This window comes from Rattus norvegicus, chromosome 12 (assembly GCF_021556685.1).
Source record: "Rattus norvegicus strain SHRSP/BbbUtx chromosome 12, alternate assembly SHRSP_T2T, whole genome shotgun sequence".
In the NCBI taxonomy this organism is placed as follows: domain Eukaryota; kingdom Metazoa; phylum Chordata; class Mammalia; order Rodentia; family Muridae; genus Rattus; species Rattus norvegicus.
Window position 1 is genome coordinate 24,395,556 of NC_141545.1, and position 137,540 is coordinate 24,533,095.

A 137,540-nucleotide genomic window follows, 5' to 3' on the forward strand; every position below is an offset into this window, starting at 1 on the left:
ATAGCTTGCCTCCTTATGTTGGGCTTTACCATTTATTATCCTTTGTAGTGCTGGATTTGTAGAAAGATATTTTGTAAATTTGGTTTTGTCATGCAATATCTTTGTTTCTCCATCTGTGTTAATTGAGCGTTTTGCAGGATACAGTAACCTGGGCTGGCATTTGTGTTCTCTTAGGGTCTGTATGACATCTGTCCACGATCTTCCGGCTTTCATAGTTTCTGGCGAAAAGTCTGGTGTGATTCTGATAGGTCTGCCTTTATATGTTACTTGACCTTTTTCCCTTACTGCTTTTAATATTCTTTCTTTATTTTGTGCGTTTGGTGTTTTGACTATTATGTGACGGGAGGAGTTTCTTTTCTGGTCCAATCTATTTGGAGTTCTGTAGGCTTCTTGTATGCTCATGGGTATCTCTTTCTTTAGGTTAGGGAAGTTTTCTTCTATGATTTTGTTGAAGATATTTACTGGTCCTTTGAGCTGAGTCTTCACTCTCTTCTATACCTATTATCCTTAGGTTTGATGTTCTCATGAGTCCTGGATTTCCTGTATGTTTTGGACCAGTAGCTTTTTCCTCTTTACATTATCTGTGACAGTTGAGTCGATGATTTCTATGGAATCTTCTGCTCCTGAGATTCTCTCTTCTATCTGTTGTATTCTGTTGGTGAAGCTCGTATCTACAGCTCCTTGTCTCTTCTTTTGGTTTTCTATATCCAGGGTTGTTTCCATGTGTACTTTCTTGATTGCTTCTATTTCCATTTTTAATTCCTTCAACTGTTTGATTGTGTTTTCCTGGAATTCTTTCAGGGATTTTTGTGACTGCTCTCTATGGGATTCTACTTGTTTTTTTATGTTTTCCTGGAATTCTTTCAGGGACTTTTGCGATTCCTCTCTGTAGGCTTCTACTTGTTCTCTAAGGGAGCTCTTCACGTCTTTCTTGAAGTCCTCCAGCATCATGATCAAATATGATTTTGAAACTAGGTCTTGCTTTTCTTGTGTGTTTGGATGTTCTGTGTTTGCTTTGGTGGGAGAATTGGGCTCCGATGATGCCATGTAGTCTTGGTTTCTGTTGCTTGGGTTCCTGCGCTTGCCTCTCGCCATCAGATTATCTCTAGTGTTACTTTGTTCTTCTATTTCTGACAGTGGCTAGACTGTCCTATAAGCCTGTGTGTCAGGAGTGCTGTAGACCTGTTTTCCTGTTTTCTTTCATCCAGTTATGGGGACAGAGTGTTCTGCTTTCGGGCATGTAGTTTTTCCTATATACAGGTCTTCAGCTCTTCCTGTGGGCCTGTGACTTGAGTTCACCAGGCAGGTCACTTGCAGCAGAAAAGTTGGTCTTACCTGTGGTCCCGAGGCTCAAGTTTGCTTGTGGGGTGTTGCCTATGAGCTCTCCGCGGTGGCAGCAACCAGGAAGATATGCGCCGCCCTTTCCAGGAGCTTCCGTGCACCAGGGTTCCAGATGGCGTTTGGTGTTTTTCTCTGTCATTAAAGATGTGGGCAGAGTGCAGTCTCTTCTGGTTTCCCAGGCGTGTCTGCCTCTCTGAAGGTTTAGCCCTCCCTCCCACGGGATTTGGGTTCAGAGAACTGTATATCTGGTGGGTCCCTTCTGGTTTCAACAGTGTCTCAGACGCAGCGGACCCGCTGCTCCTGGGCCCTCCTCTACGGGAACCCAGAGGTGGTATACAGTTTCCTCTTGTGCCGGGGATGTGAGCAGGGTTGGGCAGTGTTGGTGGTCTCTTCCTCTCTGCAGTCTCAGGAGTGCCCACCTGTCCAGGCGGTGAGGTCTCTCTCCCACGGGGTTTGAGAGCAGAGAGCTGCTGCGGGCAGGGATCTGCAGGTTTGGGACTCCTGCTAAATACCAGAAGTGCCTGGTCATAGAGGAATTTTGCCTCTGTATGTCCTGAGTTCACCAGGCAGGTCACTTGCAGCAGAAAAGTTGGTCTTACCTGTGGTCCCGAGGCTCACGTTTGCTCGTGGGGTGTTGCCTATGAGCTCTCCATGGTGGCAGCAACCAGGAAGATCTGCGCTGCCCTTTCTGGGAGCTTCCGTGCACCAGGGTTCCAGATGGCATTTGGTGTTTTTCTCTGGCGTCAGAGATGTGGGCAGAGTGCAGTCTCTTCTGGTTTCCCAGGCGTGTCTGCCTCTCTGAAGGTTTAGCTCTCCCTCCCATGGGATTTGGGTGCAGAGAACTGTTTATCCGGTTGGTTCCTTCAGGTTCTCAGACGCAGCGGTCCCTCTGCTCCTGGGCCCTCCTCTACGGGAACCCAGAGGCCATATACAATTTCCTCTTGGGCCAGGGATGTGAGCAGGGGTCGGCAGTGTTGGTGGTCTCTTCAGCCTTGCAGTCTCAGGAGTGCCCTCCTGTCCAGGCGGTGAGGTCTCTCTCCCACGGGATTTGGGAGCAGAGAGCTGATTGATCAATTTTTATCACCCTCTATAAAGTTTAAGTCCAAGTGGATCAAGGACCTGCACATCCAATCATATACACTCAAACTAATAGAAGAAAATTGGGGAAGACTCTCGAACACATGGGCACTGGAGAAAATTTCCTGAGGAAAACACCAATGGCTTATGCTCTAAGATCAAGAATTAACGAATGGGATCTCATAAAACTACAAAGCTTTTGTAAGGCAAAGGACACTGTTCTTAGGACAAAACAGGAACCAACAGATTGGGAAAACATCTTTACCAATCCTACAACTGAGAGAGTGCTTAAATCCAAAATATACAAAGAACACAGGAAGTTAGACTGTAGGGAGACAAATAACCCTATTTAAAAATAGGGTTCTGGGGGCACTCAAGATGCAAGTCCCATGCAGTCAAGACACCGCCCAGACCTGAAGGGACCTGGTCAACATCTCCCTGCACCCAAATCCCGAGGGAGGGAGAGCTAAACCTACAGGAGGAGCAGACACACCTGGGAAGCCAGAAGAGACTATATTCTGCCCACATTTCTGACTCCAGAGGAAAACACACAACACCATCTGGGACCCTCTGGAACGGGGCTCCAAATAGGCAGCACAGGCCCTCCTGGTTGCTGCCCTCATGGAGAGCTCAAAAGCAGTCCCCCAGGAGCAACTTGTGCCGCGGGACCAGAGGTAAGACCAACTTTTCTGCTCCAAGCGACCTGCTTGGTGGACTCAGGACACACGCCCACAGGAATAGCTGAAGACAAGCTGACAGGAAAGACTCCACGCCAGAAAGCAGAACACTCTGTTCCCATAACTGGTTGAAAGGAAACAGGAAAACAGGTCTACAGCACTCCTGACACACAGGCCTATAGGACGGTCTAGCCACTGTCAGAAATAGCAGAACAAGATAACACCAGAGACAACCTGATGGCGAGAGGCAAGCACAGGAACACAAGCAACAGAAACCAAGACTACATCGCATCATCGGAGCCCAATTCTCCAACCAAAGCAAACACTGAATATCCAAACACACCAGAAAAGCAAGATCTAGACTTTAAATCACATTTGATCATGATGAAGGAGGACTTCAAGAAAGACATAAAGAACCCCTCTAGAGAAATGCAGGAAAACATAAACAAACAAGTAGAAGCATGTCGAGAGGAATCACAAAAATCCCTGAAAGAATTCCAGGAAAACAGAATCAAACAGGTAAAGGAATTAAAAATGGAAATAGAAGCAATAAAGGAAGCACAAAGAGAGACAACCCTGGATGTAGAAAACACCAGGAAGAGACAAGGAGGCGTAGATACAAGCATCACCAACAGAATACAAGAGATAGAAGAGAGAATCTCAGGGGCAGAAGATTCCATAGAAATCATCGACACAACTGTCAAAGATAATGTAAAATGGAAAAAGCTAATGGTCCAAAACAAACAGGAAATCCAGGACTCATGAGAAGATCAAACCTAAGGATAATATGTATAGAAGAGAGTGAAGACTCCCAGCTCAAAGGACCAGTAAATATCTTCAACAAAATCATAGAAGAAAACTTCCCTAACCTAAAGGAAAAGATGCCCATAAACATGTAAGAAGCCTACAGAACTCTAAATAGATCGGACCAGAAAAGGAACTCCTCCCATCACATAATAGTCAAAACACAAAATGCACAAAACAAAGAAAGAATATTAAAAGCAGTAAGGGAAAAAATCAAGTATCATATAAAGGCTGACCTACCAGAATCACACCAGACTTCTCACCAGAGACTATGATATCCAGAAGATCCTGGACAGATGTCATACAGACCCTAAGAGAACACAAATGTCAGCCCAGGTTTCCGGTATCCAGCAAAACTCTCAATTAACATAGATGGAGAAACCAAGATATTCCATGACAAAACCAAATTTAAACAATATCTTTCTACAGATCCAGCCCTACAAAGGATAATAAATGGTAAAGACCAACACAAGGAGGCAAGCTACAAAGAAAAAGAAAAGAAACTAATCATCTTGGCAACAAAACAAAGAGAAGAAAAGCACACAAACATAACCTCACATCCAAATACGAATATAACTGGAAGCAATAATCACTATTCCTTAATATCTCTCAACATCAATGGACTCAACTCTCCAACAAATAGACATAGATTAACAAACTGGATGTGCAATGAGGACCCTATATTCTGCTGCCTACAGGAAACACCTCAGAGACAAAGACGGACACTACTTCAGAGTGAAACGGTAGAAAGCAAATTTCCAAGCCAATGGTCTGAAGAAGCAAGCTGTAGAAGGCATTCTAATATCGAATAAAATCAACTTTCAACCAAAAGTCATGAAAAAAGATAAGGAAGGACACTTCATATTCATCAAAGGAAAAATCTACCAAGATGAACCCTCAATAATAAATATCTATGCTCCAAAAACAAGGGCAACTACATACACAAAAGAAACCTTAGTAAAGCTCAAAGTACACATTGCAACTCACACAAAAATAGTAGGAGATTTCAACACCCCACTGTCATCAATGAACAGATTATGGAAACAGAAATTAAACAGAGACATAGACAGAGTAAGAGAAGTCATGAACCAAATGGACTTAACAGATATTTATAGAAAATTCTATCCTAAAACAAAAGGATATACCTTCTTTTCACCACCTCATGGTACTTTCTCCTAAACTGACCATATAATTGGTCATAAAACAGGCCTCAACAAATACAGAAAGATAGAAATAATCCAATGTGTCCTATCAGACCACCACGGGCTAATGCTGGTCTTCAACAAAAATAAGGGAAGAACGCCCACATATACATGGATGTTGAACAATGCTCTACTCAATGATAACCTGGTCAAGGAAGAAATAAAGAAAGAAATTAAAGACTTCTTAGAATTTAATGAAAATACAGGTACAACATAACCAAACTTATGGGACACAATGAAAGGTGTGCTAAGAGCTAAACTCATAGATCAGAGTACCTGCAGAAATAAACAGTAGAGAGCATATATCAGCAGCTTGACAGCACACCTAAAATCTCTAGAAAAAAAGAAGCAAATACACCCAGGAGGAGTAGAAGGCAGGAAATAATCAAACTCAGAACTGAAGTCCACCAAGTAGAAACAAAAACGAGTATAGAAAGAATCAACAGACACAAAAGTTGGTACTTTGAAAAAAAATCAACAAGACAGATAAACCCTTAGCCAGACTAATGAGAAGACAAAGAGAGTGTGTACAAATTAACAAAATCAGCAATGAAAAGGAAGACATAACTACAGAATCAGAGAAAATTCAAAAAATCATCAGATCCTACTACAAAAGCCTATATTCAACAAAACTTGAAAATCTGTGTGAATTATACAATTTCCTAGATGGATACCAGGGACCAAAGTTAAATCAGGAATAGATAAGCCATTTAAACAACCTCATAACTCCTAAAGAAATAGAAGCAGCCATTAAAGGTCTCCCAACCAAATAGAGCCCAGGTCCAGACAGGTTCAGTGCAGAATTCTATCAGACCTTCATAGAAGACCTCATACAAATACTATCCAAACTATTCCACAAAAATGAAACAGATGGAGCGCAAGGAACTCCTTCTATGAGACCACAATTATTCTTATACCTAAACCACACAAGGAACCAACAAAGAAAGAGAACTTCAGACCAATTTCCCTTATGAATATCGACGCAAATATACTCAATAAAATTCTTGCAAACTGAATCCAAGAGCACATCAAAATAATCATCCATCATGATCAAGTAGGCTTTATCGCAGGCATGCAGGGATGGTTTATTATACGGAAAACCATCAACATGATCCATTATATAAACAAACTGAAAGAACAAAACAACATGATCATTTCATTAGATGCTGAGAAAGCATTTGACAAAATTCAACACCCCTTCATCATAAAAGTCCTGGAAAGAGTAGAAATTCAAGGCCCATACCTAAACATACTAAAAGCCATATACAGCAAACCAGTAACTAACATTAAACTAAATGCAGAGAAACTTGAAGCAATCCCACTAAAACCAGAGACTACACAAGGCTGCCCACTCTCTCCCTACTTATTCAATATAGTTCTTGAAGTTCTAGCCAGAGCAATCAGACAACAAAAGGAGATCAAAGGGATACAAATTGGAGAAGGGGTAGTCAAAATATCACTATTTTCAGACGATATGATAGTATATTTAAGTGATCCCAAAGTTCCACCAGATAATTACTAAACCTGACAAACACCTTCAGCAAAGTGGCTGGGTATAAAATTAACTCAAATAAATCAGTAGCCTTCCTCTATACAAAAGAGAAACAAGCCAAGAGAGAAATTAGGGAAACAACACCCTTCAAAATAGTCCCAAATAATATAAAATACCTCGTTGTAACTTTAACCAAGCAAGTGAAAGATCTGTATGATAAGAACTTCAAGCCCCTGGAGAAAGAAATTGAAGAAGACCTCAGAAGATGGAAAGGTCTCCCATGGTCATGGATTGGCAGGATTAATATAGTAAAAATGGCCATTTTACCAAAAGTGATCTACAGATTCAATGCAATCCCCATCAAAGTACCAATCTAATTCTTCAGAGAGTTAGACAGAACAATTTACAAATTCTTCTGGAATAAAAAAAAACGAGGATAGCTAAAACTATCCTCAGCAATAATGTGACTTCTGGGGGAATCACTATCCCTGAACTCAAGCAGTATTACAGTGCAATAGTGATAAAACCTTCATGGTATTGGTACAGAGACAGACATATAGACCAGTGGAATAGAGTTGAAAAACCAGAAATGAACAGACACATGTCTATGGTCACTTGATTTTGGACAAAGGAGCCAAAATCATCTAATGGACAAAAGGTAGCATTTTCAGCAAATGGTGTTGGTTCAACTGGAGGTCAGCATGTAGAAGAATTCAGATATATCCATGCTTATCACCCTGTACAAACCTTAAGTCCTAGTGGATCAAGGACCTCCACATCAAACCAGATACACTCAACCTAGTAGAAGAAAATGTGGGAAAGAATCTCGAACACATGGGCACTGGAGAAAATTTCCTGAACAAAACACCAATGGCTTATGCTCTAAGACCAAGAATACACAAGTGGGATCTCATAAAACTGCAAAGCTTCTGTAAGGCAAAAGACTCTGTTGTTAGGACAGAATGGCAACCAGCAGATTGGGAAAATATCTTTACCAATCCTACAACTGATTGAGGGCTTATATCCAAAATATACAAAGAACTCAAGAAGTTAGACTGCAGGGAGACAAATAACTCCATTAAAAAATGGGGTTCAGAGCTAAACAAAGAATTCACAGCTGAGGAATGCTGAATTGCTGAGAAACACCTAAATAAATGTTCAACATCTTTAGTCATAAGGGAAATGCAAATCAAAACAACCATGAGATTTCACCTCAAAACAGTGAGAATGGTTAAGATCCAAACTCAGGCATCAGGAAATGTTGACAAGGATGTGGTGAAAGAGGAAAACTCCTCTATTGTTGGTGGGACTGCAGTCTGGTACAACCATTCTAGAAATCAGTCTGGAGGTTCCTCAGAAAATTGGACATTAAACTACCTGAGGACCCAACTATACCTCTCTTGGGCATATACCCAAAAGATTCCCTTAACATATAACAAAGACACATGCTCCGCTATGTTCATAGCAGCCTTCTTTATAATAAACAGAAGCTGGAAAGAACCCAGATGCCCTTCAACAAAGGAATGGATACAGAAAATGTGGTACATCTGTACAATGGAATTCTGTCAGCTATCAAAAACAATGACTTTACGAAATTCATAGGCAAATGGATGATACTGGAAAATATCATCCTGAGTCAGGTAACTCAATCACAGGAAAACATACATGGTATGCACTCATTGATAAGTGGCTATTAGCCCAAATGCTCAATTACCCTAGATGCACAGAAAACCTGTAACTGAAGAAGGACAACCAAAATGTGGATGCTTCACTCCTTCTTTAAAAAGGGAACAAGAATACCCTTTGGAGGGAATAGGGAGGCAAAGTATAGAACAGAGGCAGAAGGAACACCCATTCAAAGCCTACCCCACATGTGGCCCATACATGTACAGCCACCAAACTAGATAAGATGGATGAAGTAAAGAAGTGCAGGCAGACAGGAACTGGAGGTAGATCTTGCCTGAGAGACAAGGCCAGAATACAGGAAATACATAGGCGATTGCCATCATTAAGCAACTGAAATGAGAACGGGACCCCCGTTGAAAGAATCTTAGAAAGGACTGAAAGAGCTTGAAGGGGCTTGAGACCCCATATAAACAAAAATGCCAACCAACCAGAGCTTCCAGAGACCAAGCCTCTACCCAAAGACTATATATACATGGACTGACCATGAGCTCCAACCTCATAGGTAGCAATGAATAGCCTAGTAAGAGGACCAGTAGAAGAGGAAGCCCTTGGTCCTGCCAAGACTGAACCCCCAGTGAATGTGATTGTTGGGGGGAGGACGGTAATGGGGGGAGAATGGGGAGGGGAAAACCCATAGATTAGGGCAGGGGAGGGGCTAGGGGAATGTTGGCCCGGAAACTGGGAAAGTCTGTAACAAGCGAAATGTAAATAAATACCCAAGTTAATAAAGATGAAAAGAGAAATATGTAAAAAATGGGGTTCTGAGCTAAACAAAGAATTCACAGCTGAGGCACGCCGAATGGCTGAGAAGCACCCAAAGAAATGTTCAACATCTTTAGTCATAAGGAAAATGCAAATCAAAACATTCCTGAGATTCCACCTCACACCAGTCTGAATGGCTATGATCAAAATTTCCAGCAACAGCAGATGCTGATGAGGATGTGGAGAAAGAGGAATCTCCTCCATTGTTGGTGGGACTGCAGACTGGTACAACAATTCTGGAAATCAGTCTGGAGGTTCATCAGAAAATTGGACATTGCACTACCTGAGGGCCCAGCTATCCTTCTCTTGGACATATACCTAAAAGATGCTCCAATATACAACAAAGACACATGCCCCACTATGTTCATAGCAGCCATATTTATAACAGTCAGAAGCTGGAAAGAACCCAGATACCCTTGAACAGAGGAATGGATACAGAAAATATGGTACATCTACACAATGGAATATTACTCAGCTATCAAAAACAATGACTTTATGAAATTCATAGGCAAATGGATGGAACCGGAAAATATCATCCTGAGTGAGGTAATCCAATCACAGGTAAACAGACATGGTATGCACTCATTGATAAGTGGCTATTAGCCCAAATGCTCAAATTACTCTAGATACACAGAAAATATGAAACTCAAAAAGGATGACCAAAATCATGTGCTTCATTCCTTCTTTAAAAGGGGAACCAGGATTCGCTTGGGAGGGAATAGAGAGGCAAAGTTTAGAACAGAGGCTGAAGGATAACCCATTCAGAGCCTGCCCCACATGTGGCCCATACATATACAGCCACCAAACTAGATAAGATGGATGAAGCAAAGAAGTACAGGTTGACAGGAACTGGATGTGGATCTCTCCTGAGAGACACAGCCAGAATATGGCAAATACATAGGCGAATGCCAGCAGCAAACCAGTGAACTGTGAATGGGACCCCCGTTGAAGGAATCAGAGAAGGGACTGAAAGAGCTGAAGGGGCTTGAGACCCCATATGAACAACAATGCTAACCAAGCACCGCTTCCAAGGACTAAGCCACTACCCAAAGATTATACAAGGACTGACCCTGGGCTTCAACTGCATAGGTAGCAATGAATAGCCTAGTAAGGGCACCAGTGGAAGGGGAAGCACTTGTTCCTCTCAAGACTGATCCACCAGTGAGCTGGATTGTTGTGGGGAGGGCTGTAATGGGGGAAGGATGGGGAGGGGAACACCAATATAGAAGGGGAGGTGGATGGGTTAGGGTGATGTTTGCCTGGAAACCAGGAAAGTTAATAACATTTGAAATGTAAATAAGAAATACCCAATTTAATAAAGATAGGGAATAAAATTGAAAAATTATTTAGAAAAGTGACAAACACATGTTGAAGAAACGTAGCTGAGACTCATCTCATGCCCTGGTAATATTCTGTAGTATTCTTATGCCATCCAAGTCCAAAAATAAAAAAGAAGTCACCACAAGGATAAAATAAGAATCCAATACAAATGGGGAAGATTGTCGGTAAGCTATTGGCATGAACACTATTTGATAAAAGGAAATTAGTATATACCTGAAGATTCAAAGTTAGATGTGTGAAGAAAGGATCCATCTGGGAAGGGTCTCTCTCCATAAATAGGGAACAGTGCCCCACTCTTTGTTCCAGAGAAAGAGGGTCTTGTATAAAATGTTTAGTGGAGATATGCTGCTTTCACCAGGATTCCCAGTATCTACACAGATTTCACATCGGAAGATCCTCATTGCCTGATGAATATGCATATATACATCATATACATATATGCTATATATACATTTACATTTGTGTGTACATCTACATAGTGTCATTTTCTTTTTTTTTATTAACTTGAGTATTTCTTATATACATTTTGAGTGTTATTCCCTTTCCCGGTTTCCGGGCAAACATCCCCTTCCCCCCCTTCCTTATGGGTGTTCCCCTCCCCACCCTCCTCTCATTGCCGCCCTCCCCCCAACAGTCTAGTTCACCGGGGGTTCAGTCTTAGCAGGACCCAGGGCTTCCCCTTCCACTGGTGCTCTTACTAGGATATTCATTGCTACCTATGAGGTCAGAGTCCAGGGTCAGTCCATGTATAGTCTTTAGGTAGTGGCTTAGTCCCTGGAAGCTCTGGTTGCTTGGTATTGTTGTACATATGGGGTCTCGAGCCCCTTCAAGCTCTTCCAGTTCTTTCTCTGATTCCTTCAATGGGTGTCCTATTCTCAGTTCAGTGGTTTGCTGCTGGCATTCGCCTCTGTATTTGCTGTATTCTGGCTGTGTCTCTCAGGCGAGATCTACATCCGGCTCCTGTCGGCCTGCACTTCTTTGCTTCATCCATCTTGTCTAATTGGGTGGCTGTATATGTATGGGCCACATGTGGGGCAGGCTCTGAATGGGTGTTCCTTCAGTCTCTGTTTTAATCTTTGCCTCTCTATTCCCTGCCAAGGGTATTCTTGTTCCCCTTTTAAAGAAGGAGTGAAGCATTCACATTTTGATCATCCGTCTTGAGTTTCATTTGTTCTAGGCATCTAGGGTAATTCAAGCATTTGGGCTAATAGCCACTTATCAATGAGTGCATACCATGTGTGTCTTTCTGTGATTGGGTTAGCTCACTCAGGATGATATTTTCCAGTTCCAACCATTTGCCTACGAATTTCTAAAGTCATTGTTTTTGATAGCTGAGTAATATTCCATTGTGTAGATGTACCACATTTTCTGTATCCATTCCTCTGTTGAAGGGCATCTGGGTTCTTTCCAGCTTCTGGCTATTATAAATAAGGCTGCTATGAGCATAGTGGAGCACATGTCTTTGTTATATGTTGGGGCATCTTTTGGGTATATGCCCAAGAGAGGTATAGCTGGATCCTCAGGTAGTTCAATGTCCAATTTTCTGAGGAACCTCCAGACTGATTTCCAGAATGGTTGTATCAGTCTGCAACCCCACCTACAATTGAGGAGTGTTCCTCTTTCTCCACATCCTCTCCAGCATCTGCTGTCACCTGAGTTTTTGATCCTAGCCATTCTCACTGGTGTGAGGTGAAATCTCAGGGTTGTTTTAATTTGCATTTCCCTTGTGACTAAAGCTGTTGAACATTTCTTTAGGTGTTTCTCAGCTATTCGGCATTCCTCAGCTGTGAATTCTTTGTTTAGCTCTGAATCCCATTTTGTAATAGGGTTATTTGTCTCCCTGTGGCCTAACTTCTTGAGTTCTTTGTATATTTTGGATATAAGGCCTCTATCTGTTGTAGGATTGGTAAAGATCTTTTCCCAATCTGTTGGTTGCCGTTTTGTCCTAACCACAGTGTCCTTTGCCTTACAGAAGCTTTGCAGTTTTATGAGATCCCATTTGTTGATTCTTGATCTTAGAGCATAAGCCATTGGTGTTTTGTTCAGGAAATTTTTTCCAGTGCCCATGAGTTCCAGATGCTTCCCTAGTTTTTCTTCTATTAGTTTGAGTGTATCTGGTTTGATGTGGAGGTCCTTGATCCACTTGGACTTAAGCTTTGTACAGGATGATAAGCATGGATCGATCTGCATTCTTCTACATGTTGACCTCCAGTTGAACCAGCACCATTTGCTGAAAATGCTATCTTTTTTCCATTGGATGGTTTTGGCTCCATTGTCAAAAATCAAGAGTGTCACCATTTTCGATTAAATACTAAGGCAAGCTAGAACCAGTGTAGTTGTTTATTACTTTGCGATACCTGAGAATGTGTTTTAGGTTAGGAATTGTTGTGGAAGGATTTTGTAGTCCAAATATTTGTTTTCCATCTGATGTATGCTATTGTCTAAACAGTGACTGACATAGTATGTTACCTAACTTTGATACTAATAAGTTATTTTTAAAGATTCTTCTGTGGATCCTGTATAGCCCATAGAAATTTCCTCTGAAATTGTCCTCTGAGCTAAGAATCAAATATTCAATTTTTCCCACATAGCATTTTAATAGATTCTCTTTGAGTTTTCCATGATCATCATATCTTTTCAGTCCTTCCAATTTTTTTCTCTTCCTTGTGACTCACCCTCCCAAAAACCAGCAGGTCCACTGATGTTATCCTTATCTTCACTGGAGCATGATCAAACACTCAGTGACCTGACTGTTTAAATAGGACTGTGTCCTTCCCCTTCCATAACTCTTCCAGAAGACATCAGTTGATTAGAGCCACTTCTCATTAGTTCCATCACCATCACAGTTTTAATAATTATCTTCTGTAGATTCTTGCCTCCTTTATCTTACAGGTTTTATCTAATGTATTTTACTTTAAAATTCACTTTACATCATCATCACAGCCCCTCTTCCTTCCTCACTTCTCAGTCCCACACGTACACAAATGTCCCCAATTTCCCCTTCTCTAGTTCTCAGAGGTGCCACTCCATTTTATGCCATATGGTCTCACCAGAAGTAGCCACATTCACTCACACTCAACCCCACTTAAGCAGTTCAAGTTGGGAGAAGGAGATCCAATATCAGAGAAGAGAGACAGAGACAGCCTATGCACTATTTGTTATGGGACCCACATGACTGCCAAGCTTCACATTTGCTACAAGTGTATAGAAGGTATAGGTCCAAGTACTGTATGCCTCCCAGTAGGTGGCCAAGGCACAGTGGGCACCCATGCCCGCAGGCTAGTTGACTAGGTGAACTTTGTTGGCCTCACTGATGTATTGATGTCTAGGCCCCAAGCTTAGCAAAGAGTCTCCAGACTCTGCCTGTTCTTTCATTTTGGGCTCCTGTATCTGCCTCCTTGGATAAATTGTGGGTGATGGATTGATGTTCTTCTCCCTCCTCTAAAAATCCTTCCTAACTACAGGAGGTGCCCAGTTCAGTCTCTATATCTCTTGCTGGTAACAATCTAAGATAAAGTCATCCACAAGATTCCCAATATCCTATTCCATCTGAGGCCTTCATAAAGTCACTAGATATCACCCCAGTTTCTCTACTTGGACTGACGCTTTGAGGTGTAGGGATCGTGACTGATGTCTTCCATATTTCTTCCTTTAAACTCATCTGTGTCTCATCAATATCACTTCAAAAGTATCCTCCTTGTTACTCAAAACCAGCAACAGCTCTAATCATGCATCTCCATAGGGATTCTCATGGGAGTAGAGATCATGACCATGACACCTGCTGCAGCAGGATCCCCGACACAGACAAGACCCAGAACCCTGGAAATCAATATGGTCTTAGATAGCAGTGAAGTCTGCCCACATCAATATGGCACAATGTAGTAGAACTGATTTCGGTGCATCTTCAGGCAGAATTATACTTTAGGAACATCTGCAGAGTTATTAGTAGTAAGATGGGACATAAGGGAACAACACACAACCTGGTTGAAATAACATCATAGACCAAGAAATGACCTTGGAAACACTGGCTTGAATATAACCACAGACATGGCTTCAGGTGCAGCACAGACTACTTTGCTCAGTATGTCCCCTGGTGGCAGCAGGATTTACATATCTTGGAAAACCTTTAAGTGACAACTTAGGCCAGAAGATCCTGAATATCCTCTGGTGAGAATTCACACCTTGGCCATCAACAAAGATCCAGTAGGTCCTTTAGCCCAGACATGGTACTTCGTGGCAGTAAGTAATCAGACATCACCATAAACTCTCATAAATATGGCCCTTGATGTCTGGAGGACAGTATGGCCTATGAATGTGCCTTTGGCTGAATTGCAGACCACGTATGTCTACATGACCTATTGTAGAATCATTTTCCATGCATACATGCCAATTCCCAGCAGGGTTTGACTGATTGAGTTCTTGGCAAGCTCTGGCCTGACTCTTTGGCCCAACTGTCCTTGCTTATACCAGGACCCTCAGCATTTTCTTGGTAGGAGCACAGAGACACAGAAAGGCTAACAGACTCAGTAGGAACACTGAAGATTTTACTGTATGCTCATGGTACATAGGGTAAAGGAAAGATTTTTCACCCAGAAGGATGACCCAAAACACAAATATAAATTCAACGATACTTACATTGATCAAAACATAGGGCAATGATGAAAAAAAGAAAAAGTGACATTGATTCCATCTGGGCTTGATCTTTGAATAAACACCTCTACCTGCAATCTCAGATCTATGTTCTACTCTCCAGGCCATAGCTCAGCCTGCGTCCTGGGAGGCCTGCTATCAACGAGTTCAACCAGAGGAGATACCCAAGCTCCAATCCCATGCTAGATGGTACCAAGGCAAGCCCAGCAGGCTGTAAGAATGCTCCCTCTTCTCTGTGCTCCATCTTCTTGTCCACACCTCCACTTGCTATTGAGGATGTCCATTTTCTATCCAAGAATGACCTCAAAGTCCTACATATCCCCTTCAGTTCTTTGAATGCCAGGCAAGTGAGCATTCAAGAACAGGAACCACATCTTTAGCCTCAGTGATGTCCATGAAGATGCTCTCCTCCAGATTTTCTTTACTGTCTGCCATCTCTAGGTAAAGGTCACCTGCTTGTTAACCTACCTAAGAAGGGGCTGAGACTGACAATATTGTCATATGTCAGATGCTGGATCTAAGCATTTTTACACAATAGGCTCTGGTGAATTCACCAGGATCCTACCTGCCCCTTGTGGCCTTCCACACTGCTGCTATCTGCTGGCTCCTTAGTCCCAAGTCATGGTCTCTGTCCTGGTGTCTGGACTCAGTAGAATCTTCTTGGGACCCTGCTCTTGGATATGATTCTGCCCAGTGTGGTTTAATCAGTCTCCAGGACTGCCATCCTGTTTTACCAATAGCAGTGACTCTGCCATGTAGCCATGTTGCTTTCTCAGGGGCAGGGCACTTTCTGTGGAAGCATAGCCTGTGGTTTTGCATGCATACAGGGAGTTTTTGTGAACCATGTGACCATGGGGTATGTCCAATTGGAGTGTGGGAACCCAGACACATGGGTGCCCTGCCCTGTACAGAATAAATATTAAATGAAATGTAAACAGTTAAACCTATATTGGTCTAGGCATGTTCATGCATGCCTTCAATGGTCATATATGGGAGACAAAGACAAAGGATAGTAGATCCTTGTAAGTTTGATGATAGTTTGGTCTGCAAGGGCTATACAGTGAGATCTTTTTCTCAAACACCAACACAAAATCAAAGATCAAAACAAGCAGACAGAAAAACCCAACCAAACAACAAAAGCTACTAACAAAAAACCAAGATGTCTATTCATGTTGGATGGTGTCCTGAGTAGTAATGCCTGAGGTTGCCCTCTGGCCTCCATATACATGAACACACTCTTGCACATACATGCATCTTCATGCTGAGAAGAATCATGCAAGGACCCTTTCACAGCTCTTATGCCACCAAATGTCTACCAGATTCCATCCTGAATAACTACGGACACACCCAGTCCATGATCAGTGATTGTTCAGACTCCAGTGTCCACAGCATTCACACTCTCTGATTTTATACCCAACTTGGTTGTACCATGGTAGCAGTGGGATAGAAGTGGCTGAACACTTCCTTTTTGTCTGTGAACCCTCCCATTCCAGAGACATCCCTCAAATACCACATACTGCAGTCTCTGTGGGCCCTACTCAGCAGATATCCTCATTAAGCACCCCAACTATTTTCTATTCTTGTCATCACCTCCATACCCACATGATCAATGATCTCACTTGCTCAGGGACAACACATAGACACAAAGTGGGTCTCTAAATTAAGCCCCCCAGATTGGGGGATGGGGAAAGTAGTGGAGATGATAGAGAAGCTGGTGGAAGGAGGTAGCTGGTGGTGCAGACAGGAGGCTCAGGATGAAGTTGAAGCTTTACAATTGCATAGTTGCCCTGCTGCCATCTGACTTCATGTTTCTCCCCTAGGATGATATCATCATCTTCATCTTCCTCATAAGCTGCCCACCTCAGCATTAGTACCTGTCTGTACCTCTGTCCAGGGTAGTCCCCAAGAAGGGACTCTACACTGTGTGCTAAAACCCCAGTGAGTGCAAATGTTTCCAGCTCTGTCTCCTCTGGAATGAGGTCTCCCAACTTCTGCTGATTGCCAAGGACATTTACATGAATCATTGAGTTTGTGGTCACAGAAACAAAGAAACTCCCCCTCCCTCCTCATTGTTATGCACGCAGTTTAAAGAGCCAAACTAACACGAAAGAAATGAACAAAAAACAAAGCATATTAATAACCAGGCATGGCTGTCAAGACTTCATCCCATTCTGTCAGATGCAGCAGCGGGGATTCTCTGAATTCCAGGGCCACATTAGAGACCCCATTCTCACAAACAAAACAAAACAAATTAAAAAACAAAAAAAAACTAAGAAAAATTAAGATATTGACTATCACCAACATTCTTTTTGTAAATCTGGAGAGATAACTGGTAGGATCCTCGGTGTCTCCACCTCCAACCAAAAGGGAACTAACGGATGACCATACTCCATGACCTTTTTGATGATTTAGAGATTTGGTTTACTTTGCTGTTGGTTTCATGATGCAGTTTCATGTAATCCAGGCTGGCCTCAAAGAGGTGCTAAGAATAGCCTTCAATTCAGTGCTTCTCAGCCTTCCCAATGTAGTGACAACTTTTCCCCATTTGACTGACTCCAATCATAAAATTAATTCATTGTTATTACATAACTGTCATCCATCTACTTTTGTGATCATAGTAGAAACATCTTTCATGCAGGATATCTGATATGCCACTCTTGTTAAAGGGCACTTCTACCCTGTAAGAGGTTGTGACACACAAGTTGAGAAGCAGTGCTCAACTGATAATCTTCCCATCACTACTTGTCAATAGTTGGGATGACGGGCATGTTATGATGCCCAATTTCCTCTGGTACCTTTTTCTACTGACTACCTCAGGCCAGGGACCACACATTGTAAACACTGTTTGCCAGTGCAGAAGCCAATGATTTTTCCCAGTTAGACCATAATGTTCACTTGTGGCAGATCACAGATCCAGTCTCCTTAAGTGTCTTCAACAGGGGTTTAAGTATCTATGTGATTTAAGAATGTTGACTCTGTGTAAGTCTTCACTGTGAGTATTTCTGTGTTTTTCCATTTGAACAATGGGAAAGAACCTGGGAATCTATAAAACCATTTGAGCAACTTCTTTAAGGTACCTTGTTGGTGTGTGCACATGCCTGTGGCATGGACCTAAAATATGGACTCCTATAGATGACTGGAAAGACCATGATCATGACATCCTGTGTGTGAACACTTCAAGAATGTTAAGAGGAGACACAACTCCAGGGCCCATGGCTCATGGAAGGAATAATATGGTGAGTTCATAGGATCTCTTCTAGATTGAGTCCTGTGGAGAAATAGGCTTCTCTGAGATGTTTTCAGTGAAACAGCTGTCTTTCACTGGGGGTTAGGAGGCAGTGTTACAGGGCTGTATGACCCTTCCTGAGTGATTATTAGTTACAGAGGGGACTATACAGTATTAGCTGGTGCTGAGGTTCTGGTAAAACTTCATTGGCATAAAGAGAAATTCTAGGTGCTTGCTTGGCATGTCCTAATGGGAAGAAAGGAAGTTAGACCCATAATTTGGCCATTTTGCTATGACTACTTCAAGGCTAGTGGTGGTGGGGTCATACAGTCTCCTTGCTCCTGAGCATGCTGACCAGAGCAAAAAAAACATTCCTACTCTGCTGTTCTCAGAATGTTATTTTCAGGGTTTGGACATAATTCGGTTTTCTCCTTGCCCTGAAATGTCTCCCCGAGTTGCACAACATTTTCTACCACACTTATTAAAAAGTATCATTAACTCCAAGACCAAACAGGGAACAACACAGTCAGGCTCTCAGGACCAGAGACACACAGGAAGACATGGGTTCCGAGGACTGGACATCAGAGCCCACATGGCAGAAGAGGCGTTATCTTCCTATCCCTGCCAGAGAACAGGGATGTTTCACAGAACAATCCTGCAGCCATGCATGTTGTGATTCCCAGAACTACAGAGCTTGTAAATTGAGATCCTGATGTGTGGTCACCAATCATTACACTGATATAAACTCTCTTTCCTGGTGAGATAACCAGGCACCTGGTGGTCTGTTAGCTGGGAAGAAACAAATCTGTGTCACCAGGAGCCTGTGGGTGACCCTGAGAGGCAGAGGACCATTGTCCAGAGTCAGTTTTCCCTGTAATCCATTTGGGTTCACAGGAGTTACACCCAGGTCATTGGGCTAGGCAGCAGGCTGCATTTCCCACTGAGATATCTCACTGACACATACTATTGTTTTTCCAATAATATGTAATTTGAAATACTTCCCTTCAAATAAATTTAGAAAATATTATGACCATGATTTATCACCTTGAGTAATCCCCCTTGGTTTTTTTCTTTGTTTTTTGGTTTTTGATTTATTGGATACTTTTGATTTGCATTTCAAATGTTATCCCCTTTCCTGGTTACCTGTCCATAAGCCCCCTAGCCCATCCCTCTACCCTTCTTCTATAAGATTGTGCCCCCTCCCCAAACACCTCCCATTCCTGCCCCTCTGCCCTGACTTTTTTCTACACTGGGGTCTAGCCTTGGCAGGAGCAAGGGCTTCCCTTCCCACTGATGCCCCAAAGGGCCATCCTCTGCTACATATGAAGCTGAAGCCATGTGTCTGTTCATGTATAATCTTTGGCTAGTGATTGAATCCCTGGGAGGTCCTGTTTGGTGGCATTACAGTACTTATGGGGTTGCAAGTCCTTTCAGCTCTTTTAATCCTTTCTCTAATTTCTCCAGTGGGGACCCCATTTTCAGTTCAGTGGTTTGCTCCTAGCATTTGACTCTGTATTTATCATGTTCTACCTGAGCCTCTCAAGAGACAGGTATATCAAGCTCCTGTCAGCATGCACTTCTTGGCTTCATCCATATTGTATAATTTTGGTAGCTGTATATATAGCTGCGCCAGGTGGGACAGGCTCTGAATGGCCATTCCTTAAATCTCTGCTCCAAACTTTGTCTCCATATCCCCTCCTATGAATATTTTTCTTCTCAATCTGGATGTTCCTCTGACAATGGGAGGTTGTACTACCTGAGGACGCAGCTATACCTTTCCTTGGCATTTACCCAAAAGATGCTTCAACATACAAGAAAGACACATGCTCCACTATGTTCATAGCAACCTTATTTATAGTAGCCAGAAGCTGGAAAGAACCTAGATGCCCTTCAACAGAGGAATGGATACAGAAAATGTAGTACATCTACACAATGGAATACTACTCAGCTATCAAAAACAATGACTTTTACGTAAATGGATGGAGCTAGAAAATATCCTGAGTGAGGTAACCCAATCACAGAAAAACACACAAGGTGTGCACTCATTGATAAGTGGATATTAGTCCAAATGCTCAAATAACCCAAGATGCACAGACTACATGAAACTCAAGAAGGATGACCAAAATGTGGATGCACCACTCCTTCTTTAAAAGGTGATCAAAAAATACACATAGGAGGGGATATGCAGACTAAGTGTAGAACAGAAACTGAAGGAACGGCCATTCAGAGCCTGCCCCACATGTGGCCCATACATATACAGCTATCAAAACTAAATAAGATGGATGAAGCTAAGAAATGCAGGCTGACAGGAAACTGATGCAGATCTCTCTTGAGAGACACAGCCAGAATATGTCAAATTTAGATGCGAACGCCAGCTGCAAATTACTGACCCAAGAACAGGAGCCCCATTGGAGAAATCAGAGAAAGGACTGAAAGAGCTGAAGGGGCTTGAGACCCCATAAGAATGACAATGCCAACCAACTAGAGGTTCCTGGAACTAAGCCATTAACCAAAGACTATACATGGACTCACCCTGGGCTCCAAATTCTTATATCAATGAGTTGCCTTGTAGGGGAACCAGTGGAAGGGGAATTCCTTGGTCTGGCAAAGTCTGGACCCCCAGTGTACATGATTGCTGTGAGGGGGCAGTAAATGGGGGTGGATTGGGAGGGGAAACCCATATAGAAGAGTAGGAGGAGGGCTTAGGGGCTGATGGCCTGGAAACCGGGAAATGTAATAATATTTAAAATGTAAATAAGAAATATTCAATTTAATGAAAATGGAAGAAAAAAGAAGGAATTGATTTTATTAAATGATCAGTACTCCATTGTGTAGATGTACTATACTTTCTGTATCTATTCCTCTGTTGAAGGGCATCTAGGTTCTTTCCAGCTTCTGGCTATTAAAAATAAGCCTGCTATGAACATAGTGGAGCATGTGTCTTTGTTGTATGTTGGAGCATCACTTAGGTATATGCCCATGATTCATATAGCTGTGTCCTCATGTAGTTCTACATTGAAACTTCTGAAGAATCTTTACACTGATTTCCAGAGTGCTTGTAACAGTTTGCGATCCCAACAAAAAGGAGGACTGTTCCTCTTTCTTCCTATCCTTGCCAGCATCTGCTGTCACCTGAGCTTTTGATCCTAGCCATTCTGACTGGTTTGAGGTGGAATCTCAGGGTTGTTTTGATTTGCATTTCCCTTATGACTAAAGATGTTGAAAATTTCTTTAAGTACTTCTCAGACCTTCGATATTCATCAGTTGAAAATTCTTTGTTTATCTGTGTACCCCATTTTTTCTCCATCTTTATTAAATTGGGTATTTCTTATTTACATTTCAATTGTTAATACCTTTCCTGGTTTCCAGGACAACATCCCGCTCCTACCATTACCATCCTCCCCCCAACAATCCTGTTCACTGGGGGTTCAGTCTTGGCAGGACCAAGGGCTTCCCCTTCCACTGGTGCTCTTACTAGGCTATTCATTGCTACCTATGAGGTTGGAGCCCAGAGTCAGTCCATGTATAGTCTTTGGGTAGTGGCTTAGTCCCTGGAAGCTCTGGTTGGTTGGCATTGTTGTTCATATGGCGTCTCAGGCTCCTTCAAGCTCTTTCAGTCCTTTCTCTGATTCCTTGAACAGGGTTCCCATTCTTAGTTCACTGGTTTGCTGTTGGCATTCGCCTATGAATTTGCCATATTCTAGCTGTGTCTCTGAGGAGAGATTTACATCCAGTTCCTGTCAGCCTGCACTTCTTTGCTTCATCCATCTTATGTACTTTGGTGGCTGTATATGTATGGGCCACATGTGGGGCAGGCTCTGAATGGGCATTCCTTCAGCCTCTGTTCTAAACTTTGCCTCCCTATTCACTCCCAAGTGTATTCTTGTTTCCCTTTTAAAGAAGGAGTGAAGCATTTCCATTTTGGTCATCTTGAGTTTCATGTGTTCTGTGCACCTAGGGTAGTTTGAGCATTTGGTCTAATATCTACTTATCAATGAGTGCATACCATGTCTGTTTTTTTGTGATTGGGTTACCACACTCAGGATGATATTTTCCAGTTCCATCCATTTGCCTATGCATTTCATAAAGTCATTGTTTTTGATAGCAGAATAGCATTCCATTGTGTAGATGTACCACATTTTCTGTATCCATTTCTCTGTTGAAGGGCATCTAGGTTCTTACCAGCTTCTGGCTATTATAAATAAGGCTGCTATGAACATAGTGGAGCATGTGTCTTTGTTGTATGTTGGAGCGTCACTTAGGTATATGCCCATGATTCATATAGCTGGGTCCTCATGTAGTTCTACATTGAAACTTCTGAAGAATCTCTACACAGATTTCCAGAATGGTTGTACCAGTCTACAATCCCACCAACAATGGAGGAGTGTTCCTCTTTCTCCACATCCTCACAAGCATTTTCTGTCACCGGAGTTTTTGATCTCAGCCATTCTGACTGGTGTGAGGTGGAATATCAGGGTTGTTTTGATTTGCATTCCCCTAATGACTAAAGATGTTGAACATTTCTTTAGGTGCTTCTCAGCCTGTCGGCATTCCTGAGCTGTGAATTTTTGTTTAGCTCTGAACCCCATTTTTCATCTTTATTAACCTGAATATTTCTTATTTACATTTCAATTGTTATTCCCTTTCCCGGTTTCTGGGCCAACATCCCCCTAGCCCCTCCCCCTCCCATTTTCTACGGGTGTTCCCCTCCCCAACCTCACCCAATTACTCCCTCCCCCCAAAAAATTACATTCACTAGGGGTTCAGATTTGGCAGAACCAAGGGTTTCTCCTTCCACTGGTGCCCTTACTAAGCTATTCATTGATACGTGTGCAGTTGGAGTCCAGGGTCAATCCATGTATAGTCTTTGGGTAGTGGCTTTGTCCATGAAAGCTCTGGTTGGTTGGCATTGTTGTTCATATGGGGTCTCAAGCCCCTTCAAGCTCTCTCAGTCCTTTTTCTGATTCCTTCAATGGCGGTTCCATTCTCAGTTCAGTGGTTTAATGATGGCATTCACCTATGTATTTGCTGTATTCTGGCTGTGTCTCTCAGGACATATCTACATCCAGTTCCTGCCAGCCTGCACTTCTTTGCTTCATCCTTCTTGTCTAATTGGGTGGATATATATGTATGGGCCACATGTGGGGCAGGCTCTGAGTGGGTTTTCTGTCTGCCTCTGTTCTAAAATTTGCCTTCCTATTCCCTCCCAAGAGTATTCAAGTTCCCAGTTTAAAAAGGAGTGAAGTATTCACATTTTGTTTATCCTTCCTTAGCTTCATGTGTTCTGTGCATCTAGGGTAATTCGAGCATTTGGACTAATATCCACTTATCAATGAGTGCATACCATGTGTGTTTTTCTGTGATTGGGTTACCTCACTCAGGATGATATTTTCCAGTTCCGTCCATTGCCTATGAATTTCATAAAGTCATTGATTTGATAGCTGAGTAATATTCCATTGTGTAGATGTATCACATTTTCCTTATGACTAAAGATGCTGAACATTTCTTGAGGTGTTTCTCACCCGTTCTGCATTCCTCCACTGTGAATTCTTTGTTTAGCTCCTATCCCCAATTTTTAATAGGGTTATATGTCTCCCTGCAGTTTAACTTCTTGAGTTCTTTGTATATTTTGGATATAAGCCCTCTATCAGTTGTAGGAATCGTAAAGATGTGTTCCTAATCTGTCCATTGTCGTTTTGTCCTAACAACATTGTCCTTTGCCTTACAGAAATTTCGCAGTTTTATGAGATCCCATTTGTTGATTCTTGAGCATAGAGCATAAACCATTGGTGTTTTGGTCAGAAAATATTCTCTAGTGCCCATCTTCCTGAGATGCTTCCCAACTTTTTCTTGTGTTAGGTTGAGTTATCTGATTTGATGTGGAGGTCCTAGATCCACTTGGACTTCAGCTTTGTACAGGGTGATAAGCATAGATCCATCTGTATTCTTCTACATGCTGACCTCCAGTTGAACCAGCACCATTGGCTGAAAATGATATCTTTTTTCCATTGGATCGTTTTGACTCCTTTGTCAAAAATCAAGTGACTATAGGTGTTTGGGTTCATTTCTGGATCTGCAATTCTATTCCACTGGTCTATCTGCCTGTCTTTATACCAATACCATGCAGTTTTTTAAACTATTGCTCTGTAATACTGCTTGAGTTTAGGGATAGCGATTCCCCCAGAATTCTTTTTATTGTTGAGGATATTTTTAGCTATTCTAGGTTTTTTGTTATTCCAGATGAATTTGAATATTGTTCTGTCTAATGTCCCGCGCTTCGTCTCGCCAGCAGGAACGACGCGGCACACACAGGATCCTACTACAGAAAAGCTTTAATGCGTCTTGAGAGGGAGAGCATAAGCTTACAATGCGGAGACGGAGAGTGAGGAATAACCGTCCCTTATATAGGAAACTATCCTCGCCTAGGACGTGTCACTCTCTGACTGGTCGCTGCCAATTATGCCAGATGACGTACCAAAACGTACGTGTCCCTTTGAGTAGGGACGTTACCAGGCGCCTGCGTATTGCCCTTTTTACTAGGTGCGTTCTGCCGGATGCCGGTGCCATCTTGTAATGGAGTTTGTGAGGACAGCTCCTCACATATGTGAGGACAGCTCCTCGGACAGCTCCTCACATCTCTGTGAGGACAGCTCCTCGGACAGCTCCTCACATCTCCCCCTTTTCTGTTTTTTTTAAGCAAACAGGACACCCAGATATAGGAGGGTGAAGACAGAGGTCATATCCTCGTACAAAGTTGGCGAACCTGTACAAGAGAGATACCCTTAGGCTGTTGTTGGGACCCAGGGCACTCCCGACCCGTCGCACTGCCATTTTTCGAGGGAGGGAAAACTGGGGCAGAAACCCTCATGTAATATGACATGCCTTCCAGGGAGCATATTTGGTAGAACTTCCCTGTGCGATGCTAAGCTCGTCACCCCTCATGGGCTGCTCAAGCCGGACACTCTAATCCTGTGCAATGAACCGAGGTTCTAGGAGTGCAAGAGCTGTCCAGCCGGCGACCTGTTGCTTGAGCATGGTCAACCAGATATCGGCTGACACTCCTTGTTCAAGGGCTACAAGCGCCTGGGCGATCACTACTTTGTCCTTTCTTGTTTGAGATCTCAATTTGCAAAGCAACCAGAGGAGTAACACTAATCCACAGCAGAGGATCACTCCAAAAAGTCCCACTCCCACCCATTCCTTGAAATAAGAGACTGCTGAGGTGATCCAGGACGACAATCCCTCCGTCAAAGACAGGTCCAGTCGGGTAGAATTTATTTGAATGATGGTCGCTCTCAGCTCCCGAAGTGTCTGTTCAAACTCCGAGGTCCAATTCTGTAACAGATGCTGTGAAAGACTCTTAGACAGATTAGCAGCTCGGGTAAATTTGTCATATTATATGGAGGTGACACAAAGGCCTGGGAGTTTTTGCTCACAGCCAAGCTGGGCCAGTTGCCATAGAATGTCTAATTGCTCTCGGACCAGATCTATACGTTGGTTGACAAGCATAAGGCCTCCCTATATCTGAGTATTGGCTGAGGCCTGTCTGTCCCGAGCCACAGAGATGGTGGCTGATAAATCATTGATAGTTTGGGTTGTCTGTACTGAATTTGACAAGGCCAATGCCGAGGCAGTAACCGAGGGAGCGACTGCTGTCGTAGCAATAATGCCAGCAATAATTGCAGAAGTACCAAAATCTCTTTTTCCTCTAAATAAGGTCATGGTCCCCGGGGCATCAACAGGGATCGGGATAAAGCGAGGCATGCGGGTAACTACTGCGATATTTTATATGAGTAGCTGTCCAGACAGAGGCAGCAGGTTTGATGTTCCCCGTCCAGGAAAATGACAACCGTCCCTTTTCGCCCTTTCCTCCAAGTAGCATCGCCATGGGCATAAGATCAGTGCAGCTACCATTAACCCAATGTAAGGCCACCACCATAGAGAACTGTGGCATCCTCCTCACCAGTTCCCCATGTGGCCTCCCTTAACCAAGCAGAAGATTGATTATATAACATAATGCAAGGGAGATCAAAGGATGTTTTGTTGAATATGCCAAAACAAAGGCTGCCCTTAAGGGGAATAGTCCTATTTTCTTTTAGTCGTTCAACCTGTGGATCCTTAGGTAAATAGGCCAACCCTAAATCCCTGTTAGTGGTACATCACCGGCATCGGGAGTGGAAAGGTTGACATTATTCCCCATCGTAGCTTGCCCTGCACCGTTGCTGGCATCCATGGAAGAAGAGTGAGGAGGTCCAGGAGTCCCAGTCCCTTCTTGATCACTTGCTGTGATGCTCCGAGTAAGTCGTCCTGGGATCCATATGGGATTTTCATTGTCCTGTGGAAAAACACAGACAGCTCCCCTGGATCTTATTAAAACAGGATCCGGGCCTTTCCATTCATTTGTTAATACATCCTTCCATTTGAATGCAGCACTGTTGGCATTGGGTGACTATATCACGTGCCTCTTTTCTAGTTATAGAGAAGCGGTGGCGTAAAGTTTCTGAGGTGACATGGAAATTGCCATGAAAGGCTTTAGCGGCCTCTAAAGGAGAGGACAGGGCCACAGCTATACTAACAGCACTAGCTCAGCCTCCTCCTCTGAGTCTAAGGTTTTATTTTCAGAGCTTTCAGAACTGTCGAGGTTCAGCGCTTCTAGCTCTTTCACAGGGTATAGGCTGGCTCCCCCTCCTGGTTTATGTGTAGAGGAGGAAGTGCTGGAATCTGAAAATTTCAACGCTCCCTTGTCTTTGGACTTACCGGGAGGGCACCTTTTCTTTCTTAGGACGTCTTTTTTCTTGCGCGCGCCCAACCTCTCACTACGTTCGGTTTCTGACAGACTTTCCCGGACTACCTCGAGAGTGGCCTGTCCTTCTACTACTGCTGCCTTACACGTTTCATCCTTTAAACAATTCTTAACCAGCTTCCATATAGCTTTGGTCCCTAGGCGCAGATCATCTTCCGCCAATTTTCTGTCAAGGTCTTTTCCAAGTTTGTTCCATGAGGCAATCGTAAACGAGCCTGAACAGGCAAACCAAGGCGCCACCCTCTCCACCTCCTTCACGAAGTTTTTAAGTGTTCCTCCTCCAATTTTGATGTTCCTCTGCTTTAACACTGTTTCCAAGGCCGTGACCACAGACTGTGAGGATCCCATGATGGGCCAGGAACGCCGGCGGCTTATCTACGTCCGTCTGACAAGGCGTGAGGTGAAAGGGTAGAGACGGACACGCTGCTCTCTTATGTACGGGAGTCTTACACGCGCCTCCCCGGACGGTGCCGCTTATCTACGTCGGCCTTATTGCGTCCTTGTTCCTCAACAGTCAAAATCGAAGGTAAAAGGGAGCTGCGCGAAGGTCACTTATATACGAGAGACTGAGACGCGCCTTCAGCTGCTGTGATCGTCCTTTTAACAGCGAAAACGGTGAAAACAGAACATAAAGAATAGTGTGGCTCCCAGGACAAATACTATAGCCTCAACAAATCCTTCCCAAGGCGGTGACAACCCCAGACCAAAGTCCAAGAGAGGGCTGCCTCTCCGAACGTATCTACCTGCAGTTCTGAATCCTCCTTGTCGCCAAGGGATCTCCGAAGGTGCTGACGATGGTGAGGTCTTTCCCGGGTTTTTGGCACCAGATGTCCCGCGCTTCGTCTCGCCAGCAGGAACGACGTGGCACACACAGGATCCTACTACAGAAAAGCTTTAATGCATCTTGAGAGGGAGAGCATAAGCTTACAATGCGGAGACGGAGAGTGAGGAATAACCGTCCCTTATATAGGAAACTATCCTCGCCTAGGACGTGTCACTCTCTGACTGGTCGCTGCCAATTATGCCAGATGACGTACCAAAACGTACGTGTCCCTTTGAGTAGGGACGTTACCAGGCGCCTGCGTATTGCCCTTTTTACTAGGTGCGTTCTGCCGGATGCCGGTGCCATCTTGTAATGGAGTTTGTTATTCCAGATGAATTTGAAAATTGTTCTGTCTAACTGTCTGAGGAATTTGATTGGTATTTTGATGGAGATTGCTTTGAAACTGTGGATCGATTTTGGTAAAATGGCCATTTTCACTATATTAATCCTGCCAATCCATGAGCATGGGAGATCTTTCCATCTTTTGAGATCTTCTTCAATTTCTTTCTTCAGAGGCTTGAAGCTCTTATCATACAGATTTTTATTTGCTTGGTTACAGTCACACTGAGGTATTTTACATTATTTGGGACTATTATGAAGGGTGTTGTTTACCTAATTTTTTTCTCGGCTTGTTTCTCTTTTGTGTAGAGGAAGGCTACTGATTTATTAGCAACTGGTTTGCTGTATATGGCTTTTACTATGTTTAGGTATGGGCCCTGAATTCCTATTCTTTCCAGGACTTCTATCATGAAGCGGTGTTGAATTTTGTCAAATGCTTTCTCAGCATCTAATGAAATGATCATGTGGTTTTGTTCTTTCAGGTTGTTTATATAATGGATCACGTTGATGGTTTTCCGTATATTAAACCATCCCTGCATGCCTGGGATGAAGCTTACTTGATCATGGTGGATGATTGTTTTGATGTGCTCTTGGATTCGGTTTGCCAGAATTTTACTGAGTATTTTTGCGTCAATATTCATAAGGGAAATTGGTCTGAAGTTCTCTTTCTTTGTTGGGTCTTTGTGTGGTTTAGGTATAAGAATAATTGTGGCTTCATAGAAGGAATTCGGTAGCGCTCCATCTGTTTCAATTTTGTGAAATAATTTGGATAGTATTGGTATGAGGTCTTTTATGAAGGTCTGATAGAATTCTGCACTGAATCCATGTGGACCTGGGCTCTTTTTGGTTGGGAGACCTTTAATGACTGCTTCTATTTTGTTAGGAGTTATGAGATTGTTTAAATAGTTCATCTGTTCCTGATTTAACTTTGGTACCTGGTATCTGTCTAGGAAATTGTTCATTTTCTGCAGATTTTCAATATTTACTGAATATAGACTTTTGTGGTAGGTCTGATGACTTTTTGAATTTCCTCTGATTCTGTAGATATGTCTCCCTTTTCATTTCTGATTTTGTCTGTGTCCTCTGGTTAGTCTGGCTAAGGGTTTATCTATCTTGTTGATTTTCTCAGAGAACCAATTTTTGGTTCTGTTGATTTTTTCTATTGTCCTTTTTGTTTCTACCTGGTTGATTTCAGCTCTAAATTTGATTATTTCCTGCCTTCTACTCCACCTGGGTGTACTTGCTTCTTTTAGTTCTAGAGCTGTTACGTGTGCTGTCAAGGTGCTGATATATTCTCTCTCCTGTTTCTTTCTGCAGGCACTCAGAGCTATGAGTTTTCCTCTTAGCAGAGCTTTCATTGTGTCCCATTTGTTTGGGTATGTTGTACCTTCATTTTCATTAAATTCTAAGAAGTCTTTAATTTCTTTCTTTATTTCTTCCTTGACCAGGTTATCATTGAGTAGAGCATTGTTCATCTTCCATATATACATGGGTGTTCTTCCCTTATTGTTATGGAAGACCAGCTTTAGCCCGTGATGGTTTGATAGGATGCATGGGTTAATTTATGTCTTTCTGTATCTACTGAGGCCCATTTTATGACCAATTATATGGTCAATTTTGGAAAAAGTACCATGAAGTGGTGAGAAGTTTATCCTTTAGCTTTAGGATAGGATGTTCTATAAAAATATGTTAAGTCCATTTCATTCAAGGCTTATCTTTGTCTGTCTATGTCTCTCTTTAATTTCTGTTTTCATGATCTGTCCATTGATGAGAGTGGGGTGTTGAAATCTCCTACTATTATTGTGTGAGGTGCAATGTGTGCTTTGAGTTTCATAAGTTTTCTTTCATGTGTGTAGGAGTCCTTGAATTTGGAGCATAGATATTTAGGTTGAGAGTTCATATTGGTGGATTTTTCCTTAATGAATATTAAGTGTCCCTATCTGTTTTGATGTCTTTTAGTCGAAAATTGATTTTATTCGATATTACAATGGATACTCCACCTAGCTTCTTCAGACCGTTTGCTTGGAAATTGTTTTCCAGCCTTTCATTCTGAGGTAGTGTCTGTCTTTGTCTCTGATGTGTGTTTCCAGTAGGCAGCAGAATGCAGGGTCCTCATTGTGTATCCAGTTTGTTAATCTATGTCTTTTTATTGGTGAGTTGAGTCCATTGATGTTGAGAGATATTAAGGAATAGTGATTGTTGCTTCCTGTTATATTTGTATATGGATGTGAGATTATGTTTGTGTGGTTTGCTTCTCTTTCTTTTGTTGCCAAGATGATTAGTTTCTTGCTTTTTCTAGGGTGTAGCTTGCCTCCTTATGTTGAGCTTTACCATTTATTATCCTTTGTAGCACTGGATTTGTAGAAAGATATTGTGTAAATTTGGTTTTGTCATGGAATATCTTGGTTTCTCCATCAATGTTAATTGGGAGTTTTGCTGGATACAGTATCCCGGGCTGGCATTTGTGCTCTTTTAGGGTCAGTATGACATTTGCCCAGGATCTTCTGACTTTCATAGTCTCTGGTTAGAAGTCTGGTGTGATTCTGCTAGGTCAGCCTTTATAAGATACTTTATAAGTCCTCCATCATCATGATTAAATGTGATTTTAAATCTAGATCTTGCTTTTGTGTGGTTGGATATTCAGTGTTTGCTTTGGTTGGAGAATTGGGCTCTGATGATGCCATGTAGTCTTGATTTCTGTTACGTGAGTTCCTATGCTTGCCTCTCGCCATCAGGTTGTCTGTTGTGTTACCTTGTTCTGCTATTTCTTTCAGTGGCTAGACCATCCTATAGGCCTGTGTGTCAGGAGTGCTATAGATCTGTTTTCCTGTTTTCTTTCAGCCAGTCATGGGAACAGAGTGTTCTGCTTTCAGGTGTGTAGTCTTTCCTGTCTACTGGTCCTCAGCTGTTTCTGTGGGCCTGTGTCCTGAATCCACCAGGCAGGTTGCTTGGAGTAGAAAAACTGGTCTTACCTGTCATTCCATGGCTGAAGTTGCTCGTGGGGGGCTGCTTTTGACCTCTCCATGAGGGCGACAACCAGGAGGGCCTGCTCCGCCTTTGTCTGGGGCCCCCATGCACCAGGGTCCCAGATGGCGTTGGGTGTTTTCCTCTGGAGTCAGAAATGTGGGCAGACTGTAGTCTCTTCTGGCTTCATAGGTGTGTCTACCCCTCTGAAGGTTTAGCTCTCCCTCCCACGAGATTTGGGTGCAGGGAGCTTTTGATCTGGTCCCTTCATATCTGGGGGATGTCTGGACCGCAGGGGCTGAACTCAATTTTTAGTAGGGTTATTTCTCTCCCTGTAGTCTAACTTCGTGAGTTTTTTGTCCATATTGGATATTAACCTCTATCTAATATTGGATTGATAAATATCTTTTCCAAATCTGTTAGTTGCCATTTTGTCCTAATTACAGTGTTTTTTGCCTTACAGAAGCTTGGCAGTATTATGAGGCCCATTTGTCAATTCTTGATTTTGGACTATAAGCCATTAGTGTTTTGTTCAAAAAGATTGCTCCAGTGTCCTTGTGTTTGAGGCTGTTCCCCACTTTTCTTCCTACTAGTTTGAGTGTATTTGGTTTTATGTGGAGGTCCTTGATCCACTTGGGCAGGGAGATAATAATGGGCCACTTGGCATTCTTCTACATGGTGATGTCCAGTTGAACCAACATCACTTTTAAAAAATGCTACCTAGTTTTCACTGGATGGTTTTTAACTCCTCTGTTAAAGATCAAGTGATGATAGGTGTGTGGGTTCATTTCTGGGACTTCAATTTTATTCCTTTGATCTACCTGCCTCTCTCTGTACCAATACCATACAGATTTTATCACTTTGCTATGTAATACTGCTTCAGGTCAGGAAGGGTGATTCCCCCAGAAGTTCTTTTGTTATTGAAGTACTTTTTTGTCATACTGGGTTTTTTGTCATTTGAAATGAATCTGCAAATTGCTCTGTCTAACACTATGAATAAATGAGTTGAAATATTTGATGGGGATTGCAATGAATCTGTAGATTGGTTTTGACAAAATGGCCATTTATACTATAAAACTATTATAATATATTGTTTAACATTACACACATACATTTATTAGTCTGGTTATTCCAAATCTCAATATAGGGGGCAGTATGTCACAGTAGAAAATTCATGACTGCAAGAGTCTGAAGAAGATTGTTAAGTTACATCTAATTAAGAAAAGAGATTGAATTACCCAAGATGCAATCCACAGACCACAGGAAGATGCTCCCACTCCTTCTTAAAATAGGAAAAATATCCATAGGAGGGGATACGGAAGCAAAGTTTAGAGCAGCAACTCAAGGAAAGATCATTCAGAGCCTGCCTCACATGTGGCCCATATATATACTGGCACCAAAACTAGATAAAATTGATGAAGTTAAAAAATGCGTATTGAAAGGGACCGGCTATAGATCTCTCCTGAGAGACACATCCAGAGCATGTCCAATACAGAGTTCAATGCTAGGAGCAAACCACTGAACTGAGAACAGGACCTCCTCGGGGGGAATTAGAGAAAGTATTAAAGGAGTTTAAGGAGCTTTGAACCCCATAGAAACAACAACGCCAACTAACCAGAGCTTCCAGTGACTAAACGACTACCGAAAGACTATACATGGATAGACCTAGGGCTCCGACTGCATATGTAGCAGAGAATAACCTTGTTGGGCACCAGGGGAAGGGGAAGCCCTTTGTTCTGCCAAGGTTGGACCCCAAGTGCAGGAGAATATGGGGAGCAGTAAGAGGGAGGTAAGGGGGAACACTGAGATGGGAGAGTGGGAGGGGAGGGGATGGAGTCTTATGGACAGGAAATGAGGAAGGGGAATAACATTTCAAATGTAAGTAAAGAAATATATCTAATAAAAAATTTAAAAACTGAAAAGAGATTCCTAAATATTGGTTCTTAAGTTACTTTCTCTTTATATTCACCACTGTAATCTTGTCCATGGAATGTAGTTCCAAGCATTGAGATGGATCCTTCCCATTAGGTTAGTATTCTCTCTCAATACTATCATTCACATACCAGAAATGTGATTTTATTGTGAGGTTACGTTCTAATAAATTTAACAACGTGATGTAGTCATGACTTCTGATGTTGTAATTCATATGACTGGAATGGAAAATGTACTTAGCATTGCAAAGTTGCTGAAGTTACAAATAATCAAACATACAAAGAAATTTTACCTCAAATATTGTAAGGAAAATTTTATACTAGCAACAAATACCAGTGACCATAGCCTGAGCATACAAGTTACTTCAAATACTGTGTTCAGATATAATGGTACCGTTCTCCTGTCATCTTATAGTAACAGAATGCATTTATATACAAATAAAAACTGTTTAAAATTATATTGAGTTATAGCTGTCTGATTAAATGTCTGAAACAGCTCAAGATAATTTAGTACTTGACATAAAACCACTGAATAGCTGATCAGTCACTCAATCTTCTGGCATGTGTCAAAGATATACAAGTCTGTAACCTGACAAACTTTATTTAGAGTACTCAAAACTCTAAAACTAATCTGAGGTATTCTAAAACCAGCTTATTTCCACTGAACTCTATTTCATCGGCATTTCGATGAGTTCATGTCAGGTCTTGCAAGAATAATATAACATTTGGGGATAAAGATACAACCTAGAAGACCTGTGCTGGAGGCTAAGATGGAGAAGATTTCCACAGCCATCATGATCTTTCCTTTAGTACTGTGGTAGACAGGGAGAAATGTGATCCAAACACTGAGGAACACCAGCATGCTGAAGGTCAAGAACTTGGCTTCGTTGAAGGTGTCAGGCAGGTTCCTGGCCATAAAAGCTACTGTGAAGCTCACTAGGGACAGAGCTCCAAGGTATCCCAGCACACAGTAGAAGGCTATTACTGAGCCCTTGTTGCACATAATAATGATATGACCATGTTCAGAGTGTGCATCTGTGTCCACAAATGGAGGAGATATTCCCAGCCAGACTCCACAGAGGACAATTTGTATTAGTGTACAGATGAGAATGATGAATTTCGGTGCTCCTGATATAAGCAACCACCTCAACCTTCTTCCTGGAGCTGTGCTCTTGAAGGCCAGGATGACTGTAGTGGTTTTTGCCAGACAGTAGAAACAGCCACTGTGAAAACAACTCCAAATGTGGTCTGCTGCAGGATGCAGGTGACTGCGTTGGGCTGACCAATGAATAGAAATGAGCAAAGAAAGCAGAAGGTGAGGGAGATGAGCAAGATGTAGCTGAGAGTACTGTTATTTGCCTTCACCACAGGAGTGTTTTGGTGCTTTACAAAAATCCCCAGGACAAATGAGGTGAGGATAGAAAAGCATAGGGCCATGCTGGTGAGTGTCATCCCCAAGGGGTTTTCATAAGCCAGAAATGTTACAGCTTTTTGGATGCAGAGTGTCTGATCTGTGTTGGCATACTGGTCCTCTGTACATTTCACACACTGTTCAATATCTGGCACGAAATGTATTGTGACATGATACTACAACCTCGACATCTTTCCTCTTTGTACACTACCACGCCTGAATGTTAATCATTCTGAAATGCAAGCCAAGTACGTTTTTGTGCATAGAAGGAAAGTAGGAACATGTTTCTTCTTTCAAGACTATACCTAATTAATTAAAATCATGTTAAAAAAAGCAAATGTGTTTTCTTTTTCATTCCTAATGTGTATTCATGGCACTTTTTTCTTATCTCCTAATTAAAGCACTATATTTATTCTTATATATGGTATGCTATAGTAATTTGTGCTGAGGAATCTATGAAGGGAAATATTATTTACTGTTACATCTAGAACATTGAATCTTATGTTCTTTGCAGCATGAAGACACCTGTTGGACAGTATTACTATATTTGTCTCATGTGAGAGAAAGGTAATGACCCAAAAACATGCTGAGGTCTTTGGGAATCCCATTAATTGGTACGAAGGCATTATGAACTAGGAACCATCCAAATTTGTATTTCCAAAATATCATCTCTGGTGCTGGTTATTGTTTTCTTAACTTAGAACAAAATGAAGGCACGTTTGAAATGGGAATATCAAATGAGAAAATGCCTCCATATGGTTGGCCATAGGCAAGTCTGTGAGGTATTTTCTTAATGATTGTAGTTGGTGGTTCTCCCCACTTGTGGCCTTTGCCAACCTTGGAGATTCATCCTCAGTTATTTTAAAAATACATTAAATGGGCTATAGGGAGCAAGGTAGTAAGCAAGACCATGGGCTCTCCTTTAGTTTCTGCATCCAGATTTCTGCCTTGACTTTATTCTATAACTTCCCTTCATGATAAATTGTGAGCTGGAAGGTGAAGTAAATTCTTTTTTTAAAGTTGATTTGGCGAACTACATAATCAAATGTGAATATTGGAACAGTACAAAACACACTTTTTCTTGCACTAAGTTAGATTCCTAAAACCTAGACCCTTTTGGTTTAACTGAGGTACTAGGTAGTCATCTAAGTACCCCTCGGAAGATGATTTGCAGACTACCTAGGAAATGAAAGGAAAATACACTATGATAAAATGGGGAGCGTGACTTTACTTTATATGATTTAATTTCTACCACATAATGTTAATTTATTTTTAATTCATAGAAATTATTGATGGAGTGTGTTCATTATTCCAGCTTCCCCATTCCCATTTTGTAAGTTGGCAAGTTATCAACAGTATTTTGTGTAGTACTGAGACCCATGTGGTGTCTTCTGTCCACTTTAAATTATCTCTTTTACATGTAAAGTGTTTCAGTTTACCTTTGGGTACACATATTGATTAGCCTTTATGTACAGTTTTTGATATTACAGGCAGATATATGTTGTACTAAACTTGTTGACACTATGGCTGTTAAAATATTTCTTCCCCCTCTTTCACAATGTTTTAGAAACCTTGGATATATGATTTCGTGTGTTTTTTAGATATCGCTACTATTGGGACTGTGTCTACAACTCTAAATTTTGAGTGGTGGTGGTATTCTATAATGAACTCTATTGGTTGGAAAGTGATCTTCTTGATGATAGGTAGAGACTAAACTTAGCTGTGGGTATGACTATAACTCAGTTTCAAATAAAGATATACTATCTATCTTCACAAGCCCATGTTATGTCCAGATATGGAAATGATGAGCTCTATCAAGGTATGTGTAGTGACACAGAACCGATGGGATCATCCTGGCATGCTAGTTGTTACAATGGTTTATAAGTATCATAAGTGGGTAGGTCTGCTTGTTGCTTCTCTTCTTCAGAAGCTTGCATTATGCCTTCTGTTATGAAAGCTACTACTCAGGAGAAGTCATTTATGTCAGTCCTAGCTCAGGAGACTGGACCTGTTCATGAAGTGCTATGTATATTCAGCAATAGGAGCTTACCTTGCACCTCTTGGCCAGAACCCAGGTCAACAGAAGAGGCTATATACTTTGGTAGACTTTTGGATAGCCTTCAGCAACTAATCAAAAGAAGGCTTTTGTGACCTAATATTGGGGTATTGATTAGGCGGTCTTTGACTCGATCATGGACCATGGAGCAATATGTAGAATGTGCTACTTACACTACAAGTCATACCATTAAAAGTTGACTTTGCTTTTAATAGTTAATTGAAAATACTAATAGCTTCTCAGATGATGGGGGCTCTATATCTTAACCATACCGTTGACTTCATTTCTGCTCTTGGTGTCTCACTATGTGTCTCTGTATGCCTCTGTTTCTACCTTCTCCACCTCTTTCTCTCTCTCCCTTTTTCTTCATCTTTCCTGTGATGCCTCTGGATCAGAAGTAGTTTTGAGTGACAGCTAGAACATTGTAGTTTAGAATATACTTCCTTGCTCACCATGATTTTTTGAAGGGAATCTACTATGCTATGAGACTATGAGACCCTAAATAATTTCTTTTATATGCTGTCTTGGAAATCATTTTTTGTCACACTACTAGACAAGTTTTGAGACATAATTCATAAACATCCAAAATCACAAGCTCACCTCAAAAGAGGTGATAAAAAACCTAGAAGCCTGGAAATCTTAGCACAGCTTCCTGACAACATCACAGGGTGCATAGTGTCTCCAGAAATCTCACATGTTTCTTGTTGTGTCAGGGATCTGGGCTTATCTCTTTTTGCTTCAGTGAACTTTTATTTAAAAACGTTCTAAGTTGAATCCTTCCTGCTTCTATTCATGTTGGCAGCGAGTGTTCTAATGTATCTGGACATTTTCACAGTCTCTGAAGGCGATAAAAATGTTACATACTGAGATTAAGGATATTCACTGTGACATTTGTTACTTAAGCTGCTTTAGAGCTTCCTGTATCTTAATGACCTTCCCTCCATATTAGATGTTTTCTCTCTGAAATTCCCTCTATACCACAATAAGCTTCTTCATACATATTATCCAAAGTGTTGTGCTTAGACACCTTCTAATCTTCTGTCCACTAATCAGCAGGAAGAAAACCTCTAGCTCAGTTTCTGCATGCTTTCTCGTTCTTTATGTCTCAGATATGTGATTTCTAGAACAGCAATAGGAACTTAAGATTACGTTGTGAAGAATTACCAAGGATTTGGGGTTGTCTCTATTACTTCATTGACTAACCCATTGAAAGATTATAGCATATATGTGGCTTGTGGCTTTTTACTTGACAGCTAGTGGTGAATCTGCCATGCATTGTCTCTCCATATAGGATTAGTCCAGTGAAATTCTATGTCTGCAAAGTACAGGTTCTGAAGCTTCAGCAGGTTTGGGTTTATTTATGTTCTCCCATTCTTCCTCTTCTACTCTTCTAATCAATTACAGACACGCACTCTCAAGTCCATGTTTTTTCATTATTATATTTTTTAATCATCTTTTCTCAGCATTATGAACCATTTGTAGTTTCCTGACTTCTATACATAGTCAATTTAAATCCATATCTTAAGTTTTAAAGAGTACATATACATATATATATACATATATATATATATATATATATATGATTGTTTATGGCACTGTTATTTCTTTGTCTGCATTACCTCACGCAATTTTATTTGGATTAACATTCATTTTCCTGGGAGTGTATTATTTTCATATTCATAGATAAATTATTCTTTTATGTGGATATGTAGATAGTTTAATTATCCATTCATTAGTTGATGAATATGGAGGATATTTCATTGTCTTAAGTCTTGTAAGTAAAAGAGCTATTATCAAGGATGAGCATATGTACATAGAATAGGTTATAGATTATGTGTATTAGGTTGCTTTTGGAGATGATGCATGTGCTTGTTGATTTCTGACAACCTGACAGAAATGTATAAACATCTGGAAAAATAGTCTTACAAAAGGAAAAGCAACCATAAGGTTGACCTGTGGACAAGGTTTTGGTGTATTTTCTTGATTGATAATTGATGTGGGATTGGACAGCTCAGTGTGGGTGTGGCTACTACTGGACAATTGATATAACATTGTTTCAGAAAGCATCCTGGCCAAACATGTGAAGCAAGCATGTAAGTTCCATTATCCCATGGCTTCTTTGTAATTTTCTGCCCCTAACTTTCTGCTTTCTATTTTTAGCCTGATTTCCTAAAGTGGTGGAGTTTAAGCTCAGAGCTAAAACATGAAACAAAGAATTTCTTCCCTTAACTACAATTTTAATGTTTTATCAGAGCAATACAGCCCCAACCAAGACACTATTCATTTGGAAGGGAGTTATTTTTACTTTCCAACAGGTTTTTCAATTTCTTACTTCAGTGTTGAAATCTTTCCGTGTACTCCAGTTCCACTCCATAGTTTTAATTATTATAAGGTGTATTCAGTTCCTATTATTTACTTCCTGAGGAGTTTGTTTTTATTTAAGAAGCATTTTCCTGAGTTAATATTGTGTATTGTTACTTTCCTGAATGTGTGCATCAGCTGTAGGATATTTCTGGTAAGGTCTTTAAGGTGTATTAGGCATATATCCTGTCTGTTTAAGCACAGATACTTTGAGTTTCTCTTTTCTATTCTGCACCTCCTTTGTCTATTTCATTGCCCTACTTCTCAAGATAAGATTTCAAAAAATTTAGATCAAAAGTAGATATTGAATAATATTTTCCTGTGCCTGATTTAGTAGAACTAGTTATAGTCTCTTTTCTGTGAATATTATGTTAGCCGTAGGATTTATTTGCCTTTCTCATGTCTAAAAATACCTACATCTCAAGGATGAAGCCAACATTACATGATTGTCATCACATTTGTATTGCATATAATGCACCATTATATTATGTGCACCATTGCATGCATGCATTGCATGTGTGATTATAATGTATACATAATAATAATTGTATATACATGGTTGAACTAGACATGGTTTCTATTCCTGCACAAACATCAGCAAAAGGAATCAAGTTGGGGAGGAAAGGGTTTATTCGGCTTACACTTCCATGCTGTTCATCCCAAAGGAAGTCAGGAGTAAAACTCAAGAACGTCAGGAAGTAGGAGTTGATGCAGAGGCCATGGAGGGATGTTTCTTACTGGCTTGCTTACCCTGGATTCCTCAGTTTGCTCTCTTGTAGAACCCAAGACTTCCAGCCTAGGGATGCTATCACGCACAAGAGGCCCTCCCTCCTTGATCACTAATTAAGAAAATACATTACAGCTGGATCTATGGAGGCATTTCTCCAACTGAGGCTCCTTTCTCTGTGTTAACTCCAGCTTGTGTCAAGTTGACACACAAAACCAGTCAGTACAATGATATTCAAAAGATTGAACTATTAATTTTTGGGGTGTGGATTTTATTCAAGTAATACAATATTTACTGATTTAATAATTATACTCAGTCATATCTGACAATACTAAGAAACATTTATGATGTCCTTTAGTCATCTTATATCCTGGTTCAAACGTTTTTAAAAAGCCATGATGAACTCTTACATGTGTGTAGCATCACTTACTTCTTTCTGCAGGAATTTGCACATAACCCTAATTGTGCATCTCCACAGATTTTATTACCTACTTATTTGAACTACAGATATCAGGAAACAGGATTTTACATTGGAAGGATTTTATCCCTTATATTGTTATATATGAGACATATGAATCTATTAGTACCCATGTTGTTTGGATTGAATATTTTTACTATATGTTGGTCTGTGCCAGAAATGAGTATGCTATCAAGATTGGTCAAAATGTGGTATCAGATCCTTGGGCCTGGAATTACAAAGAGTTTCAAGCCATCATAGAATTAGTGGAGTTCAAACCCATTTCCACTAAAAGGGAAGATCCTTCGATTAACTACTAAGCCATCTCTCGAATGACTGAATTAATTAAGACAAATCTACTGTCTATTAATATCATATCTATTTCAGGATTTGTTCTGGGAATTTTAAAGTTGACCTTGTGACAGATTAATGGTTTTAATATATTGCAAATATAGGTCAAAAAGACTGGACAAAACTAGACATAATTATTTATATCTAGAATCCATTTTTTAAAATTCTGTGGAAAAATTTATTCTTAGCATCCTTTCACATTCTCAACAAGTATTAACTGAATTAAATATGGCTTGTAATCCTATAAATCCCTAAATGTAGAGTATAACAATGAGCTATATTGTTGAATATATCTATTAACTATGAGGACAATATCTTAAGAATGTATTCTGTGTACATCTCTTGTGCATGATTTTACCTTCAGTATGTAGATTAAAAACAGTGGTGAGAACCTCATCGTTAATGCACGCACTTGCCTGTTCCATTGGAAATTTCATTTTCTGGACATGGGACACAGTCAAAACAGCAAGCAGCTTTCCCTTCCTGAAGAGATTTTCTGAATACAGGACCACAACTTTCACTGCACACAGACACGGGAATCTGAGGATATTAGAGAAATGAGGACATAAAGAATTAGCCTGGTAACTATAGTACAGGATTGGGTAATAATGAATTTAATATTGTGCATGCTCATTCTATTTATTTATGTTAATTTATGATACTAAAATACACATTATCTATATATTATATATACTTATCAACAGAATAAAGTTATGTATATATACATACATACACACACACACACATATATATGTATATATATATATGTATATATATATATATATATATGTATATATATATATATAAACGTGCATAACCCTGGTAAGAATGTGCTAATTCTCGGAAAAGGTAAACACATTAAGAAACACTTGAACATGGAAAGTAAGTTTGTAACTTTATCATTAGATTCATCTTTTAATTTATGAGGAGGCATCAGTCTCACCAAGGCATTTTTCATGATTTTTACCTGTGTTCTCTACAGAATAGTGTAACATTCCACCCACCTGTTGCTCCACTCCTATGCTCCACTCTATCCTGTCCTCAGAAATCGACAATTGTTAACCAGGTGGAAAATATGGAGAAAATGTTCCTACTTTCACTTTATATGTAAGACCTTGTGGAAAATCCCAGAAGTTCAGAATGTCATAATCTATGTGCAATTTCTCTGAAGGATTCAAAGATATTGGATCTCCACCAGGATTCATGAATTTAATGTTCTTCAGCAGGGAGCTCAGCTACGGAAGATTTATGATTCATAATGGTAATTTTATAAGAGTCTGAATTATGTCACATTCACATATTCATTGATCCCAATTAACAATGAAATAACATTAGGCATATATGATTGGGTAATGTGTACACTTATATTTAATTGACATCATAAATACCGTAATAGTATTTTAACAGGATAGTTAGATAAATCTACTGTTGCTAATACATCCTAATGGTTTTCAGCACTGGTGAGCACTGGTGAGCATGGATATTTTGCATATATGACTGATAGTCTACAGGCATCTGGTTTTGTGTTATCAGTGTAAAATTATCTGGGATATTTTGTACTCTGATTATGTCTATGTGAGTTTTTGTCATTTGGGTTAAGTGAGGTGTGAATACCCATCCTTAATTAAAGCAGGTTCATTTCATAATCTGTTCCTGAACTGAATATACTGAAGGGAGCCAGCTGTGTAATAGCATACTCATAGCTTACTGCTTTTCATTATGGAAGTTTATGTGGCAAGCTTCATTAAAATACTGTCAAATTGAGTCCATCCTGATGCTGGTCTATAATGTCTTAGTTGAAGTAAAAGAAACCTTTTCTCATATATGACCTTTGTCCACATATTTTATGAGAGCAAATGTAACAAATTTAAGAAATAATCTATAGTTGATTAGTTGATACAATTTAATGAGATATTTTAAGAATATTTCACTTGCTGGTACTGTACAATTTTTAGGACCTTAAATATGATGCCACTCCTTTTCAAATATAAGAACAAGGTGGGAAAAGATTCTGATTTTACTGTTGAGAACCTTAGAAGGGTATGAGACTGACAGCACCTTTAACAGAAACATTTTTTTATCTTGGTTTTTATTTCTGTATGATTGGGAAGTTGACTCTCAATTTCACCCAGGTATAGATTTTTCTTCCAGTCAGTTAAATAGTCTAGGAAACTTGTCTTCTAGAAAGATCCCCATTGTATTTGTTTAGAGTATGTATGGGTCAATTTCAAAAAGTTACATTGGTGACAGTCTAGAGAATCAAAAGTAAAAGCATTACCTTCAAGGGGGGAAAATCCATGCTGCCTCCGTTTTTCATTCCTTGTAGGTCTCCTTTTTGTGTAAGCATCTTGTGCATGGTGTGGGCCACAGCGTATACAGCATTGTATACATGGTAACTGCCAGTACTTACAGCTATGTCAAAGTGGTACCAAGGTAACAATCCCAAGTTACCTCTAGATGAACAACTTTTTAATGATTTACAGGTAGCATTAGATATTGCACAATCAAAGTAAATCTCCCACAGTCTGGCAAGAAAAATGTCATCTGGGTATTTGGAAGGTCTCACTGTCTTTACAAACTCTTTAAAAGTAGAAATATCACCCTGGCGTTGTGAAAAGATGAGAGTCCCATGGAATGAGTCAAGAATTAAATGTCTCATAGAAGTGATGACTTCCCACTGTGAAGTGGTCACCCAGATTCTCCATGGAAGTATATATTCCCATCTTCTAAACAGCACTCCTAAGGAAGTGTCAGTGTTAGCGTAAACGATAACAACTTTGGCTGGGTATCTCTTAATCCGAATATGGTATTCATAAGCGTTATCCAGGTCCATCATGTGAGTAACTGGGATAAATTCCATGAAGGCTACACAGACTGTGTTTCTTTCCATTTGTGGAATCAAGTCTGTGACAAAGTTAACACCATTCTCATCCTCTGAGATGACCAGCCCCACCCAATTCCATCTGAAATGGACAAACAATGAGACCATGCCTAAGGCCAAAGAAGATTCTTTGGCAGCCATCTGATACAAAAAAAGGAAACTTCTCAGAGTTATTTATACTTGTTTCAAAAGGTCCAATGCTCAGCTGTAAAAATAAAATTAGGGATGGACATTAATGAGGAGGTTCTGGAAATCGGCATATGAAACAGTGACTTAAAGTTTAGAGATCCAAATTTTCATTTATAGTCAAGTCTAGTACTGAGATATGATTCTGGAAAATGAGTTGAAATACTCTCTTTTATTGTAGACATGTGTGTATATCTTAAGGCCTGTATGTACATTTCAATCAGAAGAAATGTGAATATAGTAATATCTCAAAGTATGTAGCTTTAAAGTTATGTATTTTAAAGAATGTTTGGACAGCTGGTCCATTGACTCTCTCTCTCTCTCTCTCTCTCTCTGTGTGTGTGTGTGTGTGTGTGTGTGCATAAAAATGTGTGTGCCCAGCTTTCTACTGTGCATATAGCATATATATGCATGTGAAGGCTAAAAGAGGGCAGCAGGTGTTCTCTACTTTTTTCCACATATTCTTCTGAGGTAGGGTCTCTCTTCCTCCCTGGGCTTCATTTCTTTTGCCCTGGAGAGAAGTAAGGTGGACACAGGGATTATCTTTTATCTGGTTTGCTGTCATTAGAGTAAGTTTGAAGCTGGCATCCGAACTTTTATCCTCCTGGTTGCACTGTAATTTTTTGCTGTATTCTAGTCCAATACCATTATTTTGAATCATACAAAAATGAATCATTCCCTTATGATTTTTCATGGTACACAAATTATGGAATCAAATGAGAATATTTTCCTTTCTTCTCATGCATCTAATCTCACCTGTGGATATTTATAAAGACCCAAAAATATTCCAATTAAGGAAGAAATTTCCCATGTTTTTCCTGTGATTGCAGCCACAGATTTTTTCCTTGGTTTTGCATGTATAGTTTGGAATGAGTCTGTTCTGCCCTGTGAGCCACTTGAGTAAATTTATTACTGTCTCACTTTCAATGGACCCAGCACTGCGAATATTATATCCAAGCGTCATGTTAGGTAAAAGAATGGGGTTTCTGTTGATCTCCTCTATGGCAAAAGTTAAGGCCATCACATATTGGTAGTTTTGCGGGTTAATCCTGTGTAGAAAACATAGGGATCATTAGAACATTATCTCAAATCACCATTGGGTCGTTCAACTGAATACATTCACTTTTATGTAGTGAATGAACACACCCTCTCAGAGCTTCAATGTTTGAACTGCACCTTCTTTCCCAAGATTGCTCATGTGTCATTGGCACATGTTCCTGTCTTGTTTAGCAGCTCCTATGGGGACAAATGCCTTTGTAAATAATTGAGCATAGATGAGACTGATTTTTTTATTTCAAAGTTTTTCTTATTTACACGGTATGATACCTAAATAGTTGGTTTGTTACCCAGAGCTGATCTTAGAAAGCAAGTATTTTATGATTTTACATAAATTTATAAATTTGAATAAAGAAATTTATAAAAGAAAATTTACTAAAGCACAAACACAGTGCACCACAGAAAGGGAGATTTCAACACACCACTCTCATCAATGGACAAACCATGGAAACAGAAATTAAATGGAGAGAAAATGAAGCTAACAGAAATTATGAATCAAATGGATTTAACAGATATCTATAGAACATTTCATCCTAAAACAAAAGGATATACCTTCTTCTCAGCACAGCATGGTATCAAAATTGACCGAATAATGGGTCACAAAACAGGCCTCAATAGATACAAGGAGATTGAAATAATCCTATGCATTCTGTCAGAACACTATGGACTAAGATTGTTCTTCAATAACAACAAAAACATCAAAAATCCCACATACACTTGGAAACTGAGCAATCCTTAACTCAATGACAACTTGGTCAAAGAAGACAGAAAGAAATTAATGACTTTTTAGAATTTAATGACAATGAAGGCACAATATAGCCAAACTTATGGAATACAATGAAAGCAGTGTTAATAACAGTTTTCAGTGCCTCAAAAATGGAGAGCGCTTAGACTTACAGTTTGTCAGCACACCTGAAAGCTCTAGAAGAAAAAGGGGCTAATTCACCCAAGAGAGTAGACAGCAGGAAATAATCAAGCTCAAAGGTGAAATCAACCAAGTAGAAACAAAAAGAATTATTCACTGGGTCAACAAATCCAGGAGAAGGTTCTTTGAGATAAACCCTTAGCAAACAGAAAGCAGAGAGACGGTATCCAAATCAACAATATCATAAATGAAAAGGGAGACATAAGAAACTGAGAGAATTCAGAAAATTAAGATCCTACTGCAAAAGCCTATACTCAACAAAACTGGTAAATCTGGAAGAAATAGACAACTTTCTGGACAGATACCAGATAACAAAGTAATAAGAGGCTCAGATAAACCAACTAAACAGTCCCAAAACCCTTAAAGAAATAAAAGCAGTCATTAAAAGTCTACCAACAAAAAAAGTCCAGGACAAGATGGGCTTAGTGTATAATTCTACCAGACCTTCATAAAAGACCTAATATCAATAGTGTCCAAACAGTTCCACAAAATAGAAACAGAAAAAACACTACCCAATTCATTCTTTGAAGCCGTAATTATGCTTATACCTAATCCGCACAAAAACCCAACAAAGAGAAAACTTCAGACAAACTTCTCTTATGAATATTGATGTAAATTTACACAATAATATACATGGAAAACTAATCCAAGAACGCATCAAATCGTTCCTCCATCATGATCAAGTCTGCTTCATCACAGGGAGGCAAAGATATTTCAATATACAGAAATTCATCAATATACTCCACTACTTAAAAAACTCAAAGAACAAAACCACATAATCATCTCATTGGAAGCTGAGAAAGCATTTGACAAAATTCAACACCCCTTCATGTTAGAAGTCTTGGAAAGATAAGGAATTCAAGGTTTACATCTAAACAGTAAAAACAATATACAGCAAACTGGAAGCCAACATCAAATGAAATAGAGAGAAACTTGAAGCAATCCACTAAAAACAGGGGCTGGACAATGCTGCCTACTGTCCCTTTACCTCTTCAATATAGTACTTGAAGTTCTATTGAGAGCAAGTAGACAACACAATCAGGTCAAAGGGATAAATTTGAAAGGAAGAAGTCAAAATATCACTATTTGCAGATGATATGAATGTACACTTAAGGGACCCCAAAAATTCCATGAGAGAACTACTACAGCTGATAAACAACTTTAACAAATTGGCTGGTTATAAAATTAACTCAAACAAATCGGTAACCATCTTCTACTCAAAAGATAAACAAGCTAAGAGGGAAATTAGGGAAATGACACATTTCACAATAGCCACAAATGGTATAACTATTTGACTCTAACCAAACAAGGGAAAGATCTGTATGAAAAGAACTTCAAGTTTCTGAAAAGAAACCAAAGATCTCAGAAGATGGAACGATCTCCCATGCTCATGGATTGGCAGGTTAATACAGTAAAAATGCCCATTTTGCCAAAAGCGATCTACAAATTCAATGCAATCACCATAAAAATTCCAATGCAATTCTTCATAGAATTAGAAAGAGCAATTTGAAGATTCATTTGGAAAAGGAAAGACACCAGGATAATGAGAACTCTTCTCAACAATAAAAGAAGTTATGGGGGAATCACCATCCCTGACCTCAAGCTGTATTACACAGCAATAGTGATAAAAACTGTGTGTTATTTTACAGAGACAGGCAGGTAGATCAATGGAATTGAATTGAAGATCCAGAAATGAACTCACACAACTATGGTCACTTGATCTTGGACAAAGGAGCTAAAAATATCCATGCAAAAAGACAACCTTTTCAACAAATAGTGCTGGTTGAATTGAAGGTCAGCATGTAGAAGAATGCAAATTCACCCATTCTTTTCACCTTGTACAAAGCTCAAGTCCAAGTGGACCAAAGACCCCATATCAAACCAGATACACTGAAACTAATGGAAGAGAAAATGAGGAAGAGCCTCAAACACAACGCACAGGGGCAAATTTCCTGAACAGAACACCAACGATGCATGTTCTAATATCAAAAATTGAGAAATGGGACCTCATAAAATTGAAAAGCTTCTGTAAGTCAAAGGACACTTTCAATAGGACAAAATGGCAACCAACAGATTTGGAAAATTCTTTACCAATTCTATATCTGATAGAAGGCTAATATTTAATTTATACAAACAAATCAAGACAGACTCCAAAGAATCAAATAATCCTATTAAAAATAAGGTAAAGACCTACACAAAGAGTTCTCAGCTGAGGAATATCAAATGGCTGAGAACTGTCTAAATAAATGTTCAACATCCTTAGTCATCAGGGAAATGCAAATCAAAACAATCCTGAGATGCCACCTCACACCTGTCAGAACAGCTAAGATCAATAACGCAGGTGACAACAGATGCTGGTGAGGATGAGGAGAAAGAGGAACACTCCATTGTTGGTGAGATTTCAAGCTGGTACAACCACTCTAGAAATCAGTCTGGGGGTTCCTCAGAAATATCACCATAGTACTAACTGAGGACCCAAATATACCAGTCAAGGGCATTCACCCAAAATAGGCTCCAACATATAACAAGGACACATGTTCCACTATGTTCATAGCAGCCTTATTTAAAATATCCAGAAAATGGAAAGAACCTAAATGCCCTTCAACAGAGGAATGGATACAGAAAATGTTGCACATCTACACAATGGTGTACTACTCAGCAATCAAAAACAATGACTCCATTAAATTCATAGGGCAGTGGATGAAACTAGAAAATATCATCCTGAGTGAGGTAACTCATTCACAAAAGAAAATGCATGGTATACACTCACTGCTTGGTGTTTATTAGACCAAAAACCTGGAATACCTGAGAAAAAATCACAGATCATATGAAGTTCAAGAAGAAGGAAGGCCAAAATGCAGATGATTCATTCCTTTTTATAAAGGAGCACAAAATACTTTCAGGAAGAAATACAGGGACAAAGAGTGGATCAGGGGCTGAAGAAAAGGCCATCCAGAGACTCCACACCTTGGGATTTATCCTATATGCTGCCACCAAATCCAGTCACTCTTGCTGTTGCCAAGAACTGCTTTTTGACAGGAGGCAGATGTGCCTGTCTACTGAAAGGCTCTGCCAGAGCCCTACTGGTACAGATGAGGATGGTTGCTGCTAACCATTGAACTTTACATGGGGAACCCAATGGAGGAGTTAGAGAAAACGCTTAAGGAGTTGAAGGGGTTAGCAACACCACAGGAAACAACCAAACCCTACCAGACCTCCCAGAGATTAAACCACCAAACAATGAGTAAAAAGGGAGCGAGCCATGACACCAGCCACATATGTGACAGAGGATGGCATTGTCCAATATCACTGGGAGGATAAGCCCTTGATCGTGTGAAGGCTTGTTTCCCCAATGTATGGTAATGCCAGTGTGCTGAGGATGGAGTGGATGGGTGGAAATGGGAGCATCCTCATAGAAGCAGGGGGAGGGTGAAGGGGATATGGGAGAGGGCAGAAACGGGATAACATTTGAAATGTTAATACATAAAATATCCATGAAAAATAAAATTAATAAAAAGTTATGTGATCTTGGGGAAAGCTGTATAATAAATGTAAGAAAAACCTTAGAAGAAGAAAAATGAAAAATATATCTAAATAATAATCAACACTGAAGCCATTGAAGATTTTACACCATGCAGTATTAAGTATTCAAGTTACATTTCACATTTTGTATATGAAACTAAGCACTCCAGCTTCAGTAGTATTTATAACTTATTTCTTCTCTTTTCTTCTCTTTTTTCATTCTTTTTTCTCCATCTTTATTAAAGTGGGTATTTCTTATTTACATTTCAATTGTTATGCACTCTCCAGGTTTCCAGGCCACCATCCCCTTAACCCTTCACCCTCCTCTTCTATATGGGTGTTCCACTCCCCATCCTCTGCCCATTACCGCCCCCCCAATAATCCCATTCACTGTGGGTTCAGTCTTGGCAGGACAAAGACTTCCCCTTCCACTGGTGCCCTTACTAGGCTATTCATTGATACCTAGGCAGTTGGAGCCCAGGGTCAGTCCATGTACACTCTTTGGGTAGGGGCTTAGTCCCTGGAAGCTCTAGTTGGGTGGCATGGTTCATACGGGGTCTCAAACCCCCTCAAGATCTTTCACTCATGTTCTGAATCCTTGAACAGGGATCCGTTTACAGTTCTGAGGCTTGGTGCTGGCATTCGCCTATGTCTTTGCCATATTCTGGTTGTGTCTCTCAGGAGAGATCTACATCCAGTTCCTGTCAGCCTGCACTTCTTACCTTCATCTATCTTATTAAGTTTGGTGGCTGTATATGTATGGGCTACATGTGGGGCAGGCTGTGAATGGGTGTTACTTCTGCCTCTGTTTTAAATTTTGCCTCCCTATTCCCTGTGAAGGGTATCTTGGTCCCCTATTAAAGAAGGAGTGAAGCATTCACATTTTGATCATCCTTGTTGATTTTCATGTGTTCTGTGCATCTAGGGTAATTCAAGCATTTGGGCTAATAGCCACTTATCAATGAATGCATACCATGTGTATTTTTCTGTGATTGCGTTACCTCACTCAGGATGATATTTTCCAGTTCCATCCATTTGCCTATCAATTTCATAAAGTCATTGTTTTTGATAGCTGAGTAATATTTCATTGTGTAGATGTACCACATTTTCTGTATCCATTCTTCTGTTGAAGGGCATCTGGCTATTATAAATGAGGCTGCTATGAACACAGTGGAGCACGTGTCTTTGTTATATGTTGGGGCATCTTTTGGGTATATGTCCAAGAGAGGTATACCTGGCTCCTCAGGTAGTTCAATGTCCAATTTTCTGGGGAAGCTCCAGACTGACTTCCAGAATGGTTCTACACAATCTGCAATCTGCAATCCCAGCAACAATGGAGGAGTGTTCCTCTTTCTCCACATCCTAGCCAGCATTTTCTGTCACCTGAATTTTTGATCTTAGCCATTCTGACTTCTGTCAGGTGGAATCTCAGGGTTGTTTTGATTTGTATTTCCCTTATGACTAAAGATGTTGAACATTTCTTTAGATGCTTCTCAGCCATTTGGCATTCCTCAGCTGTGAATTATTTGTTTAGTTCCTAACCCCAATTTTTAATAGGGTTACATGTCTCCCTACAGTCTAACTTCTTGAGTTCTTTGTATATTTTGGATATAAGCCCTCTATCATTGTAGGATTGCTAAAGATCTTTTCCCGATTTGTTGGTTGTCGTTTTGCCCTAACAATAGTGTCCTTTGCCTTACAGAAGCTTTGCAGTTTTATGAGATCCCATTTGTCCATTCTAGATCTTAGAGCATAAGCCATTGGTGTTTTGTTCAGGAAATTTTCTCCAGTGCTCATGTGTTCGAGATGCTTCCCCACTTTTTCTTCTATTAATTTGAGTGTATCTGGTTTGATGTGGAGGTCCTTGATCCACTTGGACTTAAGCTTTCAACAGGGTGATAAGAATGGATCGATATGCATTCTTTTACATACTGGCCTCCAGTTGAACCAGGACCATTTGCTGAAAATGCTATCTTTTTTCCATTAGATGGTTTTGGGCCTTTGGTCAAAAATCAAGTGACCATAGATGTGTGGGTTTATTACAGGGTCTTCAATTCTATTCCACTGGTCTATCTGCCTGTCCCTGTACGAATACTATGCAATTTTTATCATTATTGCTCTGTAATACTGCTTGAGTTCAGGGATAGTGATTCCCCCAGAAGTCTTTTTATTGTTGAGGATACTTTTAGCTATCCTGGTTTTTTGTTATTACAGATGAATTTGCAAATTGTTCTGTCTAACTCTCTGAAGAATTGGATTGGTATTTTGATGGGGATTTCATTGAATCTGTAGATCGCTTTTGGTAAAATGGCCATTTTTACTATATTAATCCTGCCAATCCATGAGTATGGGAGATCTTTCCAACTTCTGAGATCTTCAATTTCTTTCTTCAGAGGCTTGAAGTTCTTACCATACAGATCCCTTGCTTGGATAAAGTCGCACTGATGTATTGTATATTATTTGGGACTATTATGAAAGGTGTCGTTTCCCTAATTTCTTTCTTGGTTTGTTTCTCTTTTTTTGTACAGGAAGGCTACTTAATTATTTGACTTAATTTTATATCCAGCCACTTTGATGAAGGTGTTTATCAGGTTTAGTAGTTCTTTGGTGGAACTTTTGGGATCACTTACATATACTATCATGTCATCTGCAAATAGTGATATTTTGACTTCTTCTTTTCTAAACTATATCCCTTTGATCTCCTTTGTTGTCTGATTGCTCTGGCTAGAACTTCAAGAACTATATTGAATAAGTAGGGAGAGAGTGTGCAGCCTTGTCTAGTCCCTGATTTGAGTGGGATTGCTTCAAGTTTCTCTCTATTTAGTTTAATATTAGCTACTGGTTTCCTGTATATGGCTTTTACTATGTTTAAGTATGGGCCTTGAATTCCTACTCTTTCCAGGACTTTTATCATGAAGGGGTGTTAAATTTTGTCAAATGTTTTCTCAGCATCTAATGAAATGATCATGTGGTTTTTATCTTTCAGTTTGTTTATATAATGTATTACATTGATGGTTTTTCATATATTAAACCATCCCTCCCTGCCTGGGATGAAGCCTACTTGATCATGGTGGATGATTGTTTTGATGTGCTCTTGGATTTGGTTTGCCAAAATTTTAATGAGTACTTTTGCGTGGATATTCATAAGCGAAATTGGTTTGAAGTTCTCTTTCTTTGTTGTGTCTTTGTGTGGTTTAGGTATAAGAGTAATTGTGGCTTCATAGAAGGAATTCGGTAGCGCTCCATCTGTTTTCAATTTTGTGGAATAATTTGGATAGTATTGCTATGAGGTCTTCTACGAAGGTCTGATAGAATTCTGCAGTGAACCCATCTGGACCTGGGCGCTTTTTGATTGGGAGACCTTTAATGACTGCTTCTATTTCTTTAGGAGTTATGGGATTGTTTAAATGGTTTATCTGTTCCTGACTAAACTTTAGAACCTGGTATCTGTCTAGGAAATAGTCCATTTCCTGCAGATTTTCAAGTTTTGTTGAATATAGGCTTTTGTAGTAGGATCTGATGATATTTTGAATTTCCTCTGATTCTGTAGTTATGTCTCCATTTTCATTTCTGATTTTGTTAACTTGACAGACTCTCTGTGTGCTCTCGTTGGTCTGGCTAAGAGTTTATCTATCTTCTTGACTTTCTCAAAGAACCAACTTATGGTTCTGTTGATTCTTTTTATGGTCCTTTTTGTTTCTACTTGGTTGATTTCAGCTCTGAGTTTGGTTATTTTCTGCCTTCTACTCCTCTTGGTGTGTTTGCTTCTTTTTGTTCTAGAGCTTTTAGGTGTGCTGTCAAGCTGCTGATACATGGTCTCTCCTGTTTCTTTCTGCAGGCACTCAGAGCTATGAGTTTTCCTCTTAGCACAGCTTTCATCGTGTCCCATAATTTTGGGTATGTTGTACCTTCATTTTCATTAAATTCTAAGAAGTCTTTAATTTCTTTCTTTATTTCTTCCTTGACTAGGTTATCATTGAGTAGAGCATTGTTCAATTTCCATGTATATGTGGGTGTTCTTCCCTTTTATTTTTGAAGTCCAGCTTTAACCCGTGGTAGTGTGATAGGACGCATGGGATAATTTCTATCTTTCCATTTCTATTGAGGCATGTTTTATGACCAATTATATGGTCAATTTTGGAGAAAGTACCATGAGGAGCTGAGAAGAAGTTATACCATTTTGTTTTAGGATAGAGTGTTAAATAAATATCTGTTAAGTCCTTTTGGTTCATGACTTCTCTTAGTCTGTCTATGTCTCTGTTTAATTTCTGTTTCCATGATCTGTCCATTGATGAGAGTGAGGTGTTAAAATCTCCTACTATTATTGTGTGAGGTGCAATGTGTTCTTTGAGCTTTAGTAATGTTTCTTTTATGTATGTAGGTGCCCTTGTATTTGGAGCATAGATATTTAGGATTGAGAGTTCATATTGGTTGATTTTTCCTTTGATGAATACGAAGTGTCCTTCCTCATCTTTTTTGATGACTTTTAGATGAAAAGAGAATTTATTTGATATTAGAATGGCTACTCCATCTTACTTCTTCAGACCATTTGCTTGGAAAGTTGTTTTCCAGCCTTTCACTCTGAGGTAGTGTCTGTCGTTGTCTTTGAGGTGTGTTTCCTGTAGGCAGAAGAATGCAGGGTCCTCATTGAGGATACAGTTTGTTAGTCTATGTCTTTTTATTGGGGACTTGAGTCCATTGATGTTGGGAAATATTAAGATATAGTGATTGTTGCTTTTGTTATATTCGTATTTGGATGTGAGATTATGTTTGTGTGCTTTTCTTTGTTTTGTTGCAAAATGGTTAGTTTCTTGCTTTTTATAGGCTGTAGCTTGCCTCTTTGTGTTGGGCTTTACCATTTATTATCCTTTGTAGGGCTGGATTTGTAGAAAGATATTGTGTAAATTTGGTTTTGTCAGGGAATATCTTGGTTTCTCCATCTATGTTAATTGAGAGTTTTGCTGGATACAGTAACCTGGGCTGGCATTTGTGTTCTCTTAGGGTCTGTATGACATCTGTCCAGGATCTTCTGGCTTTCATAGTCTCTGGGAGAAGTCTGGTGTGATTCTGATAGGTCTGCCTTTATATGTTACTTGACCATTTTCCCTTACTGCTTTTAATATTCTTTCTTTGTTTCGTGCATTTGGTGGTTTGACTATTTTGTGACAGGAGGAGTTTCTTTTCTGATCCAATCTATTTGGAGTTCTGTAGGCTTCTTGTATGTTTATGGGCATCTCTTTCTTTAGGTTAGGGAAGTTTTCTTGTATGATTTTGTTGAAGATATTTACTGGTCTGTTGATTTGGGAGTCTTCACTCTCTTCTATAACTATTATCCTTAGGTTTGATCTTCTCATTGTGTCCTGGATTTCCTGTGTGTTTTTTTCCATTTTACCTTATCTTTGACAGTTGTGTTGATGATTTCTGTGAAATCTTCTGCTCCTGAGATTCTCTCTTCTATCTCTTGTATGCTGTTTGTGATGCTTATATCTACAGCTCCTTGTCTCTTCCTTTCATTTTCTATATCCAGGGTTTTCTCCCTTTGTGCTTTCTTTATTGCTTCTATTTCCATTTTCAATTCCTTCACCCGTTCGATTGTGTTTTCCTGGAATCCTTTCAGGGCTTTTTGTGATTCCTCTATAGGCTTCTACTTGTGTATTTGCGTTTTCCTGCATTCTCTAAGGGAGTTCTTTATGTCTTTCTTGAAGTCCTCCATCATCATGATCAAATGTGATTTTAAATCTAAATCTTGCTTTTCTGGTGTATTTTGATATTCAGTGTTTGGTTTGGTGGGAGAATTGGGCTGCAATGATGTCATGTAGTCTTGGTTTCTTTTGCTTGGCTTCCTGCACTTGCCTCCTGCCATCACATTGTCTCTGGTGTTACCTTGTTCTGCTATTTCTGACAGTGGTTAGATCGTCTTGCTTTTCTGGTGTGTTTGGATATTCTGTATTTGCTTTGGTGGCAGAATTGGGCTCTGATGATGCGATGCAATCTTGGTTTCTGTTCCTTGGGTTCCTGCGCTTGCTTCTCAACATCAGGTTGTCTCTGGTGTTATCTTGTTCTGCTATTTCTGACAGTGGCTAGACTGTTATATATGCCTGTGTGTCAGGAGTGTTGTAGACCTGTTTTCCTGTTCTTTTTCAGCCAGTTATGGGAACAGAGTGCTCTGCTTTCAGGTGTGTAGTCGTTCCTGTCTACTGGTCTTCAGCTGTTCCTGTGGGCATGTGTCCTGAGTCCACGAGGCAGGTCACTTGGAGCAGAAAAGTTGGTCTTACCTCTGGTCTCAGGCCTGAAGGCTCTCTTTAGAGCTGGGTTTCAACTCCCCGTGAAGGAAGCAACAAAAAGTGCCTGCCTGGCCTTTTCATGGGTCACAGATGGTGCTAGGCGTTTTCCTCTAGAGTCAGAAATGTGGGCAGAGAGTAGTCTCCTCTGGCTTCCCAGGCATGTCTGCCCCTCTGAAATTCTAGCTCTCCCTCCCATGGGATTTGGGTACATGGAGCTGTTTGACTGGGACTCTTCAGATCTGGGTGCAGTCTGGACCACAGCCTGGACCTCAGAGTTCCTGCAGCTTGAGTGACCCTCTCTTCCTATTCCCAGAGGCCCTATACACTTTCCTCTTGGGTCAGGGATGTGGGCAAGGGTGGGCAGTACTGGAAGTCTCTCGTGCCCTGCAGTCTCAGGAGTGTCTGGGCGATGAGCTGTCTGCCCCACGGGGTTTGGGAGCCTATAACGTATTTTTAATACATGGTGAAATTTTATGTATACTAAAAATTTTGTTAAAATATATTCAGGATTTGTTACTAGTACCTGTTTGTTTTACATTATTAATATTTGTATGATTATACATTCAAGGTTATATAAAAATTTCTTACTAAAAATGAGAAGCCATAAAAGGAAAATGTTGAATATATATCCATCCGTCCATCCATTGGATGTAGGAATAAATTGCAACAGTGACTTTCATGATAAGGCCAACTTTTCAAGTATAATTAGGATAATAACTGTGATTCTCTGTGTTATGTATTATCCAAAGATTTGGAACGGAATGATGTCCTCATTGTACTTGAAGAATGAATTCCTCAGCTGGACTATATTCAATAATTAGTAGAAAATATTTAGTTTATCATTTCCTCCACAGACAAACTGCATTGTCTTGTGAATCCCTTTCCAATTTGATGATGCCATATTCAATATTTTCATTTCTTTCTTTCTCAGTAAATATATGAACCCCCAAGTGTTTGAAACTCTTGATAATCAAGTTAAAAATCACTAGTTGTTAGAACAATGTAAGATCTTTATATTGATTGATGTCCTGGTTTTCACTTGAATTCATTCATTTCTTTATGTCTTGAGGAATTTTCTTTATTAAATTTATCAATTAATTTAAAATTATAAAATACAAGCTTTCTAAGGATTTATGAGCACTTATTGTAACAAGTGAGAGATGTAAAATTACTGGAATATGGCTATGGTTATGGGTTCACTCAATCCTTTGAAATTGAAGTTCATCAAGTGTACTGTGTGTATATTATCAGGATTAAACAGATTTCTCTGGACAATTAATTACCACTGTCAATAAAATGTGTGAGAAAAGAAATCATCCTTTTCTTTTATGATTAACTTGATTAATTTCTTTAATTTGACAAATAGATAGATACCAGTGATGGTAGGAGACAGGCTCTACTGAATCAGATATTCTGAATGTGAGATTCCCAATGATCCTGGCCTTTCCCAACAGGTCTGTGTCTATAGCACACTTCACAGTTCCTGAGGTCCACATATTGGAGCAATGAGATAAATATGAATATTGTAAACCTCTAGCGATGGATAGCATACTCTTTTCCTATATCATATCTTACAGGAGAAACAAATGTTTGAAATGCTAGAAGATAAAAAGTTCACATTGTGGTTGCAGAAATGTTGTGGCAGCAGACCACACGAAACTCAAGAAGGATGACCAAAGTGTGGATGCTCCGGTCCTTCTTAAAAGGGGGGACAAAAATATTCATAGGAGAGGATATGGAGAGAAAGTTTGGGGCAGAGACAGAAGGAATGTCCATTAAAAGCCTGCCCCACCTGGAGATGCAATCCATATATATACACCCAGCAATACTGGACAATATTGACGAAGCAAAGAAGTGCATGCTGATAGGAGCCTGAAATAGCTGTCTCCTGAGGGGCTCAGCCAGAGCCTGACAAAGAGACAAATGCTAGCAGCAAACCATTGTACTGAGAACTGGGTTCCCATTGGAGGAGTTAGAGAAAATATTGAAGAAATTGAACATGCTTGCAACCCCATAATAACAACAATACCAACCAACGGGACTAAGCCACAACCCCAAGATTAAACATGGACATCCCCATGGCTCCAGCTGGATATGTAACAGAAGTCAGCCTTCTTTGGCATCAACAGGAGGAGAAGCCCTTGGTCATGCCAAGACTTGATCATCCAGTGTAGGGGAATGTCAGAGGAGGGAGCCAGGAAGGGGGTCTGGTTGGGGAGGGAGAACACCCTTATAGTAGCAGGGGAGGTGAATGGGTTAGGGGGTTTAAGGATGGGAATCCTGGAAAGATAATAACATTTGAAATGTAAATTAAAAATGTCCACCCCCAAAAAAAGAAAGGAAAATAGGGAGAGAGAGAGAGAGAGAGAGAGAGAGAGAGAGAGAGAGAGAGAGAGAGAGAGAGAGAAATTATGTGACAATTAAGAGAACTGGCTATCGTTTCGGATGACCTGTGTGAAAATTTCTATACAGTAATCCCAACATCACGAATACAAAAAAAATTTCTGAACTCCACAAATAGCCTGATATCACACCATCCATGGATAGACACATGCGTGCACACACACACACACACACACACACACACACCCTCACATTTTTATACATTCTTAAACATAAACTGGTTAACAACTAACACTCATGAAACTCTCAGAATCAGATTGACATCCACTCCCATACAACTTCTCACACAATAACACACGACAAGCACAGGTAATCACACTATAAAATCACACATATACACACCTTCTCCTAAATACGTTCCCAAATACACGTATTTACAAACACACATTCATACATACACTCAGACATCCATAAAGATTTTTAAAGGAATGATAATAAATTACTGAAAGTGATAAAATACTTTTTTTAAAAAAAAGAAAAGTGATGAATCAAATTCTTTAAAAAAACATTAAAATAAATGAAATGGGAGACATAACAACAGAATCAGAGGAAATTTAAAAAATCATGAGATCCTACTACAAAAGCTTATATTCAACAAAACTTGAAAATCTGGAGGAAATGAACAATTGCATAGACAGACACCATGTACCAAAGTTAAATCAGGAACAGATAAACCATTTAAACAACCCCATAACTCCTAAAGAAATAGAAGCAGTCATTAAAAGTCTACCAACCAAAAAGAGCTCAGGTCCAGATGGGCTCAGTGCAGAATTCTACCAGATCTTCATAGAAGACCTCATACCAATACTATCCAAACTATTCCACAAAATTGAAAACAGATGGAGCACTACCGAATTCCTTCTATGAAGCCACAATTACTCTTATACCTAAACCACACAAAGACCAAACAAAGGAAGAGAACTCCAGACCAATTTCCCTTATGAATATCAATGTAAAAATACACAATAAAATTCTTGCAAACTGAATTCAAGAGTACATCAAAACAATCATCCATCATGATCAAGTAGGCTTCATCCTAGGGACACAGAGATAATTTAATATATGGAAAACCATCAACATAATCCACTATATAAACAAACAAAGATAAAAACCACATGATCATTTCATTAGATGCTGAGAAAAGATTTTACAAAATTCAGTACCCCTTCATGATAAAATTCTTGGAAAGGACAGGGATTCAAGGCCCATACCTAAAAAGAGTAAAAGCCAGATACAGCAAAGCAGTAGCTAATATTAAACTAAATTGAGAGAAACTTAAAACAATCCCACTAAAATCAGAGACTAGACAAGACTGCACACTCTCTCCCTACTTATTCAATATAGTACTTGAAGTTCTAGCCAGAGCAATAACACAACAAAAGGAGATCAAAGAGATACAGATTGGAAAAGAAGAAGTCAAAATATCACTATTTGCAGATGATATGATAGTCTATTTAACTGATCCCAAAAGTCAAACCAGAGAAGTACTAAACCTGATAAACACCTTCAGCAAAGTGACTGGGTATAAAATTAACTCAAATAATTCAGTAGCCTTCCCCTACACAAAAGAGAAACAAGCCGAGAAAGAAATTAGGGAAACGGCACCATACATAATAGTCCCAAATAATATGGAATATCTGGGTGTGACTTTAACCAAACAAGTGAAAGATCTGCATGATAAGAACTTCAACCCTTTGAAGAAAGAAATTGAAGATCTCAGAAGATGGAAAGATCTCCCATGCTCATGGATTGGCAGGATTAATATAGTAAAAAGGGCCATTTTAACAAAAGCGATCTACAGATTCTATGCAACCCCCATCAAAATTAGAATCCAATTCTTCATAGAACAGAACAACTTGCAAATTCATCTGGAATAAGAAAAAAACCAGGATAGCTAAAACTATCCTAAACAATAAAAGGACTTCTGGGAGAATCACTCTCCCTGAACTCAAGCAGTATTACAGAGCAATAGTTATAAAAACTGAATGGTATTGGTATAGAGATGGGCAGATAGACCAGTGGAATAGAATTGATGACCCAGAAATGAACCCACACACCTATGGTCACTTGACTTTTGACAAAGGAGCCCAAACCATCCAATGGAAAAATGATAGCATTTTCAGCAAATGGTGTTGGTTCAATTGGAGGTCAGCATGGATAAGAATGCAGATCGATCCATGCTTATCACCCTGTACAAAGCTTAAGTCCAAGTGGATCAAGGACCTCCACATCAAACCAGATACACTGAAACTAATAGAAGAAAAAGTGGAGAAGAATTTCGAACACATAGGTACTGGAGAAAATTTCCTGAACAAAACACCAATGGCTTATGTTCTAAGATCAAGAATTGACAAATGGGATCTCATAAAACTGCAAAGCTTCTGTAAGGCAAAGGACACTGTTGTTAGGACAAAACGGCAACCAACAGATGGGAAAAATCTTTACCAATTCTACAACTAATAGAGGGCTTATATACAAAATATACAAAGAACACATGAAGTTAGACTGCAGGGAGACAAATAACCCTATTAATAATGGGGTTCAGAGCTAAACAAAGAATTCACAGCTGAGGAATGTCAAATCGCTGAGAAATACCCAAGGATATGTTCAACTTCTTTAGTCATAAGTTAAATTCAAAGCAAAACTACACTGGGATTCCACCTCACACCATTCAGTATGGCTAAGATTAAAAACTCTGGCGACAGTACATGCTGGCGAGGATGTTGAGAAAGAACAGCATTCCTCCATTGTTGGTGGGATTGCACAGTGGTACAACCATTCTGGAAATTAGTCTCGAGTTTCCTCAGAAAATTGGACATTGAACTACCTGAGGACCCAGGTATACCTCTCTTGGGAATATACCCAAAAGATGCCCCAACATATAACAGAGACACATGCTCCACTATGTTCATAGAAGCCTTCTTTATAATAGCCAGAAGCTGGAAAGAACCCAGATGCCCTTCAACAGATGAATGGATACAGAAAATGTGGTACATGTACACAGTGGAATTCTACTCAGCTATCAAAAACAATGACTTTATGAAATTCATAGGCAAATGGATGGAACTGGAAAATATCATCCTGAGTGAAGTGACCCAATCACAAAAAAACACACATGGTATGCACTCATTGATAAGTAGATATTAGCCCAAATCCTCGAATTACCCTAAATGCACAGAACACATGAAACTCAAGAAGGATGAACAAAATGCAGATGCTTCACTCCTTCTTTAAAAGGGGAACAAGAATACCCTTGGGAGGGGATAGGGAGGCAAAGTTTAGAACAGAGACTGAAGGAACGCCCACTTAGAACATGCCCCACATGTGGCCCATACATATACAGCCACCAAACTAGATAAGATGGACGAAGCAAAGAAGTGTAAGGTGACAGGAACTGGGTGTAGATCTCTCCTGAGAGATACAGCCAGAATATGGCAAAGACATAGGCGAATGCCATTATTAAACCACTGAACTGAGAATGGGATCCCCGTTAAAGGAATCAGAGAAAGGACTGAAAGAGCTTGAAGGGGATTGAGACCCTATATGAACAACAATGCCAACCAACCAGAGCTTCCAGGGACTAAGCCTCTACCCAAAGAGTATACATGGACTCCAACTGCATTGGCAGCAATGAATAGCCTAGTAAGAGCACCAGTGGAAGGGGAAGCCCTTGTCCTGCCAAGACTGAATCCCCAGTGAACGGGATTTTTGGGGGGAGGGCAGTAATGGGGGGAGGATGGGGAGGGGAGCACCCATAAAGAAGGGTAGGAGGAAGGGTTAGGGGGATTGTTGGCCTGGAAACTTGGAAATGGAATAACAAATGTAATGTAAATAGAAATATACAATTTAAAAAACATGGACAAAAAAAAATCACCAACGGAAAAAAATTTAAATCCAACAAATCAGTAGCCTGCCTCTACTCAAAGGATAAATAGGCTGAGGAAGAAATTAGGGAAAAGATGTCTTTCAAAGTAGTTACAAATAATATAAAATACCTTGAGGTAATTCTAACCAAGCAAGTGAAAGATCTGTATGACAACTTTAAGTTTCTGAAGAAAGAAATTGAAGAAGTTCTTAGAAGATGGAAAGATCTCCCATGTTCATGGATTGGCAGGATTAATATTGTAAAGGTTGCCATCTTGCCAAAAGAAATCTACGGATTCATTGCAATCCCAATCAAAATTCCAACACAATTCTTCATAGAGTTAGAAAGAGAAATTTGCAAATTCATTTGGAATAACAAAAACCTAGGATAGCGAAAACTATACAATAAAAGAACTTCTGAGATGAATCACCATCCCTGACTTTAAGCAGTATTCCAGAACATTACTGATAAAAACTGTATTGTATTGATACAGAGACAGGCCGGTAGATCAACAGAGTAGAATTGAAGACCCAGAAATAAACCCACATATCTATGGTCACTTGATCTTTGACAAAGGAGTTAAAATCAACCCATGGATAAAAGACAGCATTTTAAACAAATGGTGCTGGTTACCTGGAGGTCAGCATGTAGAAGAATGCAAATCAACCAATTCTTATAGCCCTTTACAAAGCTCAAGTCCAAGGGGACCAAGGACCTCCACATCAAACCAGATACACTCAAACTAATAGAAGAAAAAGTGGGGAAGAATTTCGAACACATAGGTACTGGAGAAAATTTCTTGAACAAAACACCAATGGCTCATATTCTAAGATCAAGAATAGACAAATGGGACCTCATAAAACTGCAAAGCTTCTGTAAGGCAAAGGACACTGTCATTAGGACAAAAATATCAACCAACAGATTGAGATCTTTACCAATCCTATATCTGATAGAGGGTTAATATCCAAAATATACAAAGAACTCACAAAGTTAGACTCCAGAGAGCCAAATAACCTTATTAAAAATGGGATACAGAGCTAAACGAAGAATTTTGAACTGAAGAATATTGAATGGCAAAGACACACCTAAAGAAATGTTCAACATTCTTAGTCATCAGAAAAATCAAAACCATCCTGAGATTCCACCTCACACCAGACAGAATGGCTAAAATAAAAAACTCAGATGACAGCAAATGTTGGCAAAGGTGTGGAGAATGAGGAAATTTTCTCTAGTATTGGTGAGATTTCAAGCTGGTACAACCACTCTGGAAATCAGTCTCTAGGTTCCTCAGAAAACTGGACATAATATTGTCTGAAGACCCTGCTATAACGCTCTTGGGCATATACCCAAAAGATGCTCCAACATACAACAAAGACACATGATCTACTATGTTTATAGCATCCTTATTTATAATAGCCAGGAACAAGAAAGAACCCAGATGCCCTTCAACAGAAGAATGGATACAGAAAATGTGGTACATTTACACAATGGAATAATACTCAGGTATTAAAAACAATGACTTCATGAAGTCTTTAGGCAAATGTATGGAAGTAGAAAATATCATTGTAAGTGAAGTAACCCAGTCACAAAAGAACATCATGGTATGCAGTCACTGATAGGTTGATATTAGCCCAAAAGCTTGGAATACCTAACATACAATTCATAAACCACATGAAACTCAAGAAGGAAAACCAACGTATGGATCATTCAGACCTTCTTAGAAGGGTGAACCAAAATACTCACAAGTGGAAATATGGAGACAAAGTGTGAAGACTGAAGGAAAGGCCATCCAGAGCCTGCCCCACCTGAGGATCCAGCCCATATACAGACATCCAACCCAGACAATATTGTGGATGCCAAGAAGTGCATGCTCTCAGGAACCTGATATAGCTGTCTCCTGAGAGGCTCTGCAACAGCCTGACAAATACAGAGGGTGATTCTGGCAGCCAATAATTGTACTGAGAATGGCCTCCCCAGTGTAGGAGTCAGAGAAAGGACTGAAGGAAGTGAAGGGGTTTGCAACCCCATAAAAAGAGCAACAATATCAACCAACCAGACCCCCCCCCCAGAGCATTCAGGAACAAAACCACCATCCCAATAGTACACAGGGATGGACCCATGGCTCCAGCCACATATGTAGCAGAGGATGGCCTTGTTGGGCATTAATGGGAGGAAAGGCCCTTGGTCCTGTGAAGGCTCAAAGCCCCAGTGTAGGGGAATGCCAGGGTAGGAGGTGGGAGGGATTGGGTGGGTAGGTGAGGGAGCATCCTCAGAGAAGCAGGAGGAGGAGGGATGGGACAGCTGTTTTCTGGAGCAGAAACTGTGAAATGGGATGACATTTAAAATTTGAATTAAAAAATATCCAATAAAAGAAAAAAAACACCTCCCCATGTAGTTTTGCAAGATGCTTGCTATCTTCCACTTGTTTAGTTCTATTACATAAGCATACTTGCTGGCTTCTAGTTTCTGTCTAAAATTCTACTCAAAATCAGTAAATATCCATTCCCCCATCTTTCAATATTTATTCAGTGCTTTTATCTATTTTTATCGATGTTTTTAATATTTTCATTGTGAAAACATTATTTTATACAATGTCTTAGTGTGTGTGTATGGGGCAGGAAACTCTGTACTGCAAATACACGAATCTTTAACTGACGTGTCTGACAATTAACATATCTTCTTACAATAAATTAATAAGATAAAAAACATTAAAATAAATTCCTAAGAAAAGAATGAAGAAATTTATTTTATGAAACCAGTATTTAAAGACAGTATGTACAAAAAAAAGACACATTTAAGATTTTGTCAAGAAAATTAAAATTTTCTGCCTTCATTTTATGAGTAAATTTCATTTACAATAAAAAAATTGTCTAATGCAAATGAAATGGAAAATTATAAAAAATATTGCAATGGATTTTTCAGAGTTCTTAAGGGAAAAACTCAAATCTCAAACAGAAATGAATGAATTTTGAAATAGCTGAAATATGAAGATTAAGAAAATTATTCAGTTAATCAAACTGTCATGAGCACATGCAGGAATGCATTCTAGAAGATGAAAAAAGGTGGGAGTAATACAGGGCATGAAAGGGAATGAACCTGGCAGAACAAGGGTGTGGCAGTGTGATGAGAGGGGAACGATGTTGGAAGATGCAGTGGTGGGGCTGGAAGGAGGATGAGAGTTTACAGGGGATGAATGTGATCACGGTGCATTGTACAAATTATAGTGTTCCACAAATTAAATATAAAGAAGTATTATATATGTTTTGTGGAGCTAAAATATGTTTGTGAGCAATATGATAAAGAAATTTTGGACTGAAAAATGGCTCCGTTTGTATAGTGCTAGCCTCAGAACAAAACACAAACCTCCTGTCTGTCTAAACATGACTTAAGGTATGATGAAACCAATAGACATGCTACTGGTGACAGGGGAAAGTTCATGAGCTCTGAACACAAGACTAATAACTATAGTCAAATAAAGAATGTTGAGAGTGAGAAATATTCTTCTGCAGGAGGCAGCATACAAATTGATTAGGTAATTAATACCACATGGTCAGCATTGGAAATAAAAATATAATCACATAAAAATTAATGGGTTGCATTAAAATATATTTCAATGTATATGTAGTATTTGGTAAATGCGAAAGTTTGGACATGGATAAGAATTAAAATTAATATAGGGTTCACTGAGCTTGACACAGGTCAATAGGTAAATGGTTGCAGTGAAAGTGTGAGGACAGGAATTTTAATTCCAGTAACCAACAAAATTGTCCTCATTTAAACATGCTTTTATAATGTACCATTTCTACAGACAAATGTGATGGGGATACAGCCAAATTTCCTTTGTCAGTTTTCTAGCAAACACTGCATAGAGAAATAAACAATGTTTCAAATATTGTGGAAATCAGGGAATCATATAAGTCTGTCCTCGTGTGACATGTGGCATACATGTGTCCTCACTGACACACAGATACTCAGATTCTCTAACTCCTTCTCTATACCTCACTTGCTCAATGTCTGTCTGTCTCTCTGTCTATCTTTCTCTCTCTCACATACACACAAAGAGAGAGAGGGAGAGAGATAGAGAGACAGAGACACAAACAGAGAAAGGAAAGATATTAAACAAGCTTACTTAAGGCTAAGATGAATGACTTAATCACTCTCTTAGTCAGAGAAGAGAATACCACAATGAAAATAGCAAGCATATGCCACCGGCAGAATTACAGATAGTAAAATGGAAATAGACATGACAGAAAGTAAAAGAGAAGGCAAATATATCAGCAAAAAGTTAGGAGTTGTGGGAGAAGATCAGAGAACCTGAGTAGATAAGTTGTATTTCTTTCTAGATATCTAGAAAGGCAACACCTGACACATCTGTGTCTGACAAGAGGAACAATTACTGCTTTCTGTAGCACCTTCTCTGCTCACAGCACCAGAAGTCACCTGTACAAATTCTGTGCAAGTCTGTTTCATTCTTTTAGCAAACAATTCTCTGAATGCTGTAGTGACATTGCTAAGTGTCAAATGAAATGTTCCTGTATAGGTATACTTCAGATCCTAGAGAAAGTTCAAAGATCTCTGCTGTCTGCCCATAGATCCTAGACTACCTATCTCGTAATACCAAAGTGTTTGAAGACAGCTGGAAGGAAATATTTATCTTCATAGAGTTTGAAAAAAAAACTAAATAGAATAGGTAGTCTCCTGAGAAATAAGGCAAAGTCAGCACAGTCCCACCCAACTGTACCAACATTATGAAGTGCACAGAAGGAATATTCAGTGGAAAGTATTTGTAAAATGGATATTGTTTTGCCACCCTAAGTGCTGAACTGTACCTATCCCACAAGACAGTATTCTAAGTGACATCGTTCGTCCTGTGTTACAGAAGTGTTGGACCTGGCTAGAGATTGATTTTCTTCTCAGACTAAACCCATAAAAATAGGAGATAATGGATGGAAAGAAAAATTTATTTGATGGAAGAAGTGCTGGTGGGAATAAAAAATGAGATGGGTTAAGGATGCACACTGGAGACTGTGGTTAGGTAGATCAGGCAAGAGACAGTTACCGTGAACTGACGTCTATGCTCTCTGCCCCTTCAGTGTGTTGGGAGTTTTGATAGGTATAAAGGGGTAAGAACGCACTGATCACCAAATCCCCATCCTGGTATACATTGTCTGTGGAAGAAACAAAACACTCATCGGTGAACAATCTGCATAGGAGCATAGGAAGCTTCAGGGTAAAAAGGAAAAAAATCAAAATGGGCATTGTCTGGGTTTCTTTCAGCACAAACGTAATCTGCCGTGAAGCCAGATGCTCACTTTCAGCAGCTGAATGTGTGGGCCCTTCTGTGGGTTTATAAGAGTTACAGACACAGGAGTCCCTTGAACTACCTAGTGATTGCAAGACAGCTTTTTCCAGTCCTCTGGAGAAAATTTCAATACTTTGTACCTTCAGGCTTCACAGCTGAGGTCTTCTGTAAAAGTGACAAACACTTGATGAAAAAACATGGCTGAGAATCATCTCATGCCCTCGTAGTATTCTGTAGTATTCTTTGCCATCCAAGTCCAAGAATAAAAAAGAAGTCACCACAAGAATAAAATAAGAATCCAACACAAATGAGGAAGATTGGCTCTTCTACAGATGTCCGTAAGCTATTGGCACAAACACCATTTGATAAGATGAAATTAGTATATACCTGAAGATTCAAAAATTAGATGTGTGAAGGAAGGATCCATCTTGAAAGGGTCTCTCTACATAAATAGGGAACAATGCCCCCTCTCTGTTCCAAAGAAACAGGGTCTTTATATAATATTTAGTGGAGGTACTCTGCTCTCACCAGGGTTCCCAGAATCTACACAGATTTCACAGCAGAAGATCCTCATTGCCTGATTAATATGCATATATACATCATATACATATATGCTGCATATACATTTACATCTGCATGTACATCTACATAGTGTCACCATTTTCCATTAAATACTAAGACAAGCTGGAACCAGTGTAGTTGGTCATTACTTTGACGTCCCTGAGAATGTTGTTTTGATTAGGATTCGTTGTTGTGCGAGGACTTTTGAAGTTTGGCCTAGAAGTGCCATTGAGATTTGAAAACACATTAATTTTTTCTGGAGGAGGTTAAAACATAAAAATTTAAAGGAGTGCACAGAGCAGAGGCTTGACTTGTGGATTTTAGAAGGAAACAAAGACTGAATGTTTTTATGTGAAAAATGTAATGTTCTCGTTAGTTGGGGCCAGAGTCAGCTTTGATTAACAAGCTACTAGAAAGACTAAAGCAAATCATATGCTTTGCTCGGAGACTGATGAGTTTGTGCTGAAAGGTGACCTACATTTTTGAGGGAAAAACTAATGGGAAGTATTTTCTGAGTGTAAGTGCACAGTAGCTATGTTTTAGACATGACCAATGTTGGACCTTATACTGGAAGCCAAACTTGAAAATTTAAGATACTTCAAGTGTTTGTTTTGAATTTATGAAGCGTCAAGGAGAGAGGCTGAGGCTTGATAGTGTGTCGCAGGGCTAGAGCCCTTAAAAAGCACCCTGGAGAGACTATTGTATAAATTATAGTCCAGTTGCAGTAAGGGAGTCCAGCAGTTTTAGAGATTCTGTTACCATGGCATGAACAACAAGAACAGAAACAGCAGTAGAACACAGTCAGGCAGAGCAGAAGACAATTAGTGTGTTCCGCAGAGAGTAGAGCTGGAGCATTGGACAATGGTTGTTGGAGGAACCTAGAAAATATGACTGACTCCCAGACAAAAGTTTATTGATTTATTTACACTTTTCAAATTAGGATTTGTTCTTCCTTTGTTCTACTCTCAAAGTGATAAAGTAATTTATCCTTAAGTTTTCTATGAGGCCCCAGTTTAGAGAAAAATGTTAAAATATGTTAGATTTTAAAGAATAATTGCTATTTTAAGGAGACTAATAATTCCATGTGGTTGAATGTAAAAAAAATGTGAATTTTAAGCTAGTTACAATTTAATGTGAGATACTAGATATGAATGATAAGGAAAAGGTTGTAGCCTAACAGGAATGTGTTTGTGTGTCAAGAGGAAACAGGTCAGTTATGCTGGATTTTTATGTCATCCCAACACAAGAGAGAAATAATCTGGGAGAAGGAAACGTCAGTATATGCCTGCTGTCGGGAGGCATATAATGTATTTTCATAGTTAGAGGTTTAGGGTAAAACAGAGACTAATATTTGGACAAAGTGATATTAATAATAGAATATCAAATGCTTATTTTAAAAGATGTTAAAATAGTAACTCTCATCTAACAGAAATGACAAGGAAAAAGTCTGGGGAGAAGTAGAATAGTATTTCATCTGCTGAATGTGACATGGCTATTGCAGTCACAACCTCTTAGCATGTGAGATCACCTGAACATGAAGGAAACAGAAAGAGAGACATGCAAAAACCACACACACACACACACACACACACACACACACAATATTGAACTACTCTTCAATATGTTAAATAGTCTTCTACATAGTATAGATTTTGAATTATATTTTGTTTCTGAGTATAGTAATCACATGTGGATGGCAGTGTGCATTAGAATGAGTATTTGGAGTCTTAGAATGGGAATGGTTCTGCAAACATCTGGGTAGGCATGTGTGTAAATGTGTCTGTGTGTGTAATGGTGGAATAACATGTGTTGTTGTGTGCAGATATGTAAAGCCTGACATTCCGTTGTGAGCAAATGTGGTTATGAATTTCAGTAAGATGTTTGTGTCCTGTGTGCAAGTGTGGATGTGCACATATATGATGTGTATGTGGAAGTTCAAGATTCATGCATACAGGGAAAGCATTTATTTACTGAGCCACAAGAACAACAACAGCAGTAGTCTTCAGCCAGAGCAGAAGACAATTAGTGTGTTCTGCAGCGAGCAGAGCTGGAGCATTAGTCCATGGTCCTCGGAGGAACCTAAAAAACATGACTGACTCCCAGACAAACGTATATTGATTTATACTCCATAATTTATTTCTTTTTGTCTCCTCTCTTTCCATCACATTACATTCCCACAATTTTTCTAGTCTCTAGTTATCCCTGTTCTTCACACTATTTCTTTAGAAATAGGGGGAAGAGAGCAGACCACCCAGGAGTGCAGATATCCTGAGGCTGCAGAACAGACTTCTACCTCTGCAAAACCTCGGCCCACATCCCTGGTCCAAGGGGAAACTGCACAGTGACTCTGGACACAGGGATATAGGAACAGACAGCTGCCAGCACCCACGGTTCTGGTCTGCACCCAGGACCAAACTGAGCCAGCCAGCCAGCTCCCTGCACCCAAATCCCATGGAGAAGAGAGCTGGAACTTGAGAAGGATGGATACTCCTGAGAAGTCAGAGGAGACTACCCTCTGCCCACAGTCCAGACTCAAGGGGGAATCACATAGTGCCAACTGTGCCCGCGGTGTGCAGGAACCTACACAAGCAATCAGGGACAGAACCCTTTGATTCCTGCCCATGCATAGAGCTTGAAGACAAGTTTCCAGGAGCATGGACACACCAGAAATCAGAGAACCTGTTCTCAGGAAAGGCTGAAACAAAACAGAAAACAGTTCTACAGGAGTGCTGACAAAGAAGCCTACAGCAGGGTCAAGTCACTCTCAGAAACAGTAAGCCAAGCAAACACCAGAGACAACCCAATGGCTAGAAGAAGGTGCATGGACTATCTGTGCTCCACATGCAAGGGCACCTACATTCATAAAAGAAACCTTACTAAAGCTCAAAGCACACACTGCACCTCACACTATGATAGTAGGAGATTGCAACACCCCACTCTCATCAATAGACAGATCATCGAAAAAGAAATTAAACAGAGGCAAAGACACACTAAGAGAACTCATGAACAAAATGGTTTTAACAGATATTTATAGAACATTCTATCCTAAAACAAAGGGATATAAATTCTTCTCACCACCTCATGGTACTTTCTCCAAAATTGACCATATTGGTCATAAAACAGGCCTCAACAGATACAGAAAGATAGAAATAATCCCATGCGTCCTATCAGACTACCAAGGGCGAAAGCTGGACTTCAATAACAATAAGGAAATAACGCCCACATATACATGGAAATTGAACAATGCTCTAATCAATGATAACCTAGTCAAGAAAGAAATAAAGAAAGAAATTAACGACTTCTTAGAATTTAATGAAAATGAAGGTATAACATACCCAAACTTAAGGAACACAGTGAAAGCTGTGCTAAGAGGAAAACTCATAGCGCTGAGTGCCTGCAGAAAGAAACAGGAAAGAACGTATAACAGAAGCTTGACAGCAAACTTAAAAGCTCTAGAACAGAAAGAAGCAAATACACCCAGGAGGAGTAGGAGGCAGGAAATAATCAAACTCAGAGCTGAAATCAACCATGTAGAAACAAAAAGGACTATACAAACATTCAACAGAACCAAACGCTGGTTCTTTCAGAAAATCAACAAGATAGATAAACCCTTAGCCAGACTAACAAGAGGACACAGAGAGTGTGTCCAAATTAACAAAATCAGAAATGAAAAGGGAGAGATAACAACAGAATCAGAGGAAAATAAAAAAAATCATCAGATCCTACTACAAAAGTCTATATTCAATAAAACTTGAAAATCTGGAGGAAATGGAAAATTTCCTAGACAGATACCAGGTACCAAAGTTAAATCAGGAATAGACAAACCATTTAAACAACCACATAACTCCTAAAGGAATAGAAGCAGTCATTAAAGGTCTCTCAACAAAAGAGAGCCCAGGTCCAGATGGATTTAGTATACAATTCTATTAGACCTCCATAGAAGACCTCACACCAAATTATCCAAATTATTCCACAAAATTGATGCACATGGAGCACTAACAAATTCCTTCTATGAAGCCACAATTACTCTTATACCTAAACCACACAAAGACCCAACAGGGCAGAGAACTTCAGATCAATTTACCTTATGAATATCAACACAAAAATACTCAATAAAATTCTTGCAAACCAAATCCAAGAGCACATCAAAACAATCATCCATCATGATCAAGTAGGCGTCATCCCAGGGATGCAGGGATGGTATAATATTCTGAAAACCATCAAGGAAATCCACTATATAAACAAACTAAAAGATAAAAACCACATTATCATTGCATTAGATGCTGAGAAAGCATTTAACAAAATTCAATACCCCTTCATGACAAAAGTCCTGGAAAGAATAGGAATTCAAGGCCCATACCTAAACATAGTAAAAGCCATATACAGCAAACCAGTAGCGAATATTAAACTAAATGGAGAGAAACTTGAAACAATCCCTCTAAAATCAGGGACTAGACAAGGCTGCCCACTCTCTCCCTACTTATTCAATGTAGATCTCAAAGTCCTAGCCAGAGCAATCAGACAACAAAAGGAGATCAAATGGATACGGATAGGAAAAGAAGTAGTCAAAATATCACTAATGCAGATGATATGAGAGTATATTTAAGTGATCCCAAAAGTTCCACTATAGAACTACTAAACCTGATAAACACTTTCAGCAAAGTGGCTGGGTATAAAATTAACTCAAATAAATCAAAAGCCTTCATCTACAAAAAGAGAAACAAGCTGAGAACGAAATTAGGGAAACAACACCCTTCAAAATAGTCTCAAATAATATAAAATACCTCGGGGTGACTTTAACCAAGCAAGTGAAATATCTGTGTGATAAGAACTTCAAGCCTCTGAAGAAAGAAATTGAAGAAGATCTCAGAAGATGGAAAGATCTCCCACACTCATGGACTGGCAGGATTAATATAGTAAAAATGGACGTTTTACCAAAAGCGATCTATGGATTCAATGCAATCCCCATCAAAATACCAATCCAATTCTTCAGAGAGTTAGACAGAACATTGTGCAAATTCATCTGGCATAACAGAAAACCCAAGATAGCTAAAACTATTCTCAACAATAAAAGGACGTCTTGGGGAATCACTATTCCTGAACTCAAGCACTATTACAGAGCAATAGTGATAAAAACTGTATGGTATTGGTACAGAGACAGACAGATAGACCAGTGGAATAGAATTGAAGACCCAGAAATGAACCCACACACCTATGGTCACTTGATTTTTGCCAGAGGAGCCAAAACCATCCAGTGGAAAAAAGACAGCATTTTCAGCCAATGGTGCTGGTTCAACTGGAGGTCAGCATGTAGAAGAATGCAGGTGGATCCATTCTTATCACTCTGTACAAAGTTTAAGTCCAAGTGGATCAAGGACCTCCACATCAAAACAGATACACTCAAACTAATAGAAGAAAAGGTGGCAAAGAGTCTCGAACACATAGGTACTGTAGAAAATATCCTGATATGCTCTAAGATTAAGAATCGACAAATGGGGTCTCATAAAACTACAAAGCTACTGTAATGCAAAGGACACTGTGGTTAGGACAAAACAGCAGCCAACGGATTAGGAAAATATCTTTACCAATCCTACAACTGATAGAGGGCTTATATCCAAAATATTCAAAGAACTCATCAAGTTAGACTGCAGGGAGACAAATAACCCTATTAAAATGGGGCTCAGAGCTAAACAAAGAATTCACAGCTGAGGAATGCCATATGGCTGAGAAGCACCTGAAGAAATGTTCAACATCCTTAGTCATAAGAGAAGTGGAAATCACAACAACCCTGAGATCCCACCTCACACCAGTCAGAATGGCTAAGATCAAAAACTCCGGCGACAGCAGATGGTGGCAAGGATGTGGAGAAAGAGGAACAATCCTCTACAGTTGGGATTGCACACTGGTACAACCATACTGGAAATCAGTCTGGAGGTTCCTCAGAAAATTGGACATTACACTACCTGAGGACCCAGCTATACCTCTCTTGGGCATATAGCCAAAAGATGTCCCAACATATAAAAAAGACACATGTTCCACTATGTTCATAGCAGCCTTCTTTATAATAGCCAGAAGCTAGAAAGTACCCAGATGCCCTTCGACAGAGGAATGGATACAGAAAATATGGTACATCTACACAATGGAATACTACTAAACTATCAATAACAATGTCTTTATGAAATTCATAGGCAAATGGATGGAACTGGAAAATATCATCCTGAGTGAGGTAACCCAATCACAGAAAAACACACCTGGTATGCACTCATTGTTAATTGAATATTAGCTCAAATGCTCGAATTACCCTAGATGCACAGAACATGTGAAACTCAAGAAGGATGACCAAAATGCAAATGCTTCACTCCTTTAAAAGGGGAACAAGAATACCCTTGGGAGGGAATTTGGAGGCAAAGTTTAGAACAGAGGCTTAAGGATCGCCCATTCAGAGCCTGCCCCACATGTGGCCCATACATATACAGTCACCAAACTAGATAAGGTGGATGAAGCAAAGAAGTGCAGGGTGACAGGAACTGGATGTACAACTCTTCTGAGAGACACAGCCAGAATATTGCAAATACATAGGTGAATGCCAGCAGCAAACCACTGAACAGAGATTGGGACCTCTGTTGAAGGAATCAGAGAAAAGACTGAAAGAGCTTGAAGGGGCTCAAGACCTCATATGAACAACAATGCCAACCAACCAGAGCTTGCAGGGACTAAGCCATTACCCAAAGACTATAATGGACTGACCCTGGGCTCCACCCTCATAGGTAGCCATGAATAGATTAGTAAGAGCACCAGGGGAAGAGAAAGCCCTTGATCCTGCCAAGACTGAACCCCTAGTGATCGTGATTGTTAGGGGGAGGGCTGTAATGGTGGGAGGAACACCCATATAGAAGGGGGGAGGACTTAGGGGGAAGTTGGCCTGGAAATCGGGAAAGGGAATAACAATTGAAATGTAAATAAGAAATACTCAATGTAATAAAGATGGAGGGGGGAAAAAGCTAAGATTTTTCAATATTCTTTCTCTAAACAAGGGCTTCATAGAAAACGTAATTGATACATTAAGTAGTGTCTTACTCAGAGAATAGAACCAATGAAATCTGAGATGAACAAACCCAAAATTGAAAAGGGTAAATAACTCAGTATACTATTGACTGGGCATCAGTCATGACTTCTAGGCTCCTCCAAGGGCCATGGACCTATTCTCCAGATCTGTGCTCTGAAGCACAAAGAAATTGTCTTCTGCTCTTGCTGACTGTGTTTTACTGCTGTTGCTCTTCTTGTTGTTCATGCCATGGTAACAGATCTCTAAAACTGCTGGATCTCTTGCTTCAACTGGACTATAATTTCGCGATTAGTCACTCCAGGGTGCTTTTTAAGAACTCTAGTCCTGACACAATTCTAAGCCTCACCCTCTCTCCCTGACCCCTTCATAAATTCAAACCAAGACTTGAAGACTCTTAAGTTTTCAAGTTTGGCATCCAGTATAAGGTCCAACATTGGTCATGTCTAAAACATAACTTCTGTGTACTCACACTCAGAAAATGTGTTCCATTAGATTTTCCATCAAAATGCAGGTCTCTTCTTAATCAACACTAGTTTCTCAGCTCAAACTAATCAGTCTCCCAGCAAAACAAATGATTTACATCAGTATTTTGAGTAGCTTTTTAATCAGAGCTGACTCTTTGGCCCCAAATAACCAGAACATCAGATTTTTCACAGAAAAATCATCTTTGTTTCCCTAAAATTCCACAAGTCAAACCTCTGCTCTTTGCAATCCTTTCCTTTTTTATGTATATTCTTTTATTTTCCTCTGTCGTTATTAACTTGGGTATTTCTTATTTACATTTCTATTTTTATTCCCTTTCCCAGTTTCGGGGCCAACATCCCCCTAACCCCTCTCCCTCCCCTTCTATATGGGTGTTCCCCCTCCCCATCCTCCCCCCCATTATCGTCCTCCCCCCAACAATCACATTCGCTGGGGGTTCAGTCTTGGCAGGACCAAGGGTTCCCCTTCCGCTGGTGCTCTTACTAGGCTATTCATTGCTACCTATGCTGATGGAGTCCAGTGACTCTCAAAGTAATAACCAAGTACAGTGGTTCCAGCTTGCCTTAGTATGTAATGGAAAATGGTGACACTATGTCGATGTACATGCAGATGTAAATGTATATGTAGCATATATGTATATGATGTATATTTGCATATTAATCGGGCAATCAGGATCTTCTGCTGTGAAATCTGTGTAGATTCTGGGAATCCTGGTGAGAGCAGAGTATCTTCAATAAATATTTTATACAAGACCCTCTTTCTCTGGAACAGAGGGGGGGGACACTGTTCCCTATTTATGTAGACAGACCCTTCCAGGATGGATCCTTTCTTCACACATCTAAATTTGAATCTTCAGGTATATACTAATTTCATTTTATCAAATGGTGTTTGTGCCAATAGCTTACGGACACCTGTAGAAGAGCCGATCTTCCCCATTTGTGTTGGATTCCTATTTTATTCTTGTGGTGACTTCTTTTTTATTCTTGGACTTGGATGACATAAGAATACTACAGAATACTATGAGGGCATGAGATGAATCTCATCCATGGATTTTCAACATGCATTTGTCACTTTTACCGAAGACCTCAGCTGTGAAGCCTGAAGGTACAAAGTGTTGGAATTTTCTCCAGGGGACTGGAAAAAGCTGTCTTGCAATGACTAGGTAGTTCAAGGGACTTCTGTGTCTGTAACTCTTATAAACCCACAGAAGGGCCCACACATTCAGCTGCTGAAAGTGAGCACCTGGCTTACAGCCAATTACGTTTGCGCTCAAAGAAACCCTGACAATGCCCACTTGGATTTTTTTCTTTTTTACCCTCAAGCTTCCTATGTTCTTGTGCAAATTGCTCACCCATGAGTGTTTTGTTTCTTCCACAGACAATGTATACCAGGATGGGGATTTGGTGATCAGTGCGTTCTTACCCCTTTATACCTATCAAACCTCCCAACACACTGAAGGGGCAGAGAGCATAGATGTCAGTCCACGGTAAGTGTCTCCTGCTTGATCTACCTAACCACATTCTCCAGTGTGCACCCTTAACCCATCTCGTTTTTTATTCCCACCAGCACTTCTTCCATTGCAGTAAGATTTTCTTTCCATCCATTATCTTCTATTTTTATGGGTTTAGTCTGAGAAGAAAATCAATCTCGATCCAGGTCCAACACTTCTGTCACACAGGACGAATGATGTAACTTAGAATCCTGTCTTGTGGGACAGGTACAGTTCAGCACTTAGGTTGACAAAACAATGTCCATTTTACAAATATTTCCAGTGAATATTTCTTCTCTGCACTTCCTGATGTTGGTACAGTTGGGTTGGACTTTGCTGACTGCCATATTTCTTAGGAGACTACCTACTCTATTTTGTTATTTCAAACTCTTTGAAGATACTTATTTCCTTCTAGCTCTCTTCCCACACTTTGGTATTACAGGATAGATAGTCTAGGCACTGTGAGCAGACACCAGTGAACTCTGAATTTTCTCTAGTCTCTGAAGTATACCTGTACAGAAACATTCATTTGATACTTAGAAATGTCACCACAGCAATCAGAGAACTGTTTATTAAAAGAATGAAACAGACTTGCACAGAATTTGAACAGGCAACTTCTGGTGCTGTGAGCAGAGAAGGTGCCACAGAGAGCAGTAATTGTTCCTCTTGTCAGACACAGATGTGTCAGGTGTTGCCTTTCTAGATATCTAGAAAGAAATACAACTTATCTACTCAGGTTCTCTGATCTTCCCCCACAACTCCTAACTTTTTGCTGATATATTTGCCTTCTCTTTTACTTTCTGTCATGCCTGTTTCCATTTTACTATCTGTAATTCTGCCGGTGGCATATGCTTGCTCTTGTCATTGTGCTATTCTCTTCTTGACTAAGATAGTGATTAAGTCATTTATTTTAGCCTTAAGTTAGATTGTTTAATATCTTTCTTTCTCTCTCTCTGTCTCTGTCTCTGTCTCTGTATCTCTCTCTCTCTTTCTCTCTCTCTCTGTCTATGAGAGTCAGAGAGGCAGACAGAGACATTGAGAGAGTGAGGTATAGAGAAAGTGTTAGAGAGTCTGTGTATCTGTGTGTCAGTGAGGACACATGTATGCCACATGTCACATCAGGACAAACTTATATGATTCCCTGATTTCCACAATATTTGAAACATTGTTTATTTCTCTATTCAGTGTTTGCTGGAAAACTGACAAAGGAAATTTGGCTATATCCCCATCACATCTATCTGCAGAAATGCTACGTAACAAAAGCATGTTTAAATGATGCCAATTTTGTTGGTTACTGGAATTAAAATTCCTGTCCTTACACTTTCACTGCAACCATTTACCTATTGACCTGTGTCATGCTCAGTGACCCCTGTATTAATTTTAATTCATATCCATGTCCAATCTTTCACATTTACTCACTACTACATATACATTGAAATATATTTTATATATTTGTAAGGATATAAATTCAACCCATTATTTCTTTATGTGATTATATTCATATTTCCAATGCTGACCATGTGGTATTTATTACCTAATCAATTGGTATGCTGCCTCCTGCAGAAGAATATTTCTCTCACTCTCAACATTCTTTGACTGTAGTTATTAGTCTTGTGTTCAGAGCTCATGAACTTTCCCCTGTCACCATTATCATGTCAATTGGTGTCATCATAACTTAGGTCATGTTTAGGCAGACAGAAGGTTTGTGTTTTTTTCTGCATGTAACTCTATAGAAACTGAGCCATTTTTCAGTCCAAAATTTCTTTATCATGTTGCTCACAAACATATTTTGACTCCACAAAACATATATAATACTTCTTTATATTTAATTTGTGGAACACTATAATTTTTACAATGCACTGTGATCACATTCATCCCCTGTAAACTCTCATCCTCCTTCCAGCCCCACCACTGCATTTTCCAATATCGTTCCCCTCTCATCACACAACCACACCCTTGTTCAGCCAGGTTCATTCCCTTTCATGCCCTGTATTACTCCTACCTTTTTCATCTTCTAGAATGCATTCCTGCATGTGCTCATGACAGTTTGATTAACCTGAATAAATTTTCTTAACCTTCATATTTCAGCTATTTCAAAACTCATTCAGTTCTGCTTGAGATTTGAATTTTTTCCCTTAAGAACTCTGAAAAATCCATTGCAATATTTTTATAATTTTCCATTTCATTTGCATTAGATAATTCTGTTATTATTGTAAAATGAAATTTACCCATAAAATGAAGGGAGAAAATTTCTATTTTCTTGAAAAAACATTAAATGTGTCTAGTTTTTTTTTTTGTACATACTATCTTTAAATACTGGTTTCATAAAATAAATTTCTTCATTCTTTTCTTAGGAATTTATTTTAATGTTTTTTATCTTATTAACTTTTTGTAAGGACAATTGTAAGACAAGTCAGTTACAGATTCGTGTATTTGCAATACAGAGTTCCCCCCATAAAATACACTAAGACATTTTATAAAATAATGTTTTCACAATGAAAATATTAAAAACATCGATAAAAATAGATAAAAGCACTGAATAAATATTGAAAGATGGGAGAATGGATATTTACTGATTCTGAGTAGAATTTTAGACAGAAACTAGAAGCCAGCAAGTATGCTAATGTAATAGAACTAAACAAGTGGAAGACAGCAAGCATCCAGCAAAACTACATTTGGAGGTGTTTTTTTTTCCTTTTAGTGGATATTTTTTAATTCAAATTTTAAATGTCATCCCATTTCACAGTTTCCACTCCATTACCAGCTATCCCATCCTTCCTCCCCCTGCTTCTCTGAGGATGCTCCCTCACCTACCCACCCAATCCCTCCTACCTCCTGCCCTGGCATTCCCCTACACTGGGGCTTTGAGCCTTGACAGGACCAAGGGCCTTTCCTCCCATTAATGCTACATATGTGGCTGGAGCCATGGGTCCATCCCTGTGTACTATTGGGATGGTGGTTTTGTTCCTGGATGCTCTGGGGGGGTTGGTTGGTTAATATTGTTGCTCTTTTTATGGGGTTGCAAACCCCTTCACTTCCTTCAGTCCTTTCTCTGACTCCTACACTGGGAACCCCGTTCTCAGTCCAATGATTGGCTACCAGAATCACCCTCTGTATTTGTCAGGCTGTTGCAGAGCCTCTCAGGAGACAGCTATATCAGGCTCCTGACAGCATGCACTTCTTCGTATCCACAGTATTATCTGGGTTGGATGTCTGTATATGGGCTGGATCCTCAGGTGGGGCCGGCTCTGGATGGCCTTTCTTTCAGTCTTCACACTTTGTCTCCATATTTCCACTTGTGAGTATTTTTGTTCACCCTTCTAAGAAGGTCTGAATGATCCATACGTTGGTCTTCCTTCTTGAGCTTCATGTGGTTTGTGAATTGTATGTTAGGTATTCCAAGCTTTTTGGAAAATATCCACATATCAGTGACTGCATACAATGGTGTTCTTTTGTGACTGGGTTACTTCACTTAGAATGATATTTTCTAGGTTTTTGTTATTCCAAATGAATTTGTAAATTTCTCTTTCTAACTCTATGAAGAATTGTGTTGGAATTTTGATGGGGATTGCATTGAATCTGTAGATTGCTTTTGGCAAAATGGCAAGTTTTACAATATTAATCCTGCCCATTCAGGAACATGGGAGATCTATCCATCTTCTGAGATCTTCTTCATTTTCTTTATTCAGAAACTTGAAGTTATCATACAGATCTTTCAGTTGCTTGGTTAGAATTACCCAAGGTGTTTTATATTATTTGTAACTACTTTGAAAGATGTCTTTTCTGTAATTTCTTTCTCAGCCTGTTTATCCTTTGAGTAGAGGCAGGCTACTGATTTGTTTGACTTAATGTTTTTTTCCGTTGGTGATTTTTTCCTTCATCTTTTTTAATTGGGTATTTCTTATTTACATTACAATTGTTATTCCCTGTCTGGGTTTCCAGGCCAACGTTCCCCTAGCCCCTCCCCCTCCTCTCCTATATGGGTGTTCCCCTCCCTATCCTCCCCCAATTACCACCCTCCCCCCCAATAATCCTGGTCACTGGGAGTTCAGTCTTTGCAGGAAAAGGGCTTCCCCTTCCACGGGTGTCCTTACTAGCCTATTCATTGCTATTTATGAAGTTGGAGCCCAGGGTCAGTCCATGTATATAGTCTTTGGGTAGTGGCTTAGTCACTAGAAGCTCTTGTTGGTTGGCATTGTTGTACATATGGGGTCTCAAGACCCTTCAAGCTCCTTCAGTCCTTTCTCTGAATTCTTCAACGGGGGTCCCGTTCTCAGTTCAATGGTTTGGTGCTGGCATTCGCCTATGTACTTGCCATATTCTGGCTGTGTCTCTCAGGAGAAATCTACATCTGGTTCCTATCAGCCAGTACTTCTTTGCTTCATCCATCTTATCTAGTTTGGTGGCTGTATATGTATGGGCCACATGTGGGGCAGGCTCTGAATGGGCGATCCTTCAGCCTCTGCTCTAAACTTTGTTTCCATATTTCCTCCCAAGGGTATTCTTGTTCCCCTTTAAAGAAGGAGTGAAGCATCCGCAGTTTTGTCATCCTTTTTCAGTTTCATGTGTTTGGTGCATTTAGGGTAATTCGAGATTTTGGGCTAATATCCACTTATCAATGAGTGCATACTGTGTGTGTTATTCTGTGATTGGGTTACCTCACTCAGGATGATATTTTCCAGTTCCATCCATTTGCCTATGAATTTCATAAAGTCATTGATTTGAAAGCTGAGTAGTATTCCATTGTGTAGATGTACCACATTTTCTGTATCCATTCCTCTCTTCAAGGGCATGTCCAGCTTCTGCTGTTATAAATAAGCCTGCTATGAACATAGTGGAACATGTGTCTTTGTTATATGTTGGGGCATCTTTTGTGTATATGCCCAAAAGAGGTATAGCTGGGTCCTCAGGTAGTTCAATGTCCAATTTTCTGAGGAACCTCCAGACTGATTTCCAGAATGGTTGTACCAATCTGCAATCCCATCAACAATGGAGGAGTGTTCCTCTTCGTCCACATCCTTGTCAGCACATGCTGTCACCGGAGTTTTTGATCTTACCCATTCTGTCTGGTGTGAGGTGGAATCTCAGGGTTGTTTTGATTTGCATTTCCCTCATGACTAAAGATGTTGAACATTTCTTTAGGTGTTTCTCAGACATTCGGCATTCCTCAGCTGTGAATTCTTTGTTTACTCTGATCCCCATTTTTAATAAGGTTATTTGTCTCCCTGCAGTCTAACTTCATGAGTTCTTTGTATATTGTGGATATGAGCCCTCTATCAATTGTAGGATTGGTAAAGATCTTCTCGGAATCTGTTGGTTGCCATTTTGTCCTAACAACAGTGTCCTTTGCCTTACAGAAGCTTTGTAGTTTTATGAGATCCCATTTGTCAATTCTTGATCTTAGAGCATAAGCCATTGTTGTTTTGTATAGGAAATTTTCTCCAGTGCCCATGTTTCGAGATTCTTTCCTACTTTTTCTTCTATTAGTTGAGTGTATCTGTTTTGATATGGAGGTCCTTGATACACTTGGACTTATGCTTTGTACAGGGTGATAAGAATGGATCGAACTGCATTCTTCTAGAGGCTGACCTCCAGCTGAACCAGCACCATTTGTTGAAAATGTTATCTTTTTTTTTCCATTTGATGGTTTTGGCTCCTTAGTCAAAAATCAATTGAGCATAGGAGTGTGGGTTCATTTCTGGGTCATCAATTCTATTCCACTGGTCTATCTGCCTGTCTCTGTACCAATACTATACAGATTTTTTAAAGATTTGTTTATTTATTATATATGAGTACACTGTAGCTGTCTTCAGACACACCGGAAGAGGGCATCAGATCCAATTACAGATGGTTGTGAGCCACCATGCGGTTGCTGAGATTTGAACTCAGGACCTCTGGAAGAGCAGTCTGTGCTCTTAACTACTGAGCCATCTCTCCAGCCCCCTACTATTCAGTTTTTATCACTATTGCTCTGTAATACTGCTTGAGTTCAGGGATAGTGATTCTCCCAGAAGTCCTTTTATTGTTGAGGATAGTTCTAGCTATCCTGGGTTTTTGTTATTCCAAATGAATTTGCAAATTGTTCTGTCTAAGTCTCTGAAGAATTAGATTAGAATTTTGATGGGGATTGCATTGAATCTGTAGATGGCTTTTGGTAAAATGGCCATTTTTACTGTATAAATCCTGCAAATTCATGAGCATGGGAGATCTTTCCATCTTCTGAGATCTTCTTCAATTTCTTTCTTCAGAGGCTTGAAGTTCTTATCATACAGATCTTTCACTTGCTTAGTGGAAGTCACACTGAGGTATTTTATATTATTTGAGACTATTATGAAAGGTGTCATTTCCCTAATTTCTTTCTCAGCTCATTTCTTTTTTGTGTAGATTAAGGCTACTGATTTATTTGAGTTAATTTTATACCCAGCCACTATGCTGTAGGTGTTTATGGGTTTCGTATTTCTCTGCTGGAAGTTTGGGATCACTTATATATACTCTCATATTATCTAGAAATAGTGATATTTTGACTTCTTCTTTTCCAATCTGTATCCCTTTGATCTCCTTTTGTTGTCTGATTGCTCTGGCTAGGACTTTGAGAACTACATTGAATAAGTAGGTAGAGAGTAGGCAGCTTTGTCTAGTCCCTGATTTGAGTGGGATTGCTTCAAGTTTCTCTCCATTTAGTTTAATATTAGCTACTGGTTTGCTGTATATACCTTTAACTATGTTTAAGTATGTGCCTTGAATTCCCGTTCTTTCCAGGACTTTTACCATGAAGGGGTGTTGAATTTTGTCAAATGCTTTCTCAGCATCTAATGAAATGATCATGTGGTTTTTATATTTCACTTTGTTTATATAGTGGATTACGTTGATGGTTTTCTGTATATTAAACTATCCCTGCATTCTTATGATGAAGCCTACTTGTTCATGATGGATGATTGTTTTGATGTGCTCTTGGATTCAGTTTGCAAGAATTTTATTGAGTGTTTTTGCATTGATATTCATAAGGGAATTTGGTCTGAAGTTCTCTTTCTTTGTTGGGTCTTTGTGTGGTTTAGGTATAAGAGTAATTGTGACCTCATAGAACGAATTCGGTAGCTCTCCATCTGTTTCAATTTTGTGGCATAGTTTGGACAGTATTGGTATGAGGTCTTCTATGAAGGTCTGATAGAATTTTGCACTGAACCCATCTAAACCTGGGTTCTTCTTTGTTGGGAGACTTTTAATGACTGCTTCTGTTTCTTTAGGAGTTATGGGGTTGTTTAAATGGTTTGTCTGTTCCTGATTTAACTTCGGTAGCTGGTATCTGTCTAGGAAATTGTCCATTACCTCCAGATTTTCAAGTTTTGTTGAATATAGGCTTTTGTAGTAGGATCTGATGTTTTTATGAATTTCCTCTGATTCTCTTGTTATGTCTCCCTTTTAATTTGTTTTAATGTATTTTTAAAGAACTTGATTCATTATCTTTCTTTTTTAAAAAAGCATTTCATCATTTTCAGTAATTTATTATTATTCCTTTAAAAACCTTTATGGGTATCTGAGTGCATGTATGAATGTATGTATGCAAATAAGTGTGTTTAGGAAAGTATTTGGGAGAATGTGTGTATATGTGTAAATGTATAATGTGATTACCTGTGTTTGTCGTGTGTTACTGTGTGTGAAGGTGTATGGGAGTGGGTGTGAACCTGAATATGAGAATTTCCTGAGTGTTAGTTTTTAACCAGTGTATGTTTAAGAATGTATAAAAATCTGAGTGTTTGTGTGTGTGTGTGTGTGTGTGTGTGTGTGTGTGTGTTTGTGTGTGTGTGTGTGTAATGTAATCTGTAATGTAACACTCCTATCAGTGGGTAATGTAATAGCAGGCTATTTGTTGAGTTCAAGAAATTTTTTTGTATTTATGATTTTGGGAATACTGTATAGAAGATTTCACCCAGGTCATCTGAAAAAGTAGCCAGTTCTCTTAATTGTCACATAATCTCTCTCTCTCTCTCTCTCTCTCTCTCTCTCTCTCTCTCTACCTACCTACCTATCTAGCTCCTCTCTCTCTCCCTCTCTCCCTCCCTCCCTCCCTCCCTACTTTCCTTCCTTCTGTTCCTTTTTTGGGGGATGGATATTTTTAATTTACATTTCAAATGTAGTTCCCTTTCCAGGATTCCCTTCCATAAACCCTCTATCCCATCCACCTTCCCTGCTACTATAAGGGTATTCTCCCTCCCCAACCTGCCCTCCTTCCTGCCTCCCTGCTCTGACATTCCCCTACACTGGATGAACAAGTCTTGGCATGACCAAGGGCTTCTCCTCCCGTTGATGCCAAAGAAGGCTGTCTTCTACTACATATGCAGTTGGAGCCGTGGGTAAGTCCATGTTTAGTCTTGGGGTTGTGGTTTAGTCCCTAGAAGCTCTGGTTGGTTGGTATTGTTGTTCTTATGGGGTTACAAGCAACTTCAATTCCTACAATACTTCCTCTTAATCTTCCAACGGGAGCCCAGTTCTCAGTACAATGGTTTGCTGCTGGCATTCGCCTCTGTGTTTGTCATGCTCTGGCAAAGCCTCTCAGGAGACAGCTATTTCAGGCTCCTATCAACATGCACTTCTTGACTTGGTCAATATTGTCTAGTATTGTTGGGTGTATATATGTGGGCTGCATTCCCAGGTCGGGCAGGCTTTGAATGATCATTCTTTCGGTCTCTGCTCCAAACTTTCTCTGCATATCCCCTCCTATGAATATTTTGTCCTCCCTTTTGAGAAGGACTGAAGCAACCACACTTTGGTCATCCTTCTTCTTGAGTTTCTTGTGGTCTGCTGCCACACCATTTCTGCAACCACAATATGAACTTTTTATTTTCTAGCATTTTGAATGCATTTTCCCCTGTAAGATATGATAGAGGAAAAGAGTATGTATTCCATTGCTAGAGGTTTACAATATTCATATTTATTTCATTGCTCCAATATGTGGACCTCAGGAAAAGTGAAGGGTGCTATAGACACAGACCTGTTGGAAAATGCCAGGATCCCGCACTCAGAATATGTGATTCAGTAGAGCCTGTCTCCTACCATCACTGGTATTTATCTATTTGTCAAATTAAAGAAATTAATCAAGCTAATCATTAAAAGAAAGGATGATTTCTTTTCTCACACACTTTATTGGCAGTGGTAATTAATTGTCCAGAGAAATCTGTTTAATCCTAATAATATACACACAGTGTACTTGATGAACTTCAATTTCAAAGGATTGAATGAATCCATATGCCATAGCCATATTCCAGAAATTTTACGTCTCTCACTTGTTAAAAATAAGTGCTCATAAATCGTCAGAAACCTTGTATTTTATAATATTAAAATAATTGATAAATTTAATAAAGAAAATTCCTCAAGACATAAACAAATGAATGAGTGAAAACCAGGACATTGTATAAATGAGTATAAATGACCAGAAGCTGAAAAGAACCCAGATCCCCTTCAACAGAGGAATGGATACAGAAAATGTAGTACATCTACACAATGGAATATTACTCAGTTATCAAAAACAATGACTTTATGAAATTCATAGGCAAATGGATGGAACTGGAAAATATCATCCTGAGTGAGGTAACCCAATCACAGAAAAACACATATAGTATGCACTCATTGCTAAGTGAATATTAGCCCAAATGTTTGAATTACCCTAGATGTACAGAACACATGAAACTCAAGAAGGATGACCAAAATGTCAAAGCTTCACTCCTTCTTTAAAACGGGAACAAGAATACCCTTGAGAGGGAATAGGGAGGCAAAGTTTAGAACAGAGGCAGAAGGAACACCCATTCAGAGCCTGCCCCACATGTGGCCCATACATATACAGCCACCAAACTAGATAAGATGGATGAAGCAAAGAACTGCAGGCCGACAAGAACCAGATGTAGACCTCTCCTGAGAGACACACCCAAAATACAGCAAATACATAGGCAAATGCCTGAAGCAAACCACTGAACTGAAAATGGGACCCCGTTGAAGGAATCAGAGAAAGGACTGAAAGAGCTTGAAGGGCTCGAGACCCCATATGAACAACAATGCCAACCAACCAGAGCTTCCAGGGACTAAGCCACTACCCAAAGTCTATACATGGACTGGCCCTGGGGTTCAACCTCATAGATAGCAATGAAAAGCCTAGTAAGAGCACCAGTAGAAGACGAAGCCCTTGGCCCTGCCAAGACTGAACCCCCAGTGAACGTGATTGTTGGAGGGAGGGTGGTAATGGGTGGAGGATGGGGAGGGGAAGCCCATATAGAAGGGGAGGTGAAAGGGCTAAGGGGGTGTTGGCCTGGAAACCGGGAAGGGGAATAACAATCGAAATGTAAATAAGAAATACTCAAGTTAATAAAGATTTTTTAAAAAAAGTCCAACAGTTTTCTAAGAACTAGTGATTTGTAACATGATTATCAAGAGTTTCAAACACTTGGGGGTTCATCTATTTACTGACAAAGAAAGAAATGAAAATATTGAACCTGGTATCATCAAATTGGAAAGGGATTCACAAGGCAATGCAGTTTGTCTGCGGAGGAATGACACTTTTTTCCTAATTATGGAATTTAGTCCAGCTGAGGATTTCATTGTTCAAATACAATGAGGACATCATTCCGTTCCAAATCTTTGGATAATACATAACACAGAAAATCACATTTATTATCTTACTTATACTTGAAAAGTTGACCTTATCATGAAAGTCACTGTTGCTTTTATTCCTACATCCAATGGATGGATGGATATATATGTACACAGGTGATATATAATATACCAGGAATTCAATATTTTCTTTTTATGGCTCCTCATTTTTAGTAAGAAATTTTTATATAACCTTGAATGTATACTCATACAAAATATTGATGATGTAAAAAAAACAGGTACTAGTAACAAATCATTAATATATTTTAAAGAAATTTTAGCATACATAATATTTGAACATCTATTAAAAATAAGTTATAAATACTACTGAAGCTGGAGTGCTTAGTTTCATATACAAACTATGAAATGTAACTTGAATACTCAATACTGCATGTTGTAAAATCTTCAATGACTTCAGTGTTGATTATTATTTAGATATATTTTTCATTTTTCTTCTTCTAAGGATATTCTTACCTTTATTATACAGCCTTCCCCAAAATCATATTTTATTAATTTTATTTTTCTTGGATATTTTATGTATTTACATTTCAAATGTTATCCTCTGCCTGCCCTCTCCCATGTCCCTTTCCCTCTCCTCCTGCTTCTATGAGGATGCACCCATTTCCACCCACCCACTCCATTCTCAGCTGACTGGAATTAGCATTCATTGGGGAAACAAGCCTTCACAGGATCAAGGGCTTTTCCTCTCACTGATATTGGACATTGCCATCCTCTGCCACATATGTGGCTGGAGTCATGGGTCCCTCCATGTATACTCATTGGCTGGTGTTTTAATCCATGGGAGGTCTGGTATGGTTTGGTTGGTTGATATTGTTGTTTCCTGTGGTGTTGCAACCCCCAACTCCTAAAGCATTATCTCTAACTCCTCCATTGGGTTCCCCATGTAAAGTTCAACGGTTAGCTGCAACCATCCTCATCTGTACCAGTAGGGCTCTGGCAGAGCATTTCAGTAAACAGGCATATCTGCCTCCTGTCAGAAAGCAGTTCTTGGCATCAGCAATAGTGACTTGGTTTGGTGGCAGCATACGGGATAAATCCCAAGGTGTGGAGTCTCTCGATGACCTTTCCTTCAGTCCTTAATCCACTCTTTGTCCCTATATTTCTTCCTGAAAGTATTTTGTGCTCCTTTATAAGAAGGAATGAATCTTCTGCATTTTGGCCTTCCTTATTCTTGAACTTCATATGATCTGTGAATTTTTTCTCAGGTATTCCAGGATTTTGGGCTAATATCCACCTAGCAGTGAGTGTATACCATGCATGTTCTTTTGTGAATGAGTTACCTCACTCAGGATGATATTTTGTAGTTTCAACCACTGGCCTATGAATTTCATGGAGTCATTGTTTTTAATAGCTGAGTAGTACTCCACTGTGTAGATGTACCACATTTTCTGTATCCATTCCTCTGTTGAAGGGAATTTAGGTTCTTTCCATTTTCTCGATATTTTAAATAAGGCTGCTGTGGACATAGTGGAACATGTGTCCTTGTTATATGTTGGAGCATGTTTTGGTCTGTACCTCATATTTAATAGGATTATTTGATTCTCTGGAGTCTGTCTTGAGTTGTTTGTATATATTAGATATTAGTCCTTGATCAGATATAGAATTGATAAAGAATTTTCTAAATCTGTTGGTTGCCATGTTGTCCTATTGAAAGTGTCCTTCGATTTACAGAAGCTTTGCAATTTTATGTGATCCCATTTGTCAATTTTTGGTATTAGAACATGCATCGTTGGTGTTCTGTTCAGGAAATTTTCCCCTTTGCCTATGTGTTTGAAGCTCTTCCTCACTTTCTTTCTATTAGTTTCAGTGTATCTGGTTTGATATCGGGTCTTTGATCCACTTGTACTTGAGCTTTGTACCAGGTGATAAGAATGGGTGAATTTGCATTCTTCTACATGCTGACCTTCAATTCAACCAGCACTATTCATTGAAAAGGTTGTCTTTTTCTATGGACATTTTTAGCTCCTTTGTCCAAGATCAAGTGACCATAGTTGTGTGGGTTCATTTCTGGATCTTCAATTCAATTCCACTGATCTATCTGCCTGTCTCTGTACCCATAGCATGCAATTTTTATGACTATTGCTCTGTAATAGAGCCTGAGGTCAAGGATGGTGATTCCCCCATAACTTCTTTTATTGTTGAGAAGAGTTCTCATTATCCTGGTGTCTTTCCTTTTCCAAATGAATCTGCAAATTGCTCTTTCTAATTCTATGAAGAATTGCATTGGAATTTTGATGGTGATTGCATTGAATTTGTAGATTGCTTTTGGCAAAATGGGCATTTTTACTTTATTAACCTGCCAATCCATGAGCATGGGGGATCGTTCCATCTTCTGAGATCTTCTGATTTCTTTTCAGAAACTTGAAGTTCTTTTCATACAGATCTTTCACTTGTTTGGTTAGGTCAAATAGTTATACCATTTGTGGCTATTGTGAAATGTGTCATTTCCCTAATTTCCCTCTTAGCTTGTTTATCCTTTGAGTAGAAGATGGCTACCGGTTTGTTTGAGTTAATTTTATAACCAGCCACTCTGTTAAAGTTGTTTATCAGCTGTAGTAGTTCTCTCATGGAATTTTTGGGGTTCCTTAAGTGTATTATCATCTCATCTGCAAACAGTGATATTTTGACTTCGTCCTTTCAAATTTATCCGTTTGACCTGCTTTTGTTCTCTACTTGCTCTCGATAGACCTTCAAGTACTATATTGAATAGGTAAAGGGACAGTAGGCAACCTGTGTTTGATTATTTTTACTTCAATGTTTTTCATATTACATTTACTCAATATGAAACTTAAAGCTTTGGTTTATCATCATTTCCTCTACAGACTAACTGCATTGCCTTGTGAGTCCCTTTCCAATTTGATGATGCTAGGTTCAATGTTTTTATTTCTTTCTTTCTCTGTAATACATGAACCCCAAAGTGTTCAAAATTCTTGATAATCAAGTTACAAATAACTAATTATTGGAACTCTTTTGGCCCTTTACACTGATTAGCATCCTGGGTTTCACTTAATTTCATTCATTTGTTTTTGTCTTACAGAATTTTCTTTATTCAAATTTATGAATTTATGTAAAATTGTAAAATACTAGCTTTCTGCCATCAGCTCTGGGTGACAAACCAACTATTTAGGTATCATACTGTGCAAATAAGGAAAACTTTGAAATAAAAAAAAATCAGACTCACAAGGAAATCCAATACTGTTCACTGAAACAAAGGAAACCACACGTTATATGAAAGGATAGAATTAACTTCTAAGCCCCCACTTGTGTAATGGACAATACACAAGATACAGAATGAGCAAAAGGAACATTTTCTCAGGGAGTCACAAAACTGTATCAGGAATGTTGAGGTAGAAAAAGATTAAAAACTGTATAGGCTCTTACATATTAACATTTTCAGATCCAAGCATTTAATATTGGAAGCCCAACCAATATTTCAATTCCTGGGGAAGACTATGCCTCCTGCACTAGCATTTCTCATTCACCTGTGCTGTATTTTGTCTTACTAAGGTGTCACAGCTTTTTACCTGTACATGTTAGCATGTCTATTTCTTATCATGTTCTGAATCATGCAAGAAACATTATACAACTGTGCAGATTAAATTTTTAAACACACACACATATATATATACACACACAGACACACACACACACACACACAAACACACAAACACAGAGAGAGAGACAGAGAGAGACAGAGAAAGATAAATGAGAATATGTAGCAGCTACCAAAGAAATGCATGTAGATGAAAGAATATGTAGAATTTGGAATATATAAAATTTCATAATTATGAACCAAATGACCAACTTACTTAAAAAACAAAGCACAAAACAATTTATATCTTAAAGGTTACAAAGCAATATAATCTGAAAACAGAAACATTGATGTAGACAAGATGTATAAGGGGTAGAAAATATCCTCAAACACGTCAAACTTCACTAATTCATTTTTTATCTTTATTAACTTGAGTATTTCTTATTTACATTTTGTTTGTTATTCCCTTTCCCGGTTTCCAGGCCAACATCCCCATATCCCCTCCTCCTCTCCTTCTATATGGGCTTCCACTCACCATCCTCCACCCATTACCACCCTCCCCACAACAATCACGTTCACTGGGATTGAGTACGGCAGGGTCATGGGCTTCCCCTTCCACTGGTGCTCTTACTAGGCTATTCATTGCTACCTTTGAGGTTGGAGCCCAGGGTCAGTCCATGTATAGTCATTGCATAGTGATTAGTCCCTGGAAGCTCTGGTTGGTTGGCATTGTTGTTCATATGGGGTCTCGAGCCCCTTCAGGCTCTTCCAGTCCTTTCTCTGATTCCTTCAACAGGGGTTCCGTTTTCAGTTCAGTGGTTTGCTTCAGGCATTTGCCTATGTATTTGCAGTATTCTGGGTGTGTCTCTCAGGAGAGGTCTACATCTGGTTCCTGCCAGCCTGCAGTTCTTTGCTTCATCCATCTTATCTAGTTTGGTGGCTGTATATGTATGGGCCACATGTGGGGCAGGCTCTGAATGGGTGTTCCTTCTGCCTCTGTTCTAAATTTTAGCTCCCTATTCCCTCCAAAGGGTATTCTTGTTCCCGTTTTAAAGAAGGAGTGAAGCTTTCACATTTTGGTCATCCTTCTTGAGTTTCATGTGTTCTGTTCTTCTAGGGTAATTCAAATATTTGGGCTAATATTCACTAATCAATGAGTGCATGCCATGTGTGGTTTTCTGTAATTGGGTTACCTCACTCAGGATGATATTTTCCAGTTCCAACCATTTGCCTATGAATTTCATAAAGTCGTTGATTTTGATAGCTGAGTAATATTCCATTGTGTAGATGTACTACATTTTCCGTATCCATTCCTCTGTTGAAGGGCATCTGGGTTCTTTCCACCTTCTGGCTATTATAAAGAAGGCTGCTATGAGCATAGGGGAACACGTGTCTTTCTTATATGTTGGGGCATCTTTGGGTATATGCCCAAGAGAGGTATAGCTGGGTCCTCAGGTAGTTCAATGTCCAATTTTCTGAGGAACCTCCAGACTGATTTCCAGAATGGTTGTACCAGTCTGCAATCCCACCAACAATGGAGGAGTGTTCCTCTTTCTCCACATCCTTGCCAGCATTTGCTGTCACCTGAGTTTTAGCTAATGTCACTTGTGTGAGGTGAAATCTCGGTGTTGTTTTGATTTGAATTTCCCTTATGACTAAAGATGTTGTACATTTCTTTAAGTGTTTCTCAGCCATTCGGCATTCCTCAGGTGTGAATTCTTTGTTTAGCTCTGAACCTCATTTTTAATAGGGTTATTTGTCTCCCTTCGGTCTAACTTCTTGAGTTCATAATACTGTCTCCAGCCCTAGACAGGCTTTGACAAGTATAACCTTGGACAAGGGCATAGAATTCTTTTTTTCATTTCAGCTTTCATCAGGAACTCTTAGTATGTATTGGTTCAGTCTGGCCTTTCACAACCTACACATGGCCAATCCCTCAAACCACATTAAATATGTTTTTCAGTTTAATAACAGGTAGACATCCCATGTTAAAGAAAAACATGTAGTTTCTGGTGGTTTCCTGAATGAAATATAGGCTTCTTCATCTATGCTCAAATATTTACAAAGGTATTACTCCCCATAGTTGCTGATAACCATGACAACAACCTGTGCCAATTACACATGAACAAACTTGGGAAAGAAGATGCAGTTCAAACATTTAAACTCTGAGGGGTGTGTTCATTGAATACATAAGAGCAAATTTACTCAGTTGAACGAACCAATGGTGATTTTAGACTATACTCTAATGATTCCTATGTTTTCTACACAGGATTACCTCACAAAACTACCAATTTGTGATGGCCTTAATTTTTGCCATAGATGAGATCAACAGAAACCCCATTCTTTTACCTAACATGACGCTTGGATATAATATTCACAGTGCTGGGTCCATTGAAAGTGAGACAGTAGTAAGTTTCCTCAAGTGGCTCACAGGGCAGGACAGACTCATTCCAAACTATACATGCAAAACCAAGGAAAAATCTGTGGCTGCAATCACAGGAACAACATGGGAAATTTCTTCCTTAATTGGCATATTTTTGGGTCTTTATAAATATCCACAGGTGAGATTAGAAGCATGAGAAGAAAGCAAAATATTCTCATTTGGTTCCATAATTTGTGTACCATGAAAAATCATAAGGGAATGATTCATTTTTGTATGATTCAAAATGACAATATTAGGCTGGAATACAGCAAAAAATTCAAGAATGGTTTCAGTGCAACCAGGAGGATAAAAGTTCAGATGCTAGCTTCACACTTACCCTCATTACAGCAACCCAGATACAAGATAATCCCTGTGTCCACCTTATCTTCTCTCCAGGGCAAAAGACATGAAGCCCAGGGATGAAAAGAGACCCTATCTCAGAAGAATATGTCGAGAAAAGTAGAGAACACCTGCTGCCCTCTTTTAGCCTTCACATGAATACATACTCTGTATTCACTGTAGTAGGCTGGGCACACACACTTTTATGCGCGTGTGCGCGTACACACACACACACACACACACACACACACACACACACACAGAGTCAATGAACTAACTATCCAAGCATTCCTTTAAAATAAATACCTTTAAAGCTACATACTTTGAGATATTACTGTCTTCACATTTCTTCTGCTTGAAATGTACATACAGGCCTTAAGAAATACACACATGTCTATAATAAAAGTCAGTATTCCAACTCATTTTCCAGAATCATAACCCAGCACTAATCTTGACTTTAAATATTAAAAATTTGGATTTCTAAACTTTAAGTGACTGTTTCATATGCAATGTTTCTGTGATTTTCAGAACTTCCTCATTAATGTCTATCCCTGCTTGCATTTTTACAGCTGAGCATTGGACCATTTGAACCAAGTATGAATAACTCTGAGAAGTTTCCTTTTTTGTATCAGATGGCTGCCAAAGAATCTTCTTTGGCCTTAGGCATGGTCTCAATGTTTGTCCATTTCAAATGGAATTGGGTGGGGCTGGTCATCTCAGAGGATGAGAATGGTGTTAACTTTGTCACAGACTTGATTCCACAAATGGAAAGAAACACAATCTGTGTAGCCTTCATGGAATTTATCACAGTTACTCACATGATGGACCTGGAAAACGCTTATGAATACCCTATTCGGATTATGAGAAACCCAGCCAAAGTTGTTATCATTTATGCTAACACTGACACTTCCTTAGGAGTGCTGTTTAGAAGATGGGAATATATACTTCCATGGAGAATCTGGGTGACCACTTCACAGTGGGAAGTCGTCACTTCTATGAGACATTTAATTCTTGACTCATTCCATGGGACTCTCATCTTTTCACAACGCCAGGGTGATATTTCTACTTTTAAAGAGTTTGTAAAGACAGTGAGACCTTCCAAATACCCAGATGACATTTTTCTTGCAAGACTGTGGGAGATTTACTTTGATTGTGCAATATCCAACGCTACCTGTAAATCATTAGAAAATTGTTCCTCTAGAGGTAACTTGGGATTGTTACCTTGGTACCACTTTGACATAGCTGTAAGTACTGGCAGTTACCACATATACAATGCTGTGTATGCTGTGGCCCACACCATGCACAAGATGCTTATTCAAGAAATAGACATACAAGGAGTGAAAAATGGAGGCAGCATGGATTTCCCCCCCTTGAAGGTAATGGTTTCTCTTTTGATTCTGTAGGCTGTCACCAATGGAACTTTTTGAAATTGGCCCACATGTACTCTAAACAAATACCATGGGGAACTTTTTAGAAGAAAATTTCCTTGAGTATTTTACTGACTGGAAAAAAATATATGCCTGGGTGAAATTGACTGTCAACTTCCCAATCATATAGAAATAATAACCAAAATGTTTCTGTTAAACGCTCTGTCAATCTCATTACATTCTAAGATCCTCAACAGTAAAAAAAAAAACAATCTTTTCCCACCTTGTTCATATATATGAAAATGAGTGACTTCATATTTAAGATCTTAAAAATTGTCCAGTACCAGCAAGTTAAATATTCTTAAAATATCTCATGAAACTGTATCAACTATAGATACTTTCTTAAATTAGTCTCATTGGCTCTCATAAAATAGGTGGACAAGGGTTGGGGATTTAGCTCACTGGTAGAGTGCTTGCCTAGCAAGCGCAAGGCCCTGGGTTCAGTCTCCAGCCCCGAAAAAAAAAGAAAGAAGAAAAAAAATAGGTGGACAAAGTCCATATATTAGAAATGGATTCTTTTACTCCAATTAAGACATTATAGACCAGCATCAGGATGGACTCAATTTGACAGAATTTTAATGTAGCGTGTCACATAAATTTCCATAATCAAGAGCAGTAAGATATGAGTATGCTATTGCACAGCTGGCTCCCTTCAGTATATTCAGTTCAGGCACAGATTATGAAATAAACCTGCTTCAATTAAGGATGGGTATTCACACCCCACTTAACCCAAATGACAGAACTCACTTAGACATAATCATAGAACAACATATCCTAGACAATTTTACACTGATAACTCAAAACCAGATGCCTGTAGACTATCAGTCTCATATGCAAAGTGTCCATGTATCACAAACTTTGCTCACCAGTGCTGAAAATCATTAGGATGCAAAAGAAACAGTAGATTTATCTCACTATCCTGTTAAAATACTATTATGGTACTTATGATGTCAAATCAATGTAAGTATACATATTTCCCAATCATATATGCCTAATGTTATTTCACTTTTGTTGGGATCAATGAAAATGTGAATGTGACATAATTCAGACACTTAACAATAAAAATTATGTTTCATAAATTATGAATCATAAATCTTCCTTAGCTGAACTCCCTGCTGAAGAACATTAAATTCATGAATCCTGGTGGAGATCCAATATCTTTGAATCCTTCAGAGAAATTGCACATAGATTATGACATTCTGAACTTCTGGGATTTTCCACAAGGTCTTACATATAAAGTGAAAGTAGGAACATTTTCTCCATATTTTCCACCTGGTCAACAATTGTCGATTTCTGAGGATAGGATAGAGTGGAGCATAGGAGTGGAGCAACAGGTGGGTGGAATCTTACACCATTCTGTAGAGAACACAGGTAAAAACCATGTAAAATGCCTTGGTGAGACTGATGCCTCCTCATAAATTAAAAGATGAATCTAATGATAAAGTGCCAAACTTACTCTCCATGTTCAAGTGTTTCTTACTGAGTTTACCTTTGCCAAGAATTAGCACATTCTTACCAGTGTTATGCATGATTCTAAATATATATCTATATTAACCTATTTGATAATGTGTAATTTTTGGTGTGTACACAATTTGAATGTCTTTAATCTGTTGATAAGTATATATATAATATATAGATAATGTGTATTTTAATATCTTAATTAACATAAATAAATAGAATGAGCATGCATAATATTAAATTCTTTATTACCCAATCCTGCAATATGCTATAGTTACCAGGCTAATTCTTTATATCCTCATTTCTGTAATATCCTCAGATTCATGCCTCTGTATGCAGTGAAAGTTGTGGTCCTGGATTCAGAAAATCTCTTCAGGAAGAGAAAGCCGCTTGCTGTTTTGATTGTGTCCCATGTCCAGAAAATGAAATTTCCAATGGAACAGGCAAGTGCGTGCATTAAAGATGAGGTTCTCACCACTGTTTTTAATCCACATACTGAAGTTAAAATCAGGCACAAAAGATGTACACAGATTACATTGTTAAGATATTGTCCTCATAATTAATAGTTATAGTCAAGAACATAGCTTCTTCTTATACTGTATATTTAGGGATTTATATGATTACAAGCTGTATTTAATTTGGTTAATACTTGTTGAGAATGTGAAAGAAAGTTAAGAATAATTTTTCTAAAGAATATAACAAGTGGATTCCAGATACAAATAATTATATCTAGTCTTGTCAAGAATTTTTGACCTATATTTGCACCATATTAATACCATTAATCTGTCACAAGGTAAACTTTAAAATTCTCAGAACAAATCCTGAAATAGATATGATATTAATAGAGAGTAGATTTCTCTTAATTAATTCAGGCATTCGAGAGATGGCTTAGTAGTTAATAGAAGCAGCTTCCCTTTTAGTGGAAATGGGTGTGACCTCCACTAGTACTATGATGGCTTGAGACTCTTTGTAATTCCAGGCTCAAGGATCTGACAGCACATTTTGACCAACCTTGATAGCATACTCATTTCTGGCACAGACCAACATATATTAAAAACACTCAATACAAACAGCATGAATACTAATAGATTCATATGTCTCATATATAATAATATATGGCATAAAATTCTTCCAATGTAAAGTCCTGTTTCCTGATATCTGTAGCTCAAATAAGTAGGTAATAAAATCTGTGGAGACGCACACTTAGAGTTATGTGCAAATTCCTGCAGAATGAAGTAAGTGATGCTACACACATGTGAGAGTTCATCATGGCTTTTTAAAAGTGTTTGAACCAGGACATAAGATGACTAAAGGACGCCATAAATGTTTCTTAGTATTGTCAGGTATGGCTGAGTATGGAAAAAATACATCATGTAATAATCAGTAAATATTGAATTAGTTGAATAAAACCCACACCGCAAAAATTAATAGGTCAATCTTCTTCAATATCATTGTAGTTACTGGTTTTGTGTGTCAACTTGACACAAGCTGGAGTTATCACAGAGAAAGGAGCCTCAGTTGGAGAAATGACTCCACAGTTCCAGCTGTAAGGTATTTTCTTAATTAGTGATCAAGGAGGGAGGGCCACTTGTGGGTGATAGCATCCCTGGACTGGAAATCTTGGATTCTACAAGAAAGCAACCTGAGGAATCCAGGTTAAGCAAGTCAGTAAGAAACATCCCTCCATGGCCTCTGCATCAACTCCTACTTCCTGACCTTCTTGAATTTTAGTCCTGACTTCCTTTGGTGATGAACAACGGGGAAGTGTAAGCCGAATAAACCCTTTCCTCCCCAACTTGATTCTTTTTGCTGATGTTTGTGCAGGAATAGAAACCATATCTAATTCAATCATGTATATATAATTATTACATATACATTATAAATCACACATGCAATACATGCATGCAATGATGCTCATAATATAATGGTGCATTATGTGCAATGGACATGTGATGACAATAATGTAATGTTGGCTCCATTCTTGAAATGTAGCTATTTACAGACGTGATAAAGGAAAATGTATTCTAGCGCTAATATAATATTCACAGAAAAGAGACTAACTAGTTCTATTAAATCAGGCACAGGAAAATTTTATCCAATATCTACTTTTGATCTAAATTTTTTGAAATCTTATCTTGAGAAGTAGGGCAATGAAATATGCAAAGGAAGTGCAGAATAGAAAAGAGAAACTCAAAGTATCTGTACTTAAACAGACAGGATATATGCCTAATAGACCCCAAAGACTTTCACAGAAATATCCTATAGCTGATGCACATATTCAGCAAAGTAACAAGACACAATATTAACTCAGAAATAAATGCTTCTTAAATAAAAACAAACCCCTCAGGAAGTAAAGAGTGGGAACTAAATACATTTTACAAAAATTAAAACTATGGAGTGGAAACATCAGTACACTGCAAGATTTCAACACTGAAGTAAGTAATTGAAAAACCTACTGTAAGGTAAAAATAACTCCTTTCCACTTTGTGTAAATGAATAGTGTCTTGGTTGGGGCTGTATTGCTCTGATAAAAGGTTAAAATTGTAGTTAAGGAAAGAAATCCTTTCTTTCATGTTTTAGCCCTGAGCTTAAATTCCACTACGTAAGGAAATCAGGCTAAAAATAGAAAGCAAAAAGTTGAGGGCAGAAAATTACAAAGAACCCATGGGATAATGGAACTTACAAGCTTGCTTCACATGTTGAGCCAGGATCCTTTCTGAAGCAATGTAGTATCAATTGTCCAGTAGTATCCACACCCACACTGAGTTGTCCCATCCCACATCAATCATCAATCAAGAAAATACACCAAAACCTTGTCCACAGGTCAACCTTATGGATGCCTTTACCTTTGTAAGACTATTTTTTCCAAATGCTTATACATTTGTGTCAGGTTGCCAGAAACCAACAAGCACATGCATCATCTCCAAAAGCAACCCAATACACATAATCTATAACCTATTCTATGTACACATGCTCATCCTTGATAATAGCTCTTTTACTTACAAGAGTTAAGACAATGAAATATCCTCCATATTCATCAACTAATGAATGGATAATTAAACTATATACAAATATACATAAGAGAATAATTTCTTTATGAATATGAGATTATCACACTCCCAGGAAAATGAATGTTAATGCAAATAAAATTCAGTGAGGTAATGCAAACAAAGAAGTAATACTGCCATCAGCAATCATATATGTGTGTGTATATATATATTTATATTTCTATATCTACAAATGTATATATCTTTTAAAATTTTAGATATGGTTTTAATATGAGTATTATGGAAGTCAGAAAACTAGAAATGGATCATAATGCTGAGAACATATGATTTAAAACAATATAATAATGAATAACTTGGGGAGTGTGGTCCATAATTGATTAGAAGAGTAGAAGAGGAAGAATGGGGGAACATAATTAATACTAAAATCTTTTCACAATATCATAAATAAACCCCCACCTGCTGAAGCTTCAGAACCTGTACTTTATAGACACAGAATTTCACTGGAGCAATCCTATATGGAGAGACAATGCATTGCAGAATCACCACTGGCTATCAAGTAAAGAGTCACATGCCACATATGTGCTACAATCTGTCAATGGGTTAGTCAATGGAGTAATAGAGACAACCCCAAATACTTGGTAATTCTTCACAACTTAATCTTCAGTTCCTATTGCTGTTATAGAAACCACATATCTGAGACATAAACAAGGAGAAAGCATGGAAAACTGACCTATAGACTTTCTAACTGCTGATTAATGGACAGAGGATTAGACAGTCTCTAAGCACAAGACTTTGGATAAAACATATCAAAAATCTTACTGTGATATAGAGAGCATTTCAGAGAGAAAATATCTAATATGGAGGGAATCTCATTAAGACACAGGAAGCTCTAAAGCAGCTTAAGTAACAAATGTCACAGAGAATATCCTTAATCTCAGTATGTAACATTTTTATCGCCTTCAGAGACTCTGTGAAAATGTCCAGATACATTAGAACACTCGCTCCCAATATGTATAGAAGCAGGATGGATTAAAGTTAGAACATTTTTAAAATAAAAGCTCACTGAAGCAAAAAGAAATAAGCCCAGATCCTTGAGATATCAAGAAACATTTGAGGTTTCTGGAGACACTATGCACCCTGTGATGTTGTCGGGAAGCTGTGCTATGAACTCCAAGTTTCTAGTTTTTTTCTATCACCTCTTTTGAGGTGAACTTGTGATATTGGAGGGTTTTGAATCATGTCTCAATCAGTTGTGTAGCAGTTTGACAAAAAGATGGTTTCTAAGGCAACATAGAAAAGAAAAAAATCAATTTGGGGCTCATGGTTTCATAGCATAGTAGATTCCCTTCAAAAAACCATGGTGAGCAAGGAAGTCAATTGGAAAGTACAATGTTCTGGCTATCATTCAAAACTTACTTCCTATCCAGAGGCATCACAGGAAAGATGAAGAAAAAGGAAGAGTGAGAGAGGAGAATGGTAGAAACAGAGGCACACAGAGACAAATAACAGGACACCAAGAGCAGAAATGAAGTCAATGCTATGGTTAACATATACAGCCCCCATTATCTGAGAAGCTATTAATCTTTCCAAGCAACTAATAAAGCAAAGTCAATTTTTAATGGAATGACCTGTAGTGTATGTAGCATTTCACATATTGCTCCATGGTCCACGATTGAGTCAAAGACCACCTAATCAATACCCCAATGATAGGTCACAAAAGCCTTCTTTAGACTTGTTGCTCAGGGATATCCAAGAATCTACCAAAGTTTATAGCCTCTTCTGTTGACCCGGGTTCTGGCCAAGAGGTGTAAGTGCCTATTGCCAAATATACTCAGCACTTCATAAACTGATCCAGAGACTCCTGAGCTAGGACTCACATAAATGACCTCTCCTAACTAGTAGCTTTCATAGAAACAGAAGGTATCATGCAAGCTTCTGAAGAAGAGAAGCAACAACCAGACCTACCCACATATGATGTCTCTGAACCATTGTAACAACTAGCATGTGATGATGATGACTATCAGTTCTGTGTCACTACACATACCTTGATAGAGCTCATCATTTCCATATCTGGAGATAACATGGGCTTGTGAAGATAGATAGTATAGTATATCTTTATTTGAAATTGAATTATAGTCATACCCACAGCTAAGTTTAGTCTCCACCTATTATCAAGAAGATCACTTTCCAACCCATAGAGTTCACTACAGAATACCCCAACCGCTCAGAATATAGAGCTGTAGACACAGTCCTAATAGTAGAGACATCTACAAAAGACACATGAAACCATACACCTAAGATTTCTAAAATGTTGTGAAAGAGGAGGAAGAAATATTTTAACAGCCATTGTACCAACAAGTTTAGTACAACATATATCAAAATCTGTACATAAAGGCTAATCAATATGTGTAACCAAAGGTAAAGTGAAACAGTTTTCATGTAAAATAGGTATTTTAAAGTGGACAAAAGACACCACATGGGCCTCGGTATTACACAAAATACTGTTGATAACTTGCCAACTTATAAAATGGGAACAGGGAAGCTGGAATAATGAACATACTCCATCAACAATTTCTATGTAATTAAAAATAAATTAACATTATGTTAATTTATAAGTTATAATTTATAAGTTAAAACTTTCCTTGGTAGTTTGCGAATCGTCTTCCTTGGCATACTTAGATGACTACCTAGTACCTCAGTTAAACCAACAGGGTTTAGGTTTTAGAAACCTAACTTAGTGCAATAAAAATGTGTTTTGTACTGTTCCAATAGTTATGTCTGGTTATGTCTGTCACCAAATTAACGTCAAAGTAAAGAATTTACTTCACCTTCCAGCTCACAGTTTATCATAAAGGGAAGTTATAGAATAAAGTCAAGGCAGGAATCTGAATGCAGAAACTAAAGCAGAGACCATGGAGCTGCTTACTACCTTGCTCCCCATAGCCCATTTAATGTATTTGTTAAAATAAATGAGGATGAATCTCCAAGGTTTGCAAAGGCCACAAATGGGGAGAACCACCAACTACAATTAAAATGACAATACCTCACAGACTTGCCTATGCCCAACCAGATAGAGACATTTTCTCATTTGATATTCCCATTTCAAACGTGCCTTCATTTTATTCTACGTTAAGAAAACTATAACCAGCACCAGAGATGATAATTTGGAAACATAATCTTGAATGGTTGCTAGCTGATGATGCATTCATACTAATTAATGGGATACCCAAAGACCTCAGCATGTTTTGGGGACTTTAACTTTTCTCTGACATGAGACCAAGAGTAATATTGTCCAACAGGTGTCTTCATGCTGCAGAGAACATAAGATTTAATGTTCTAGATGTAATAATAAAAAAAACTTTCCCTTCATGGATTCCTTAGCACAAATTACCATAGCATACCATATATATTATAAGAATAAATATAGTGCTTTAATTTGGAGACAAGAGAAAAGTGCCAGGAATACACATTAGAAAGGAAAAAGAAAACACATTCACTTATTTACATGATTTTTATTAATTGGATATAATCTTGAAAGAGAAACCCATTACCACGTTCCATCTGTGAACAAAAAAGTACTGGGCTTATGTTTCAGAATCAGCAACATTCAGGAATGGTAGTGTACAAAGAGGAAAGATGTCAAGGTAGTATCATGTCGCATTGCATTTCCTGCCAGATATTGATCAGTGTGTGAAATGTACAGAGGACCAGTATGCCAACACAGATCGGACTGTCTGCATCCAAAAAGCTTTAACATTTCTTGCTTTTGAAAACCCCTTGGGGATGACACTCGCCAGCATGGCCCTATGCTTTTCTATCCTCACCTCATTTGTCCTGGGGATTTTTGTAAAGCACCAAAGCACTCCTGTGGTGAAGGCAAATAACAGTACTCTCAGCTACATCTTGCTCATCTCCCTCACCTTCTGCTTTCTTTGCTCATTTCTATTCATTGGTCAGCCCAACGCAGTCACCTGCATCCTGCAGCAGACCACATTTGGAGTTGTTTTCACAGTGGCTGTTTCTACTGTCTTGGCAAAAACCACTACAGTCATCCTGGCCTTCAAGAGCACAGCTCCAGGAAGAAGGTTGAGGGGGTTACTTATATCAGGAGCATCGAAATTCATCATTCCCATCTGTACACTAATACAAATTGTCCTCTGTGGAATCTGGCTGGGAATATCTCCTCCATTTGTGGACACAGATGCACACTCTGAACATGGTCATATCATTATTATGTGCAACAAGGGCTCAGTAACAGCCTTCTACTGTGTGCTGGGATACCTTGGAGCTCTGTCCCTAGTGAGCTTCACAGTAGCTTTTATGGCCAGGAACCTGCCTGACATCTTCAATGAAGCCAAATTCTTGACCTTCAGCATGCTGGTATTTCTCAGTGTTTGGATTACATTTCTCCCTGTCTACCACAGTACTAAAGGAAAGATCATGGTGGCTGTGGAAGTCTTCTCCATCTTGGCCTCCAGCACAGGTCTTCTAGGTTGTATCTTTATCCCCAAATGTTATATCATTCTTGCAAGACCTGACATGAACTCATTGAAATGCAGACGAAATAGAGTTCAGTGGAAATAAGCTGGTTTTAGAATACCTCAGTTTACTTCTAGAGTTTTGAGTACTCTAAACAAACTTTGTCAGGTTAAAGGCTTGTACATCTTTGACACATACCAGAAGATGAGTGGGTGGTTAGCTCTTCTGTGGTTTGTAACATCAGAGTGTTTTATGTCAAGGACAACATTATCTTGAGCTGTTTTAGCCATTTATTCAGACAGTTCTAAGTCATCTCTTTTTGTTAAGTTGTAGTAAAATTAACAATATGGTGCAATTATGACTCCAGATGAATACATTCACAATCTCCAAATGTTATTGCAGCATCTATCAAACCAAAGTCAAGATAATACATAAAATGTCCTACAATTGACCATAGATTTATGTTACGAGGTTAATTGTAACTTGACCACATTCTTGTTCTTGTCATATAATTTTAAACTACTTTATTTGTTTATTAATGCATTCTTTAGTATAAAAGGGACAGGAGAATGGTACCATTATATCTGAGGAGAGTATTTGAGGTAATATATTCTCAGGCTATGTCACTGGTATCTGTTGCTAGTATAAAGTTTTCTTTACAATATTTGAGGTAAAATATCTTTCTATGTTTGATTATTTGTAACTTCAGCAAATTTGGAATGCTAAGTACATTTTCCATTCCAGTCATATAAATTACAACATCAGTAGTCATGACTATATCACATTGTTAAATTTACTAGAACATCACATCACAATAAAATCACATTTCTGGTATGTGTATGATAGTGTGGAGAGAGAATACTAACCTAATAGGAAGGATCCATCTCAATGCTTGGAACTACATCCCAAGGACAAGATTTCAGTGGTGACTATAAAGAGAAAGTAACTTAAGAACCAATATTCAGGAATCTCTTTTCATTTTTTATTTTTTTATTAGATGTATTTCTTTACTTACATTTCAAATGTTATTCCCCTTCCTGGTTTCCTGTCCATAAGCCCCCAGCCCCTCCCCTCCCACTTCCCCATCTGGGTGTTCCCCACGTACCTCCCCCTTACTTCCCACCCATATTTCCTTGCACTTGGGGTCCAAACTTTGCAGAACGAAGGGCTTCGCCTTTCACTGGTGCCCCGACAAGGCTATTCTCTGCTATATATGCAGTCGGAGCCCTGGGTCAGTCCATTTATAGTCTTTCAGTAGTGGTTTAGTCCCTGGAAGCTCTGATTAGTTGGCATTCTTGTTTTTATGGGATTGCAAGCTCCTTCAACTCCTTTAATACTTTCTCTAATTCCCCCCAAGGGGGTCCTGTTCAAAGTCCAGTGGTTGCCGCTAGCATTGACCTCTGTATTGGACATGCTCTGGATGTGTCTCTCAGGAGAGATCTAAAGCTGGTCACTTTCAGCATGCATTTTTTAACTTCATCAATTTTATCTAGTTTTGGTGGAGATATATATATATATATATATATATATATATATATATATATATATATATATATATGCGCCACATGTTGGGCAGGCTCTGAATGGTCGTTCCTTGAGTTGCTGCTCTAAACTTTGCTTCCATATCCCCTCCTATGGATATTTTTCCCCTTTTAAGAAGGAATGGGAGCATACGCATTTTGGTCATCCTTCATCTTGACCTTCCTGTGGTCTGTGGATTGCATCTTGGTAATTCGATCTCTTTTCTAAATTATATGTAACTTAACCATCTTCTTCAGTGTCTTGGAGTCATGAATTTTCCATTGTGACATACTGTGCCATATATTGAGATTTGGAATAAATAGAATAATAAAATTATGTGTGCAATGTTAAACATTATACTACAATAGTTTTATAGTATAAATGGCCGTTTTGTCAAAAGCAATCTACAGATTCATTGCAATCCCTATCAAATATTTCAACTCACTTCTTCATAGTGTTAGAAAGAACAATTTGCAGATTCATTTCGATTAACAAAAAAAACAGTATAACAAAAACTATCTTCAATAACAAAAGAACTTCTGGGGGAATCACCATTCCTGACCTGAAGCAGTATTACATAGCAAAGTGATAAAATCTGCATGGTATTGGTATAGAGACAGGCAGGTAGATCACAGGAATAAAACTGAAGACCCAGAAATGAACCCACATACTTGTCATCACTTCATCTTTAACAAAGGAGTTAAAACCATCCAGTGAAAACTAGGTAGGATTTTAAAATAAAATGGTGCTGGTTCAACTGGAGGTCAGCATGTAGAAGAATGCAAACTTGCACATTATTGTCGCCCTGTCCAAGGGGATCAAGGACCTCCACATAAAACCAGATACACTCATACTTCTAGGAAGAAAAGTGGGGAACAGCCTCAAACACAAGGGCACTGGAGAAATTTTCTTGAACAAAACATCAATGGCGTATACTCCAAGATCAAGAATTGACAAATGGGCTTTATAACACTGCCAAGCTTCTGTAACGCAAAGAACTCTGTAATTAAGACAAAATAGCAACTAACAGATTGGGAAAAGATCTTTATCAATCCTATATCAGAAGAAGGTTAATATCAAATATGTACAAAGAACTCAAGAACTTAGATTTCAGAGAGTGAAATAACCCTATTAAAAATGGAGTTGAGAGCAAAACAAAGAATACAGACCTGAAGAATGCCGAATGACTGAGAAGCACCTAAAGAAATGTTCAACATCTTTAGTCATAAGAGAAATGCAAACCAAAACAACCCTGAGATTCCACCTCACACCAGTCAGAATGGCTAAGGTCAAAAACTCAGGTGACAGCAGATGCTGGCAAGGATGTGGAGAAAGAGGAACACTCCTCCATTGTTGGTGGGATTGCAGACTGATACAACCATTCTGGAAATCAGTCTGGGGGTTCCCCAGAAAATTAGACATTGCACTACCTGAGAACTCAGCTATACCTCTCTTGGGCATGTACCCAAGAGATGCTCCAACAAATAAAAAAAGACACATGCTCCACTATGTTCATAACTGCCTTATTTATTTTTTTATTAATTTTTTTATTAACTTGAGTATTTCTTATTTACATTTCGAGTGTTATTCCCTTTCCCGATTTCTGGGCCAACATCCCTCTAACCCCTCCCCCTCCCCTTCTTTATGTATGTTCCCCCCCATCATCCCCCTATTGCTGCCCTCCCCCCAACAGTCACGTTCACTTGGGGTTCAGTCTTAGTAGGACCAAGGGCTTCCCCTTCCCCTGGTGATCTTTCTAGGATATTCATTGCTACCTATGAGGTCAAAGACTAGGGTCAGTCCATGTATAGTCTTCAGGTAGTGGCTTAGTCCCTGGAAGCTCTGGTTGGTTGGAATTGTTGTTCATATGGGGTCTCGAGCCCCTTCAAGCTCTTCCAGTTCTTTCTCTGATTCCTTAAACAGGGGTCCTGTTCTCAGTTCAGTGGTTTGCTGCTGGCATTCGCCTCTGCATTTGCTGTATTCTGGGTGTGTCTCTCAGGAGAGATCTACATCCGGCTCCTGTCGGCCTGCACTTCTTTGCTTTATCCATCTTGTCTAGTTGGATGGCTGTATATGTATGGGCCACATGTGGGGCAGGCTCTGAATGGGTGTCCCTTCTGTCTCTGTTTTAATCTTTGCCTCTCTATTCCCTGCCAAGGGTATTCTTGTTCCCCTTTTAAAGAAGGAGTAAAGCATTCACATTTTGATCATCCGTCTTCAGTTTCATTTGTTCTAGGCATCTAGGGTAATTCAAGCATTTGGGCTAATAGCCACTTATCAATGAGTGCATACCATGTGTGTTTTTCTGTGATTGGGTTACCTCTCTCAGGATGATATTTTCCAGTTCCAACCATTTGCCTACGAATTTCCTAAAGTCATTGTTTTTGATAGCTGAGTAATATTCCATTGTGTAGATGTACGGCATTTTCTGTATCCATTCCTCTGTTGAAGGGCATCTGGGTTTTTTTCCAGCTTCTGGCTATTATAAATAAGGCTGCTATGAGCATAGTGGAGCACGTGTCTTTGTTATATGTTGGGGCATCTTTTGGGTATATACCCAGGAGAACTGCCTCAGGCAGTTCAATGTCCAATTTTCTAGGAATCTCCAGACAGATTTCCAGAATCGTTGTACCAGTCTGCAATCCCACCAACAATGGAGGAGTGTTCCTCTTTCTTTGCATCCTCGCCAGCACCTGCTGTCACCTGAGTTTTTGATCTTAGCCATTCTGACTGCTGTGAGGTGAATTCTCAGGCTTGTTTTGATTTGCATTTCCCTTATGACTAAAGATGTTGAACAGTTCTTTAGGTGTTTCTCAGCCATTCTGCATTCCTCAGTTGTGAATTCTTTGTTTAGCTCTGAACCTCATATTTTTAATAGGGTTATTTGTCTCCCTGCGGTCTAACTTCTTGAGTTCTTTGTATATTTTGGTTATAAGCCCTCTATCTGTTGTAGCATTGGTAAAGACCTTTTCCCAGTCTGTTGGTTACCGTTTTGTCCTAACCACAGTGTCCTTTGCTTACAGAAGCTTTGCAGTTTGATGAGATCCCATTTGTTGATTCTTGATCTTAGAGCATAAGCCATTGGTGTTTTGCTCAGGAAATTTTTTCCAGTGCCCATGTGTTCGAGATGCTTCCCCAATTTTCTTCTATTAGTTTGAGTGTATCTGGTTTGATTTGGAGGTCCTTGATCTGCTTTCACTTAAGCTTTGTACAGGGTGATAAGCATGGATCGATCTGCTTTCTTCTACATGTTGTCCTCCAGTTGAACTAGCACCATTTGCTAAAAATGCTATCTTTTTTCCATTGGATGGTTTTGGCTCCTTTGTAAAAAATCAAGTGACCATAGGTGTGTGGGTTCATTTCTGGGTCTTCAATTCTGTTCCATTGGTCTATCTGTCTGTCTCTGTACCAATACCATGCAGTTTTTATCACTATTGCTCTGTAATACTGCTTGAGTTCAGGGATAGTGATTCCCCCTGAAGTCCTTTTATTGTTGAGGATAGTTTTAGCTATCCTGGGTTTTTTGTTATTCCAGATGAATTTGCAAATTGTTCTGTCTAACTCTTTGAAGGATTGGATTGCTATTTTGATGGGGATTGCATTGAATCTGTAGATCACTTTTGGTAAAATGGCCATTTTTACTATATTAATCCTGCCAATCCATGAGCATGGGAGATCTTTCCATCTTCTGAGGTCTTCTTCAATTTCTTTCTTCAGAGTCTTGAAGTTCTTATTGTACAGATCTTTTACTTGCTTGGTTAAAGTCACACCAAGGTACTTTATATTATTTGGGAGTATTATGAAGGGTGTTGTTTCCCTAATTTCTTTCTCGGCTTGTTTTTCTTTTGTGTAGAAGAAGGCTACTGATTTATTTGAGTTAATTTTATACCCAGCCACTTTGCTGAAGTTGTTTATCAGCTTTAGTAGTTCTCTGGTGGAACTTTTGGGATCACTTAAATATACTATCATATCATCTGCAAATAGTGATATCTTGACATCTTCTTTTCCAATCTGTATCCCCTTGATCTCCTTTTGTTGTGTGATTGCTCTGGCTACAACTTCAAGAACTATATTGAATAAGTAGTGAGAGAATATTCCTAAGCTGAAAAGAACCCAGATGCCCTTCAACAGAGGAATGGATACAGAAAATGTGGTACGCCTATACAATGGAATATTACTCTGCTATCGAAAACAATGAAATTCATAGGCAAATGGATGGATCTGGAAAATATCATCCTGAGTGAGGTAACCCAATCAGAGAAAAACACACATGGTATGCACTCATTGTTAATTGAACATTAGCCCAAATGCTCGAATCACTCTAGATGCACAGAACACATGAAACTCAAGAAAGATGACCAAAATGTGTATTCTTCACTCTTTTTTTTTAAACGAGGAACAATAGTACACTTGTATGGGAATAGGGAGGCAAATTTACAACAGAGGCTGAAAGAACACACATTCAGAGACTGCCCCACATGTGGCCCATACATATACAGCCACCAAACTAGATAAGATGGATGAAGCAATGAAGTGCAGGCCGACAGGAACTGGATGTAGATCTCTCGTGAGAGACACTGCCAGAATATGGTAAATTTGTAGGCTAATGCCTGCAGCAAACCACTGAACTGAGAACAGGATCCCTGTTGAAGGAATCAGAGAAATGACTAAAAGAGCTTGAAGGGGCTTGAGACCACATATGAACAATGCCAACCAACCAGAGCTTCCAGGGACTAAGCCACTACCCAAAGACTCTACATGGATTGACCTTGGGCTCCAACTGCATAGGTAGCAATGAATAACCTAGTAAGGGCACCAGTGGAAGGGGAAGCTCTTGGTCCTGCCAATACTGAACCCTCAGTGAACAGGATTGTTGGGGGGAGGGGAGTAATGGGGGTAGAGGGAGGGATTAAGAGGATGTTGGCCTGGAAACCGGGAAAGGTAATAATAATTGAAATGTAAATAAGAAATACCCAATATAATAAAGATGAAGAAAAAATGGGGTACAGAGCTAAAGACAGAATTTTCAACTGATGGATATCAAATGGCTGAGAAGTCCCTAAAGAAATGTTCAAAATCATTAGTCATCTTGGAAATGCAAATCAAAACAACCCTGAGTTTCCACCTCACACCACTCAGAATGGCTAAGATAAAAACTCAGGTGACAGCAGATGTTGGCAAGGATATGGAGAAAGAGGAAAATTCCTCCATGGTTGGTAGGATTGCCAGTTGGTACAACCACTCTGGAAATCAGCCTAGCGATTCTTCAGATGTTTGAATATAGAACTACCTGAGGACCCAGCTATACCAATCCTGGGCATTTACCTAAGTGATGCTCCAACATACATCAAAGACACATGGTCCACTATGTTCATAGTGGAAAGATCCTAAATGCCCTTCAACAGAGGAATGGATACAGAAAATGTAGTACATCTACACAATGGAGTGCTGCTCATCTAATAAAATCAATGACTTCTCTTTTCTTCCGTTTTCATTAAATTAGATATTTCTTATTTACATTTCAAATGTTATTACCTTTCCCAGTTTCCACTCCATCAGCTCCCTAAGCCCTCCTCCTCCCCTTCTATATGGGTGTTCCCCTCCCAATCCACCCCCCATTACTGGTCTCTCCCAACAATCACATACACTGGGGGTCCAGCCTTTGAGAGACCAAGGGCTTCCCCTTCCACTGGTGCCCCTACAAGGCTATTCATTGATATTAGAATTTGGAGCCCAGGGTGAGTCCATGTATAGTCTTGGGTAGTGGCTTAGTCCCTGGAAGCTCTAGTTGGTTGGCATTGTTGTTCTTATGGGATCTCAAGCCCCTTCAGCTCTTTCAGTCCTTTCTCTGACTCATCCAATGGGCTCCTGTTCTTGGCCCAGTAGTTTGCTGCTAGCATTCACCTCTGAATTTGACATATTCTGGCTGTGTCTCTCAGGAGAGATCTGAATCAGTTTCCTGTCAGCCTGCACTTCTTAGCTTCATCCATTTCATTTAGTTGGTGGCTGTATATGTATGGGCCACATGTGACCCAGGCTCTGAATGGCCATTCCTTTGGTCTCTGTTCTAAACTTTGCCTGCATATCTGAAGCGCCCGCCCTGACCAGCAAGGAAGACACAACATCGTCGGCTCTTCTTAACAGCCTTTATTGCAGGAACACCTAATTGCTAATACGGGGACCCCAAGGAGCAAAGGCACTTGCCTTATATACAAAACAGACTGTGGCTGTAAATTTGTCCACTGGGGATTGGTGGAGTATGAAATACCTATTTAGCATGAATATCACCCTGGCCTTGTAGGTGCTGGGGGTATGCCAACACATGTGCTGTAGGTGTTTACCACAAATGACCACTGGATGTCGGCGCCATCTTTAGCCGCTCCCTACATCTCCCTCTTTTTGTTTTATTAAAAATGAACCCATTAGATGGAGGTAGTGGTCTGAGAGAGGTCAGACATGCCTCACAGAGTGCACAGCTCAGCCATGCCGAGCCACTCTTGCAGTTAGGACTGCACCCTAATGGCAATAAATGAACTTATGCTGTAACACACCGTTCTGGGCTATATGTGTTGGTTGTGCAGAGGAGCATTTGACCAGCCCTTATGTTCAAACGGGGTGTAGCCACCTCTGTCTATGACTGGTCTAGATCAGGGTGTCACGTTAATATTGTCATTGCTCCTGTCTTAGGTCATTCCTCTCGATAGCTTGGCCTTACCCATCCTTGGATTAACCCTATCACCACCTGGCTCCTGCCTTAGGTTGGTCTGAGACCGAGGAAAGTTGTCCGTCTCTGGATACAATGGCTTCACATGACAGTGACAAAATGACAAAATACGATCTAGGGCGAACTCTTAACTTTTCAAAGAGGCCAGCCATATGTTGGGAGATGCACCACTTTCAATGGCAACCATAGCTTGGTAAACAATCGCTTTGTGTCTGGCATGCTCTCGTTGTAAACGGCAAAAAAGCCATAGACATACTCCACATCCCAAGAGGACAATGGCCACCCAGGCAAACATGCCACACCATTCTTTAAAAAAGGAGAAAGCATTGGTAATCCATGAAGTGAAATCTCCAAACATGATAGGTTCCAATCTAGTGTTGTTAAGGACAGCAATCTGCATAAGCAATTGTCTTGATAATTGCTCTGCTTTCATGGACCAGTTTCCTTTCAGATAATTCGAGATTTCTTTGCTCTGTTGAGAATACTGAGAGAAGTTAGCTTGCAAAGGAGTAATACTAAAGCCTCTAAGGGAGGAAACACAGGACAACTGTGTCATATAATATAATGCTTCAATTTGTTCATGGATCAAATCTATCCATTGATTAGCTAATAGAAGACCAGATGCCAAGTGGGTATTAAATTCTTCTTGTATCTCTAGTGCCACTGCGATTTTTTCCACAATCTGGTTGATAGTCTCAGCCGTCTGTACTTGATTAGTCATAGCAATCTTGGCTGTTGTTGCTGTAGCGGCTGACAGTACAATGGCTGAAATTATAGCTGCCGTAATACCAAAATCCCTTTTAGTTCTTAGTAAATGAAGTATGGGAAAATTATCTGGGTTGGCTTCTATTGGGACTGGCACAAAAGAAGGAATCTTGACCATCACTGCGGTATCATTGGTGCCATCCCAGCATTCAGCTAAATAACAAACTACATCAGAGCTATTACAATTTAAAGCATTATTGCTTACATTAGTGCTTATCAGAAAGAAGAAAGGTGGTCTAACACATACTGAAGCTCCAATGGCAGTATCATTTGCCAAAAGGCCATTAATCTTTACATTTACTAAACTGGTTTTGTTATTCGTCCTAGTGGCTGAAATATTATACAATGTAAAGTCTTCACCTAATAATTGGGCAAAAGGAATTAGAGATGTGTATGCTCCCTGTTCATTTGATAATACCCATTGATACCAAGGTCAAAAATTTTGCTTGCCAGTCTTATTTTTCCCCCGATCATACTGTACCTGGTCAAGAGGAGGGGAAAACTCAAATTCTGGTAGGAATTGTTTTTCTCTATGGAATGGACTCTGACATGGGGTAAAATCAGGTGGAAATTCTTGATATGGGGGGCAAGTAGGTAAGACTCTACGGCAGGTAGAGTTATGCAGTGTGTGAATGCCTTGCCCCGGATGTGATGGAAAACTACAATTATGTATAAAAATCAAAGTTGTAATGTTCAAATCAGCAGAATTATTGACTGACATGTCTCCACTGCCTGAAGAGGCTCCTTGGGTAATTTGACTCAAAGCAGCCAGGATGGTCTCAGTGCCCATATCACATTGCTAACAGGATCTAACCAATTAGCCAATGTGTTCCTTTGCAGCCATATACAAGGCTGGGAGGAATTTTTAAGAGTGAAACATAATGTATGTAAAAAAAGAAAGATTAGTGGCAGTATACTGTTGGGGCGATTCTCCATTTGGCACTATGCAAGGAACACCACGCAAACAGGAGGTGGAGAAAAAAGTTGGCAAGACAGTAGAATTGCTATGAACTGGCATAGGTTCTGGCCAGGATCTGGCAATAGCCCACAGCGTGAGTGAATTAACCTGGATCACCATTCCCAGTAGTAATAGTAGAGTTCGTAGTCTCATCTTTAGAAATAGCAGGAGGCAGTTTGGGAGTCAAACGTTCAGGCACCCAGATTGGATTGTCTTGATTCTGTGGAAGAACAAAAACAGCTCCCCTAGATCTCGAAATTATGGGATCTGGGCCACACCATTCATCAGTTAAGATATCCTTCCACTTTACGTCTGCATTAGTCATAGGTTTAGTAGCAGCATGGCGATCCACAGAAAAGCAGCCATGCGCATCCAAAATTAAGAAATTTAGAGAAAACAAAGCTAAAGAAAGTTGTTCTTTTGGCGTTCGGCCGCTAGCAATTCCCTCTTTTTGTTTTTGTAGAAGCTCTTTTAAGGTACGATGTGCTCTTTCCACAATTCCTTGACCCTGGGGATTGTATGGTAATCCAGTAGTATGACTGACCTGCATTGTCTGGCAAAATGCCTGAAAGGACTTTGCAGTGTAGGCAGGCCCATTGTCTGTCTTGAGACTATCAGGCTTTCCCCAGGCTGCCCACACCTCTAAGCAATGACTAATGACATTACGAGCCTTTTCACCAGTCACCAGAGTGGCATATATAATACCGGAACAGGTATCAACAGAAACATGAGCATATTTCAAATTTCCAAATTGAGACATGTGTGTGACATCCATCTGCCAAAGTTTTAGTGGAATCAGACCACGAGGGTTAATCCCCACCTGAGGAGGGTGGTGAAACTGAACACAATTCTGGCAACGTAACACCACATCAGGAGCCGCAGCTCTAGAGATTTTAAATTTTTGTTGAAGTGTGAAAGCAGGAACATGAAACTTTTGATGAAATTCTCTAGCGAGATCAATTGGAGTACTAGCATCTACCAGGGCGTAATTATGGCCATGGGACCAGGCAAATTAGTATGAGCTCGAATATGTTGTATGAAAAATTTATTCTTTCTGGCCCAAATCAATTTTGTAATTCTAAAAGAATTTGACATACAGTACTAGTTGACCTAATTGGCCCTGCAATTTCAAGTGATCACACAGCGTTAACTACATAAGCAGAATCAGAAATTAAATTAAAAGAATCATGAAATCTTTTAAAAACTTCCAATACAATTTTGAATTCTATAACTTGGGGGGTGCCTGGACTGTATTGAATTAATACTGGTCCTTGAGAATCAACCATATAGGCACCTACACCTGTTTTGGAGCCATCTGTATAAATATCTAACGCTCCAGACAAAGGTTCTGAGGCAGTGATCTTAGGAAAGATCACTGGATGTTCAGTAAAAAAAATTGTAGGAAAGGATCCTTAGAATAATGATTGTTAAACTCTCCATCAAAACTACAGTGTAATATGGCCCAATCATCTATCAAGGCACACAATGTTTCCATATGAGTTGCAGTATATGGTATAATAATTTTCTTGGGTAAAATACCAAAATGCTGAATACAAGATTTAACAACTAAGATAACAAGCTGTGCAACAGCAGAAGGATAATATTCAAGGGTTTTATTTGGAGAAATATGCGGATAAATCCACAGAAGCGGTCCTTGTTGCCATAGCACTCCTGTAGGCTGACGAAAGGTTCTCAGTATACACAAAAAGAGATCCTCCTTTTCCTTGTACCTTCTTAGCATTGCCTTTTCCTGTCTTTCTTCTACTTTCCTTAAAGATAATCGTGCTTCCTTGGTTAAAGCACGGGGTTAAGTAAGCTGAGAATCCCCTTTCAGGATCTCATAGAGTGGCTGTAAATCTATATTTGGCATTTTAATATAGGGTCGAATCCAATTTATGCTTCCTAGTAATTTCTGAAAATCATTTAATGTTTTTAAATGATCTTTTCCGTCAAGTAGCTGACAAAAGAATTGTAACCAGTTCACCTGGGACTTTCAGGACCTCAGTAGCGGCCCTTTATCAAACTTTCTCAGTGGGCTAAAGGCCCATGGAAAAGAAAACATTAATCTTGACCTTGCCCACAGACAAATTCCTGAATTCTAAATTTTGACTGGCAAAACAAAGTTTTTCACAGTTTGTTGTAGATTCTTTTTTTCTGAAACTATTTTAGGGCCTTCTCTGTCCCCAAACCTGGGGCATTTTTACCATAGGGGCAGGAGCTGGCTGCTGAGGGGATAGGATCAAAGGCACTCTCCATGTTAATGATGACTAACGGGAAATGTAACTTAATGCTGGAGACTGACTCCTCTCTTGGAATAAGGCCAGCAGATAAGGTAGGCTCCCTTAAAGAACTTCTCTTAATGAGCACTCTCTTTCTGTGAGCAAAAGTTGAAGGTCAGGCCACTAAAGGCAGAAATGCTTTTCTTGTTCTTGTTTCTTTAGAGTCTTTCCCCACCTCACTCTCAGCCTTTTCAGATTGTTCCTCCTGTAGCATTTCTAACGAAGCCTGTCCCTTTTTTATAGCCTGCTGACAGCACTTCTGATCTTCTAGGCAGCTACACATTAAGTGCCATACCGGCTGAAACTCTGCCTTTAGGATTCCTTGCTCCCAAGTGAAATTTAAATCTTTCCCAGCTTATCTCAGCTGTCCACCCTCAGATCCCCAGAGACAGCGAGCCAAGGTGCAATGGCTTCGCATTCACTAAGAAATCTCTCTATAGTGCTTCTTTTTATCCTAAGCCTTTTTCTTTTAAACAGCTCTTGAAGAGCCAGAAAAATTGGGTGAGACTGAGAAGTCTCCATGCTCACTGCAGCAGATCTACAGCTAGTTTCACCCCCACTACTGTGTGGGCTGGGAGCACAAGCACAGATAAAACACTGTGCTTCAAAAATTAACGTTGGCTATCAACCAACACACTGCCACTAGAGCGGGGTCCATAAAATTAAATCTCCTTTTCTTTTCTTTTCTCCCTTCGAGACCTTTTCTCCCTCCGACATGCTTTCTTGTTGCTCTGTAAGGATTCTCTGACCTATTCTAATAGCTTCCTCACATCGTTTATCTTCTAAGCAGGCACGGACCATTCGCCAGAGCGACTTTGTCCCTGGTTTAAGCGTGCCCTCTGTTATTTCCCTATCCAGATCTCTTCCTAACTTGTCCCATGCCCGTAAAGTAAGAGTCCCTGACACTATAAACCACGGAGCACAACGATCACACTCATCAAGAAAACTCAGCAGGATTTTCCTTTCGATTTTAAGCTTACGCTGACCAAGAAGCTCCTGAAGAGCTGACAGGAGTGGGGTGGAGTGTGAGTTTCCCATGCTTAACGAGTTTTTACAATCGATTTACGAGCAGGGTGGGCTGGCATGTTTATTTACACACGATCCTGTGGCCCATCACTAGTTGGCTCTTCCCAGCAAATGCATTCGTGCCCCAGACGGTGGAAATTCAAACAGTAGCAACACCACAACACAAAAAGAGTAAACGGCAAAAGTGCTAGTCCAACCCACAGAGGATCAAATGAGAAAGACAACATTGCTGTGCTCTACAAACCCCTTTTTCCTCTAATCCAAGGCTCTCACCGTCTCTGTTTACTCCAGAGAACTTTATAGTCCCTTTTACCCGGGAGCCTTACAGTCCTGTGTCCAGGACTATTACAGTCTCTGCTTACCTCCAGAGAACTGGCTGGTCCCTTACCTGGGAGCTTTCTGATGTCACCGTCCTGAGGCTGAAAAGTTCTGAGATCCACAAGAGATAAGACTCGGGGTCCCCGTACGGGCCACCAGTTGAAGCGCCCACCCTGACCAGCATGGAAGATGCAACACCGTTGGACTCTTCTTAACAGCCTTTATTGCAGGAACACCTAATTGTTAATACGGGGACCCCAAGGAACAAAGGCACTTGCCTTATATATAAAACAGACTGTGGCTGTAAATTTGTCCACTGGGGATTGGTGGGGTATGAAATACCTATTTAGCATGAATATCACTCTGGCCTTGTAGGTGCTGGGGGTATGCCAACACATGCGCTGTAGGTGTTTACCACAAAAGACCACCGGATGTTGGCGCCATCTTTAGCCACTCCCTACACATATCCCCTCCTATTTGTATTTTTGCTCCCCTTTTAAAGAAGGCGTGGTGCATCCACATTTTGGTCATCCTACTTGAGTTTCATGTGTTCTGTGCATCTTGGGTTATTTGAGCATTGGGGCTAATATCCACTTATCAATGAGTGCATACCTTGTGTGTGTGTGTGTGTGTGTGTGTGTGTGTGTGTGTTTTTGTGATTGGGTTTCCTCACTAAGAATGATATTTTCTAGTTCCATCCATTTACCTATGACTTTCATGAAGTCATTGTTTTTGATAGCTGAGTAGTATTCCGTTGTATAGATGTCCCACATTTTGTGTATCCATTCCTCTGTTGAAGGGTATCTGGGTTTTTCCCAGCTTCTGGCTATTATAAATAAGGCTGCCATGAACATAGTGGTGCATGTGTTTTTGTTGTATGTTGAAGCATCTTTTCGGTAAATGCCAAGGAGTGGTATAGCTGGGTTCTCAGGCCGTACAACATCCAATTTTCTGGGGAACATCCAGACTGGGAAGAAAAATATTGATACGAGAGGATATGGAGACAAAATTTGGAGCAGAGACTGAATGAATGGCCATTCACAGCCGGCCACCATGGGGATCCAGCCTATACATATATATATATATATATATATATATATATATATATATATATATATATATATATATATATATATGTGTGTGTGTGTGTGTGTGTGTGTGTGTGTGTGTGTGTGTGTGTGTGTGTAGCTACTAAAATTATACAATATTGATGAAGCCATGAGGTACATGCTGACAGGAGCCTGATACTCCTGTCTCTTGAGCTGCTCAGCTAGAACTTGATAAATACAAAGGCAAATGCTAGGAGCAAATCATTGAACTGAGAATGGGGTCCCCATTGGAGAAATTAGAGAAAGGATTAAAAAAGTTGAAAGAACTTGCAAACCCATAAGTACTGTAATGCCACCCAACAGGAGCTCCCAGGGATTCAACCACTACCCAAAGCTTACACATGATCAGACACATGGCTTCAGCTTCATTTGTAGCAGAGGATGGCCCTTTGGGGCACCAATGGGAAGGGAAGCCCTTGTTCCTGCCAAGGTTAGACCACAGTGTAGAAAAATGTCATGGCAGAGAGGCAAGAATGGGAGGTATTTGGGGAGGGGGAACAATCTTATAGAGGGTAGGGGGATGGGCTAGGAGGCACATGGACAGGAAACGAGGAAAGGGGATAACATTTGAAATGCAAATCAAAAGTATCCAATAAAACAAAAACCAAACACCAAAGAAAAAAAAAACCAAGGGGGATTACTCAAGGTAATAAATCATGGTCATAATATTTTTTAAATTTATTTGAAGGGAAGTATTTCAAATTATATATTATTGGAAAAACAATAGTATGTGTCAGTGAGATATCTCAGTGGGAAATGCAGCCTGCTGCCTAGCCCAATGACCTGGGTGTAACTCCTGTGGACCCAAATGGATTACAGGGAAAACTAACTCTGGACAATTGTCCTCTGCCTCTCAGGGTCGCTCAAAGGTTCCTGGTGAGACAGGTTTTGTTTGTTTCCAGCTAACAGACCAACAAATGCCTGGTTCTTTCACCAGGAAAGAGAGTTAACATCAGTGTAGTGATTGCTGACCACACATCAGGATCTCAATTTACAAATTCTTCTGTTATTCTGGGAATCACAACATGAATGGCTGCAGGATTGTTTTGTGAAACATCCCTGTTCTCTGGCACGGATAGGAAGATAACCCCTCTTCTGCCATGTGGGCTCTGATGTCCAGTCTTCAGAACCCATGTCTTCTTGTGTGTCTCTGGTTCTGAGAGCCTGACTTTGCTGTTCCCTGTTTGGTCTTGGAGGTAATGATACTTTTTAATAAACGTGGGAGAGAATGTTGTGTAGGGAGCGGTGCGACAGCTGTATGATAATGAAGTGAATCTGGCGCCCTCCTAACAACAGTACTGAGCATGCGTGGAGTTTTGCACCTGACGTCAGCCTGGCTGGGGCGGTACTATGCTAAATGGGAGTTCATGCCTCGCCAATCTCTGGAGGACAAGTAGCTGGGATGGCAGTGGGGTGACTCGTGCCCCACCAATCCCTGAAAGAATAGCATACTGTTGTGTATATAAGCCGAGCGGCTTTGCCGCTCGGCGCGGTAACACTTAAAGCTGTAACACTTGGAGCTGTAACACTTGGAGCTGTAACACTTAGGGCTGGCTGCCGCCGCCTCCCTGTATCAACAAAGAAGGTGTCCTGCAGTAAAGGCTGTTGAGAAGAATCCAACCGTGTTGCGTCTTCCTTGCCGGACGAGGTGGGCGCGACAAAGTGGTGGCCCGTACGGGGACGAGGACATCCTCGTGGATCTCAGAACTCTTCAGCTTCAGGAGGAGCGACGTCGGAAAAGTTCCCGGTAAGGGACGATAAAGTTCTCTGGAGGTGAGCAGAGACGATGGGAGCCTTGGGTTAGAGGCTAAAAGGTCTGCGATCTGCAGCAATGTTGTTTCAAGTTGATCCTTTGTGGGCAGGTTTTATAATTTTGTTTCTTTTCGTCTTTGTGTTGTGTGTTTGCTTTCTTTAGAATTGCCACCGTCCCGGACGGGAGTGCACTTGCTCGGAGTAGCCAACAGGTGCCAGGCTACGGAGTTGGGTATAAACCAACAGGCCAGCTTGCTAAAAAACCGCTTGCAAATAAGTTCATTGAGTATGGGAAGCTCACATTCCAGCCCACTCCTGACAGCTCTCCAGGAGCTCCTTAATCGGCGTAAGCTCAAAGTTGAAAGGAAAATCCTGTCAAGTTTTCTTGATGAATGCGATCGTTGTGCTCCGTGGTTTATAGTGTCAGGATCTCTTACCTTGTGAGCATGGGACAAATTGAGAAGGGATCTAGATAAAGAAGCCACAGAGGGCAAGCTTAGACCCGGATCAAAGCCTCTTTGGCGAATAGTCCGTGCTTGTTTAGAGGATAAGCGATGTGAGGAAGTCGTTAGAACAGGTCAGAGAATCCTTGCAGAGCATCAAGAAAGTATGTCAGAGGGAGAAAAGGTCCCAAAGAAAGAAAGGAAAAGAAAAGGAGACAAAAGGAACAGAGAGAAGGCAGAGATAAAAAAGGAGATAATCAGGACCAGGAAATAGATAAGATATATCCCTCCTTAAAAGCCTTGACTTTAGAAATGTCAGATGAGTCAGAACTTAGTGAGGATGGTGAGGCTGATCTTGAGGAAGAGGCTGCTCAGTATGAGGGGGAGAGATGTGATCCGGACTGGCCACATGCTAACACCACGTGGCAATGAGGCAGACAATTAGGCAAAAAGGTAGTTATACCAAACGCACCTCCGTACAACCCTCAACATAAAAGCATAGCGAGGCCTGCAAAAGGTACTTCCTTTTGCCCAGAGGTATGGAGAGAAGTGGGATTAAGTTTCCCAGTATTTTTGGATGCCAATGGGCAACGATATCATGAACCCGTTGACTTTAAGACTATAAAGCAATTGGCAGAATCAGTTAGAACTTATGGGGTCAGTGCAGCTTTTGTTGTGGCTCAAGTTGAGGCTCTTGCTAGGTATTGCCTCACCCCTGGGGATTGGGGGAGTCTGGCTAAGGCCTGCCTCTCCTCAGGTCAATACTTGGATTGGAAATCTTATCTTTTTGAACATGCTAATGCTCAGGCCGCCATTTATCTGGCCTCAGGAGCAGACCCTCAGAGACATTGGGATGCTGACATGCTATTGGGTCTAGGGAGATTCGCTCTGGACCAGACCAGTTATCCAGAGCAAGTTTATAGCCAAATTAATGGAGTAGCCATCAAGGCATGGAAAGCACTGCCTAATAGGGGCGCAGTCTCCGGGAACCTTACCAAGGTTCTGCAAGGACCTACAGAGCCGTTTTCAGATTTCGTGGCCCACATGGTAGAGGCTGCTACCAAAATCTTCGGAGACCCTGATGCAGCCATGCCGCTCATTAAACAGCTGGTATATGAGCAATGTACAAAAGAATGTAGGAATGCCATAACACCATACAAACATAAAGGTTTAGAGATTTGGATGAAAGTCTGCAGGGAACTGGGAGGACCATTGACTAATGCTGGTCTAGCGGCAGCTGTGGTACAATTAGGGAAAACCGCTACCATGGATACCTGTTTCCAATGTGGCCATAAAGGGCATTATCGAAAACAGTGCCCTGAAAGGAGTAGGGGGAAAATTAGCAATAGACCCAAGCAGCCTGGACTATGTCCACGATGTAAGAAGGGAAACCACTGGGCAAATGAGTGTCGATCTGTGAAAGACTTGGATGGCCGACCCCTAGTGACAGGATATGGTGGTGCACAGCCAAAAAACGGACAACGGGGCCCACGTCCCCAGGGCCCTCAAATATATGGGGCTCTGCAGGGCGACAGACAAGGACAGGACAATCAGAGGCCTTGGCCTTTCCTTCGCCACCCGAAGGAGAGCCGTTAAAGGCTCCGCAGGACTGGACCTCCACTCCACCACCAGACTCATACTGACCCCCCAAATGGGAGTGCAGCCTGTAGATACAGATTTTAGAGGAACCCTCCCTAAAGATACAGTTGGGCTTTTGTTGGGATTCTCCTCCTCTGCCCTGGACGGTTTGCAGATTGTGCCCGGAGTAATTGATCCTGATTATTTAGGTACAGTAAAAGTGCTGGTAGCCTCCCCCCAGGGTGTCACTGCCATTTCCCCTGGAGACAGAATCGCTCAAATGCTGCTTCTGCCCAGCTTACATAAGCGCTTTTCTGCTGAAAATAGGATTAGAAGGGATAGGGGCTTGGGATCTACAGGTTCCCGATTTGCCTTTATCTCATTGGAAATGAGTGATCGTCCAATGTTAACATTGACTGTGGAGGGACGTTCATTCCTTGGTCTATTGGATACTGGAGCAGATCGTAGTATTATCTCTGCTCATGACTGGTCACCCAGATGGCCTACACAAACATCGTCTCAGGCCCTACGTGGTTTAGGGTACGAAATGGCTCCTTTAATGAGCTCAAAAGAATTGACGTGGAGAGATACAGAAGGGAGATCAGGAAAGATCACTCCTTATGTTATAGACATTCCAGTAACGCTGTGGGGCAGAGATGTTTTGGTAGAGCTGGACATGAGACTGACAAATGATTACTCCCCACAAGTCCAGGATATGATGGCAAAAATGGGTTACGTGCCTAGAAAGGGTCTGGGAAAGAAATTACAAGGACGAGTTGACCCAGTACTGTCAAAACAAAAACATGACAGGACGGGTCTGGGTTTTTCCTAGGGGCCGTTGAGGGGGGAATACCCATTACATGGAAAACGGAGGAGCCTTTATGGGTTCCTCAATGGCCTCTATCCTCTGAAAAATTAATTGCTGCTGCCGAATTAGTATTCGAACAATTACAATTAGGACATATTCAACCATCCAGATCACCTTGGAATACGCCTATATTTGTTATTAAGAAAAAGTCAGGAAAATGGCGGTTATTACATGATCTAAGAGCTATTAATTCTCAAATGCAAATAATGGGTCCCATACAGAAAGGTATACCATTACTCTCCAGCATTCCTGCTGAATGGCCTATTATTATTATTGATATTAAAGATTGCTTTTTTTCTATCCTTCTTGCTCCACAAGATAGCGTGCGATTTGCATTTACTTTGCCATCTATGAATAATGAGGAACCTGATAAGCGCTATCAGTGGGTGGTCTTACCTCAAGGTATGGCAAATAGTCCTACTATGTGTCAACTTTATGTAGGACAGGCCCTACGGCCTGTACGTGACCAATTCCCAAAATTAAGAATGATTCATTTCATGGATGATATCTTGCTTTCTGCTAAAGATCATGGCACCCTGGAAGTAGCTTATGCAAAAGTGGTTAAGGCGCTTGAAAGCAACCAATTGTGCATAGCACCTGAAAAAGTCCAAATGGGCCAAATGGGAGAATACTTAGGAACAAAAATCACTCCTCATAGTATTTCTCCTCAAAAAATTGAATTACGAAAAGACCATTTAAAAACATTAAATGACTTTCAAAAATTACTAGGAAGCATAAATTGGATTCGACCCTATATAAAAATGCACAATGTAGATTTACAACCACTTTATGAGATCCTGAAAGGGGATTCTCAGCTTACTTCACCCCGTGTTTTAACCAAGGAAGCACGATTATCCTTGAGGAAAGTAGAAGAAAGACTAGAAAAGGCAATACTAAAAAGGTATAAGGAAGAGGAAGATCTGCTTTTGTGTATACTGAGAACTTTTCGTCAACCTACAGAAGTATTTTGGCAACAAGGTCCACTTCTTTGGATTTATCCCCATATTTCTCCTAATAAAACCCTTGAATATTATCCTTCTGCTGTTGCACAGCTAGCTATATTAGGCATTAAATCTTGCATTCAGCATTTTGGTATTTCACCAAAGAAAATTATTATACCATATACAACCACTCAGGTAGAAACATTGTGTGCATTGATAGATGATTGGGCCATATTGCACTGTAGTTTTGATGGAGAGTTTGACAATCATTATCCTAAGGATCCATTGCTACAATTTTTTACTGAACATCCAGTGATCTTTCCTAAGATCACTGCCTCAGAGCCTTTGTCTGGAGCGTTAGATATTTATACAGATGGCTCCAAAACCGGTGTAGGTGCCTATATGGTTGATTCTCAAGAACCAGTATTAATTCAATATAGTCCAGGTACCCCCCAAATTACAGAATGTAAAATTGTATTGGAAGTTTTCAAAAGATTTCATGATTCTTTTAATTTAATTTCTGACTCTGCTTATGTGGTTAATGCGGTGCGCTCACTTGAAATTGCAGGGCCAATTCGGTCGACTAGTACTGTATGTCAAATTCTTTTAGAATTACAAAATTTGATTTGGGCCAGAAAAAATAAATTTTTCATACAACATATTCGAGCCCATACTAATTTGCCTGGTCCCATGACCAGTAATAACGCCCTGGTGGATGCTAGTACTCGTAGAGAGTTTATTTTTCATGCTGCTCCGGTTGACCTCGCTAGAGAATTTCATCAAAAGTTTCATGTACCTGCCTTTACTCTTCAACAAAAATTTAAAATCTCTAGAGCTGCTGCTCGTGATGTGGTGTTAAGTTGCCAGAATTGTGTTCAATTTCACCACCCTCCTCATGTAGGGATTAACCCTCGTGGTCTGATCCCGTTAAATCTTTGGCAGATGGATGTTACACACATATCTCAATTTGGAAATTTAAAATATGCTCATGTTTCTGTTGATACATGTTCTGGTATTATACATGCTACTCTGATGACTGGTGAAAAGGCTCCTAATGCCATTAGCCATTGCTTAGAGGCATGGGCAGCCTGGGGAAAGCCTGATAGTCTCAAGACGGACAACAGGCCTGCCTACACTGCAAAGTCCTTTCAGGCATTTTGCCAGACAATGCAGGTCAAACATACTACAGGATTGCCATACAATCCCCAAGGTCAAGGAATTATGGAAAGTGTACATCGTACCTTAAAAGAGCTGATAAAAAAACAAAAAGAGGGAATTGCCAGCAGCCGAACACCAAAAGAACAACTTTCTTTAGCTCTTTTTACTCTAAATTTCTTAGTTTTGGATGCGCATGGCCGCTCTTCTGTGGATCGCCATGCTGCTACTACACCTATAACTAATGCAGTAGTAAAGTGGAAGGATGTCTTAACTGATAAATGGTGTGGCCCAGATCCCGTGATCTCGAGATCTAGGGGAGCTGTTTGTGTTTTTCCGCAGAATCAAGAAAATCCAATTTGGGTACCTGAGCGCTTGACTCGAAAATTGCCTTCTGCTCTTCCTGAAGATGAGACTATGAACCCTACTATTGCTACTGGGAATGATAATACAGGTTAATTCGATCACCCTGTGGGCTATTGCCAGATCCTGGCCAGTACCCATGCCAGTCCATAGCAATTCTACTGTTTTACCAACCTTTTTCTCTACCTCCTGTTTGGGTGATGTTCCTTGTATAGTGCCAACTGGAGAAATGCCCCAACGGTATGCCGCCACTAACGTTTCTCTGTTGCATACCTTATGTTTTACCATTAAAGACTCTTCCTTGCCCTGTATTTGGTTGCATAGAGCCACGTTAGATAATTGGTTGAATCCTATAAGTGACAGCACAATGAACACCGGGATCATCCTGGCTGCTTTGAGTCAAATTGCCCAGGGAGTCTCTTCACCCAGCGAGGACATGTCAGTCGATAGTTCTGCTGATCTGAACATTACAACACTAATTGTGATGCATAATTGTAGTGTTCCATCACGCCCAGGACAAGGTAACTATGCACAGAATAGCTCTACCCGTCGTAGAGTCTTACCCGCTTGCCCCCCGCATCAAGAGTTTCCACCTAATTTTACCCCATGTCAGAGTCCATTCCATAGAACAAAACAATTCCTACCGGGATTTGAATTTTCCCCTCCTCTTGGCCATGTACAGTATGACTGGGGGGAGAATAAGACTGGCAAGCATAATCTCTGGCCTTGGTTTCAATGGGTGCTGTCCAATGAGCAAGGGGCATATACATCCCTGACTCCCTTTGCTAGGTTGATGGGTGAGAACTTCACGCTGTATAATGTTTCGGCTACCAGAAAAAATGATACCAGGTTGACCAATATTCAATATAATAACCTTTTGGAACATAATACTGCCACTAGTACTTCAGTATGTGTTAGATCACCCTTTTTCTTTCTGATAAGCACTAATGTCAACAATGGTGTTTTAAATTGTAATAGCTCTGATGTAGTCTGCTATTTAGCTGAATGCTGGGATGGCAACAATGACACCGCAGTGATGGTCAAGATTCCCTCCTTTGTGCCAATCCCAGTAGAGGCAAACCCAGATAGTTTTCCTATTCTCAATTTGCTGAGAACCAAAAGAGATTTTGGAATTACGGCAGCCATAATTTCAGCCATCGTGCTGTCTGCTGCCGCAGCTACCACAGCTGCAATTGCTATGACCAATCAAATACAGACGGCTGAGACTGTCAATCAGATTGTAGAAAGAACTGCAATGGCGCTAGAGATACAAGAAGAATTTAATACTCATTTGGCATCTGGCCTTCTATTAGCCAATCAAAGGATAGATTTAGTTCAAGAACAAATTGAAGCACTGTATCATATGACACAGCTGTCTTGCGTTTCCTCCCTAAGAGGTTTATGCATTACTCCTTTGCAAGCCAACTTTTCTCAGCATTCTCAACAGAGCAAAGAAATCTCAAATTATCTGAAAGGAAACTGGTCCATGAAAGCAGAGCAACTATCCAGACAATTGCTGATGCAGATTGCTGTCCTCAACAGCACTAGGCTGGACCCCATCACAATTGAAGACTTTACCTCATGGATTACCAATGCTTTCTCCTTTTTTAAGGAGTGGGCGGGCATGTTTGCCTGGGGAGCTATTGTCCTCCTGGGATGCGGAGTATGTCTCTGGCTTATTGTCCGTTTAAAAAGAGAACATGCCAGACACAAAGCGGTTGTTTACCAGGCTATGACTGCCATTGACAATGGTGCTTCTCCCAATGTATGGCTGGCCTCTTTGAAAGATTAAGAGTTTGCCCTAGATCATTTTTGTCACAGTCATGTGGGGTCATTGTATCCAGGGACGGGCAACTTTCCTCGAGCTCGGACCAACCTAAGACATGGGGCCCGGTGGCGATAGGGTGACCCAACGACGGGTAAGGCCGAGTCATCGTCAGGAACGACCTAAAACAGGAGCAATGACAAGATTGACGTGACACCCAGATCTAGACCAGTCATTTTATTAAACAAAAAAGGGGGAGATGTAGGGAGCGGTGCGACAGCTGTATGATAATGAGGTGAATCTGGCGCCCTCCTAACAACAGTACTGAGCATGCGTGAAGTTTTGCACCTGACGTCAGTCTGGCTGGGGCGGTACTATGCTAAATGGGAGTTCATGCCTCGCCAATCTCTGGAGGACAAGTAGCTGGGATGGCAGTGGGGTGACTCGTGCCCCACCAATCCCTGAAAGAATAGCATACTGTTGTGTATATAAGCCGAGCGGCTTTGCCGCTCGGCGCGGTAACACTTAAAGCTGTAACACTTGGAGCTGTAACACTTGGAGCTGTAACACTTAGGGCTGGCTGCCGCCGCCTCCCTGTATCAACAAAGAAGGTGTCCTGCAGTAAAGGCTGTTGAGAAGAATCCAACCGTGTTGCGTCTTCCTTGCCGGACGAGGTGGGCGCGACAATGTTGTGCAACTCGGGGAGACATTTCAGGGAAAGGAGAGAATCGAATTGTGTTCAAACCCTGAAAATAACATTCTGAGACCAGCAGAGTTAGGAATGTTTTTTTCTTTGCTCTGGTCAGCATGCTCAGGAGCAAGGAGACTGTACGACCCCACCACCACTTTCCTTGAAGTAGTCACAACAAAATGGCCAAATTATAGGTCTAACTTCCTTTCTTCCCAATAGGACATGACAAGCAAGCACCTGGAATTTCTCTTTATGCAAATGAAGTTTTACCAGAAACCCAGCACCAGCCAATACTGTATAGTCCCCTCTGCAACGAATAATCACTTGGGAGGGTTCATACAGCCCTGTAACACTGCCTCCTAACCTCCAGTGAAAGGCAGCTGTTTCACTGAAAACATCTCAGAGAAGCCTATTTCTTCACAGGACTCAATCTAGAAGAGATCCTGTGAACTCACATTTTTCCTTCCCTGAGCCATGGGCCCTGGAGCTGTGTCTCCTCTGAACATTCTTTAAGTGTTCACATGCAAGATGTTATGATTGTGGTCTGTCCAGTCATCTACAGGAGTCTATTTTTTAGGTCCATGCCACAGGCATCTGCACACACCAAAAAGGTGCCTTAAAGAAGTTGTTCAAATGGTCTTATTGATTCCCAGGTTCTTTCCCATTGTTCAAATGGAAAAACACAGAAATGCTCACAGTGAAGACTTACACAGAGTCAACATTCTTAAATCACATAGATACTTAATCCCCTCTTGAAGACACTTAAGGAGACTGGATCTCTGATCTGCCACGAGTGAACATTATGGTCCAACTGGGAAAAATCATTGGCTTCTGCACTGGTAACGCTGTTTTTAATGTGTATTCCCTGACCTGAGTTAGTCAATAAAAAAAGATACCAGAGGAAATTGGGCATCATAACATGCCCGTCATCCCAACTATTGACAGATAGTGATGGGAAGATTATCAGTTGAGCAATGCTTCTCAACTTGTGTGTCACAACCTCTTACATGGTAGAACTATCCTTTAACAGGAGTGGCATATCAGATATCCTGCATGCAAGATGTTTCTACTATGATCACAATAATAGATGGATAACAGTTATGTAATAAAAATGAATTAATTTTGTGATTGGAGTCAGTCAGAAGGGGAAAAGCTGTCACTACATTGGGAAGGCTGAGAATCACTGAATGGAAGGCTATTCTTAGCACCTGAGGCCAGCCTGCATTACATGAAACTTCATCATGAAACCAACAGCAAAGTGAACCAAATCTCTAAATCATCAAAAAAGATCATGGAGTATGGTCATCTGTTAGTCCCCTTTTGGTTTGAGGTGGAGACCCTGAGGATCCTACAAGTTATCTCTCCAGATCTACATAAAGAATGTTGGTGACTGTCAATACCTTAGTTTTTCTTTGTTTGGTTGGTTTTTTGTTGTTGTTGTTTTGTTTTGTTTTTGAGAATGAGGTCTCTAAGGTGGCCCTGAAATTCAGAGATTCCCCTGCTGCTGCATCTGACAGAATGGGATGAAGTCCTGACAGCCATGCCTGGTTATTAATACTCTCTTGTTTTTGTTCATTTCTTTGGTGTTAGTTTGGCTCTTTAAAATACATACATAATACTGAGGAGGGAGGGGGAGTTTCTTTGTTTCTGTGAACACAAACTCAGTGATTCATGTAAATGTCCTTGGCAATCAGCAGAAGTTGGGAGACCTCATTCCAGAGGAGCTGAGCTGGAACCACTTGCACTCACTGGGATTTTAGGACACAGTATAGAGTTCCTTCCTGGGCATACTCTGGGGAGAGGTACAGACAGGTACTAATGCTGAGGTGGGCAGCAGATAAGGAAGATGAAGATGATGATGTCATTCTAGGGGAGAAACATGAAGACAGATGGCAGCAGAGCAACTATGCAATTGTAAAGCTTTAGTTTCAGCCAGAGCCTCCTGTCTACACCACCAGCCACCTCCTTCTACCACCCTCTCTAGCATCTCCACTACTTTCCCCATGCCCCAGTCTGGGTGGCTTAATTTGGAGACCCATTTGTGTCTGTGTGTTGTCACTAAACAAGGAAGATCATTGATCATGTGAGTAAGGAGGTAATGACAAGAATAGAGAATAGTTGATGTGCATAATGAGGTTATCTGGTGGGTCAGGGCCCACAGAGACTGCAGTATGTGGTATTTGAGGGATGTCTCTGGAATGGAAGTGTCACAGACAAAAAGGAAATGTACAGCCTCTTTTATCCCACTGCTACCATTGTACAACCAAATTGGGTATAAAATCAGAAAATCTGAATGCTGTGGACACTGAAGTCTGAACAATCACTGATCATGGGCTGGGTGGGGATTCAGGATGGAATCTGGTAGACATTTGGTGGCATAAGAGCTGTGAAACGGTCCTTGCATGATTCTTGTCAGCATGAAGATGCATGTATGTGCAAGAGTGTGTTCATGTATATGGAGGCCAGATGGCAACCTCAGGCATTACTACTCATGACACCATCCAACATGAAGAGACATCTTGTATTTTTTGTTTGTAGGTTTTGTTGTTTGGTTGGGTTTTTCTGTCTCCTTGTTTTGGTCTTTGATTTTGTTTTGGCTTTTGAGAAAAAGATCTCACTGTATAGCCCTTGCAGACCAGGCTATCATCAAACTTATAAGGATCTACTATCCTTTGTGTCTCTCTCCCATATATGACCATTGAGGGCATGCGTGAACATGGCTAGACCAATATGGGTTTAATTGTTTTCATTTTTTAATATTTATTCTGTGCATGGCAGGGCACACATGTGCCACTGGACTCTGGGTTCCTACTGTCCAGTTGAACGTACCCCATGGTAACATGGTTCACAAAAGCTCCCTCTGTGCATGCAAAACCACAGTCTGTGCTTCCACAGAAAGTGTCCTGCCCCTGAGAAAGCAGCATGGCTACATGGCAGAGTCACTGCTATTGGTAAAACAGGATGGCAGTCCAGGAGACTGATTAAACCACACTGGACAGAAACATACCCAAGAGCAGGGTCCCAAGCAGATTCTACTGAGTCTAGACGCTAGGACAGAGACCATGACTTGGGATTAAGGATCCAGCAGTTAGCAGCAGTGTGGAAGGCCACAGGGGCAGGTAGGATCCTGGAGAATTCACCAGAGCCTCAGATCCAGCTTCTGACAATGAGAATATTGTCAGTCCCCTCCTTCTTGGGTAGGTTAACAAGCAAATTACCTTTACCTAGAGATGGCAGAGAGTAAAGAAAATCTGGAAGAGCATCCTTGTGGATATCACTGACGCTAAAGATTTGGTTCCTGTTCTTGAATGCGCACTTGCCTGGCATGCAAAGACCTGAAGGGGATATGTAGGACTTTAAGGTCATTCTTGGATAGGAAATGGAGAACCTCAATAGCAAGTAGAGGTGTGGACAAGAAGATGGAGCACAGAGCAGAGGGAGCATTCTTACAGCCTGCTGGGCTTGCCTTGGTACCATGTAGCATGGGATTGCAGCTGGTATCTCCTCTGGTTGAACTCGTTGATAGCAGGTCTCCCAGGATGCAGGCTGAGCTATGGCCTGGAGAGTAGAACATAGATCTGAGATTGCAGGTAGAGATGTATATCCGAAGATCAAGCCCAGATAGAATCAATGTTACTGTTTCTTTTTTCATCATTGCCCTATGCTTTGGTCAATGTAAGTAACCTTGAATTTATGTTTCTGTTTTGGGTCATCCTCCCAGGAGAAAAATCATTCTTTGACACTATGTAACATGGGCACGCATTAAAATCTGCAGTTTTCCCACTGAATCTGTTAGCCTTTCTGTGTCTCTTTGCTCCTACCAGGAAAACGCTGAGAGACCTGGTAGAAGCAAGGACAGTTGGGCCAAACAGCCAGGCCAGACCCTGCCTAGAACTCAATCAGTCAAACTCTGCTGGGAATTGGCATGTATGTGTGGAAAATGATACCTAAAGCTGCACCAAAATCAGTTCTGCTACATTGTGCCATATTGATGTGGGCAGACTTCACTGCTTTCTAAGAACTTATTGATTTCTAGGGTCTGGGTCTTGTCTGTGTCTGGGATCCTGCTGCAGCAGGTGTCATGTTCATGATCTCTACTCCCATGAGAATCCCTATGGAGATGCATGATTAGAGCTGTTGCTGATTTTGAGTACCAAGGAGGATACTTTTGAACTGATATTGATGAGACACAGATGAGTTAAAAGGAAGAAATATGGACGACATCTGTCACGATCCCTATACCTCAAAGCCTCAGTCCAAGAAGAGAAACTGGGGTGATATCTAGTGACTTTATGAAGGCCTCAGTTGGGACAGGATATTGGGAATCTATTTGGATGACTTTATCTTAGATTCTTACCAGAAAGAGATATAGAGACTGAACTGGGCACCTCCTGTAGTTAGGAAGGATTTTTAGAGGAGGGAGGAGAACATCAATCCATCACCCACAATATATCCAAGGAGGCAGATACAGGAACCCAAAATCAAAGGACAGAGTCCAGAGACTCTTTGGTAAGATTGAAGGCTAGAAGTCAATATGTCAGAGAGACAACAATGTTCACCTAGTCAACTAGCCTGGGGCCATGGGGAGCCACAGTGCCTTGGCCACCCACTGGGGGGCATACAGTACTTAGACCTATACCCTCTACACATTTGTAGCAAATGTGAAGCTTGGTAGTCATGTGGGTCCCATAACAAATAGTGCATGGGCTGTCTCTGTCTATCTTCTCTGCCATTGGATCTCCTTCCCCTAAGGTGAGGCTCATTGGGAGTGAATGTGGCTACTTCTGGTGAGACCATATGGCATAAAATGGCGTGGTACTCTGAGAACTAGAGAAGGGGCAATGGGGGACATTTTTGTAAGGGTGGGACTGAGAAGAGAGGAAGGAGAGGAGTTGTGATGATGATGTAAAATGAATTTTTAAAGTAAAATAAATTAAATAAAACCTGTAAGATATAGTAGACTAGGCAAGAATCTACAGAAGATAATTGTTAAAAGTGTGACAGTGATGGAACTAATGAGAAGTGGCTCTGTTCAATTGATGGCTTCTGGTAGAGGTCTGGAAGGGGAAGGACACAGTCCTATTTAGACAGTCAAGTCACTGAGTATTTGATCATGCTCCAGTGACGATATGGATAACATCAGTGGACCTGCTTGTTTTGGGGAGGGAGAATCACAAGGAAGAGAAAAAATGGAAGGACTGAAAAGGGATTATGATAGGAGTTGATCACGGAAAACTCCAAGAGAATCTATTAAAATGTTATGTGAGAAAAGATTGAACATTTGGCTCCTAGCTCAGAGGACACTTTCAGAGGAAGTTGCTATGTGCTATACAGGATCCATAGAAGAATTTTTAAAAATAATTTATTAGTATCAAAGTTAGATATCATACTATGTCAGTCACTGTTTAGACAATACCATACATCAGATGGGAAACAAATGTTTGTTCTTTAAGTGTTCCATATGTCCCCAAAATGTGAGGTGCCAATGTGCAGGAATCTGTGAAGGAAAGGAATGCTCATATGGACACAAGCAAACAACAGTGTTTTCCCTCACACTAATCTGAGTGAGTTGATTGGAAACGTTGCTGCTCTACTTCTGGATGCTTTTCATGTTCATCATGTAACCAAACGTCCTGTGTTAGTACTGAATACCTGAAATATATCTGTTCTAAAATGAAAGTTTCTGAGTAGAAGTTATAGTTGATATATGAAATGTTTTATGTCAATGAATCCTTAAACAATCATGACTTTTATTTGTTCCACATTATGAATCTATGCCTGATTATTATATTATTATATGTAATAAGGGTCTTTGTGTGTGTGTGTGTGTGTGTGTGTGTGTGTGTGTGTGTGTGTGTGTGTGTGGTGTAAGGGGAGATTAAATGAATGTACATATATTCAGAGGCCAGAGGTATTTCATCCCTGGCCCTGGAGTTTGATATGGCTCCTGAGTGTCTGATACTTGTGCTAGGACCTGAGCTCAAGTTCACTGTGAGAAAGGCCTGCCTAGACAACTGTCTGTCTGTCTCTGTATCTAAGGCTTTATTTCCCTTTGTTGAAATTATGTATGAAATTTCAACAATATGGCTGCCTAAAAGAAGACATTCACATCAACAACATTAATTGGTAGCACAAAGCAAAAAGGACAAATCTCACAATCCCCAGCCTTACATGAATAGATACAGGCAAATAAGTACTACTGGGAGGGGGAATACATCATCCACAGATGTAAGATTCCCAAGTTATTATCCAAGGCCTACTTCTCAGAACTGAAAGTTATGCATGATATTAATACTAAACAAAGACAGCAAGTTTTATAGCTATTTCTTGAACCAACTAAAGACAAATGAAATCATAAACTTTACAGGTGAGTGGACAGAACTAGTGAAGACCATATTTATTGATGTATCTTAAACACCCACAAAGACAAACAAATCACATTTCCTGGAAGACTCCTAGCTCCCAATCCTTGACACATGGTATTTTCCTCATATATCAACAAGAACACTTCTCTTTGCAACAGATAGAGATGATTCCAGAAAACAGAGAAACAATCAAAACACAATGTTGTGGCACTAAGTCACAATGCATATGTGTGTAAAACATTCTGGCACCTAAACCTGAGGAAACATTGACTATGAAATAGGATAAATCTGTAAATGCCCGAGGATCAGGGAGGTGCTGTGTTATTATGTCTTCTATTAATGTCAGAATTAAAATACATTAATTTTTACCAACATGGCTTCCAAACATGAGCTGAACAAGGACAGTGCCAGTAGATATGCAAAATGGCTTGGGAATTCATGTTGTGCAATGACTTCAATGTGCTTTGAAGAATGATTTTTTTGTGCTGTTCCTAGAACATGTGTAGTTTGTGGCTATGAAGTAATTTTTTTCTAATAGAAAAACTTTGTCTTATGTAGTATTAAGTGTTTATGAGAAAACATAAATTGTTGGAGCTTGACTTTTGCTTCAACCAAACTCTCTCAGTGTCTGTGTCTCCCATGTTTACTGAATTTTATCATTGTATTAGAGCATGTGCTCCTGAGAATTATTAACATTTTCCCATGATTCAGGAATTATTTCCCTATAATATTTACATTTTTATTTCTGCAGCTTTAACATTTAATTTAAGAAAATTACTAAAGATAAAAGGGGTAACTTTAGTCTTTGTTTTTCAAATTTGCAGCTTTTTAGTCTACACTTCAAATTTAAGATACATTTTTAACAATTCTTCTGGAGACTATGGAAACCTGAACTAGAAAAGAAACCTAGATGCAGAATATTACATTGTAAACATCTTGGATTTTCCATAAGGTCTTGGATATAAAGTTAAATCAAGACATTTTCTTCAAACATTTTACAAAAATCAAGAATGGATAAATTACTGGGGAAAAGAGGGAAAGAGGTATGGGAAACTTGTTGGCATACTTCTTAGAAACATTTTAACCAACATTTGATTCCAGTATTTTTACATTGTCATACTCATAGAACATAATATGTGGGCATTTGAGGATTGTTTCCACCATCAAAAGTATTTTAAATGAATTTCAGAGAAGGAACTGAAAATTTATTCTCCACCATGGTTCTCCATATGCTCATGTAGCACATTATAGATATAGAGATCAAAGTCTTATTTACATATAGTTTGGAAGAAATATATGTATTAAGTGTTCTATGGTGCCAGATATACACATAGTACTCTTATCTTAAGATTATATGTGTGATACTTCATACAGTTTCATGCCTTTTGATGATAAGAGCGTAAATTTTGTTTAATATATTACATTATAAAGAAAATATGTACAATTTTATTAGAAGTTGAATATGAATTCAAATATCTGAACTGACCAAACTCAATTATAAAAATGGGTTAAAAACACAAAATTAAAACGGAAAAAGAAAGTACTAAAATCAAGACTGAATTTCTGTTCTCTTTAAATATATGTTTCCATAATGAAGTATTATTCATATATAAACAAAAAATCATAAGGGTGTACAGCAAATTGTGTTAGGAAGAAAAGGAAACAGTGTTGTTTTATAGAACAGACACAAAAATACGCATTTCATTTGTATGTAAGTGATTATCTTTCTGTTTCTAGAGAAATAGTGTGAAGAATAGTGGTCACTAGAGGCTAGAAAATTTGTGGGAATGTAATGTGATGGAAAGAGAGGAGACAATAAGAGAGAAATTATGGGGTATAAATCGATATCATTTGTCTGGGAGTCAGTCATGTTTTCTAGGTTCCTCCAAGGACCATGGACCAATGCTCCAGCTCTACTCTGCAGAACACACTAATTGTCTTTGGCTCTGGCTGACTGTGTTCTACTGCTGTTGTTCCTGTTGTTCATGCCATGGTAACAGAACCTCTAAAACTGCTGGACTCCCTTACTGCAACTGGACTATAATTTATACAATAGTCTCTCCAGGGTGCTTTTTAAGGACTCTAGCCCTGCCACAGATTGGCAAACTTCAGCCTCTCTCCTTGACCCCTTCATAAATTCAAAACCAACACTTGAAGTCTCTTAAATTTTCAAGTTTGGCTTCCAGTATAAGGCCCAACATTGGTCATGTATAAAACATAACTTCTGTGTACTCACACTCAGAAAATACTTACCATTAGATTTTCCCTCAAAATGTAGGTCTCTTCTTCCTCAACACTGGTTTCTCAGCTCAAACTGATCAGTCTCCCAGCAAAGCAAATGATTTACTTCAGTATTTCGAGTAGCTTGTTAATTAAAGCTGACTTTTTGGCCCCAAATAAGGAGAACATTAGATTTTTCACATAAAAACATTCAGTCTTTGTTTCCTTCTAAAATCCACAAGTCAATCCTTTGCTCTCTGAACGCCTTTCAATTTTTATCTTTTAACCTCCTCCAGAAAAAAATAATGCGTTTCAACTCTCAATGGCACTTCTAGACCAAACTTGCAAAGTCCTTACACAACAACAAATCCTAATCAAAACAACATTCTCAGGTATCTCAAAGTAATAACCAACTACACTGGTTCCAGCTTGCCTTAGTATGTAGTGGAAAATGGTGACACTATGTAGATGTACATACAGATGTCAATGTATATATAGCATATATGTATATGATGTACATATGCATATCAATCAGGAAATGAGTATCTTCTGCTGTGAAATCTGTGTAGATTCTGGGAATCCTGGAGAAAGCAGAATATCTCCACTAAACATTTTATACAAGACCCTCTTTCTCTGGAACAGAGAGGGGGGCACTGTTCCCTATTTATGTAGAGGGACCCTTTCAGGATAGATCCTTTCTTCACCAATCTAACTTTGAATCTTCAAGTATATACTAATTTCTTCTTATCAAATGGTGTTTGTGCCAATAGTGTATGGACACCTGTAGAAGAACCAATCTTCTGCATTTGTATTGGATTCTTATTTTATTCTTGTGGTGACTTCTTTTTCATTCTTGGATTTGAATGGCATA

At 39.8% G+C, this 137,540-nt stretch overlaps 2 protein-coding genes and 1 pseudogene across 3 annotated transcripts; 1 reads left to right on the forward strand and 2 right to left on the reverse strand.

The window, feature by feature from the left end:
• Positions 1–33,770: 33,770 nt before the first annotated feature.
• On the reverse strand, positions 33,771–66,862 carry Vmn2r116l-ps4 (vomeronasal 2, receptor 116 like, pseudogene 4; annotated as a pseudogene).
• A 9,439-nt stretch (positions 66,863–76,301) lies between these two features.
• On the forward strand, positions 76,302–103,933 carry Vom2r63 (vomeronasal 2 receptor, 63). 2 transcript variants are annotated; one of them, NM_001099499.1, is given in 6 exon segments: positions 76,302–76,501; positions 92,965–93,256; positions 94,026–94,832; positions 95,987–96,217; positions 96,661–96,792; positions 103,037–103,933. In NM_001099499.1, coding segments are annotated over 6 exon segments (2,559 nt in total).
• Positions 103,934–112,200: 8,267 nt separating this feature from the next.
• Positions 112,201–117,113, reverse strand: LOC148002246 (endogenous retrovirus group K member 13-1 Env polyprotein-like). The gene is made up of 2 exons (XM_087579489.1): positions 116,846–117,113; positions 112,201–113,198 (listed from the first exon to the last, which is right to left on the reverse strand). The coding sequence occupies exons 1-2, from the start codon at positions 117,111–117,113 to the stop codon at positions 112,201–112,203; spliced, it is 1,266 nt and encodes a 421-aa protein (XP_087435615.1).
• Positions 117,114–137,540: the final 20,427 nt, after the last annotated feature.

What these genes read in the sequence shown, in the direction of transcription:
- Vom2r63 (XM_087577971.1), top strand. Translation starts at nt 76,302, where the DNA reads ATGCCCACTTGGATTTTTTTCTTTTTTACCCTCAAGCTTCCTATGTTC. An exon ending in GTCTTTATAAATATCCACAG is followed by an intron (nt 93,257 to 94,025) that starts GTGAGATTAGAA and finishes GCATTTTTACAG; the next exon opens with CTGAGCATTGGACCATTTGA. An exon ending in TTCCAATGGAACAGGCAAGT is followed by an intron (nt 96,791 to 103,025) that starts GCGTGCATTAAA and finishes ATTTCCTGCCAG; the next exon opens with ATATTGATCAGTGTGTGAAA.
- LOC148002246 (XM_087579489.1), bottom strand. Translation starts at nt 117,113, where the DNA reads ATGGGAAACTCACACTCCACCCCACTCCTGTCAGCTCTTCAGGAGCTT. An exon ending in CTGCTTAGAAGATAAACGAT is followed by an intron (nt 113,199 to 116,845) that starts GTGAGGAAGCTA and finishes CCCAATTATTAG; the next exon opens with GTGAAGACTTTACATTGTAT.